This window comes from Narcine bancroftii, chromosome 6, assembly GCF_036971445.1.
Source record: "Narcine bancroftii isolate sNarBan1 chromosome 6, sNarBan1.hap1, whole genome shotgun sequence".
NCBI classification, from domain to species: Eukaryota; Metazoa; Chordata; class Chondrichthyes; order Torpediniformes; family Narcinidae; genus Narcine; species Narcine bancroftii.
Window position 1 is genome coordinate 227,886,312 of NC_091474.1, and position 111,969 is coordinate 227,998,280.

Consider the following 111,969-nt stretch of genomic DNA (forward strand, 5'->3'; position numbering starts at 1 on the left):
ACTCCTCAACAACAGACTCAATCAGGGACTCTTATATATTATTGAATATTTTTCTGTATTTGCAATCCCTTTGTTTTACATTTCTCTTAGCTTAAATTTCTCTATTTTGTATACATATCTTTTTCTTGAGTCCAGTTTGCACTATTGATAGTAGAAATTCTGCCAGGCCTGCAACATAAAGAAACTCAACATGATACAGGTGATGTATTCCTTTTAGTTTTGTTTTAAGTCTTTTTAAAAATTTCTCTTTTTAATTTATTTAATTTAATTGTATCATTGTGATTTAATTGACTCTATTTTTTGTAGTACAAAGGTGGGTGGGGAGGTGGGGGGAATAAATACAGACTCTGTTACATGAATGTTAAAAAAATGATATGGTTTGTTTGAAATTTATGAGTTTATGAAAATAGTCCAAAACAAAGATAAAGGCCCTCAGGATTGCACATGATGTCATGTATGGACTCTCCAATAAATCTGAACTTTAAACTCCAATCAACTTCACTGAGAAACAAACTGGTCGCTATTACAGTGCACTTTGAGGAAGTGGCCAAATGGGTTCTCGACGTGGCAAACTGGCCTGATATCAATGTTCAATTTAAAGCATTTTTTAGAATACTAGCTAAAAGGCAGAAGAGGACAATACGGTATCTGGTATGGAGTCACTGTACTATCGAGTGAAGGTATAATGATAGCAAAAATAATCTGCATAGGAGGTAAAGATAATATTACCGATATTTTGGGCCTGAGCCTTCCCCAAGGAATAAGCAAAAAGCCGGAAGGAATAAGAATAAAGACTGGACACTGGCTGGAGAAAGAGCCCAGACCAACAATTGAATAGGATAAGAGGTGAGAATTGATTTTGGCTCTGTGAAAGGAGACAGAAGGAAAAGAGGAGAGAGATGGAGTTGAGGGAAAGACAACAGTGGGAAGAAGAAGAAGAGGGAGGTGGTTTTCAATGGGTGCAACAGAATAGTCAACGTTTCAGGCCAAATCCTTTCATTCATCTTGATGAATGGTTTTGGGCCGAAACACTGACCCTTCCTTGTTCTCCAATTGATGCAGATTTTATTTGGCTTTAGATTGCAGCATCTCCACTATCCCCTGCCACCGCTCCCCGCTCCCCACCCCCCTCCACGCCCCTCCCCACCCCCCACCCCCCTCCACGCCCTCCCCACCCCCCTCCACGCCCCTCCCCCACGCCCCTCCCCACCCCTCCCCCACGCCCCTCCCCACCCCTCCCCCACGCCCCTCCCCACCCCTCCCCCACGCCCCTCCCCACCCCTCCCCCACGCCCCTTCCCCCACCCCCACCCCCCCCCCCCCTTCCCCCCCCAGTGCTCAACCCTTCCTTCTCTCCCCAGAACGGGACGGGGCGGGGCCACCGCGCAAGACAGACAGTGGCCGCAGCCAATGGAAGTGAGCGACTCCAGCTGCCAATGGGAAGTGCCGGCGCGAGGGCCGGGAGGTGCCGCCCACTTGCTGTGAACATTTAAAGCGGGGGGGGGGAAGGCGGGCGGGAGCCGATCAGTGGGACGGTGAAGGGCGGGGGCGAAAGGAGCGGGCAGGGCAAGGGAGCCCTGCATGGGAAGAAGAGCGGCGCCGTGAGCGGGCAAGGCCGGCATCCGGTGGGACAGCGACCCGGGCTCAGCCGCGGAGACATCATGAGTGAGAGCCCGGAGCAGCCAGGAGCGGGGGGTCAGGGGCGAGGGGGAGCGGCGGCCCGTCAGCCCCTGGTGGGGAACAAGGACGGCGTGGTGGCCGTGGACCCTGAGCCCCAGCCCCACGTGGGAGGGGGAGAGCCCGACCGCCACCACGACCCACCCGCGGATGCCCGGGCGAGGAGCGAGGCCGGCGAGTTCGCCCCGCCCGAAGGAGGCTGGGGCTGGGTGGTGATGTTCGCGTCCATGTGGTGCAATGGCTCGGTGTTTGGCATCCAGAACGCGTTCGGGCTCCTCTACGTGTCCCTGCTGGAAAACTTCGGAGATAAAGACGACCAGCACCTGCAGTTTAAGACGGGTAAGGGGGGGGGGCACCCAAGCCAACCCAACCCAACTCAGCCCAACTCAACCCAACTCAGCCCAAGCCAAGCCAACCCGACTCAACCCTATCCAACCCAACTCAGCCCAACTCAACCCAACTCATCCCAAGCCCAAGCCCATTCCCCTGCTCGCCACGTCAACTGGTTCACGCTTCGCCAGCCAGTCCTTCCGATGTGTTGACTCCCGGGGAAGGGTTCTCGAGGAGATTTGGTGAGGGGTATATAAACCACAAGGCTGGAGGAACTCAGCCCTAAACTTGGTTGCTCTTGTACGTGGTGGCTCAGTTGCTCCAGTACAGCTCTTCTGCTTTACTGCAACCACGGTATCTGCAGCCTTGCGTGTTTTCCCTTTGATAGAGGCACACACAACTTTGAGGGGTAGAGATATAACCATATATAATAATTGCAGTATGGAAACGGGCCATTTCGGCCTCTCTAGTCCATACCGATCTAAGTGATCTCCTCTAGATCCACCTACCTGCACTTTGGCCATAACCCTCCAATCCCCTCTCATCCATATACCTATCCAACTTTTCCTTAAATGACAAAATTGAGACCACCTCTTTTGGAAGGTCATTCTATTCAGCCACCACTCTCTTGAGAAAATTCATTTCTCATGTTACTGCTAAACTTTTCCCCCCTAACTCTTAACTCGTGATCTCTTGTTTGAATCTCACCCTCAAGGGAAAGAGCCTATTCACATGGAATACAGAATAGAGATGGATAAGAGTACATGCAAATAGGCTTTTAACACTGTAGTATGATCCAAACCAAGATGAAAGTGTAGAATAAGGTGCCAGCTGAAGTGGGGAAATGTGTTTATTTTTTTTTGCATTTTCAGGAAAAATTTGTGGACAGCATGGGTACAGGTCAGCGGGTCTAGGCTTAGAAAAGTGGGTCTAGGCAGAGTGCTAGACTTAGAAAGGTCTCTTCTGTACTGTGCTCCTCCCCTTCCCCATCCCAGCTGGCTTTTGTTTGCCGGTGGACCAAGATTGCAGCCGGTGAATGGGGCAGCCGATGGTCGTGCATGTGTTTGCTTGGTTCTATGTGGCCCCCTCACTTCCCCAAGGTTGGGATCAGTTAAGGATGTGAGCAGTTTGACCTATCCTGTATTTCGAAGACCTTATCAGCCAAGTTTAGTTGATGATTAATGTGCATGGCCCATATTGCTGTTCCACGGGTGGTTTAAAATATTTTCACGATGATGGTGTTTCATGGACCCATCCAGAACAAGTGGGATTGGTATTTGTATCTGTGTTTTAATTGACTGGGAATCTGATTTGAGGTTTGTGCAGTTTTCCATCTGGGATCAGGAATCCCAATCTGGACACTTCTCTCCTGAATGGTCTTGCTGTTAATTGAATACATTTGAAAAGGAAGACTGTTTTAAGAATAACGCAGGAAAACCGATCCTGGCCACTGTCCAGTTGGATGTGCAATGATTGCCGTGTTAAATTCAACCTTGTGGACTTGCATTAGTAGCCTTGCAATTATATCCGAAATAAAATTAATGAACATACATCTCTTGGCTATTTACAGGTGTTATCAGAACCTGTGAAGGTCCTAAATGGCTTCTGTAGGCACAATAGACTGGATCCTGGAACTTAGCAGGACAAGTAGTATCTGTGGAGGCAAACGGGTGATTGATGTTTCAAGTTGTGACCCTGCATCGGGAATTGATGCCTCTGAAGTGTCGATTAGCTCAACAGGCTGCGATTGGAATGACCAGTTAAATTAAATGACCGCAGAAAGGTCAAAGACTTCTTTGGAATTACTTTGACGGAGTTTTGAATTTGAAACTCCCCCACTGATGCTGTCTGCCCTACAGAGCATTGCCACCACTTTCTGTTTTTCACATTTCCAGCATTTGAAGCTTGTTCAATGCCAGGAGTGGTCAAAGTCACTGCTGTCTAACTTTCACCCTGACCTCACATTCACTTAGTCCATCTCTGAAACCACTTTCCTCTTTCTTGATCTCTCTTTCTCCATCTTGGGAGATGAGAGTTTGATTGACTTTTTTTTTAAACAGACCTAATAACTCCCACAGCTACCTCGACTCCACTTCTTCACACCCAGTCCCCTGTGAGTATTCCTTTCTCTCAACTCACTCCTTCACTTTTGTATCTGTTCCCAAGATGAGGTCTTCCAGTCTGATCACTTGAAATGTCCTTCCAAAATATGACCTCCCCTCCACCACCATCAATGCAGCCCTTGCTTGCATCTACTCCATTTCCTGCTTATCTGCTCTTCCCCCAGATGCAACAAAGCAGGATTCTTCTTGAATCAAGGATTCATCTGATAGGCTCTCAATAACCACAGTTATAGGCTGCAGGATCAATAGGCTTTAATGCACACAAGACTTTGGCTGGCCTGGATCCAGGTACAGGACTGCCAGAAAGGGGGAGGTAATGTGACCTTTATGGCTGGGAAAAAGGGGAGGAGACTTAAGGGACGAGTCATTAGTGGGCGAGTCAGCCTCGTGTGTACAGTAACTGGTAAGAAACATACAAAACAGCATCCAACACATTATCCTCAATTTCTGTCACTTGCAATGTGATCCCACCATCAGACATATCATCCATCCCCTCTCCACTTTCCCTTCCCATTAATCCACCCTTTGGCACCTTCCCATACGCTGGAGGAAGTGCCACATTTGCACCTACACCTCCTCCCTCACCACCATTTGGGGCCCCAAACAGTCCTCGGGAATTTTTCATGTATCCTGGATTGAGTTTATGATCCCTTCTGTTTCTCAGCACCTTAGCCTGGGGGAAGATAATTCCAGCTTCTACAGTGTCAGGACTCTGGACTAGAGGAAAAGGTATTATGGGAAATTGTCAGGGCTATGCTGAGTTGAACTATTTTCTCAGACTGTGCCTCCTGAAGCCTTGCAGTCTATCATGGCAAGGAGACATTTGTATGCCACAATAGACAGCCATAACAACAGTGTGTTGACATTGTATGAACATGTTATGAGCTTCCAGTGGAGCACCTGGGTATTTGGGTGGTTGTTCCTCAGATTGCAGTCGAACGGCCATATTGGCTGCAGTCGAACGGCCATATTGGCTGCAGTCGAACGGCCATATTGGCTGCAGTCGAACGGCCATATTGGCTGCAGTCGAACGGCCATATTGGCTGCAGTCGAGTTCACAGGTGCGATATATTCCCAAATTAAATCCCCCTATAAATGAAGCCCAGCATTCCAAAGGACGCCTTAACTATCCTATCGACCTGTGCAGCGACTTTGAGGGATGTATGGATTTGAACCCCAAGGTCCCTCTGTTCATCCTCACTCTTAAGTAACCACCTGTTAATCCTGTACTCAACCTTTGGTTTGTCCTTCCAAAATGCATCACCTTGCACTTTTCCAGATTGAAATCCATCTGCCACTTTTCTGCCCAACTCTGTATTCTGTCTATAATCTTCTTGTGACCTTTAACAATCTTTCAACTCTATCTACAACTCCACCAACCTTGATCATCTGCAAACTTAGTGACCCATCCTTTTGCTTCCTCATCCAGGTCATTTATAAAAATCTCAAAGCACAAGAACTGTGGCACTCCACTAGTCAACCTCGCAGCCTGACACTTGTGTTGTATCTTGGACATTATGACCTGTGTTTGCTCATACCAGCAGCAAGTTTTTCAATCAAACTTTGCCCCAGTCAGTCTCACCACCCTGTTGGCCTGTAATTCTGTGTTTTTCCTACTTCAAATGACCTTGCAGAGAAACACTTTTATAAAAAAAAAAATTAAATTATCACCCCGTCTTCAAGTCCAAACATGGTCTGTATGCCTGGCCTCTAAGTCGACTTTGAAGAAACAGAAAGTTTCTTCCCAAGATGAGTGCAAAGGATGCTGGAATCCAGAGCATCATTTTAACATTGGGTGTTTTTCATCTGTCAGGGCTTGAACTGGAATTCCTGTTATAAACTCTAAAGTTTCTCCTTGAAAGCTGCTCTTTAAAACTATCTTTGTCCAAGCTTTTGGCCAGTGTCCATATATTTTTTATAGGTAGACCAATTTCTTTTTATATATAAAAAAAAATTGATGACTTGAGTAGAATAGAACTCTGCCTGGCTACAGCGGAACAGTTGTTGGTGATACTGGTGTATACTAACAAACTCTGTTAATGAATTGCAATACACAAATAATGTACAAGTACACATGGAGGTCAACTCCAAGTATAGATTTTCTCCCTTGAGTGTATGAGAGAACATGACAAAGGAGGAAATTGTCCAAGAAAGACCACCACTCATCTGACTTTCGATTGTAGATGTTCGTTTGGATGATCCTTCTGACCTTCATGAATCTTGTGGTTCTGAGTTAATTGGCCATGACGAGTTGCCTCCAGCATGGATGGATGGCAGGAACTTAGCACCACTGTAGTCAGAAGGCCAAAGGAAAGGGCTGTTGAAAATGTGGGACATTAAGCATGGCCTTCAGAAGTGATTTTGGGTTGTGTGTCTGGTCCCCTGGTGGATTGTGTATTTTTTTTGTGCAGGAGCTTTTCTGCATTGGTCATCACACCTTCAAATGCTGCGTAATTTGGAATTATGACCAGCAAAATTGTGGTAAAATTGGTGATAGAATCTGAAAGGGACTCTGCTTTTTATAAGGACCATAGGAAGTATTTTATAGTTGGGAGAACTGATCCAATCAATATGAAAAGTTTAAACCATCGTTTTTTTTCCCCCTCAGAAAAATTCATTTCTAAAGCCTTAAAAGCAAATGAACTTCCATAATTTTGGAATCTTCTTGTAAATTAAAGGAGTTATCGTTGTAAACTCTTTAAAAATCCAAAACTTGTGGATCTTAAGTGTGAGAGTCTGGAAAAGCATCGGCCATCAAGTTTTAGGGAGAACAGTGTGTCTTGTGCCAAAATATTGGTATTCATGAAAGGTTGGATAGTGGATTTACTCTTGTCTTTTGTTTTAATCTCTATGCCAGCAGGATGAAGATCAAAGCATCTGCCTCACATCCCTGTCAGTTCCTGGATACTATGCCCACCAAGCTCCTGTTGTGCTAAGTTTTGTATCTCGAGTATTTGGCAGTAGAGATAATATTACAGATAGCTTAACTGACTCAATATACCAACATGGAGAATTGCACATTCAATCTCTGAACCACTAGAGAAAATCACACAGTGGTATGCAATAAATATTTAATGTTAGTTATTTAGTCAGTATCAATCGAGCTGATTCTCCTGTCGCTTGACTTTCACTTCCTCTGAGTGCAAAGGGTGGACTAATTTGTAATTGTTTTGGATTGAAAGGCTAGATTAAAGAAAATAGAAATTAACAGCATAATCTTTTAATGTTCATGTGTAAATATTTTGGTTATTTCACCATCATGTTGTTAACTATTAGGCATCAAAAGTCCTCAGGAATTCTGCTTACCATCTGTTTTTGAAAACAAATCTGGATATCAGTTCTCAAAGGCCACTGACATTTGAATCTCTGGCACGTGTGTGTGGTTAGTATAAGTTTGAGATAGATGACCTTTGTTTGTTTTTGTGGTGTTTGTTCTTTCACGACATGGGCTGCAAGAGTGTGTAAAGTGGCCTGAATGTTTTGGTTCTTCAGAGACTTGCTGTATTATCTATCAATCTCGAACAGCACCAAAAGTAAAGATGTGACTTTTGATGTGGATTGGGGAAATGGTTATGTGTCCTGCAATCAAAAGGAGTATTTAAATTGCATCCATGATAGAAGATCCTCTGCCCAATTCCCAACCACTCACACTTTTCATTCCTGTCCTGTACTCAAGTGACATAGGGATTGGATTCTGTGGATGCTTGCCACCTTGGGGAAATTGGTAATTTTTCAATGTGAAACTGAGGTCCTGCTCACCCAACCAGACAAAAGAACCCAAAGTGACCTATGTTATTCATCACCATTTATTATTCTTTTGTGAGGAAAATAATCAGTTCATTGGTTTAAGGATTTTGAATAATTGTAACTACATTTGTTAAGGTTCCCATTAATGGTCAGGTGGCCAACATTAAGTTGCTGCTTCCATTTAAACCAAGCTTGAGATCTATTTGAGCCTGTCTGAGTTGCCCCATGTTATTCTGGGGATAATATCTAAACCTGGGATCCCAGCATCTCCCTGCATTCTGTTATGCCCTAAAGTCAATGATGTCAGTTTAAGCCACGTTGCTGGTTCTGAGCTTACAAGCATCAAGCAGTTTCACCCATTTGTTCCCTTCTTTCTCTTGCTTTCTCCATCCTATATCCCTGTTGATATTGTATCTTCCTCTTCTGTGCTCCCAGTCCTTGGAAAAACCTTGGGGTGTGTAAATCAATTCTCTTTGCTTGTTCTTGTGGCCAGTTGACTAACCGTGGCTCCTTATCAACACTTTAGCCTTAGTGGGGGAGGGGGGGGGGGGAGGGGAAAAGAGGAAACGGGCAGTGGTGGTCCAGTCACATCGCAATTACCTTCCCCAGCTAAGAGTGGGTGACTAGATGATGCTCCAGCACTATTCCTTGTGTCTTAATTAATTTCCAGGCTCCATGCACCAGTGCTGGCTATAACAAATGCAGGAGAACAAAACCCTAATGCTTTAGTGTCACAGGGTACTCTTTTGCATTTGCTAGCATTATATATGGCGAGATTTAATGGAAAGATATTGGAACTGGTTCTGGTGTTTAATTCATTCAAATGACCAGAGACATTTTTATGTCATTGGTTGCTTGAGAATGTTTGTATACGATTGGACCCCATAACCAAATTTTCTAAGTTTGTGTACTGTGGAAAATGTCAAAAAATAAAAAATTTGAATTTAGTCATACAACACGGTAACAGGCCCTTTCAGCCCACAAGCCCTTGCTGCCCAATTAACCTGCAACCCCTGTACATTTTGAAGGGTGGGATGAAACTGGAGCATCCAGAGGAGACCCACACAGAATCGGGGAGAATGTATGTGGGTTGTTACATTGTACTAAATGCTGCGCTAACTGCGTTGCCCAAAAACTAATCAACAAGGAGGCTTAGCTTAAATTTGTAAATATTGCTGTGTGATTTCTAACAGCTGCCGACAATTCGTCAGCCAGTTGCTTTGACTAAAAAGGGTTGTGTTTTTAAGTGGCTTAAAACTGGCAAGTGGTTTAAAAGATGGTGTAATACACAACAAAATTGCCGGAGAAACTCAGTAGGTCACGCTGTGTCCGTAGGAAACAAAGGTAACACTACTGGCCTAAGCCCTATGTCGAGTTATAAGCTTGATAAATGGTTGGGTTGGGTGAGGAGGAAAGAAGGCCTGGCGAGGAGTACAGGTGGATATGGTGGGGGGGGGGGGGGGTGCAGAAAAGAAGAAAACAGCTGAGAAGTGGAGGGAGTGGGAAGTGGATCAGGAGGTCAACAATCGAAAACATGTCAGGGATATGGAGAGAGAGAGAGAGCCAGATAGAGGCCTAACTGAAACTGGAGAAGTAGATTGTTAATGCCATCCGGATGGAGAGCTCAAACGGGATATGAGGTGTTGGTATTAATGCCTTCTGGCTGGAGAAAGCCGAGACAGGATAGGATACAAGGATACAAAGTGGTGGTGTTAGTGCCATCTGGTTGGAGCTGCTTGGAGAGGTGCACAAAACATGACACCGTTACTCTTTTGTTCATACAAAGCATGATCTGCGTGATTAATCTGGATGGAAAGAATGACCAGAAAGAACTGGTGCAGTTCAGGAAGTATTCTTTTTTGCTGAGGAAAATTTGGGATTTATCTTAAAACTAAGCTGTGGATTATTGCATTGAAATGTATTTGATAAAGTGCTAGTTTTTCTTCCCAAAGATGCAGCCGCAGATCTTGGAGGTTCAAAGCTTGCTGTGCTGAGTGTGTACGTCATAAGAAAAGTTTTTAAAAGATTATCACGGGGCTTTTCTAGCTTTGAATATTATCTTGGAGAAGAGCGTGGCCTTTAGAATTATCGCAACCTAAAAATGTCCATTTCTGCCCAAGAGCAGACTGAGCCACTCCAGCATTTCATTGTTTACATTGAACATTGTATGTTTGCCTTGGCTGAGGAATATGGAAAAGAAATTGATTGACAGGTCTGAGCTTGTTCAAGGTTATTTCCCAAGATCCCCTGTGGGAATGATTAATCTCAAAATTTCAAGTGCAGATTTCTTAGCTTCTATTAGCAAGTGATCTAAATAGATAGACAAAAACAAACTCTGTGGGTAAAGGAATTGTTGATGTTTCAAATCAGGCCCCTACATCGTGACTGAGTGGAGAAGAGGATGGTGGATTGATGGGTGATGGACTTGTGGAGGGGATAGTGAAGGGTGGATTTGAGGGACATCTGGGTGGGTCATGGTTGGAAATTAACCAATAAAAGGAAAATGGTAGACTGAGTTGGGTGGAGGGAAGAGCTGAGAGGGTGATGGTGAATACTGAGGCTCAAGGGATAGGAGCAAAGACTCAAAATGCTACATCCTGGGATATGACAAGTGTCAGTGAGGATGTGGCGATCCAAAAGGTCTATTTGACTGATATCTAGGTACTTTTTTTTGCTCTTCATTTGGACATTATTACTTTACCCAGCAAGTTTGTTTTCACTTCTTTCTTTTGTTTTACTTTTCTCTCTTTTGTGCATGTGTATATCTTTTGTTTATTGCACCATGAACCATATCAATAACAATATATACGAGTGTTAATCATTAATATATACACAGTGACATTGCCTTTTTTTCCTCCCCTTCATCCCTCCTCCCTCCCCACCCCCTTCAAAACATCTGGGTACTTAAAAAGGCTTTCCTGATGTCTTCCCCTGAAATGCTTGGCTATAATCAGATAGGCAAGTGGAAAGGGGTTCTCTCCACATTTAAATTATCCTTGTTAATCTTTTAAATTCCAGGCAATACGTGTCGTTTTGTAATCTTCATTATTTAAAACCCAAGATTTAAGATGTTCTCCTTCCCAGCTGTGTATTCTTCCCAAGGTGTAGTAACTAAAACAATGGTCCCAGTGTTGTTTAACCAAGGCTTTGTTTAGCTGTAATATCAACCAGCTTTCCCTTGAATTCCAGCTCACATGATTGAAAGATCAGATTCCCATTAATGGGTTTTCGATGTCTTCCTGCAATGAATTCTGCATGCATTCAGCATAAGCTAGGTTTTAGTTCATTTAAACCATGGTAGAGTTGGGATTTGTCATGGTGTTGCAATATTGTGAATGCATTCAAACCGGTTTGTTCTTGATTTGAATATGAACTGCTTGCCATGGCTCCAGGTGTCAATAATCCTAATGCTGAATAAAGGTGAGGTCCTCTGTTGTCATGAATAGCACTGGATGATAGTCATTTAGCCACTGGTACAATTGAAGCAGGCCTCCCTCCTGGGAGGGATGATGAATTTCTTTCTGAAAATCTCTCCTATAATTACTCCAGTAGCTGACTCATTGAAAACCAGCATGTAGCAACGTGCTTTTCTTTTGATGAGATCAGCATTTGCTAAACTAAGATTTGCCTTCACCTTCACCCTCTCAGCTTTTTCCACACAGATCTTTGTTTTGATTTGCCCCACAAGCAAGCTATAAAATTAGTATTTTCAATGAAGCAGAAGGTAGTTTTGTAGATTAGCATGTGGTCAAATGATTGACGCTGTTGGTGACAGAGTGTGATTATTAGAGTTTAGCATCTGTTTAATGTCTGGCTGTATAAGAACATCGGTGGTGGCTTTCAAAATCTGGAGTCAGAAGCAAATTTTCACTTGAAGCTTGCCAGTTATTGTGCCCTGAGTGGGTGTCTTCTTACAGCCTGGTGCCAGTGAGCCAAATAGATCCGTTCTGAGGTCAGGACTTGGAAAGCAGACGACTGATTAAAACAGTGCGCCCAGTTATGGAAGGAAAGGTGAGAGTTCTGGGCGGTGAAAATGAGGTAGCGGTGGGGTAAAGAGTTGGAGCTTTAATATGCTTTTGTTGGCTGCGTCCTGAAGTACTTTTAGGACAGTTAATAAGCATTTATGATGCTGCGTACTCTTTTGCAGTGCTTTTTCTTGAGGAGTAAAGGCCAGTTCTTCTGCCGAGCTGAAACAAAGATGAATGATTCATTTGATTCAATGTTCAACATTGGACATGCATTATAGGAGTGTGATGGTATGGCTCAGAATTCCAGACAAGATCTTCATTTACCCTTTTAAAGTGGATTCCATTTTGCCGCACTCAGAAATGCACAGGCAATTTCATAGCCCAAGTGGAAATTTGTTTACAGCATGGTAGAAGCAGATTCTGGCCAATCACACCCAAATTAACCTGCAACCCCATACATTTTGGAAGGTGGGAGGAAACCAGACCACCTGGGGAAAACACACAGGTCATGAGGAGAACGTACAACCTCCTCACAGTGTTGGTGTTGTAATAGCATTGAACTAACTGCTAGGCTAACCATGCCACTCCAAATTCTCCTTAAAAATTGTCAGCTGAAGTTTTAGTAAATGTATATGGTCATGATAGACTATGTAGAGCCTGGTTCTGTGCTGACTGACACCATAACTTTGAACCCAAACTGCTTGGAGCTCAGTAGGACAGGCAGCATAGCATCTGTGCTGGCAGGGAGAGGGGTGGTCTACATTTTGGGTTGAGATCCGGCATTGGAACTTGTTGCTGTTTTCAGTTCACCTACAAGATTGGACTGGAGATGAAGGTGAAAGTTTGAACAGCTGATATTTAACCAGTGCAACATTTTTACTTAGACTTTGATTCTGATGTGAAATTGCACACCATAGCAGTTTGATCGAGTCTGTTAAATGATAAAATTCATATACCTACCAGTGAAGATTCAAATTCAAGTTTGGATTAAAGATGCAAAGGACAGTCAATCTACCCATTATAGTAGCTAATTCCCCGTAGATTTGGTCTTTTGTGAGTTTTTGGTTGTTAGCAAAAAGTGAATTCTTAAAATTCAAAGTGACTTGTTGATCCAACTTTATTAGCTGTATTTTATTAGTATATTGCTTGTGTGATAGTACTTAATTGGCCAGGTAGCTGCCAGGTAGCATTCCTTGACTTTTCAGGTCAACAATTTTTCATCGGGGAGGAGGGTTTTAACCTGCAAGTGATCAAGATATTTAACAGATCCATAAATGGTTAAGAATGTATAGACATAATGCAACAGGAAGACTGTTCTGCATTTCAAGTGAGTTGGTTGGGAGTATGGAGCTATCAGCTGCAGAGTCTGAGAGTTGGTGTGGTTTTGACCACAACTCGAAAGAGATCAGGGAGTTAAAGATGCTATACTTGTATTGTGCACTGGGAGGGGGGGGGGGGAGAGAGGAGGAGGTTTCTACCTTTTTCTTGTACACCTAAATTATTTAAGAGCATTATGAAATAGGTTGTTAATGTTATGAGAGTGAGAGGGATGGGAGTGGAAGGGTGGATGGCTGACAAATTTAATAAAAGGTGATTGATGGTGGGAAAAATTGAACTTTTGGTATTAATATTAATGGGATACAGAATCAAAATTGGAAAAAAAAATATGAGAAAAGCAAAAGTAGATATTGCTTTTTTTTTAAAAAGAAGAAACATTTGACGGAAAGAGAGCATGAAAAATTGAAAAGAGACAGGGTTGGAATGGTATTGTCATCTTTTTTCTTCTTTATATTTTTATTTTTTTAAACATTTTTTTAAACATTTAAAAAGAGAATAAAATTACAGTACCACATCGGTAAGCTAAATAAACTAACCCCTCCCAATAATTATTACACAACATTAATAACCTAACTTAAAATTAGTCTAACCCCCCACCAAAATAAAGAGTGAAGAGTTAATAAAGTGAACAATATATATGAGAAAAAAAAGCCCACTTACAAAAAAAGATAAAACATAACAAGTAAAGATACTAACAAAAAAAAGTTATCAACACTAAAATATCATACTTAAAAACATATTTAAAGCAAATTTTAATGCATATATTTAACAAACGGAGTCCACTTTAACCTATAAAAAGACATCCTATCCTGAATTGAAAAAGATATCCTTTCCATGGTCAAACAGGATATCATCTCCAAATGCCATATATCTAAAGTCTTTCCAAGTAAGTGCTATACATTTCTTGGCCACAGCTAAAGCTAAATAGATAAAGGAAATCTGATAATCCTTTAAATCTAAATCAATTAGTGATTGCATATTCCCTAATAAAAATATATCAGGATCTAATACAAGACAGATATTATATAAACTATTAAGTATAGATTGAATACCTTTCCAAAATTGTTGCAATTGATCACAAAGCCAGACAGTGTGCAAAAAAGTATTAGCCACCTGGTCACAATGAAAACAACAATCCGACTTATAAGGCCAAACTTTTTTAGTTTCTCCGGTGTTAAATATAACTGATGTATAAAATTATAATTAATCATCGCTAATCTAGCATTAATCAATTTCCGAATACTATTCTGGCAAATTTCCATCCAGGCTTCTTCAGCTATTGTAAAACCTAAATCTTTTTCCTATTTCAACTTATCTTTATCCCAATCTTTTTTACTTTCAGTTTCTTGTAAAATACAATACAAATCAGATATATATCCCTTGTTTGGTAATGAAAGTACATATTCCTCAAAATTAGAATCAGGCAGTAAGATTATATGTCGTCCACAAATTACCAAATACCCAAAATGATGTTGAGACAAAATCAGCTTATTTTACTTTGAATAGTTATTTATTTGATAGTTGGTGCAGTAAAGGTATCTCTTTGGCTTGGCTTCACGGATGAAGATTTATGGAGGGGGTAAATGTCCACGTCAGCTGCAGGCTCGTTTGTGGCTGACAAGTCCGATGCGGGACAGGCAGACGTGGTTGCAGGGGAAAATTGGTTGGTTGGGGTTGGGTGTTGGGTTTTTCCTCCTTTGCCTTTTGTCAGTGAGGCTGATAACGCCTCAAACCGTGCATCTTGGCGCCTCACAGTTTGGTGGGCAGCAACCTCCTTTGAAGAAGACAGCAGAGCCCACCTCACTTCATATAAATTAAATGGACTTGATTCCAATTATCTGATTTTTAAAAATTTTAAAAAAAATTTTCACACTATGAACCATATTGACCAAAATACACATAAACATTTCCCTCTTGAATATACACAGTGTCATTTTCTCCCCTTTTACCCCCTCCCTTCTCTCCCTCCTTCCCACCCACTCAACGTTCAACATATATGATATATTAAGCCCATTAAACAGTGTCATCACACAATGAAAATAAACAAAAAAATTGTGTCATCTACTTTTACATACTGGATCAGTTCATTTCATCTGCTTCTCATTCTATCATTTTAGGGGCTGGAGGTCCGTGTTAAGTTCCATATACGGTTCCCAAATTTGATTGAATACTGTGATGTTATTTTTTAAATTATATGTTATTTTTTCCAATAGAATACATTTATTCATTTCCATGTACCATTGCTGTATTCTCAGGCTATCTTCTGATTTCCAGGTTGACATAATACATTTTTTTGCTACAGCTAAGGCTATCAGAATAAATCTTTTTTGTTCTCCATCCAAATCGAGTCTTTACTTCTTTAAAGAATTTCTTTACTTCCTGTATCACTTAGAAGAAAGATCTCTGGATTTTTTGGTATGTTGCTTGTTGTTATTTTATTTAATACCTGATTTAGATCTTCCAAAACTTTTCCACTTTCTCACATGCCCAAATTGCAAGTACTGTTGTTCCCATTTCCTTCTTACAGCGAAAACATCTATCTGATAATGTTGGGTCCCATTTATTTAACTTTTGGGGCGTGATATATAGCCTGTGTATTCAACTATATTGTATCATGTGTAACTTAATGTTTATTGTATTTCTCATAGTTCCGGAGCATAGCTTTTCCCATGTTTTATTTTTTATCTTTATGTTTAGATCTTATTCCCACTTTTGTTTGGGTTTACAACTTATTTCCTCATTCTCTTTCTCTTGCAGTTTGATGTACATGTTTTTTATAAATCTTTTAATTATCATTTATCTGATAAGTGTTTTTGATGTAATAAGGAAATATGGACTTTTTTTAACATTTGGTTTGGTCCTGTGTAAAAGTGAAGGACTTGAGTACATTAGGACAAATTATGAAGATAAAAGATACAAAAAGATCTGAGAATATTTCTATTTGGAAATTATATGAAGCAGATATCAATAAATATCGAGAAAAATTTCTGAGTGTAGCAATAGCGACCACACAAATGAATTCTGAAATGCAAAATTATATACCATTAGAAAAAAATTAGTTTACGGAACCAGATTTGGGAGTTTTTACAAGATTTGGAAATTGTATGTGGATGGACTTTTATTCACTAAATCCATATAATCTTTACCTGCCCCACTCAGCTAATAATAAAAAAATAAATATGATAATAATGATTAATGTATAGATTTTGGTGTTTTTCTTTCTTGGGTAGGGGGTTGGGGAGAAAATAGAAAAAAATATATCATTTTGTATTATGTTGTTACAAGTTATTATTTTTATTGAGTTGATGTCTGTATTGATGCAAATGATAAATAAAATTTTTCAGCAGAACTCTCGGAAAGTGAGGAAAATGGTGAGTGGTGATTATTGCTGCCAATTCTTGGGCCGCTGATTGTGTTTGTCAGATGCTAGTATTTCTTGCTTTTTTTTGTATTTCACTTTTTCAGCATGTATTTTCAATTATAGAAAATTGTGCTTTGTCAGTTTAGTTGAGTATGTTGAAATAGTTATTTTTCAACGGGTCAAAATGCCAAAGATAATTTAGTTGGCTTCAAATTTGAATAAACTGCTTCACAAGGCAGACATTCTCTTAATCCTTTCAATGGAGATTTGCTGAGGTTTTAACTAATTATATTACAGTCACTGCTTGATCTCTTCCCCCCCCCCCCCCCCCACCGAGAAGGATAATGGATTATTTACATGTGCAAAGCTTTTTAAAGTGGTTAAAAAGTTGTCAGGCTTCACAGGACTATTATCCAACAGAATTTGATAATTTTACTGGGTGATTAGCATTGTGTGTAGATACAAGGCTCTCTAGCTATTATAGAAAACATTGAGATGATGATCAAATGCTGACTTCATTGGCTTGAAAATAGTATAGCCTCAAGGAAGAAGCCTTTCTATTTGTGAACTTCCTACATACATGTATGTGAATCTCTTCATTCTAGATGTAATCCATTGCTTGTATGCCAACCTTCTTGCCTGTTTGTTGAGTGGAAGTGCAATGTCTATGGGAGATACCATCTCAATGATCTGGGTGTGTGGCATTGTCAGAAAATTGTGACTTAAATTGCTGCCTTTCCGCTCAACAATATGTTAAAAGATCCCACAGAGCTACTGGGAAGAAGTGGCCAGTATTTGAGATGGCATTGTAGTACTTGCATTGCTACAGTGATAATAGTGGGAATGAACTTTATTGGCTGTAAATGACTACATTATGGGAAAGCAAAAGCAAACCTTTGTGGTTTGGCTTGGAAAAAGATCTCATGCTAGTACCATAAAGATTGCTTTTTCAGTGCCACCTTCCAATTTTAACCATCTCTTGTAGTGGTCAGGAAAAAGAAAATATTTTGTTCAATTTGATTCCAACGATTTAAGAAGCTCAATTACTGGCCTTTGTGCTTTGATAAACATATTCACTGTAAGGACATCAGAGTGGGGTCTTGTCTTTGTTCTCCATTCCCTACTTGCTCTCCTTTGTCTTGGAAGATCTGAGGAAAACTCGATGTTTCCAATTTCTGTCTGAGCTGGAATTGACAACTGCAGACCAAGATCGAAGTAATCGGGTACTGCAGATTATTCACCCAACGTGAATTATTTTGTATAATGTGTGCATCAAATTTCGTACATAGTTTGACTTTGGACAGTCTTGAAGTTGCAAAAGGCACCTCAGGCAAAATCTGACACCTTCATGCTGTGCATGTCCCCAGTGGTTTCAGCAACTGCTGGAATTTATGGATTGCATTTTATGCCTGATCATGCTCACATTGTTACTAAATTATCTGTGAAATCATCCTGAACCAAATTGAATTAATTGCACACTTGATTTGATCAGTCAGTAATCTGTACTGTTGGTCTATTTGTCTGGCCTCTAAGGAAGAGGCCAGCCTCACTTTCTGGAACAGAATCCTGCAAGTCGGCTCTGTGAGACTGAAATATTTAATTTCTTGTGCACGAAGAAACTCAGGATATTTTGCAGGAAGTCTTAAATGGCCAGTTTTAACCTGCTTTGCCCTGCAGATAGATATAGGGCTAGTAGTCAGCTTGATTAGGCTCCAATCTTGTTCCCTGTCTTGTGGGTTGTGAGCATGTCCCATTCCTCTGGAGGAGAGAAGGACACCTTTTGGAAGGCAGTCCTTCAATAAATAGATTCTTCAGTATGTCCGCGTTTGCTTTAATTGTGTATAATTGTACACCCTTCTAGAACTTCCTCTAGCAGCTCATTCCAAATATTGACCATGCTCTGTGGCGGGGGGTGGTGGTGGTGGGGGAATGTCTTTTGGCTCTCCTAACTCATCATAAACATTTGTCCTCCAGTTCTGGAGTAGTCTATGCTGGGGTTGGCGGGAAAGAGAGAGATTCACTAAGGTGGACATTTGCTGGGGCAGCTTTCAACACGTGGTGAAGTGCTGGAAGAGATGGCTGAACCCAAAGGTTATAGAGTTTCTAACCACTTCAGGATGGGCCGAGTAGGTCAAATTGTAAAGTTGAGCAGCCGTCAGCATGAAGTGGAGGAGGGAGAATGCAGATCCCACGGGGAACCAGCTGTGTTGCCAAGTTTCTTTTGGTAGCATCTGCCAAAAGACGTTAAAACTGAGCTTTCCAAACAGTATTCTGAAAGCAAATGCTTAGCAAGGCATTCTTGTAGTTTAGTTAGGAAGCTGTAGATAAGGCCAAGGGAAAAATTTATTCTGACTCTGGAGAAAGCCACAATCTAATGGAAGGCAAATTGATGCTCCTAGGAGATTTAATGTCAGGATCAGAAAGGATGCAAAACCCTGGGTGGGAGTATGGAAAGTTAATCTGATTGGAGACTAAGTGCTTGGAGTGCAGTTTTGTTAAAGCAAACATTCTGTGTCATCAGAGAAACATGGAGAAGACCTCAAGGCTCACGGCAGAATCAACGAGGTCTTCTGCTATTTACAAAGTAGGGAATTAAGGGATATGGGGGGAAAGGTAGGTCGGCGGAGATGAACCTATCAGAACTTGATTGTTTTATTGTCATCAATAGAGGATGAGCAAATGTAGGTTCTTGGGAGTCACTATCTCGGAAGATCTTTCCTGGAACCAACACACCAATGGCATCATGGAGAAAGCCTCTACTTCCTCAGGAGTTTGTGGAGGAGCTAGTGGAGTTGTTCAAGTGAACCGGTACGGACTGGAAGGGCCGACATGGCCTGTTTCCGTGCTGTAAACGGTGATATGGTTATATAGTTATAACCCATCTTTGGCGTTATATTTTATCAATGCCACAACTATTGCTGAAACCAGGTGGGGCGACTTTGGGCAACTGAGCCAGGCAACACCGGGAGCCGATGGGGTGAGGTGGCAGAGCAACACATGTCCAAGAAGCATTTTTCCTCTTATCTGTGGGTGTTTTACCCCTGAACTGGTGGTGTATGTCGGAAGAGGACTTGAACATCAGCCTTGCATCAGTTCCAGGTGCATGCCCTGGATAGCCATGGGGCACGGTGACCAACATGGCACCTGATGGTAATTCAGCGGGTCATGTTGCACTCCCCTCTCCATCCCTCCCCAAGCTAAACCCACCTCCAATTAATTAATAACCATTTGCTGTGTGATCCACAGAGATGTGCTGAAATGATCACAGCATCGACGTAGTAATTGAGCCTGCCAAGATTATTTGAATATATTTTGTAATGTTGTCCCTTATTTGTTTAAACTGGCTTAAGTGACTAAAGAGCCACTCTTGGAAAAAGGTTGCATTGCATGAAAGAGATGTGCTGTGGTGCAATATAATTGCATGTGATATTTCAGACTCTGTTCTGTAATGATTTTTGTTTGTTTTTGGTGCTCCAAGCATCAGCAGGATCGACTGAGCAGAAAGAGTGAGCCTGGGAGGGTTTGACAGTGCAGAGAAATAGTATTGCTTCCCCCTCCATTGGCATGTCTCCTTCCTGCTGGAGACAGCTGGAGCCCATTTTGTCTCCCTCATCTATGCAAAATGAAGATTCACAACTACCTGGGGAAAATTCAACCTTTTGAGGTTAGTTGTGATGGAGTTTGGAGTGGTGTACTTTTGTGCGTGTCCAGTGCTTTGCTTGCTTACCATATCAAGTTCAAGTTTGTCTTCTGATTGTATCAGTACAACCCGTTGAAAGTGTTCTGTTGTCCACATCTCTGAAGCTTGTATGTAGTAAGCCAGGAATTGCTGTGGCTTTGTGCAATTAGAGTGGGGTTAAATATTTTGGTGGCGTGTTGTTCAGGAGTGTGGTTTGTCTGCAATTGTAGAGTTGCAAAGAACAATTCTGGGCGAGCCAAGATTGGGAAAAGATTCCCCATTCCACAGATTTAACACTTAATAGATGCCATTTATAATTGAAACCACTCCCTGCCAATCTTTACTATCTGCTGTGCCACCTTGATGGTGAAATTCAATGTACGAGGAGCTCTTTGACCATTGGAGGAGTTGTCACCTGTTACAAGATGTCGTGAAAAGCTTTTTTGGTGTACTCTCCAGATAAGTCAACCCATACTTAATTCTGGCCAAACAAGTGGTTGAAGATAACCTTTGCAAAATGTTTCCCTGTAGTCTCAACAGAGATTGTTGTCAAATAATTACAATTGGAGGCCTCCCATTTTTGAATATGGTCAGGATTGCAGTATTCACGTGATTTCCCAGATGAAGGAAATGAGGTAATGAATTTGCACAATGAATTCTTGATTGGATTTTAGTAGTTCAAAGATTCCACTTGCTCAATAGGAGTGGTTTTCAAACTGCCCCTAACTCACATTTCACTTTAAGCAATCCCTAAGCCATAAATGCTCTGTGATTAGTAAGGGATTGCTTAAGGTGGTATGTGGTGGAAAGAAAAAGTTTGAAAAATCACCCGTTTTAATCGTACCTAATTGACTTGTCATGTGCACAGTTTCATAACTCCAAAGGAAATGGGCTGATGACAATTTTTCTCAAGCAAAATATTTCAGTAACAATTGGGTTGAGAGCAGTGGTTCTCAACTTTTCTTTCCCACTCCCATACCACCTTAAGCAATCCCTTACCAATCACAAGCACTTATGGCATAGGGATTGCTTAAGGTGAAATGTGAGTTGGGGGGGGGGGGCAGTTTGAAAACCACTGGTCAAGAAGCTTTGTTTTCTGTTTGTTTGATGTCCTATCCAGGCAGGGTGGTGGTTGGATTGGTGGGGGCAGAGCTTTTGAGGAGTGGAGGTAAAGTCATCCATGTCATGTATGGCCTCAAATGATGAGATCCTTTGAAGTGATTCTTCTAGTGGGCGCTTTATAGGGCACTGGAAACATTTGTCATTTTTCCCCCTCCTGGTGGATTTTTGCTGCCATCATTATTTCAGAGCTGAGTTGAGGGTGATGACTGATTGGATAATGAGGTGGAGAGTCCAGTTGCCATTAAGCACCTCTTGTGGCAGAAATAATGCAAATATTTGAAGAATGATCAATCCAAATGAACAAAAAATAGAGGAATATGAGGAAGGGAGAACTTATATATATCAAGGGCTGAAGGGCCTGTACTGTGCTGTCGTGTTCTATGTTCTAATGCTTGAATCAAGACCATTGCGAAATGCCTGGTAAAGAGGATCAGCTCAAGTTCATTTGGGACGAAACAGGGGGGTTGCTCAATAAAAAAAAAGTTGGGCCTTGTTTACATTCAGCGGTGTTCTCAGTTTTGGTCGTTCCAATGACATTGGATGAACAATTGACAATACCTGCGTCTCTTCAGATTCTGCCTTGAGATTTACCTGTGACAGTTTGTCAAGACAGATTGGGCATCTATAATAAACCTCATTCAAATGACCCATGCCCTTGACAGGGTAGCTCTTCATCAGAACTTCAGGTAACATTGTATCCAGGGTTTTGAGAAGACTGCTTTAGCAGCTATCTGCACATATAGTCTTGGGGTGATCAGATGACAGTTTGATGAGGCTTTGTTGTGCCTACAAGGAGGAAGGATCAGTCTCTGCTCATGAATCACAATGTATGATCCTTGGTACAGGAGGCTGAGCTTGGCAGAATTTAACGAATGATGTGACCCAATCACTGTGTGACCCCTTAAATTTGACATATGCAGCAGAAAAAAAGGGTATCTCGATAGACTAGAGAACTAAAATATTTATCATGAATATATTTTAAAATTTCACATTTTAGAATCAGAATTTGTCATGAAATTTGTTTTATGGCAGCATTAAAGGTGCAAATATTGCTATAAATTACATTAAAAACATTGGTGCAAAGAAGAGAAAGGGAGGTAGTGTCTATGGTTCATTGTCCAATCAAAAATCAGATAGTGCACATCTCTGAGTGAACTGGCACCGCTTGGCGGGACAGCTGCAGAAAGATGGCGCCGTCGGCACTTGCTTATTGTCCCTTGGCTTGGGCCACAACTCATGCCCCAGGCCATGTAGTGACATCACTGCTGGGCAGGGCAGAACTCCCGTTTGCCTTAAAGGGGCGCGTGTGAAATTCAAATAAACAGTTCTACTGGAAACCCCATCGAGTTCAGTGGTGTGCTTTCTGTGTTGTAGCAGCCGTTACATTGGTGACCCCACAGAGCCCAGATGTTTGGTCTCCAAACATGGATTTGTCAGCGATCAGCGCTGTCTCTGTGAAACACCACCCCGGACCCATTGACCTTGCATGTGGTTCAGGCAGGCGGAAGCGTAGTTTCATCTCAGACAGATCACCTCTGACTCCATGATGTTCTGCCATGTGGTGAGCGCCCTTGAATAAGAAACTGCGGCAATAGTGGATGACCTGATCCACGATCCTCCAGAGGAGGGCAAATCTGTTGCCCTCAAAGCCCTCCTCCTCGGCAACTTCAGTCACTCCCATCGGCAACGCATGGCCAGGCTGATGCACCTTGATGGCCTGGGGGGACTGAGCCCTGTCCGTGCTGATGGACGAAAAGCTCGCACTGGCAGAAGGCCACAAACCCTGCCTGATGTTTGAGCAAGCCTTCTTTTAACAAATGCTGGAAGACATCCAGCTCCTACTAGTGGACGAAGATTTCTTGGACCCCCGGAATATTGCAGCCCACGCTGACATGCTGTGGCGAACTAAACAGGAAAACAAGGCCGCCATGAATCAGGTCACCCACCCTGGATCCAACTGACCACTCCCCGCCTCTCAGGCAAAAACTGGAGGAACACCAAACCACCTGGTGTTAATACCACCAACGCTGCGGTGCCCAAGCCCACAAGTGCCACCAGCCCTGGTCATACCAAGGAAATAACCAGGTTAGCCGCTGCTAATAGCTGTGACGGTTGGCCACACGAGAACAGCCTCTTACATGTGGTCAACAAGACCAACGGGCAGCGTTTCTTGGTGGACACCGGAGCAGAGATGAGCATGCTCACCCCGACTGCCCTCGAATCCTGCACGAGGCCCCACCCTGCGGGCAGTGAACGGCACTGGCATAGAGACCTTCGGCACACGGACCATTTAGGTACATCTTGGGCCAGACAAATTACTGCTGGAATTTCCTGCTGGCCACCGTGAGAACTGCGCTGTTAGGAACCGATTTCTTCTGAGCGTACAGCCTGCTGGTTGACCTGAAGGGTAAGAGACTCGTGCATGCCCGTACCTTCCCGTCCCTTCGACTCAAGCCGTCCAGCGCACACAGCCCAGGGATAGCCACCATTTGCACACCCAGGAATGAGTACTCCCACATCCTAGACTAGTTCCCTGCCATTCCACGGCCACAATTCATTGCCGCCACATCACCACACAGGGCTCCCCACTCCACACCAAGGCCAGACGACTGCTGCCTGAGAAGCTGCAGCTCGCGAAAAGGAGTTCTACCTCCATGAACTCTGCATAGTCCGCTGGACCTCTCCCCTGCCCATGATCCCAAAGGCCTCTGGAGGTTGGCGTCCATGTGACGACAACCGCCAGCTCAGCGACACAACCACACCTGACTGGTATCCCACCACCCAAATTCAGGACTTTATGGCCAACTCACCGCCGGCTCAGCGACACAACCACACCCGACTGGTATCCCACCACCCACATTCAGGACTTTATGGCCAACTTACATGGTGCCAAAGTTTTCTCTAAGGTCGACTTGGTGAGGGGCTACTATCCAATCCCCGTACACCCAGATGATATTGGCAAAACCGCCATCATCACCCCATTCGGCCTTTTCAAATTCCTGTGGATGCTTTTTGGCCTGAAAAACGTAGCCTAGACCTTCCAGCGGCTTATGGACGCAGTGGTTAGAGACCTGGACTTCGCATTCATCTATCTCGATGACATCCTCATTGCCGGTTGATCACAATGAGCACAAGACCCATCTCTGCACACTGTTCTCCTGCCGAGCTGAATTCTGCCTCACCGACAACATGGCCAAATGTCAGTTCGGGAAAGAGTCGCTTCAGTTTCTGGGCCATACCATCACCGCAGATGGGGCAGCACCTTCACAGGACAAGGTCAAGACCATACAGCAGTTCCCCAAGCCAGACACCCTCAAAGACTTACAGGAGTTCACCAGGATGGTGAACTTGTACCACTGCTTCATCCCGGGGGCCACCCGCATAATGCGCCCTGTGTTTGCCCTAATCTCAGCCAAGCAAAAGACACTAGAGTGGTCGAAAGAGGCCTTTGCACAGACCAAGGCCTCCCTCGCCGGTGCCATGCTACTGGCCCATGCATGGCCCGATGCCCACACAGCACGCTCAGTGGACACGTCCACCATGGCCATCGGGGGCATCCTCGAGCAAGAAGTCAATGGGCAGTGGCATCCGCTGTCGTTTTTCAGCTAGCATTGGACAGGGAGCTCCTGGCCTTGTATCACTCTTATCAGGCACTCCCACTACTTCCTGGAGGGCGGACCATTTACTGCCTTCATGGACCACAAGCTACACGCTCAGTCCCTCGCATGGCTAAGGATCCATGGAAGGCGTGTCAGCAGTGAAATCTGAGTAAGGACAATGTCGTTTCCAGACCCACCATCCACAACTTGTCCCCCCGTGGAGGTCTGAACTATGCCTAATTAGCTCAGGCCCAAAGGGAGGACGAAGAGATGCAGGCTTTCTGAACCGCCATCGTCGGCCTGTGCCTCGAGGACCTGAAGCTGCCAGGCAGCCATGACACAGTCCTATATGATGTCTCGACTGGCTCACCATGACTGGTAGTCCCCCCGCAGTGAACGCAGGAGGCGGTCCGGACAATTCACGACCTGGCCCACCCCTCAGACAAGACATCGGTATGATGGTGGTGGAATGTTTTGTCTGGCACTGATGAAAAAAAAATAAGTGGCCCAGATGGTGAGGAATTGCACGCATTGTCAAAGTCCAGTGCCATGTTAGAGCCCCAATACGACATTTTGACCCACCAGCCAGGAGGTTTGACCATTTCAATATAGTGGCCCCCTACTATTGCCTGCTACTTCCTGACTGATCGACCGAACAACGAGATGGCCAGAAGCCATCCCCATCAGAGAGACTTCTGCCAGGTCCTGCGCCAGACAGACCCCTGCTCACTAACTAGGTTGCCCGGTTCGACATTTCAGCCCACATGACCAACGACAAGGGCACCCAGTTCACCTCCGCCCTCTGGGTGCAACTGGTGAACCACTTAGAGATCAAGTTCCACCACAACACAGCTTATCCCCAACTGAATGGACTCGTAAAGTGCTTACATCGCGGCACCTCAAGGCGGCTCTCATGGCGTGGCTAAAGGGACCCAACTGGACAGACGAGCTGCCATGGGTCCTGCTTGGCATTTGAAAGGCTCCAAAAGAGGACTTCCAGGCTTCATCTGTGGAACTAGTCGCTACCAGGGGAGTTTTTCGAAGTGGGCACAGAATCCGGAGGTGAGATCGCAACCCTTCTCATAGACCTCCGCAACAGACTGTCCTCAACACTGACCCACCACGGCAAGCACTCTGCGAACATTCCCAAAGAGCTGGCCCCAGTGGAGTTTGTTTTCGTCTGGCGTGGCCCACTCCTGGCCCCCCTGCAGCTCCCGTATGAGGACCCATACAAGGTCCTCCACCGATCGATCTCCCGTATGTTGATTAGGTCAAACCTGTAGACTCTCCTCACTGGCACCCCTAACACTGACCCACCATGGCAAGCACTCTGCGAACATCCCCAAAGAGCTGGCCTCAGCGGAGCTTGTGTTCGTCTGGCGTGGCCCGCACCCGGCCCCCCTGCAGCTCCAGTAATACTCTTTTTTTATTTTCAATTGAGAACATATTTGAGAGATAAATTAGGACCAGAAATGGTATTAATGAATTGTACTGATTTAGAACAGTTGGTTACTGATGGAATTGCTAAGTAATTTATTTCATTGAGATATATGAAATTACAGGAAAAAAAAATGCCTAAATTAGGTATATTTAGATCATAGATCAGCAAATTTGGCAAGGATGGCTCTAATTACTGGAAGATATAGATTCAGTATAATTTTTTTTACATCAGTTGTACTTTACACTTCAAAAATTGAATAGATGGAAATCTGATCTATCAGATCAATATTTTGGATGTGGTGAGGAAATTGGAACTTCATTCTACTTTGTCTTGTTTAATTGTTGAACCTTTTTGGATTTCTGTAAGTAAATTTTTGTAACAAGTAACAGATGTTGTTTTTCCTGTTGAATCCTGAGCTATTTTTGATGGGGAATTTATCGAATATAATTCCTAAATTAAATTTATCAGATTCCCAATTGAAATTTAAGTTGGCCCTGGTGATTGCGAGAAACTGTATTGCTGTTACTTGGAAATCAGATGTTTCTTTAACATTAGGAAGATAGCAAACAAAAATTCAAAGTTGTATTCCATTAGAGAAAAAAAAATCACATAATTTGAGAGGCAAATTTTTTTTTGTTTGCAGATTTGGAGCCTGTAATGCTCAAATATTAGGATTATTGAAGTTGTGAATAATTCCTTTGATTCCTCTGGTTCTGTGGTCTTCCTCAATAAACTTTTTTTGTGAAAATGTTTTTGTGATCCACGAGTGTTTCCAAGAGCAATACAACTTGATGTATATTCATTACATTTCATTCAATATATTATCTATTGTAGCGAGGTTGCTACGGCTACAGCTAGGTGTAATAAACATTCAGTGGCAGCTTTGCCTTTTGTAGTCAGCTTGGCTGCGTCATCACCAGCGTGTGGCTTGAGCTGACCAGTTGCTGATTGGGTACCTCAGATCCCTGGACCCTGATTGGGGCCCCCTGCGATCCATTGGCGGTGATTGGCAGTTTCACTGCTCTGCCGGTAGCCTATGGAAGCGGGTGTTTCAGCCCATTGAAGCTTTGTCAGTTGCCACGTTTGATGGTGATTTCCTGTGTCAGCCTGAGGCGTGGCTGCTACTCTATTATATTTTTAGGTTTTTTACATTTTTGTAGTTTTAGTTTGTATTGGGTTGATGATGGGTGGTTTGAGGTGGGGGGGGGGGTTGGGAGAGTGTTAAGATTTTTTTTTCTCTTATTTAAAATCAACACCCAATTTTATTTTTTTTGTAACATTGTGATTAAAAAGAACTATTTTTCATGTGATTATAAAATATTCCAAAAAAATCCAGTTGCAGAGGGAAGCCCAGGATTTGGAGTTTGTTGACCAGTACTGAGGGTGTTGAAAGTGAGATGTAGTCGATTGAGTCGCCTGACGTGTAAATCCTGAATATTTTTTTATTTTCTTGATTTCATCGGGGATGTGGATTGCAGTGAATTAGTTTGTGGATGCATTGAAGTGTCATATCTCCATGTCACAGTTTACGCAATGTTTGCATTTTGCCTGGTTGACAGTCGCTTCATTTTGCTTGGCTCTGAAGAACTGACATCTGGCCTTGTTTGTACACAGCTGGTATGGTGGCCAGTTGCTGAGTTCAGTGAACAGTCATGTGAAGCAGCTCAGTGCATCTGTCTATTTGAAAAGTGTGCTAATTTATTTAGTAAAAGTCATGTTTGAGCAGATGCTTTGTGAGATGTGCCTTCTGCTGGACTGCCCTTTGCTTATCAGTGGCCACGTGCAAAGTCTTCATTCGGATACTAATAAGTGTCCACTTTGGCCTCAGCAGCACTCTGCAGTTACAAAGTATGTTTGCATAATAGCTGCCAAGCTTGCACAATTCCTCTTGCTGGCCACTTGTCACTGGGAAAGCCAGTGTGTTTGCTCTTGAACTGAGTGCTTCGGTAGTAAAGCGACAGGCCCATCGGTGCAGCTTTGGAAGTTGCAAGCTGAGCAAAGACCATAAATTAGATGTTTCCTGTTGTCCCAAGGTCACAATTGCTGATGGAGTCTTTTATTTGAACTTTTTTGATGAACTAGTTTCTTTCCCCAGACGTGCACAGTCACGGGCTTGATTGTGGTTCTGTGGTTAAACACCAGTTCCTGTAAGGAACTACACTGACGTAAGCAGTTCATTATATAGCATTGTGGCTGGTTGTCTGAGCATGATGTCATTTTTGTTAAGACGTTCAACAATCCACTGAAGCCTGCAGCGAGTGGCTGTCACAACCAAGTCACAGGCTTTGCATCCTTTGAAGACATCCACTTGGGGCATTGCCTTAAGAAGTGAGGTCTGCCATTCAACCACTGACTCGCCATCAGTCCCACGCATGTTAAAGGTTGCCCAACGCCCCCACCCCACCCCATTTTAACACCTATCAGGCTGTTGAACCTCTCTATCCTACTCTACATCAAATCAATCATAGAAGTATCTTCACTACAGATGCATTTGTTTTGAAACTATTGGCCAACTATGAATATTTGTTTCTATATTTTATTTTTATTTACTTATTTGTTATACTTTGTGTCTTGAGTACCTGGCAATCTTTAGCAAGCATTGTATTAGTATCTATTACAATAAGCTTCATTCATTCATTCATTCATTCATGGTGGTTCAAGTTATTTCAGCCTTTTGGTTCATTTACATTTCCAGTGATTTTTTTGATGTTCAATTTTGAAATGAGTGCAAGTGTGACTTGTGACAAAAATGAATCAGCCAGAGTAAAGTAACTTTGAATCTAAAACCAGGGATTTGGGGTTTACGCGTGGTTCAGTTTAAAATTTTTTCCAGAATTTGTTTCTCTTTTTGTTAATTTGGTGATTGATGTCAAATAACATGAAGCATTATTTATTTAGATATTCTTTTTCTAAATTGTGAAGATTTCCTAATTCAGGAAACCTGACAAAATTAATTTCATCAAATGGGGAAAAAATTGAAACTAAGTTCAATGTCATCTAAGATGTAACAAGAAATATTTGTGATTTTTTTTTTAGCTAACAATTTATACATTCAGTTTCAAAACTTGCTAGTTTAGAATTTGGCTCAACTTGGTAGTTCAAATGACTGTTATTCTTATAAACTTCTATGAAGTACTTTACTTTATATGGTCTGTTTCCTCTTTTTCCTGTCTTCTATATGAGATACTGTCAATATCTGATTAACAATGTGGCCATTCAGCCCTTCGCAACACTCTTCAGTCCATGATGCATTTTCTCCATTATCAGGGTCTTTTGCTCTTCAATCACCATATTTTGTGTTGTAAAGAGAGAATTTTTTTCTCTCTTGTTTATTCCTCTTCTGTTATGTTTGTAATGGCCTTCGAGCACTACAGGGGAGTTCTGTGCTCTTATCTTCTGGGCCTCCAGTTTATAACTGCTTGGACTCCAATCATTAATTTTTTTATTCAGTTGGCTAGCTGGCCTCCTTATCCCATGTGGTCTAACCTTCCATTCATCCTAACTACCATACAAATAACATAAACTGCTGCTCTCTTGTCACCGTTTCAAAATAAACCTGTGATCCAAGTTCATAAGACATGATTTCTTGCACACACATCCAAGTTGATTCTCCTTAATTTTCCCCTAGCAATCCAAATGTTGATAGAATCTAATTCATTCTAATCCTCTCCACCAGATTCACTACCACTGATGTCAGACTAAACAGATTTGTAGTTATCAGGGTTCTTACAGGCCTTTTAAAATAATGGCACCACATTTTTCATCATGAGTGTTTGGTGCCCAAATGATGAATTAAAAATCTTTGCAAAACTCCAACAATATCCTTCTTGCCTTCCCACAATGTTCTGGGATTACATTTGGTCTGGATCCTGAGATTTATCAACCTTGATACTTCCTTTCTTCAATCTTTTTATTGGTTTTGAGAAAATAATACCAAATGCATAGAAACATATGATAAAAAGTTCAGGGAAAAGTAAATAAAATTACAGATAGTGAACAACGGTAAACAAGATTCATATGATCCATCTTTTCTATTTTAAAAAAGAAAAAAAACCTATAACTAATGTCATTTCTAACCCCAACCTATTATCTGAGTGATTAATAATAATAGTTTAAAAAATGAAAAAGAAAAGTAAATACAAAAATAATTCATCTATAAATTTTGAAAATAATTGTAAAAAGAACCCAAAGAGAATTTTTAAAAACTTATTTTAGTAGTTGAACATTTAATTTTCTTGAGAGGGATGCCATCAAATCCAATAGCCATTGTGTCTGTGTGGGAGTGACAACATCTTTCCACCACAGCAAAAAGAGCTTCCTAGCAATTAGGGAACCAAAAGCAGCGTCATGGGATTGAGATGGGGTCAATGTGGATTGAGATGGTCCACTCATTCCAAAAATAAAAGGGCTTGGAGAGAGATTTATATAAAGAATTAAAGATAGTGTAATAAATACTGCTTCCCAGTAGTTACAAAGGGAGGGACATAACCAGAACATACCTTCCTGAGTTATACATTTATCACATTTAGAGGATATATTGGGATAAAATTTAGCTAATTAAACTTTGGAATAGTGGGTCTTATGGACTACTTTAAACTGTAACAAGGAATGTCTAGAACAGAGAGAGGATGAATGTACATTTTTCAAAATTGAATCCCATGTATCTTCAGCAAACAGTTGTTAAAAGAAAAGTCATGTTCCCAAACTTTTTGTTAAAGAACTAGTGCTAAATCTTAAAAGTAGTTCATAAAGGGCTGAAAGCAGTCCTTTCTGATTAGGTCTAAAATTATATACTTCCCAAATAAGATTAAAATCAAAAACTTCTAATTTGTAAATAACAAAATAAATGTTGATTAGATCATTAAAATGTGGTAGATAATTGCTCAAAAGAAGCAAAGTTTTGGTCTGTATTCAAGTCCAAGAAAGATTGAATACGCAACTTAGACCATTAAGTATATCCAATGTCTTGGACTGAAGGTTTTTTGGAAAAAAAGGAATTGTGTAAAATTGGACTAATTAATAAAAATCTGTGATAACCAAAATGTTTTCTGAATGAAACCAAATAAGTGAAGTATGTCTAACACAAAATTATCAGTTAGTTTGGAGAGTAAAAAAGACAAATGTGCTCCAAATATTGAAATGAGTGTCTAATGGATTTAATCTCTAAATCAATCCACCTGTATATTCATTATGATGTATCCAGATAATGATCTATCTGATGTTTGCTGCCTAGTAATAACATCAGATTGGGTAATGCCAAGTCCCCATTTCTCAAAATTTTGATATTTTCAAGCAGGAATGCTTAATTTTCCATCAAAAAGAGGAAATAAGTGAATCCATTGAATTAAAAAAAATAAGAGCAAATTTGAAAAGCATCCTTGAAAGAGACTATTGAGATGAGGATTTTTTTTAAACCTGATTCAGTAAGGCGAGACATTTTTCTTAAACAAGTTAGTGATCTTTTTAATAATAACTAAATAATTAATTTTTAACAATTTTAAAAGGAATTTTTAGCATTTTACTGTGAACTTTGTGTGTTATCTGATGAATTTTCATAAACTGCTACAGTTTGAATTGTGTGCTAGTGAGCTGATTTGATTCTTTCCATGAAACCTAAGAATTATGAATCGGCAAAGTATTTTTCTTGGTATCAGGCTTGTTTAGACAATGACCTCTTCTTTGAACAATTGATTTAAAAAAAAAGTATACAATGTTTAGATTTATTTTCGGAGTACATACAGGACATCGCAAACGACCCTGAGATTAATTTTCCTGTGGGTGAGGCAGAAGCTATCATCTTTAGTCATCTTCCTTAATATTCCCCTCATTTATTTTGAATATATGGCAAAATATGCTCAACTGATTCCGCACATTGCAGATAATTTGAAATGTTGGGTTTCTCCCTCCCAAATAGGTGCAACTCTTGGGTTCTATTTTAATTGAAAGAAACTATTTTGTACTTTAGCGGCATGAATATAATTAAACATAGCCAAGATGACCAGAGCGATGGAGACAAGTTAACTTTAAACTGATGATTTAAACAAGGCCAATTACAGCAATGAAACAGATGACTGAATGAACAAAGGACCACTGTTGAATAGTTGCACAGTTGGTATCTTAATTGCAGCATTAATTGGTTTGGCTAGAATCTAAATTAATGACATGGGATAGGAATGCTACCAAACTGCTAGAATTTGGCAGGAACATGCTGAAGCTATCCAAAGGAGATGCCAATTCTGTCAAGAGAAATTAAAAAAAAATCTTTTGTCTTTGAATCAAAAGCAATGGGGTATATCCAACAAGTGACTGGCTGCCAATAAAATCACGTCAAGTTTTGCACAAGGCCCTGGAACACCTGGAGAGCAAAGACACATCAGGATGTTCTTTGTAGATGACACTTCAGCATTCAACACAATCAGTAAGAACATCTCCACAATTTGGGAGATAGAAACCCAATATTTCAATGTGCTGAATCAGTTGAGAACACATTTTGCATTGAACAACAGCAGCTGGCAGAGACTCTAGCTAGGCATTCCACGTTTTATCATATGTGGTGATTATTACTGCTAGAGAGAAATGCAAAACTGCCTGGTTTGCGGGTTCAGTGACTTAATGAAGATAGTAGGGAGGAGCACAACCCCATAAAAACAAGGCCATGCTTAACATGAAACCACTGGAACGCAAGATGTTTCTGATGTTTTGAAAGTTGCTCCAGCTTGTGTGAGGATGTGCTGTTTGACCCTAAACTTAATTTTTCTGTATATAATGATCCTAATCAACTTCCAATGGTTTTGGGAAGTTGTATTTTAATGGCTTTCTAAAATGGCAAAGGCAACTTTTACTTTTTTCTCCATTAAACTCTGGGAAGGAGATTACCCATGTTCCAAGTATTCATCCCTGGGCTTTCACTGAAAATTAGGGTTTTCATGACGAAAGCCATGAAGTAAATCCTCAACTTGTGCACGGGTCCAGAGAAACTTTCTTCTTTGAAAATAAGGAGTCAAAATGAATTCTGAAATTAACATTGAAGTATAGCTGATGCAAATATCGCCTTGTATCTCCTCACTGCAATGACTGTCAGTAACACGAAAGTCCAGCTTGCCAGGGTGGGCTGGGTTGTCTTGCTCTGCTGCCCTTTAGCTTGTGCCGCTATTTTTAAAAGTCATTTTAAAATTGTCTGGGGCTGGTGTTCCTTTTGTTTGCTCTGCATGAGTGTTTTATTTGGTTGCCTGCGCCATGTTGTGCCCATGTATATGGTTTCAGCTGCCAATACTTTAGGAATTTGTGCTAAATTGTGCCAATGTCCCTTGTAACTTTAATTTGGACTAAATTTGGACTAAAGATATTGTCTGCTTGGCTGATGAATTTTTTTTACAAATGGTGTGACTTTAGGCATGGAGGGACTTCATTAAGTACATAAATATACACTTGCTTCCTACAATGTGACACTAAATGGCCTTTAGCCACTGGCTTTACTAAGGTTATTAATTGAACTACATTAATGCCTTTCTTCTGTCTTGACACTGGCTTTAATTAATTAACACTGAAGAGGGAAAAAATTTAAATGTTTAAAAAAATGTTAAAATGTTTGACACACTTTTCTCCCTCTATTTACCCCTGTGCTCCAGTTTCAAATTTTGTAATCAAACAATTTACATGTGATCAAAGTGCACATTCCAGCTTTTATTCAAGGTTATTTGTCTACATTTTGGTTTCACCATGTAGAAATTACAGCACTTTTTATACATAGTCCCCTCATTTCAGGGCATCGCAATGTTTGAGTAATTTGGGTTCGTAAGTATTTTTGAGTACTTGGGTATGTTTAATTGCTTCATTGGTCCAGGTGTGAGAGCTAGGCTTCTGAGCTTTTGATCACTTTTGGAGTCTGTAATTGCCTTTTTGTTTAGCAGAGTTGAGCCAATGAAGCCACAGAAAGGATAGCACATCATTTTGCTAAGATGTATTTAAAAGACCCTGCAGAATTCTGGAAGAAGGTCTTGTGGACATGTGAGACCATGATTAGCTTGTATCAGATGATGACGAGAGCAAAGTGTGGATGCGTTAGATCTTCTAAAGCAGTGGTTTTCAAACTGCCTCTAATCTCACATTCCACCTTAAGCAATTACCATGCCATAGGTGCTCTGTGATTAGCAAGGGATTGCTTAAGATGGGATGTGAGTGGGAAGGGAAGGTTGAGAAAAATTGCCATTGGCCCATTTCCTTTGGAGTTGTGATACCGTGCACATGTCAATTGGGTATGAGTAAAAATGGTTTTCAAACCTTTTCTTTCCACTCACATACCATTTTTAGCAATCCCTTACTAATCACAGCACTTGTGGCATTGGGATTGCTTAAGGTAGAACGTGAGTTTAATGGGACAGTTTGAAAACCGCTGATCTAATGCATATGACCGTTGTCATTGTTTGCATCTTGCAGTGTAGCCTCTTTATTTCTGTTCATGAAGTTTTCTGTTGGCAGTAGTTATTGACATATCCACGTCTGCCTCCTGAAGAGTGTTTCTGATCTGTCAGCCAGATATTTATGAATGATGAGAGTTCTTTGTTTCATCAGCGGTGGGGGTCTTGGAATACCATTCTCTTTGTGAGTACTGATCCTAACCCTAACGATGTTCCATACTGTTGATTTTGTTTTGTATTCCTAAGGTTTTGACATGTCTCTTCCTGGTTTAGTATTGTTTTTCTCTCTCGATGCTTTCTTTGATTTCTCATTGGCAACAGCTCTAGTCGTTGTGTTGAAAAATTGCAACTACAGAATCCAAATATGATCAATGGCTTAGAAGCCTCTCTTATACCTGCACCATTGAAGCAATCAAACATGCCCGAGTACTTAAACGCCTGTGAAGCCATATGTTCCAAACATTACGGTGCCCTGAAATGGGGGAGCTATGTACAAAAAGTGCTGTAATTTCTACGTGTAGAAATGTAGATAAAATAACCTTGAATAAAAGCTGGAATGTACACTTTAATTACGCGTGAATTGTTTGATTACAAACACCCGGCAAATAAAGGAAACTAGTCTTTATCCCAAACGGTGCGGACTTGAAAGGCCAACATGGCCTGTTTCCGCTCCGTAAATTCGGTGTTTTGCGACAACATCATAGTGCAAACATTCATATTATAATTCTGATTATCCAAAACCGGAATCTCGGAAATTCTCAATTATCTGAATTTTTTTTGGAGCCGAAATGACTGGTGTGACGTTGGCCCCGGCACACAGCAGTAGCGGATGTCTGGGCCCCCAGCGCAGGCAGAGCCTTGGTGGGGAAATGTCGGTGATCGGCAGTTGCCAGCATTTTTTTGGTGAGGATTAAACTTTAAACTTAGAAAGCCTTGTCGTTTGTTGTTGTATAAACACCATTACTGTTTTTTTTAAAAAAAAACAAAAACTGGTCCTCTGGAAGAAAAAGTTTATCTGAAATGGGCCAGATCCCGACCATCTTGGATAATCGGAATTGTACCGAGTGCTTGTCTTTAGACTCCTGTACATTTTCTCACCTATGGTGGCAGAGTGAAGAAGGCAAGGGTGGTGAGCCTCTTTGAGGATAGAGGCTGTTTTTTTTTTAAAGACACTGCCTCATGTAGATGTCCTCGATGGACTGAGTTCTGGTGTCTGTGATGTTGCAAGCTGAGTTAACAGCCCCTGGAGTTTGCGCCTCCATACCAGGCAGTGAGGTAACCAGCCAGAATGCTCTCCAAGGTTCACCTGTAGAAGTCTACAAGAATCTTTGGTGACATACTGAACTGCCTCACACTCAGTGAGCCTGCTTCTGATTGCATCAACATGGAGGCTCCAGGACAGATCCTTGGAGATGCTGAAACCCAGGAATTTGAAGTTCTTAATCCTCTCCACTACTGAGCCCTTGATGAGGTCTGGGTTGTGTCTTCCTGACTTCCGTTGGTTTTGGTGACAGTTGTAAAAGGTTGTCATTACACCATTGAATGAGCTGATCTGTCTCCTTGCCTGGACGCTTTTTCATTGCTGGTTGTAATTCTGCCAACAAATCTGGTATCATCGGCAAACTTGGAGATGCCATTGGAATTGTGCCTGGCCCCACAGTCCTGGGTGTATAATGAGTAGAGCAATGGGCTAAGCACGCATCCTTGGGGAGCATCTGTGTTGATGATCATTGAGGAGGAGACATTGTTTCCAATTCATACTGACTGCTCTTCCATTGTGAAAGTCAAGGATCCAGTTGCACAGTGGGGTACAGAGGCCAAGAGTTTGTAATTTTTTGACCAGCACTCTGCCATCTTGGGCACAAAAAAGGGTACCTTTAATAGGTCGTTTAAAGCCTTTACAGAGTCGTCGGCTTCACGACCGGGCAGTAGGATCCTGCCGAGCAGCTCTTTCTCCCCATTCCTTGCTCTCCACGGTCTGCACCAACGGTAGCACTGCTGTTACAGCAGCTCTGTGAGCTCAGCTAATTTTAAGAAAAATTTGAGTGCTTAGATTTGAGGTGATTTTTACATCTAAACTGAACCTAATTTTGAGTTAAAATTTCCCCCAAATATTTTAAAGGTGCTTCAACATACCCCTAGACATCCCATCGTGCCTAGTGAGCGAATATAAACCACCACCGCATGCAAGCCAACCCCTATTGCAATGCACTGATATTCCAGTTGATACTGCTGGTCTGGAGATTGAATTAAATTTTGACTAGCCATATTTTAATAATAGATAGCTGGGCTGACCAGAATCCTTTTCCTTTGGGGCTTTGATCACCAGATTCGCCCATGTAGAGGGGCCATCTGCAAGGATTCGTATTGTTTTGACTGTGGCATAAATTGTGTAGTCACTCAGTGCTGTGGGACTCCAGATGCAGGTTTGTGAGGACCTGAGCTGGATTCAGTGGCTGATCCATGTTGTTTAGAATAATGTTTCTTGTCATACACTCAAATATGTGTACTGAAATTCTTCTTGTAGCCAAACAGTATTTGTGTGCAACCAAAAATATTCATCAAATCACCCACTATATAAAGATGATAAATATTCACAATTAGTGCAAGAAAAAAATGTAGACAGGTCTTTAATGTGCCAGAATATATGATTAGGATAGTAAGGGGGAAAAACAGTTCTTGAACCAGTAGGTGCTGGATTTCAGGCTTCTGTACCTTCTTCCCAAAGGTAGCAAGCAGCAAGAGGTTTGTGACCTCTTTGGGATGGTGTCTTAAGTGTGTTTGGATCCTTCGGTCTCTCGTGTCTCCCAATAAATTTGCTAAAACTCCCTTTTTGGCTGCGTTACTCTCAACAGCCTGGGAATTTCTCTATGGTAATGGTGCTGAGGGACCATAACACTTTTAATATTTGCATTAATTCACTTTGTGGTAATTGGGGTGCACTGAAGAACAACAGGAAGTATTGGCGTGGAAGATGCATATTGTAATCAGTGTTGTAAATGTGTGGGAGAGTGGGATCAAAATTGGCACAGATTTCAGATTTATTGTCGGTATATACATGACATCACATACAACCCTGAGATTCTTTTTCCTTCTGGCGCAGCAGAATTGCGACTAATTGGTAGTACAAAAAACAAACTACACAGCATAAAACATTTAAACAAATAAAGAACTATAAACAGATAACAAATGTAAACAACCGTGCAATACAGAACAAAAATAAAATAAAAGTGCACAACTCCTTAAATGAGTCTGAGTTTGTTGTTGAGGATACTAATGGTGGAGGGGTAGCAGCTGTTCCTGCACTTGGTGGTGCAAATCTTGTGGCACCTATACCTCTTGGCAGCAACCAGAACAGAGCATGTGCTGGGTGGTGAGGATCTTTGATGATTGCTGCTGCTCTCTGAGGGCAGCAGTCCTGGTAGATGTACTCAATAGTTGGGAGGGTTTTGCCTGTGATGTCCTTTGCTGTGTCCACTCCACTACCTTTTTGGAGGGCTTTGAGCTCGGGAGTATTGGTATTTCCATACCAGACCACGATACAGCCAGTCAGCACACTTTCTACCACACCTGTGTAGAAATTTGTCAGGGTTTCTGGTGTCATACCTAATCTCTGCAAACTCCTGAGGCAGTAGAAGCACTGACGTGCTTTCTTCAAGGTGCCATTGGTGTGTTGGGTCTAGGAATGATCCTCCGAGATAGTAACTCCCAGGAACTTAAATTTGCTCTTCCTCTCTACCTCTGATCTCTTAATGATCACTGGATTGTATATTCCTTGGTTTCCTGAAGTCAACAATCAGCTCCTTAGTTTTGGTGACAGTAAGTGTATGATTGTTGTTGCACCATTCAACCAAGTTTTCAATCTCCCTCCCTATATGATGACTCATCCCCTTCCTTTGTACAGCCCACTACCGTGGTATCGTTGGCAAATTTGTAGATGGGGTTATTGTCATGCCGAGCCACACCATCAAAGGTGTAAAGCGAGTAGAGCAGGGGACTAAGAACTGCCCTGTGGTGCTCTAGTACTGATGAGATTGTGGAGAAGTTCTTACCAATCTTCACTGATTGTAGTGTGGAGGTGAGGAAATCCATGATCCAAGACCTGGGGTGTTAACTCCCAGGTCTTGGAGTTTGCTGATCAGTTTTGAGGGGATGATGGTGTTGATTATTGAACTCAGTCATATCTTGATGTACGTATCTTTGCTCTCTAGGCGTTCCAGGTCTTCCTGTAGAGCCAGTGAGATGGTATCTCCCATAGACCTGCTATGGTGATGGGCAAACTGAAATAAGTCAAGCTTAGAGGTCTTATCTTAACCAACAAATGAGTTCTCTAATCTTTAGATTAGATAGCAGAAGGAAGCCTAGTTTCAGGCCAAGTCATTTATGTTAAATTCTTTTTTGAATATTTTGAGAATTTTCAATCAGTCAAAATGAAGAATAAATCAGAAAGAAATATCAACAATAATAAAATAATAGTGATCTATATGTTGATAATAAAGGAAGTGAGAAAAGAGTCAACATGTAATTCAATTATTATAAAAGAAAAATTCTACAAAAATGCAAATTCAAAGGGAGAAAGCATATTAAAAAGATGATAGAGAGAAAGAAGAAGAAAATAAGAATCCCCTCACCCCTCAAGAAACAAAGAAAAGAAAAAGGAATAAGAAAAAGAAAAGATTGGCTTTACCTAAGAAACCCCACCCCTATCAAGGAATAAATAATGCTCTTTGGTGTTTTGAGCACGGGGTGGGGGGGTGGGGGGAGGGAAGGGAAGAGGGAGAGAATTGTCAAAAATTTACCATGATGTACCTTAGGTATGAATTCCATCTTCTAAAAATACCACATACCCGTGTGAGGTTATAGGTGATATTGTATCTAGTGTATTGGATGCGTCAGTAGAGATATTGCACTGGTAACTGGTGGAAAGAGAAACGGGGAAACTTCAGGTTTGTAATGCTTCGGATCGGTTGCCGTGGGAGTTCCAGGATTTGGACCCAGTGTTTTTTATTTAAATTTTTTTTATTTTTCACACTATAATCCATATTGACCAAGATACATACAGACATTTTTTCTCTTGAATATATAGTGTCATTTTCTCCCCCTTTTCCCCCTCCCTCCCTCACTCCCTTTCCCATTTATTTAAAGTTCAATCTATAAGATACATTAAACCCGTTAAACAATGTCGTCACTTAATAAAAAAAAAAAGAAATTTTACTGAGTCAGTTCTTTTCGTTATCTTCTCCTTCTGTCATTTTAGGTGGTGGAAGTCCATGGCAGGATTTCTCTATTGTATTTCATGTATGGCTTCCATATTTGTTCGAATATTGTGATGTTATTTCTTAAATTATGTTATTTTTTCTAATGGAATACATTTATTCATTTCTATGTACCATTGTTGTATTCTCAAGTTGTCTTCTAATTTCCAGGTTGACATAATACATTTTTTTGCTACAGCTAGGGCTATCATAACAAATCTTTTTTGTGCTCCATCCAAATCGAGTCCAAATTCTTTATTTCTTATATTACTTAGGAGGAAGATCTCTGGGTTTTTTGGTATATTGCTTTTTGTGATTTTATTTAATATCTGGCTTAGATCTTCCCAAAATTTTTCCACTTTCTCTCATGTCCAAATTGCATGAATTGTTGTTCCCGTTTCCTTTTTACAGCGAAAACATCTGTCTGATACTGTTGGGTCTCATTTATTTAACTTTTGGTGTGATGTATAGCCTGTGTATCGCATCATGCGTAACCTCGTATTTATTGTATTTCTCCTAGTTCCAGAGCATAACTTCTCCCATGTTTCCTTCTTTATCTTTATGTTTAAATCTTGTTCCCATTTTTCTTTAGGTTTACCGTTTGTTTCTTCGTTCTCCTTTTCTTGCAGTTTAATGTACATGTTTGTTACAAATTTTTAAATTATTGTGTCTGTAATCACATATTCAAAATAGTTTCCTTTTGGTAACCTCAGACTGTTTCCCAATTTGTCCTTCAAGTAGGTTTTCAGTTGGTGGTATACAAACATTGTATCGTGAGTTATATTATATTTATCCTTCATTTGTTGATTTGAACCCAGTGTTGATGTAGGATGAGGGATGCATTTCCAAGTGAGGGTGGTTTATGACTGGAAGGGAGATGCTAGTGTTCCAATGCTCTTGCTATCCTTGTCCTTTGAGAGATTTGTTAGGGAGCTGTGAAAGCCCTATGAAGAACTCCAGCAGAACCGGTACAGACCGTCTGAACTCTGGCAAAATAACCAGGATAAAATTTCAGTAACCATTACCTTAATTTCAAGTGTTTTGTTATTGTAGGTTCGTTTTTTAAATAGCTGCAGCACTTTAAAAGCTATATCATTTTAAGTCAGGTCAGTAACTTTCTAAAAGTGTTTACAGCCTGGTGAAGTAATGTTTCAAAATCCAGCCAAGAGTTTTATAAATGATGTGATTAAAAGTGATTCTAAAGTAATCTGGCTACCTTGAAAGCTATAGGGTGGCCATTTCCAACTTTGCAGGGTTAGTATCAGATAAGCTCTGGGGGGAGGAGAGAGGCTTACCTCTGTCACACTTCCCCATCAATGTGCATGCGCGAGCTGGTACTTGCGAGTGTGTGCAAGAAATGTGGGCGCGCACACAGCATTTAACAGGTAAGTGCCCTTTCTGCTACTTAATTTGTTCTCCATATGGGGGTGTAGGGCCCTCCCCTCCAAATAGAGGACAAATTAATGTCTGGCTTGAGGTGGCACTGGACGAAGGACACAAGGCTCAAAAGCTGGACTTTCCAGCCTAAAACTGGATGTCTGGCCACCCTAATGTTCATGTTGTGGTGGTGGTCAGTTCATTGCAACAAGTGAGCTTGCTGAAGGAACTCAGCAGGTCAGGCAGTACCGATGATCAGGCAATGTTTGAGGTCAGGGGCTTTTATCGAAACTGGGGCCTAATTTTAAATTTAATCTGAATTGTCAATGTATTTTTGTTTGAGTTTCCCTTCTGCAGGTGGGAGGGTTATTATTTGTTCTTGTTGATGTTTACTCTGCTTGTACATTTTGTTTTTGAGTGCATTTTGTTCAGAAGACCTGTTGTCAGAAACCAAAGGAATCTTGCTCTGGAGCCAAAAGCAGCAGCTTGATCCTTGCCTCAACTGTGCTCAGCCCAGTCTGCTGTCTGTACTGTGGGACTATTTTTGACCAAACCAAAGTGAATGGGGATGGCCTGTGAGCCAGTGGATGGGAATGGAATTGTTGGTAGTGGAAGTCATCTGTTAATGACCTTGGAATAGTCCCTGTTGGTCAGATCCAACTAAGTAGGAAAGGCTTTCCTTTCATTGCCTGGGATTTATTGTGGAGCTTGGGTTGTTTCTTAAAAAGACAGTGGAGTCAGAAATAAAATCTGCATTCTACTTGATCCGGCCTCTGTCAATAAGCTTTGTTAATGTTTTCCTCACCACGATAACTTGACACTATTACAATCCCAGTTGCCTGGGTTCAAATTGGCTCTGTCTGTAAGTAATTTATACATTCTCAACTCTTCAGTAGATCTTCTAGAAACTTCTTCACTTGGTCTTTTCCTGCCAATCAGATTTCCATATGATATGCCTAGGCTATGCTTGAAACTTGTGCTTTGTTTGTTTATTAGTCTATAACTCAATGCTGGCAGTCTCCATTTGAAGAGTATTACTCCAACAGTGCCAGATAATCAGGCACCCAAAGCTCAGCAGCCTATGCAATTTCTGTTATCCATTGAGTAGCACAGGGTATTATGCGTGTCCCTGCTCAATGCCAGATTGGGGAGTTGGGAACAGTGTAAGCCGTTGACGGGAGAACACTTCCCTATATTAAAACCACTCTGAAATGTTGGAGGAACTTAGCTGATCTTTCAGCGTTGATAGGCAACAAAGGTATATTGCCAAATTTTCAGGCCTGAGCCCTTCATGGAACGTGCAAAGAATGTTAAACTCTCTTTGCTACCTTGAAGGGCTCAGGCTTGAAATAATGGCAATATATCTTTGTCTCCCGATGGATGCTGATGGACCGGCTGAGTTCCTCCTGCATTTTGCTGTGTTTTGTACTACAATCACAGCATCTGCAGACTTTCATGTTTCACTCAGTTCTGTTTATTAATTGTTTTGGTTTTCTTTTTCACAGCATGGGTGGGCTCGATGTCCATGGGGATGATCTTCTTCTGCTCTCCCATCGTGAGTGTTTTTACAGACTTGTATGGATGCAGGAAAACTGCCATTGCCGGAGCTGCTGTGGCTTTCACTGGACTAATTGGAAGTTCATTTGTTACGTGAGTTTTCTACTTCATTCTTCAATCCTCTAATGCATTGTTTTCTCTATTTGTTTAGCCTTGGATATAACCAAGGATTGCACTCCCTCATTTCTCCATGGCAAGGTGTTTCAAAATTGCCAAGAAGAAATTCTTCCCATCTCTGTACTCTCCAATTTGAGGAAGCCTTCTCTCTTGGCATTTACCCTGTTTAACCCAATAATGTTCCCTCTCCTGCTTCTAAACTACCTTGGAGTAAAGCCCCTCAGGATCACACTTCTGAAATATCGCCAGTGAAGTAATATCTCCCAACATTTTCTAGCACCTGCCACACTTTAAAAAAAAATAAATGGATAAATAAATAGATGGATAAATAAATAGATGGATGGATGGATGTTTAAAGTATTAACTATTGAACAGTACAATTGTACAATGTGCAGCAAAATTGGAAAAAAGTTACAAATTTGATCATAATTAAAAAATCCAGAGCTCATTTTTGATAATGAAATAAAGCACAACTACAAAAAACAAAATTAAAAAAAACCGTTTTAACATTTTCAAAACCCCTTCCTCTAAGGAAGGTTGAAAATTGACAAATGAATCCAATAACTAATACCTTCTTGGAGAGGGATAACAGCACTTCTTTTTGGGTTTTCTCTGCAAGAATCTCTGAATCCCATTTTGATCCAAAATGTTGACCGTTCTTTCCACTCCTCTACCCCATAGAGGTTGCTTGACTTACTACTGAGTTTCTCCAGTGGATTCTTTTTGGCTGCAGATTCCAACAGCTGTATATCTCCCGAGCCATTATCACAGATAGACAACCGGGCAGACTGAAGTTGGGTTATATTAAATTATAGAATTCAATATTGAGGCTGAAAGGTGGCCAGACACTTGGTCCTGTTCCTCAACCTTGCATTGCACGTCATTGTAACGCAGTGGAGCGTAGAAGGATGAGAGGAGACTTGGAGGTCTGCATGACTGACTGAGAAGCATAGACAATGTGGACAGCCAGCACTTTTTACCCAGGACAGGAATAGCAAGCACCTGAGGATGAATGTTCAAAGTGAAGGGAGGCAAGTTTTTTTCCCAATCTTTCCCCACGTGGCAGGGCAGCCATGGGGAAATGGTGTCACCAGAGGTCCCTCTCTGACTCCAGCATCCCTTCCAGCACGAACCAGTGAGAGAGAGACACAACCACCACGTTGAGGGTGGTTAAGGACTGTTTTTATTCTAATTCAGCGCGCCCCCTTTAAGGGCAGCATGAGCTCAGTCACCTGGTGCATTGTGACATCATAATCGCTGCCCCAGGGTGGGCGCTGGAAGGGATGCTGGAGTCAGAGAGAAACCTCTGCCGACGCCATTTCCCCATGGCTGCCCTGCCACGTGGCGATACAAGCGGGGCAGATTTGCCATGAGGATGTGCGCCGCCACAGTATCACATATGTATATATTAACAAAAAACTTCAAACAGTAAATTCAATTTTTTCCCCCTCCACTGCAATGGGTGAAAATGAAAAAAAAAATCCATAAGTATTATATATATATTTAAAAAATCCAGCTTATATACTCTAAAAAAAACTAACATTAAAAAAAAACAGCTGAGCAGCTCATCTTGAGGGTTACATATATTTTGTAGTTTTTGTTTCCTACCGTAAATTAAAAAAAAACAAGTAAAACTATATCTCATCTGGAAGAGTAAATACATCTAATCACATTAGGAACATTTACATTATATGAACATAAGACATAAAAGTCACCATGTATCATCAAATTTCACTGAATCAAAAGCCCCTTCCACACTTGCAAGTGATCCCAAGAATTAACGACTAATCGGCCTTTAAAGTGTCTTTCAAAATCAACTCAACGCCAGCATCAAATGACATCATCTCACGACCAGGATAGACTGCCTCGACCCCGATATAATCCCTGGCGTCTGCAGACGCTGGCATTTTGCAATCAGGCAAGTGTGAAATGGGCAATTGCATTGTGGGATTGAAATGACCCAAGCTTTTGCTCGAGTGCAGGAACCTGAAAGAAAAGATTAAAATGAAGGTATAAGCTTTGCAAGTCGTAGTGGAGGAGCGAGAGAGGTAATAAATAGCAACAGTGGACAATTTTTAAACCGCAAAAGCACACAATTTATAAAGACTGGGGGAAAGCAATGGTGGACCTGACTTCTCAGAATGCTGTGTGCCAGAGAAACCCCTCCACAAATGCTCCATGCATAAAGACAGCCCTTTCTTTCTCTGCCGTACAACGTTCTGGGACGTCGGGTCCGCCATCGCTTTATCCCATGGTATTTATAAGTTGTGTGCGATAGTGCTACCAACTTTCCTACCCTGTTTAGAAATTGTCTGCTCATGGCTATTTATTGCTAGCACTTTCTCATGGTCCCTTCTAAATGTGTGTATATATATAGGTCAGTAAAACAGGGGCTGAAGGGCTCATACTTTGCTGTACATAAAGCTTAATTATGTTATAATTAGGCATGATTAATTTTGTTAAAATATAAAATCATTATACATTGATCAGGATTTAAGGCAGGTCCACCATTGCTCAATGCGTCATGACATCACTGGTTGAAAGTAGAACAGTTTAAACTCGGAATGGTTCCTTGCAAGTGTGAAAGTGTTCAGTGTCCCAGATGGGAGTGGTCAAGTACATGATTATCCAATTTTTTTTCTAAAATTAAACAAGCCATAATATGAGAGAACCATTGAAACACTTTTGGAGGTCTAGAAACTTTGCTTTTGAATAGGATAGCTCTTATAGCCAACAATGTAGAGAAGGGCAGAATCTGCTGAACAGGTACAGAAAAACTCCCTATTTCTGAGTCAATAACTCCGAAAAGAGCAGTTATTGGATTGGGTTGTAGCTCTTGTATAGTTGAAAAGATATTAAAAAAATTCCTTTCCAATAAATTTCTAAGAATGGACAAGACCAAAACATATGTGTCAATGTAGTAATTTCAGATTTGCATCTGTCATAGAAAAAAATACATCCATCTTATTGGATATGTGAACATGATGCACAACTTTGAATTGGATTAATGAATGTCGGGCACATATAGAAGGTATATTCAGCAGTTTAAAAATCTTGTCCCCATGCTCCTCAGATAAGGGTCTTGCAAGTTGTAGTTCCCAAGTCTTTTTAATCTTGTGAAGTACTGGATGTAATTTTAATAATTATCATATGGAATTCCAATTAACCCTTTCTTGGTGGGATTCAATTGAAAAATATTATCAACTAGAGAAAAAATTTGGTAAGTTTTATTTACTTGCAAGCTGTTCTTAAACATCCTTCCTTAAATAAATTTGTGGAAAAAAAACCATTGATTTTTCCATAGAGAAAAATTGATCAATTATTGAAGTCAAAAAAGAGATACCACTGGATAGAGTGTTTTTTAAATTGCAAATCTAGTTCCAATTTAATTTTTTTAAATGAATGTGAGTATTGGATTAGATATATCCTTATTGATGTTGGAAAAGCTAAATGGAAGAGATGCACCCAATAAAGAGGCCACTGAACACTGCTGTATAGATTTCAATTCTAAATCTGTCCATAATGGATGATCCAATTTGTCAGAATAAAAAATCCAAAAAGTTAAATAGCAAATATTAGCAGCCTAGTAATAAAATCTGAAATTAGGTAAGGTCATACCTCCATCTTTTTTCAATTTTTGTAAATTAAATATACTACTAGGGTTTTTGAGGGGTAAGTTTTTGAGTTGTGGGTGCCTGGAATGCCTTGCCTTGCCTGTGATGGTGATGGAGGCTGAAATATTAGGGGCATTTAAGAGATTCTTAGGCACATGGATGAAAGAAAAAAAGATTTAGTATATGGGTTGGCACAACATGAAAGGCTGAATGTACTGTGCTTCATGTTCTAGGTTCTATGTAAGGTAGAGGGGGCAACACTCTAGGTCAGAGTGGAGTAGAAACACAGAAATGCATCCATAGCAGTTAGAGGTACATAAACAATGCTTGATTGAAGGTTGATGGAGACATCTGGGTCAAAGGATTTCTGCCCCTGCTTTACCTCTCCATTATCACTCTGTTACTGGTGCAAACTCCTCAAAGTTCCCTGAACATTTTTTTCCCCCCTGATGAAGGAAATTTAAAAATTGGATGTACCTGCCCTTGATAGAGAGTGAAGGTTCACCAGATTCCTGGGATGACTGAGCTGAGGAGAGATTGGGATAAGACTGTATTTATGCTGATGTTCATTGGCACTTGAAGAATTAAGAGGAGATCCCATTGGAAAAACACACTTCTAAGGATTAGACTGGTTGCTGGGAGGGTTTACTCTGGCTTGGGGTGTCCAGAAGCAAGGGTCACAGTCTTGGAGCTTTTTAATTAAGAATAATTTTTAAAATGGGGAATTGAAGCTTGTGGGGAATGGGTGGGTAAGTGGAGCCAAGTCCATAGCCAAACCAACCGCAATCTTATTTAATGGTGGAGCAGGCATGACGATCAAAATGTCGTCCTTCTCCTGCTCCTATTATATGTTCTTATTTCTTCAGTATTTGAGTTGCAAAGCACAGAACGGGCCTTGCACCCATATTCATACCAACCTTTTTGTGCATCTCCACCAATTCCATTTGCCCCCATTAAATCCTGATCCTTCTGTATCTTTTCTACTCAACATTTGAAGAGTTCTGACCCAAAATGATAATTCTTTCTCTACTGATTTTATTTGAACCGCTGAGTATCTATCTCCAGCAGGTTTATTTTTGCTCTACTGTTTTCTTCTTTATCTGCTCCTGTTCTTGCCTTTCTCAAACTCTTGCCCCACCCATTTCTCCACCGTGACCAGTATCCTATCGACAACCCCTCACTTTTATTTCCCCTTCCCACATTTGCCTAGATAAGAGGTCCTAATCTGAAATGTTGCCATGCCATTTCTCTCTATGCTCCTTCCCCTGCTGAGTTCCTGCAGCTCCTCAAAGTTTGTTTTGTAAAGTTGCAAACTTTGTCTTTTGTATTCTCTGCCTGATTCATGGACGCATGCGCCATCTGCCTCCACCACCAATTTAACCATTGCTGTATCACTTCCAGGGAGTTATGGACCTGACCTTCTCTTCCCCTTCCCCCAAAGGGATCCCTGTTCACTAACATTGCTTAGTGCCCTACCATTGACAGTGTACCTACTCTTTAACCTATTTGACCCAAAATGGGTATTATTTGTATGAAGTTTCAATGCTCAAAAGTTTGTCTGCCAATGCTCCACAACTACATAAGGTGCAGGAGACTTCACTGTTTATCTAGATTTTGAAGCTCCAGTATGGGGAAAGTACTGGAATATGATAGTGAGCTTCAGATCATCCAAGTAATATTGGGAGTAGGTTCGAAAGGGCAAATGGCCCATTCCTGCTTCTAATTACTGCTTCAGTATTTTGGTAATCTTGCTGAATTTTTTTTCTGGTTTAACCATGTTGTGATATGCAATTTACATTTCTCAGCAAGTCGGTTGTTCACTGCTCGTTCTCCTTTGTCTACAGCTCCTTGGGGCCCATGTATTTTACATATGGAATCGTGTTTGGGTGTGGTTCTTCATTTGCCTACCAACCATCACTTGTCATTCTGGGACATTACTTCAAGCAGCGCCTGGGACTAGTGAATGGGATTGTCACTGCGGGCAGCAGTGTCTTCACCATTGTCTTGCCCTTGCTCTTAAAGCAGTTGCTGCCAAAGATTGGGCTCAGCAACACGCTGCGAGTCCTCAGTGCCTTTATGTTTGTTCTGCTCCTGGCTGGTTTTACTTACAAACCTCTCGTACCAGTGGAGGCCAACAGTAAAACTTCAAAACAAAAACTGGACATCAGAAAGATTTTCAATGTGAAGATATGGAAATTCCTTGGGTATCGCATCTGGGCTCTTGGAATCCCAACTGCACTTTTTGGATATTTTGTGCCTTATGTTCACCTTGTAAGTATTTCCAATTTATTTACCAAGGGCGCAGCATCAACTTCCATTTTATTTTGACATGCAAATGTTGGACATATTGCATGGGGCTATTTTTATTTCAGTACCACATAAAAATGAGGGAGTGAGATTTGGTAAAGACTATTTCTCTGGTCCATGTCATTCAAGTTTTACCTGGTGCCTCTAAGGCTTGAGCTTTGCTGGTGTCTGGTTTTTGGTACAGGCTGCAGATGAAATTGTTAACCCTTATCCCGAAGACTGCTTTTAGCTAATCCCTGGCCATTTACCTCTTCACTAATCTCACCTCACCAGATTCTGAACTGGCACGTTGCTATCTGGTCCTTTTTCCAACCTCTCATCTTGGTGAATACGGACCCTTGGAGAGTGTTGTAGAGACTGGCACAGTTCCCTCAAAGTTGCAATCTAGATGAAGAACGGACATTGCTTGCTTGCCTTCGTCAGCTGTGACATTGAGTACAAGAGTTGGAACAGCGTGTTATAGTTACACAAATCATTGAGTGACTGCACTTGGAGAGTATTGCATGCATTTCTGGTTGCCACATTCTAGGAAGGGCATCATTAGGCTGGAGAGGGAAAAGATTCACAAGGATGTTGTCTGGACTTGGAGTTTACGATGGGATATTTGGTGGGTTGGGGCAGTTTTCCTCGGAGTGAAGGAACCTGAAGGTGACCTGACAAGTTTATAAAAGGATGAGGGGCATACATATGGTTGATGGTCATATTATTTCTCCCAGCATAGGGCAGTCTAAAGCAGCCATTTTCAACCTTTTTGTGGCTTGGGTTTATGGGCCCTCTTCCCTGTGCAGTGGTCAAGTTTAGTTGGTTTCTTCTATACCTCTCTCCTACTAAATAAATAAAAAGTTGATCAAAACTTTACAATTTCAGTATGTGAACCACCCTCCTCCCCCGCTGCCCCACCCCCCCCCCCCCGCCCCACCAAATGTGTTGTGGCCTCCGAGAGAGCTGGATTTCCCCTGTTGGGAATGGTTGGTCTAAAACTAGGATGCAGTGTCAGAAGGAATAGGCTCAAAGAGGATATGAGGGGAAGTTTTTCCAGTATTCGGCATATAGCGAGCGGCCAGGGGATAGCAGAGGTGATATGATCCCAATGTTTAAAAGACATTTGTGGAAATGCATGGCTGGGAAAGGTTTAGAGGAATATGGCCAAATGCCAGTAAATGGGAAAAGCATATTGACCTTCAGCTTGGAACAGTTGATAAACCTGTGATATACAACTATGAATCTACAAAATAATCTATAAGCCTCTGCACTCTTGTCTTTGACACATCTGTGGAAGAAAGATTTTTACTTTCTACCCCATCTATTCCTCCATAATTTTATATAGTTGTATCAAGTTATCCCTTGGTGTCATGCTCTAGGGAAACAACCCAGCCTATCCTACCACTAATTACAGCCATAGTGTTCCTATCCATGCAACAACTTGGTGGGTCCCCTCCAAACCCTCTCCAGCACAATCACATTTCCTGTAGCCTGGTAACCAAAATTGTTCACGCTACTCCAGGGGTGGCCTAACCCATGTTTTATGAAATTGCGACATGACGTCCCTGCTCTCATACCTCTGCTGACATCCCATAAGCCATCTTCACCACATTGCCCATCTGTGCTGCCACTTTCTGCACCAACCTTTATTGTGGTTAAGGTGCCAAACTAGTAATTCAGCTGATCATGCCTCATCCATGGAGGGAGATGGGCAGTCAAATGTTTTGGGTAGGTTTCTATTGAGATTTAAGGTGGAAGGGAAGGTTGCATGCATAAAATGGATCGGGAGTGGGGGAGGAGAGTGAGGGAGGGCCCGAGAGATAGAATGCTGTTCAGATAAGGTGGGCGAGGGGGAATGTGGTGGTGACCTCTGGGGACGTGAGTACAGGAATGGACAAGGGGGATGTGAATAGGTGAAGGACAGATGGAAACAGTGGAACTAGATTGATGTGTGGGTGGGTATTACTGAAAATTTGATGTTTATATGATTGTGTTGGAAGCTATCTAGGCAGATTTCATTTACTGACAGATATATTCAGGACACCGTGGAAACTGGGGCATCTAAATTCAAGTAAATAAATAACAGGAACAAGCTGATCTTGATATTGAATACTGCACAGTCACCAGACTGTTGTAAATATCCATCTGGCTCCTCGAGGGAAGGAAGGAAATTAGCAGTCTGCCAAATCTTGCTTTTGTGACCCACCAACATGGTTATACATGCCCCCCCTCCCAAACCCTCGGAATTGCTTTGCTCAAGTTGATTAACAATGGTCATCAAATGCTGATCTTGCCAATAACAGACACGTCTCTTAAACAAGTAATGTAAAAAGTATTCACATTCCTGAATAAGATTTGTCAAAACAAAATTAAAAGGTGTACTGTGGCAGTGATGAATGATTGGGGAGAGGGGAGGGAGCAGGGGGTTGCTGGAAATATTCTCCAGGTTTGGCAGAATTTGTGAGCAGAGAAACCAAGCTCACTTTCATCTGAGTATAATTGACCCAAAATATTGGCTCTGCATCTCTCCATGGCTGCTGCCTGACCTGTTGGGTTTTTTTCTCCTCCCAATGGCATTTTTTAATGCTTTTGGTTGAGTTTATGCAACCATAGGATTTTGCTTTAATTGCAATGGTGATGCTGTGGACAATTCTATCAAAGCCAGGGTGACCTTTGAGGCAATGAGCATGTGAGGTGTGTGGAAAGCCCAGGTTGGAGGCACATTGCAGGCAGACTTTACCTGGTGAGACACCGGGATTGCAATCACCTGATAAGGCTGAACCACCGTGATGTCTTGTTAAGGCGACCATGAAATGGCTTCATGAAAATGCCCTTTGAATTATTACTGTCACTTTCTTATCGCCATGTTTGGTGGTGCTACTGTGTCCAGGAATTCGGGGCTGTCAGTTGGTTCGTGATCTATGGTGCCTGATGAGCACAGGCATCACAGACTCTGCAGCTAGTTCTGTACCATTAGACCAGGTCTGTCAGTAGCCAAATCGAGAGGGTAATGAGTTGCTGTCTCTTTAAGGTGGTGCTTTTAAATTCAAATTGTGCTAATGTTTATATCTAATGTACTTGTAGAACAGATGACACTGGGTTTTGGGTTCATCCTTGTGTTCTTGGCTGCTTTACAAATTAACATCTCAGTTTCTATTTTTGTTTACACAGTTGAACATCTGTTTCAGCAGTTGATTCTCTTTTCTCCCCCCACCCATCACTTTCAGTTCACACTCACCCCTCCTCTCAATGACAGTAATGTCATTGCTTTTTCACTTGGGTTCGAGGGGCTCTGCAGCTTTTAGTATTTTTTTTTTCCCCGACCCCACTGTCGGTGCTTTGCCAAATTTTTCCAGGGGATCTCTCTTGCTATTCTTTCAGCAAGTATGATTACATGATGTTTTTGGACACTTGCTTCCATGCATGGGTTTGAAAGGCCAGGCTTAGCAGCCCAGCTTTCCAGCTACGACACTGAACCTGGAAGCAATCGGAGACAACTTTAGGGAGCTTAGATTTCATTTTTTTAAAAATTTGTGCATGATGTGAAGTCTTCCAGGCTTGCAAAACTTGCCAAACCAAAAATCATGCACGTTATTAAACCAAAGTCTGCCTCTCTAAGGATCTCAAACCGATTTTTGCTCTCAGCAGTGTATTTTTCACATGAGACACCGCACCACTGCCTTGCCTGCCTTTGAATATAAAATGCCAGTGACATTCATTTGAAGAAGGATTGTGGGAGAGGCAGCAATGTTCATGTTATGTTAGCAAGGGTTGCATAGGGATGGGGAGGGAGGGAAATGGTGGACTGCACCATTATATTAGTGGGAAGGTGAAATGTACCTGAATATCAGGAAGGAAATTCTAAAGCTCCACTACCCTTTCGTCAAAGAAACATCTCAGTTCAGTTTTAAATGGCCAACTACATCTGAGCCTGTGATATACTCAAGTTTTAGACTCTTCAGCTACATGCTCCATCTCTAAAATATTAACCCCCCTAAGCCTAGGATGGGCAATCTTTTTAAAACTCACACTCCACCTTAAATTTTCCCTATACCATAAGTGGCTGTGATTGGTAAGGGTTGGTTAAGGTGGGATGTGAGTGGGAAGGTTGAGAATTACTGCTCTAGACCCAATTGTTACCAACATATTTTGCTTAAGACAAATTGTCATTGGCCCATTTCCTTTGGAGTTACGAAACCGTGCACATAAGGGGTCAATTGGGTACGATTAAAACAGTGGTTCTCAACCTTCCCTTCCCACTCACATACACCTTAAACAATCCTTTACTAATCGCAAAGCACTTATGGCATAGGGAATGTGTTTACATTTTTTTCACCCCTGCCCTAAGCTTTCAATAACCCCTCTCACACTTGTGTCCCACTAAATTGGCTATTCACTGTCCCAGGTTAGGAATGGGGGAGGGGGGTGGTTTGTCTTTTCACACTTGACCACTCCTAACTGGGACAGTGAACACTTTCACACTTGCCAGGAGCCATCCCTGGGGCTAGGACTGTTCTACCTTCTACTGGTGACGTCATGACACATCAAGCAATGGTGGACCTGCCCTAAATCCTGGTCAATGTGTTATGATCTTGTATTTGAACAAAATTAATCATGCATAATTATAACATAATTAAGATTTACGTACAGCACGAGTCCTTCAGCCCCTGTTGTGTTGTTGTTGTGCCAATCTATATAAAGGACCTTGGGAAAGTATTAGGAATAAATAGCAATAGTGGACAATTTTTAAACAGGGTGGGAAAGTTGGTAGCACTACGCATACAATTTAAATAGCGTGGAGAAAGTTGGTAGCACTATAGCACACAATTTATAAAAACCGTTGGGTGGGAGAAGCAATGGTGGACCTACCCTCCCAGAAATGCCATGTGTCAGAGAAAGGGCTGTATGCATGGCTGCATAAATTCATGGACTATCAATCTTCCCATGCTGTTTTAAAAATTGTCCGCTATTGCGCACAAGCTCTCGCGCCCCTCCCCCCCCCCCCCAACACAGCAAAGTTTATTTTCATTTTAATCTTTTCCTTTAGGTTCCTGCACCCATGCAAAAACTTGGGTCATTTCAATCCCACAATGCAATTGCCAGTTTCACACTTGTCGGATTGCAATGCTGGCATTTGCAGATGCCAGGGATTGTACTAGGGGTCGAGGCCGTCAATCCCCAGTTTTGAGATGATGTCATCTGACACCAACGTTGAGAGCTGATTTTGCTTTCACACTAGCCACTTTAAAGGCTGATTGGCCATTAAATTCCTGGTATCACTTGCAAGTGTGAAAGGGGCTAATAAGTGGCGTAGACTGTGCACTCTTGTACAATATTCCAATCATCCCAGCAACCAGTGTGGTGAATCTTTACATCAGTAGGTGTAAAAAGACTTAAGATTATTCTTTATACTCAAGGACTTGACTCCTATGCTTGAATTCTCTGATTTTCAACCTTTTACTTACCACTCATCTATCACCTTAAGTAATCACTTAACCAGAGATTACTTAAGGTGGTATGTGAGTGGAAAAAGGTTGAGAACCACTTGTAGCAATAAAGGCAACATACAATTTTGCCCACCTTAATGTCTGTTGCACTAATACCCCAATTCCCCATTTTTGTAACATAATCGTATGTTCTGACCATTAAAACACATGGTTTTTTTTTAATTTACCAAGGTGACTTCCTGTAATCCTGCTCAGTATTTACAGCTCCAACCACAGGCCCCCAAAAAAATGATCTGGCAGAATGTGCTGTGCAAAAATTCACTCCTTGATGTCTACAAATGCCCTATTTCATTGATTATTCAGCGTTTTTGGGATATTTAGAGGTTGTGAAACTGTTTTTTTGTCTAAACACGTGCACTTTCCTAATGGTTAGCAGTAAACAACTGGTCCAGAGGTTGAGAGTTCAAATCCTGCAGTCACAAATTGTGAAAGAGAATTCAGTAAAGCTGATAATGAACATATGAGCTGATGGATTGCAAAACATAGGCCACTTAGTCTCTTAAGCTTCTTCTGGTATTTAATGAGATTACAGATGATCTGTTAATTCATAAAACCTTTTCTGGTTTTAGCAAATGTCCTTGAAGGAAGGGATACCCATCTATAAACTGATGGCTGAATGGAATAGTATAAATACAAAACAACTTGGGGTGGGGGTAGATTAATTGGGTGCAGTTGGGCAGTATGGGTTCATGGGCTGAAAGGGCATAGATCTTTAAATAAAAAGTCATACATACACCAAGTTCCTGTTTTCTGAAGTATTTAAGCCTCTTATCTGGTATAATTCATTTCAATGTGTTTCACTGTCAGGAAAGTGCAATAAATACAGGCTTAACCAAGTCTCCCTCAATCTTATAACCTCCAGAGGATACAAGCAGGACAACATTACCATTTTAGCCAATGGCTTACTGAAATTTTTCTGAATGGTTTTGAACACAAAAAAAATCCTGAAAAATGCCTCGACTGAAACATGAGCGATCTTCTTTTGTATTTGATTCCTCCAGCAATTATTGATGACATTTGTTAGCTTTCCTAACCCAGTTTGCCTGGGTCCTTCTGTATACACTAAAGTAGCAGATTTCTGCAGTATTGGAATGCCAGTACTGTTGCAGGCCCTGTGTTTGGGTTAGCTTCCATGACTAATGGGCAACCCCAGCAAGCCATGTGGCATCCAGTCATACAGAGGGAATGATTTTTTTTTCTCCCTTTCAGCAATTATAGCTCCTCCCTTCTGGATTGGCCGTTCACACTGGGACGACCTGTGGCTGGATGTGGGTCGACGTCAACCACTTATGTGTGATGGACATAGTCAATGTCGTCCCATTCACTAGTCCTTTGCTTTGGACTCCAGAGAGTCCACAACAATGTCTGGGGGGTGCTGTAGGTAAAATTTCAGAATGAGTCCCTTATTTCTGTCCTGATCTTTTTACACAGACTGTGTTCTGGGAAGCAGCACAGTTTTATATAAAAAAAAACCACCCATAGTCTTGGAAATCTTCATCTCAGAAATAGGTCCTTTGACCCAAATTGTTCACCTAAACTATCCCCATTTTCCTGAGTTCAACCTTTCCAAACATGTACCTGTCCATGAAGATAAATTGACCACTACCTCTTTTTGCAGTCCCTCCATATACCCACTACCTCTGTGTGGACTCATTTAAGGATTCTTATGTTTGCACTTTGATTTTTCTTCTCTGTATTGCACAGTTTGTTTAGATTTCTTTATTTGTTTACATGTGTACATTGTGTAGTTTTACATTGTGGAGCCAGGTTCATTACATATATTTAAGAGGGAATTAAATATATTTCTTCAGTATAAGGGTATTAAAGGTTACGGAGAGAAGGCGGGGACGGGGTACTGAACTTTAAGATCAGCCATGATCTCGTTGAATGGCGGAGCAGGCTCGAAGGGTCGAATGACCTACTCCTGCTCCTATCTTCTATGTTTCCTCCACCAATAAGTGGTAATCCTGCCTTGTTGCTGTAAAAAGAATCTCTGGGTGACTTGTGATGTCATGTACTCTTGACAATAAATCTGAAAAAGGTATCCTCGGGTCCCTTCTTAAATTAATGTCCTTAGTTCTAGATTCCCCCACCCTGGAGAAAGGACAACGATTGTTTACCTTGTCTATATGCCCCACATGAGTTTATAAATCTCTTATCAGGTTCCACCTCAGAATCCCATGTTCCAGGGAGAATAGTCTTGGCTTAATCCAAACCAGCCAGTACAGGAAACAATTAGGCAGGATTTTTTTTTAACCGCACGTGTTTCCAGCTTTAATGATGGCTTTTTTGCAGTCAAAGTACAGTTCAACCTGTTCGCCGTGCACAAAGCTGTCCCAGGACCTGGTGCATCTCATGGATGCAAGTCAGAATTCCAAACTTGCATTGAGCAATTCACAAAAAGATTCTTTGAGAGCATAAGCATCTTGTACTCTGCAAGTGTAAAGATCTACTTTGGGAATACTTGCAACTCAAGGCAATCGGTGCATGCAACTAAGTGGTTCTGAGGACATCTGTAAATAGTCTGTTATTTCAATTAGGCAGGATTGTTGTAAATGTGGCATACCTGTGTTGAGGAGAGTATCATGTTCAGTGGGTTCACAGAGATGAGGGTTACAATTACATAAAATTTTATTAACACATGCAAAATTTATAGAAGAGTGGGGAAAATTAATGGAATGAAACACACAATTTGTAAGAGTGTGGGGGTAACAAATGGGGAGAATGTTAAATGGTACACAATTACTAGTTCACATAAATGATTATACAGACATTCTCACACTATAAGCAGGGGCTCTACAAATGCTCCCAGTCCCCATCTCTGCAGCTCATCTTCAATGCAGTGCACACCTTGCCTGCGATCCTCCAAGCAAAGTCCACAGTAAAGACCCGGCATGGAGTGGTGTCCGGGGCTCAGACCACAATGAATAGATAGAGAATGTGCTGTGCTTTCTTAAATGCAGGGCTAATCTGTGTGTCCAGCTAATAAGGATGCTAGATGATTTGAATTAGCCATGGCAGTGTGACTGGAGTCCAATCTTGACTGACAGGTGATGGGACTTCCGAATAAGTTTCGGGCAGGGAGGCCATGCCTCCTCCACAACACAACATTCTGCCTGCCGGAAGCCATATCACTGTGAAATTACAATGATGTACACGTTATAACTAGGAAACATAAGATGCAACACCCAACCCCAACCAACCAATTTTCCCCTGCAACCGTGTCTGCCTGTCCCGCATCGGACTTGTCAGCCACAAACGAGCCTGCAGCTGACGTGGACTTTTTACCCCCTCCATAAATCTTCGTCCGCGAAGCCAAGCCAAAGAAAGAATCAAGTGGATCAATATATATACACAAGAGCCCTCTGTCTGCTGGACAAGGCACATAGTTAAATTCACTGACAGTGTCTCATCAGCCCCCTAGACCAAACCGGGCTGCTGTGTTACTGATGGACCAAGCTGCTCCCCAACATCAAAAGAGGAATTTGTTTGGTCACTGACTTGCTAGCTTGGTTTCTCTGACTTGGCTGGCATATGTGAGCACCCTTATCACCAATGTCTACGAGCAGGCAGTGCAGTGTCATCTATCAGGTGCCAGAGCCCTCCCTTGGCCTGCACATCCTGTGCCCTTGCCCCAAGCTTGGGTGCTCCTTAAGCACAGAGCCCAGATGCCTGTTAATGCTCTACTCTGTGGTGGGGAGGCTGGCAGGCAAACATTCAGGGTGTACTCAGCACCCTGTTCCTCTGGGCTTGTCTGATACCAAGATGCCATTCCTGCTCACTTCAAAGGAGTGCCACAAGTGCCTGAGTTGGATCCCTGTAATAGCTTGGAGAAGTCAGGACTGAAATGTAGCAAATTTAGTGTTTTTAAATAAAAGCTCCTGATCCTATGGTGCTGCACCCGTGTGGTTACCAGCCAGGCTTGCAAGGTCTCTGGGATACAGGGGTGGGGGGTGGGGTGGGTGGGCTCTGCCTCTGTGAAGTCATTATTATCCAACCTCACATCCCCATCCATGCATCACTCCTGTCCCTGCTTTATAATGATTGGCTTGACTTTAATTTTATGGGGTCGACCTGCCAGCCAGATCGATGGGCTCCAAGCTTTGACCAGCTGGCAGGCAGCTTCGGTGTATTTTGCTTCTATGCAGTAGAGATACTAGTAGAGCTTGCTCACTACTCTCCCTGGTCCCAAGAAACCGCAATTGCTCCAGAAAGGAGACCACGTGGTGCCTGTGGGGGTCCAACCTGGTGACCCAATTGACTGGCGTGGCATGGCTTGAGAGAGCTAGGCCTCCAAGTGGCTGAATCCCTGACTTGTCAATTGGTTCACCGTGGGATTTTGTACTCTGATCCTGGGGTCCCTTCGCTATTTGCAGGTTGCCTCCTGTTACCCCACCCCCTTGGTGAATAGGTACGTTATAAATCACGCATCTGACAGAGCACCCACACACTTATTAACACAATCTCGCACATGGTTAAGACTCCATGTGTCCAGTCGTAACTTTTTGAATGCTTTTGAGAAGAGTATCAGGTTCAGTGGGTGTACAGAGAGACAAGTCTGAACACCAAGGGTTACAATCACATGTAATTTTATACACACAAACACACTTTATAGAAAAGTATGAGAAAATAGTAATGGGACTTAAAAGACACGTGGGAAACAAACAGGAGAATGTTAAATGGTACACAATTTCTAATTCATGTAAACTACAATATAGACATTCATACACTATAAGCAGGGGCTCTACAAACACTCGTGGACCCCTTATCAGTGGGACGCATTGCTCTACTACAAGCATTGCTGTTACCACAAAACAACAGTTCAGCTTCAGTGCAGTGCACACATTACCTGCAATCCTTCCAAGCAATGCCCACAGTAGCGACCTGGCTTGGACCACAATGAAGAGAGAGAATGTACTGTGCTCTCTTGTTAAATACAGGGCTAATCTGTGTGATCAGCCAATAAGGACTCTAGGTGATTTGAATTAGCCAACAGTGAGGTGTGCACTAATTAGATTCTGGTGCCCAACCTTGACTGACAGGTGATGCGACTTCCAAATAAGTTTCAGATGGGGAGAACGGGTGACCACCTGCAATACAGGCAGGGAGACTACTCCTCCTCACACACAACATTCTGATTATTAACTTTGCTAGTTCTATTTTAGATTTGTTGAAACTAAAGATTGCTCATTCAAAATGCAAGAAATCTCTTCTCCATGCAGAAAAGCAGTTGATTTAAAAATAACTGGATATTCCCCTCATTGATGGTAAAATAAGCAATCCAAATACAAGATATTTGGTCCCAATTGGGCCTAGCTCATTGAGACAAACTGGGTCAGCATGGACGAGTTGTATAAAAGGGACTGTTTAACTTTAGTTCCTTCCGTGTTCTGTTACTGAACAAGTTCCTTTGTTTTATCTGCTCTGTTGCTTTCCTTTGACTGGCCGTTACAGTGCAGTGCCACCACATTAAGTGAATCCATAAGTTTCCATACACTGATTTGTCCTCCAATTGATTCCTGTGTTGACACTGACCATTGAACATTGTAAACACACAGCTGGGAAATGAATCCTTTATGGTCTCATTATTTCTACACAATTGACCTTAAAAAGTAGTGTAGTATTTTGTACAGACAGCATGGTTTAAAGGATTATGTTTATTTTAATAGTCAGATCATTCTCATTTAATTGAAATGGTGCCTCGTTGGCACTTGCCCAAATCTGCAATGTTAAATTTAGAAAATAATGGTCCCATTTTTTTGAATTTCTGGACATTTCTGTGCAGTATGTGCCAACTGTTTGGAGATGAATGTTGTCAAAGAATCCTGGAAAGATACTGCATGGAAGCAGGCCCTTTGGCCCACCAAGTCTATTAAGCACATTTACATACTGCATTTACAGGCATCTTTCCTCATTCTATGACATAGGAGTAGAAATAGGCTATTCAGCCCGAGCAGACGCCACTGCCCGACTTTCTCCGCCATAGCCTTTGCCCTAATCAAAAACCTGCCAATCTGTGGCTTAGATACATCCAATGACATGGCCTCCACAACTGCCTGTGGCAACAAATTCCAGATTCTCCACCCTATGGCTTAAGAAATTGTAATAATCTTCCCCCAGATTCTACCATTTGCCTACACACAAGGGCCAATTTCTGCTGATGGCCAGTTAATTCATCAATCTTTAGCCCTTTTTATTGAGCGACGCCACATTGCAGCCGGCCGAACGAGGTTTTTTTAAAAAAAAAGCTGATTTTTATGCAGAACCCTATTAGGCTGCTCCAGCATTGCTTTTATGGATACTGGTGCCGGGAGCTGTCCTCTGGAGCTGAGGGAGGTGGAGAAAGTGGTGCAGTAGCGCTGCCTGGAGTCGTGAGGTCAAACAAATGTGCTGAGCAATGGCTGCCTTCATTACCCATAATTCCCCCATGCAGCTGGAACTGCTCTGGGAATTATGGTCTGCGGTGGGTAAGTTGATGGAAAGTGTTCTGAGGGATGGCATTTACAAATATTTGGAAGAACAGGGATTGATAGGTAGTAGTCAGTGGTTTTTGTCAGGGATAGATCATGCTCATTACAAAAAAGATTGATGAAGGGAAGGCTGTGGATGTTGTCTATTTAGACTTTAGTAAAGCTTTTGACAAAGTTCCCCACAGGAGATTAAGAAAAAAGGTGGAGGTATTAGGTATAAATAAAGAGGTAGTGAAATTGATTCAGCAATGGTTGGATGGGAGGTACCACAGGAGGTAAGGAAAAAAGGTGGAGGTATTAGGTATAAATAAGGAGATAGTGAAATTGATTCAGCAATGGTTGGATGGGAGGTATCAGAGAGTACTGGCAGAAAATTGTTTTTTCAAATTGGAGGCCGGTGACTAGTGGAGTTCCTCAGGGATCCCGGTCCTGGGTCCACTATTGTTTGTTATATATATTAACGATCTGGAAGAAGGGGTGGTGAATTGGATAAGTAAGTTTGCAGATGATACAAGGATTGGTGGTATTGTGGACAGTGAGGAAGATTACCGTAGCTTAAAAAGAGATAAAGGAAAGCTAGAGGAGTGGGCTGAGAAATGGCTGATGGAATTTAATACAGATAAGTGTGAAGTGTTGCATTTTGGAAGGGCAAATCGAAATAGGTCATATACATTGAATGGTAGACAATTGAGGAATGCAGAGCGACAAAGGGATTTAGGAGTTATGGTAAATAGTACCCTCAAAGTTGATACTCCGGTAGATAGAGTGGTGAAGAAGGTATTTGGAATGTTGGCCTTCATAAATCGAAGTATTGAATTCAAGAGTTGGGATGTTATGATGAAATTGTACAAAGCTTTGGTGAGGCCAAATTTGGAATACTGTGTGCAGTTTTGGTCACCAAATTATAGGAAGGATATAAACAAAACAGAGAGAGTGCAGAGAAGTTTCACGAGAATGTTGACAGGATTTCAAGGTTTGAGTTACAGAGAAAGGTTGAGCAGCCTGGGGCCTTTATCTCTGGAGCGTAGAAGATTGAGGGGGGATTTGATGGAGGTGTTCAAGATTTTAAAGGGGACAGAGAGAGTCAACATGGATAGGCTTCAATTAAGAGTGGGGGATATTCAAACCAGAGGCCATGGTTTGAGATTGAAGGGGGAAAATTATAAAGGGAACATGAGGGGAAATTTCTTCAAGCAAAGGGTGGTCGGGATGTGGAATAAGCTTCCAGCAGAGGTGGTTGAAGCAGGGATGTTATTTACATTTAAGGAAAGACTGGATAATTACATGGACGGGAGAGGATTGGAGGGGTATGGACCAGGTGCTGGTCAGTGGGACTAGGAGGGTGGGGATTTGTTCCGGCATAGATAAGTAGGGCCAAACTGGCCTGTTATGTGCTGTATATGGTTAATTGCAGAGTGGTTCCAGGTGTGTGTGTGTGGGTGGGGGGGAGGATTATGGATAACGAAGATGACCATTGGTCCTGCATTAAAACAAAAAGAGGCTCAAGCTTATCAGGCTCTTTCGCGCCCTTGTCTGCCTCCTTCCAACTTGGCTTGATGAAGGAGCGAGAGGTGGAGGAAGAATGGGAAGAGAATATGCTCGGGTGGCAGAAAGGAGCCCAAATCCCAGCACCAATCATCGGGGGAGCCATGGTCATTGCGAAGTCATTAGCTTGGCCCGCTGTCTCGATAAAGGAGCGAGAGGTGGAGGACGAATGGGAAGAGGATATTCCCGGGTGGCAGGAAGGAGCCCCAGCACCAATCATCGGGGAGCCCTGGTCATTGCAACGTTATTAGCCTGGCCCTAAGCAGCTGCGTTTAGCGCCATTGCCTTTATGGAGCGAGGCGAAGCGGCTTGCTGCACCTCTGGGACCACCCCCCGGAAGAATTGGAGTCTGTATTTTTTGGCATTTTTATAAAGGTAGGTGCAGTAATGTGAAGTCGTAGAAGTTTCCCCTTTACATTTGCTTTTTTTAAACCACTAAAAAAGGCCGTTTGAGATGTGGTGGGGGGAAACTAGAGCACCTGGTGGAAAGCCAGGAGATCAGTGGGAGAATGTGCAAATCCCACACAGACAGCCCTCGATTGAACCTGGGTTACAGGTGTTGAATTTGATTGGTCCCAGGTAACTGGTGCTGAATTAGCAACTCCATAACGCACCATTAAGTCATTCTGTTGGGTAGTTCATCATTGTTGTGCACCAGCTAACACTGGTTTGGCTCCCCAGTTGAAAGTTTATGCTGGTCAAGTTGATCAGCAGGAAATGCTTTTGGTAATTTAAATAATGTTCTTTACTCGCCTGTTTATTCATGTTCTATTTTCTCCATTTGTTAATACCACTAATATGAAACCTAAGCCTGCCTTGTATCAGTTTGAAAATTTAAAATGAAGCAGTCTGACTTCAGGAGGTTCGAGAATGCAAAGCAGCATCAGTAAGGAATAGTGAATGGTTCAGGTCAGAACTGTGACGTTCTGATACCCTGGCAATTTTTCCCCCACCTGCTGCTGTTGAACCCGCTGGATTCCTCCAGTACATTGTTTTTTTTCTCTCAAGTTTGACATTAACCTTGACAGTGTTTTTCATTGGTGAGTAAAGTGGCTTTGGGTTCTGCAGTTCCTGGGATTGAATGTTATGAGCCCCTTTTCCACTGGAATCCCAATTAATTCTCTGCAGTGTCCCAGGATAGGAAGCCCTTCGTGCCGTTTCCACTGGACCACCCTTAATTGGGACGTAACTCGTCCCTGATAATTGGAGGGTTCTTCTACCTTCAAATGGAAACGGGTAACTTTCTGCTGTCCTTCAGACACTGGTTATCTATCAGCGCACCAGCATCAACTGATGCGGGGATATGAGTAGGGGTTGAGATGGTTATTCCCCGGAGTGAAATAAGGTCATTTGATGCTGGTGTGCAGACAGTTTTCTTTTTCCACTGGCCCTGTCCCAGTAGAAAAAGGTCTATCGGTTGCTAATTCCAAAATTAGTTTTTTTTTAAACCAGGAGGGATTTTGCCCCAGAAACTAACTGCTCGTTACTATCATAATGGGTAGGAGGTCTGATGCATGTTGCTATAAAGTTGGAAGTGTTATTGTAGAAAGTTCTTGGCCACTGATAATGCGAAGCTTTTTACAAGGGGAGAATTCACAGGATATAACAATGTTTCTTGAATTCTTGCAAATACTTTCAAAGTAGAAGAAGCATGATTCTGCAAACATAGCATAGAACAGTATTACAAACTTAACTTACACGTTGATCAAGCTGGTCTTATTTGTCTGTGTTCTGCCTAAATGGCTCTAAATAGTCTTGCAGAACAATGTGACCTCCTGCATTGGGCCAATGCCCCTCCTATCCCCTCCCATCCATGTAGTATTCCAAGTGTATAGATAATTAATGTTCTTGCCTCTACTACCTTGGCATCTTGTTCTCCATCCCCATTACCCTTTGGGCAATGAACTAAACATCCCTTTGGAAATCCCATGACACTTCACCTTCCAAAAAAAAGGCAGCACTACCGGGAGCAGATATAATGGCAGCGTTGGTGCAGACCCAGGAGGCCAGAGACACAGTTCTGCTCTGAAAGTTTTAAAGCAACTGCCAGTGGCTCCATACAGGTTTTAAAGGGCCTTTTAAAGGAGCCAATGGTGTTTGGAAATAAAATCCAGCAACCGCGGAGCCTGTGCCCAAGATGGAGTTGCCCATGTTTGGCTCAGCGGTTGTGGGACTCACACAGGCTGCAGGCTGCTGGACACTAGCTCATGGGAACCAGGTATTGGAGCCAGGATTCAAAGGCGCTGAGAGCAAAAAGGGCTCCCAAAGGTGCTTGGGCGCTGAAGGCTTCCTGATCATGTCAATTATTTTGATCCGAAGTTGGTTAGTGCAGGCCACCGGGAGAGAGTAGGACCAGGGCGGGGCCTGACGGGGCATTGTTTTTATAAAATGTTTCTGCTATAGCTAAACTGCTTTTGTTAAGTTACAGCAGTAGTCTATTTTAAAAAGATTTTTCCTGTTGTCCTAGTTGTATGTTTGTCCAAGTTTAAATGCTTACACATTAAATACACAAAACAAAACTTAATATGCCCGTGGGTCTTGTATGCCATCAAATATGGTACACATACACATCTTTATCTGGGCTGCTGGATCGCCCTTTTTACCCAGACTACCTCTGCTGTTGGCTTAAAAGTGGGACTTTCCTCCCCCTCCCCAATTTTGTGTTAATACCTTTTACACAGCAATACAATATTCCTGCTTTGAAGTGGCATGTAAAAGGGGATAATGACTCAAAGATTCTGCACATTATTACTGAATATTTTTTCTGCATTAGAGCCCAGTAGATCTCAAAACCCAGCAGCAATAGAAATTCACCAAGACAAATGGTTACTTAAACAAAAGTTACTTTTAATTATCTTTATACATGAAAACAAGATCAAACTTTAACTTCACCGAACTTACCCCCACATGCATGTAATGTGTGTGTAAACTCAGAAAAGTTCTTTGATTCATAGTCCAATCTCACTTCTCACTCCTCCAAGTTCACTGGTATCAGGCAATTCTTACACTGTGCACAGAGTTTAACATTTATGAGGTTCACCAAGCTTTGGTGCTTGAAAACTGAATGATTACCGCTCAAGAAGGTTCTTGTCAGTTTTCAGAGAGATTTGTTGCTCGTTGGACACCCTCAACTGATTGATTCCTTTAGATCAGCCACATCAGAAACTTGCCCTGTCAGGGTTTTCCAGATGATAACCTCTTTCTTTCAGGTCACCACAGAGTTCCTTTTTGTTTCAGTTATTTCAAGCGAAACATTATGCAAGCTGTCTTCTAGTATGGACCACAAGGGCTTTGACCAGGCTGAGCTAAGAATTCACAACCCTTCTTCAAAATGGGGTTTTTCCACAAGCTTACCAGCTTGTCCTGTTCCAGTCCCAGCTGCTGCTGAACTGTAGAACTGAATTCTCTCTCTCTCTCTCTCTCTCTCACCACGTGATCCTCTTAGCACAGCCAACTGCACTCAGACTGTGGCTCCGGACCTAATCTTCTGAGTTCATTCATCTGTTGCTTTCCATGTCCAATTAACACCTACTTGTGAAGATCTAAGACCTTATAGGCATTCTTCTTAGTTGCAAAGGCACCCGGAGCCTGCACTGTCTGGCTTGAGCAGAACTCTGGCATTTTAAATGAGATCTGTTTTGAAGTGTGACCTACACTTTAAAAAAAAACTTGCCACAATTGATTTCCTTTAAAACATAAAATATGACAAAATCCTTCACAATTTGTTTGTTTAAATTTCTTTCTTTGTTTGCATTTCTATCTTTAGCATACGTATCTTTTTCTTGAGTACAGTTTACACTTCCGATAAGTAGATATTCTGCCTGGTTTACAGGAAAAGAATCTCAGGGTTGTGTGTGATGTATGTTCAAGGATACCTTGTATAACTCCATTTTGAACAGCGCAGGTTTTTGGTATAACACCGTTTATATTTTTAATGTTGTAATAACCAAAAATTGTTATATTTTATTAATGCATTACCAAAAGGGTTGCAACAATGCTCGTTCAACTTCATTACGTGAGTGGAAAAGGAAAAGCGGTGAGGGTGATTGGCATAATAAACGTAAATGGCTAAAATTGGAAAATAAACTGGAAATTATTAAGCACATGTAGATGGCGCATCATTTGTTAAAATAGCACGAGACAAAGAAGTGTCTGTTCGAACTCTATAATCAAGAATAAAGATAATATCGAAGAACATGTAATGGCAACTGTTTCTCATCCCAGAGAAATTATACCAATATAACCTGAATTATCAGAGATGTGTTTGTGGAGTTTTTAGAGGTTGCTTCCCTCTTACATTATACCTGGCTTTGCAAGAAGGTGAGGCCCTTCTGGTACGACCTTTATGACACCCTAACCAAGATCACAGGAGTCACGGAGATGAATAGCTGCATCCTACTTGAAACAGTCACATACAATCTCAGGAAGGGATATAACACCTTCCTAAAAATCTGGCAGCTTTATTTAGAACATAGGTACCTCACTGACTCCAATATAGGGTTACAATCGCTTCTGGCTAGCCAGTAGACCTCTGTAAAGATTTTAACATTGTGGAATTATCGTGCTTCCATGTTTCACTGTTCACACTGACAATGGGATGATTTTTTTTTTGTGTTCCTTTTCGTTCTTTCTCTGTTTAGTAAGATGTATAGAGGGCTAGAGTTAAGAGGAGTTTTCTCGATGTTTTGTATTTGGTATGATTGTTGATTGTTAAATATATTTAAAATGATAAATAAAATATTACAAAAATAAAAGAACATGTAATGGCAACAGCATCTTGTATGCCTAAAGTGATTGTTAGATATAGAAAAGTTCTGCATTGAAAATATGGAATGCTTTTAACGATCTGGATTGAAGATTGCAACCAGAAAAGAATTCCATGAAGTCAAATGCCAATTCAAGCTAAAGCAATATGCCTCTATTGGACATTAAAAGAAAATTAAGAAAATGGAAATGAAGGAGAAACTTTTTCAGCAAATCGTGGTTAGTTTTACAACGTCAAATTGCACGGGGCCCCATAATGTTCGAACTACTGGCGAACCTGCGAATGATGATAGTAATGGGAGCTACGAGCTTTCCGACTGAACTAAAAGAAGAGATTGACCAAGGAGGCTACACAGATGAGCAAGTTTTCAATGTTTCTATATCCCTTTTAAATATTTTATGCACATGTTTGCCTAAAAATTCTAGGTAAAAGAATAAATAATTATAGGATTAAAAGTATTACATTAAAGTACATTGTAATAATGCTTTGAACAGTGCAGTTTTTCATAACATTGAACTTGTTTGGAACATATTAACCAAGATATGCCTGTACTGACAATAAATCTAAACTTTGAAGAGATTTGCAGTGAGGGTGAAGGAATGAGTGTGAGAGGTTATACACATGCAGTGCCTTCCAATATGTTTGGGACAGACTTCTTTTTTCCCTTTATTTGCCCCATGCTCCAGAATTTTAAATTTGTAATCAAACAATTCACGTGATTAAAGTGCACACTTCAGATTTTATTTAAGCTTATTGGTATACATTTTGGTTTGACCCTGTCAAAATTACAGCACGATCAATACATAGTTCCCCCATTTCAGAACTCCATGATGTTTGAGACACTTGGCTTCACAGGTATTTGTAAGTAGTCAGGTATGTTTAATTGCTTCATTGGTGCAGGTATAAGAGAGTACGGCTTGTTTCTAAGCTTTTGATCACCTTTGGAGTCCGTAGTTGCCATTTTTCAACATGAGGACTCGTCCAAAAGAAGGCAGTTATGAAGCTAAAAACAAGATTAAAACAGTAAGAGACATCGCCCAAACCTAGGATTTTCTAAAATCAACTGTTTAGACCATTAAGAAGAAAGACTGACCTGGTGATGGTGAGCTCAGTAATCACAAAGGAACTGGCAAGCCAAGGAAAACCTCCACTACTGATGACTTTTAGTCATAATGAAGAAAAAATCCCCAGCCACCTGTCCGACATATTGCAAACACTCTTCAGGAGGCAGGGAGGCAATGACCACTGTCCGTAGAAGACTTCACGAACGGAGATTCAGAGGCTATACTGCAAGATGCAAACCACTAGTTAACCACAGAAACAGGATGGCCAGATTACACTTTGCCGGCCTGCATAATTCTGGAAAAAGGACTTGTGGACAGATAACCAAGATTAACCTGTATCATACTGATAAAGTGTGGAGGCAAAAAGGAACTGCTCGAGATCCAAAATATATACCACCTTAACTGAAACGTGATGGGGATGTATGGCTGTCACAGATACTGGCTCACTTACCTTCCTTGATGATGTAACTGCCGATGGCAGGAGCAAAATGAATTCTGAGGTGTATAGAAATGTCTTATCTGCTCAAGTTTGAGCAAATGCCTCCAAACTCATTGGACGGTGCTTCATCCTACAGCAAGACAATGGTCCCAAACATACTGCTAAAGCATCAAAGGAGTTTTTCAAAGCTAAAAACTTAAATTCTTGAATGGCCAAGTCAGTCACCCGATCTAAATCCAATTAATTGAGCATGCCTTCTGTATGCTGAAGAGAAAACATAAGGGGACAAGCCCTCAAAACAAGCAGGAGCTGAAGATGGTTGCAGTAGTGACTGGTAGAGCATCACCAGAGAAGATACTCAGCACCTGGTGATGTCTGAATCACAGACTTCAAGCAGTCATTGCATGCAAGGGGTATGCAACAAAGTACTGAACATGTCTACATTCCATTGTTATGTCCCAAATATTAAGGTGCCCTGAAATGAGAGGACTATGTATAAATATAAAATATGCTGTAATTGTCAAGCCAAGATATACAGAAATAACATTAGTATGAAGTAAAATTACCACAGTATGGCATGAGACAGAAAAAGAAATAATAAATTGAAAAGGATCAATAAATAAACACAGTTGCAATTGGTGCAAAAATAAGGTTGGTGTAGTTGAGGGAGATTTAAGAGCCTGATAGGTGATGGGAATAACTCTCTGCTTGCTAAGTTGCATGCCAAGACACAAAATTTGACACTGGCAGGAGAAAGTAGACTGCATGTTTTGCTTCCATCCTCGATCTTTCACATTCACTCCCTCCCTCCATAGCAGCTGCAGTGTGTGCTATCTGCAAATACTCAGCAAGGCTCCTTCCAAGTGTGACCCCAGACCACAAGCCACCTTGGATGGCAGAAACATTGGAACATCACCCTCTCCAAGTGAATTCTTCACTCAGAGGGTGGTGAGAGCATGGAACGATCTGCCAGCAGAAGTGGTGGACGTGAGTTTGATTTCAATATTTTGATAATATATGGAATGGAGGGCTATGATCTGGGTACAGGGCAATGGGCCGAGACAATAATTCAGCACAGACTAAATGGGCCAAACGGCCTGTTTCCTCTGCTGTAACGTTCTGTGGAAGTTATGGTCAAATCACTTCTGTGTAATTTTGTGTTTTTAATGAATTAAAAACAGCCCATGATGTTTTGGCTTACGGAAACCTACTAAATAAACAACAATTAATCCTTCCCTATAGATTCAGTAGTATAGAATATGAATTGACGACCACAGCTATGTGTAGGTGAGACCTTAAACCCAATTCGGATAATTGGGATAGATTCTCCACAAAGAATAAAACTATCAGAGAAAGCATTTGTGAATAATGATCTTAATATTTTGAATGTGACTGGCTAAAAGACACCCATTTCCATTCTCCATCCCATTCCCTTGCTGGCATGTCTGTCCATGGTCTCATGCACTGCCAGACTGAGAGAAGACCATCTGTAAGTTGGAGGAACAACACCTCATCTTCCGATTGGGCCCTTTTCACTCGGATGGCATTAATATCGACTTCTCTGGCTTTCGTTAACTCCCACCCTCTTCCCCTATCACTTTTCCTTATCTCCATCTTTCTATGCTGTTTTCCTTTCACACAAACATGATAAATTCTTATCTCGGCCCTTATAATCCAATTAATACCCTTTGTTGGTCTGGCTTCCTCCCTAAATCAGTGGTGTCTGAATTCTAAGACTTGAGATTTCCTGCTTCTGGCTTATTTAACATAACATAACAATTACAGCACGGAAACAGGCCATTAGGCCCTTCTAGTCCACACCGAACCAAACACCCCTTTCTAGTCCCACCTCCCTGCACAATGCACAGAACCCTCCATCTTCTTCTCATCTTTGAAGATGGGCTCAGGTTCGAAACGTCGGCAATATATCTTTGTCTGCTATGGACACTGAAAAGACTGACTGTATTCTTCCATTATTTTAGTATATTTTTATTACAATCACAGCATTTGCAGATTTTCGTGTTTCACTCAGTCACATAAGCATATTATAACTTTTAGTTGTTTTTTTTTAAACAGATGAAGTATGTGGAAGAAACTTTTAATTTGGAAAACGAAGAAGTTCTGCTAATGTGCATTGGGATCTCGTCTGGAGTTGGGCGATTACTCTTCGGAAGGGTGGCCGATTACTTAAATGGCGCAAATAAAGTTTTCCTTCAGGTAAGATGGATTCATGTTTGAAGAGAATGGGGACTGCAAAGAGGGTGGGATATGGTCTATTCTAATCTATTGCTGGGCACGAAGGGCACCATGATTTGTGCAGTGGGAATACTGAAAAATTGGTATGTGTGTGGAAAGAAAAAGGTTGCAAACCTGGTGTTGAGGTTAGCAACATGCTATTGCAGGGCCAGTGACTGGGTTTGAATCCAACGCAGTCTGTAAGGAGTTTGTATATTCACCCTGTGTCTGTGTGGGTTTTTTCAGGTTGCTCAGGTTTCCTCCCATCTAACAGAAAGTGCAATTGGTATAGAGGTGAGGGTTGGTAGACCGGAAGGGCCTGTTACCATGGCGTATGTCTAATTTTAAAAAAGATCAGTCAACTTCATGTTACTGATGAATTACATTGGAACTGGCTTGCCTCTGAACATGAGACAATTTTGCAGACTGTGTTAACTAGCTGAGTCCCATGTTGAGGAGGCAAGCCACAAGAGAGTATTGGTTATTGCCGATAGGAGCTGCTGGGAGCCAATGCCCATCAGCCCAACAAGCTCAATTATGGTAACCTTGCGGGGGGTGGGGGGGTGCGGCAAGGTAACCTGCCAACTGGTGGAATTCAGTTAGAGAGTTCCAAGGCTTATGATGCTTATCTACGCTGAATCCAGCAGGAACACAATGATGAAGTCAGTTAGTGATCGTAGGTGAACCGCACAACACAGGCACAAGCCCTTTGGCCCATCATTCTGGGCATTTATCAGTCATTTGCTCTTTGATGGCTGGCAATTGACATTTCTTGCTGTGGATTGGTGAGCACGAAATAGTTTGCATTCTCAGCTGACAGACCACCCAAAACCAGTTCTATTTCTAGGAGGCTGGTCAGCATGGACAAGTTGAGCCGAAAGGCATATGTCTCTGCTATAGAACTCTTGAATTGACTCTGAACTAGGCATTGTGGCGCTCCTAAAGTTACCCAAGCAGCAGAGGCAGATGGTTGCCTATGGCGAGGATGCTTCTCATCTCATTTTTGGTGGCTTTGGCCTCCAGCTGACGTTTCCAGTGAGTTCATTTTTTTTTTGGTTCTTAAAAGTGTTCTAGAGAACGAGCAAGGCATATTCCACACACGCATGTCGGAGTGGAACTGCTGTGCACTTGCCTTGAATTGCTTGCACTTTGAAACGATTAATTCAGAAGTGACGCAGGAGGCCATTTGAGTCCCTGTGTATGTTTTTAAAGCACAGCATCTTAAGAAAATGACAAAACTTACAATTAAGTTCATTCAAAATTATAGTCAATTCAAAATAATACAATTAAACTAAGACCCAACTGCTTGGAAACTGGGAAAGTTCTCGCTGCTCTGCAGGGTGTCCAGAATTAAATAAGATTGAAGCTGCCAGTGATAAACAGAGACACATGGGCCCAGGCCTTTTGTTCTTGCACAGGAGTCCCAGACTCTCACAGTGGAAAGTATCTGATGGTATTATACAGTACTACTGCCACGTCGTTTTCGTTGAAAATCCAGGTGAATATGCTTGGCTTCCTAATTCCTTGTATTAATATTTGCTCCTAAAGGTACTGCAAGAGTTGATTGTGAATAAGACTGAAGATTGTGCTGTTGTCTTCAGGTTATACAGCAGCTGAGCAGGATGACGTTCTTCTTTCTCTTTCTTCAGGTGGTCTCGTTCATTGTGATTGGCCTGATGTCCATGATGATTCCTGTTTGCAGAGGGTTTGCAGGTCTCATTGTTGTTTGCCTTTTCATGGGTTTATTTGACGGCTGCTTCATCTCTATCATGGCCCCCATCGCCTTTGAGCTTGTGGGTCCAGAGAACGTGTCCCAAGGAATAGGATTCCTTCTTGGGCTGATGTCCATTCCAATGACATCCGGACCACCAATTGCAGGTAACATTCAACTGGATGGCTAAAGACCTAAATTGTCCTTGGATGTTCTCAACAATCACATCAGTGGAAGTTTGAAAGACAACTCATCACACTGTTAACAATGAGGCATATAAAATATACAGACTCGTACTGTCAACCATTTGGATGGTGAGGAAAGTGTTTCATCAACCATTAAGAAATGTTCATTCATAATTACAGTGTACTAGAGAGGGACATCCTGTTTCGTAGACATCACCAGCTGCTTCCAGGGAACACTAGGAGTTTTGCCAACTAGGTTGTTTTTAAGGAGCACCTTCAAGGAAGAAAAATGAGATGGAACTCTTTAGGAAGTGAATTTGAGAACTTTAAAGACTTGGAAACACAGTGTTATTGAAATGTGCACAGTGGAAATCTCTGGATATTTTAACTTTCCACATATTGACTGGGATATCCATACTGTAAAAGGGCTGGATGGCTTGGAGTTTGTCAAATGCGTTCAGGAAAGTTTTCTAAAGCAATCTATAGAGCTACCATCTACAGAGAGTGCAATATTGGATCTCAGATGAGGGAATGAGTAGGGGAACATTTTGGGTCCAGTGATCATAATGCCATTAGTTTCAAGTTAATTATGGAGAAGACTAGGTCTGGGCTTTGGGTTGAGAAAGGCCAATTTTGAAGAAGTTAGCAAGCCTAAGCCTTGGTTTTCAGGGGATATTGGGGATCTGGTTCAGAAGAAGCGAGCGCGATGTATAGCAGGTATAGGCAACACAGCAAATTAGGTACTTGAGTATATAAAGAAATGCAAGAAAAACTCCAAGAAATAAATCAGAAAGGCTAAAAGAAGACAAGAGGTTGCTTTGGCAGACAATGTTGAAGGAAAATCTTAAGGGTTTCTACAGGTATATAAAGAGTAAAAGGCAAAATTGGTCCCTTTGAAGATCAAGAGTGGTTGGCAATGTTTGGAGCCAGAAAAGATGGGGGAGATCTTGAATGGGTTTTTTGTATTAGCCTTTACTCAGGAAACTGGGCACAGAGTCGAGATAAGTTAGGGAAGCAGGCAGTGAGGTCATGGAACTGATACAGATCAAAGAGGAAAAGGTGCTTTCTGTCTTAAAGCAAATAAGAACCTTGAAGGAGTCTGGTGTAGAAATTGCAGGGGTTCTGGCAGAAATATATTGAAAATGTCTGTAGCCACGGGTGAGGTGCTGGAGGATGGGAGGGTAGTTCATGTTGTTCCGGTTTTTTAAAAAAAAAACTCCAAAAGTAACCCTGGAAGTTGTAGGCTGGTGAGTCTGACGTCAGTAGTAGGTAAATTATTGGAAGGTAATCTAAGAGATCAGATATGCAAGTATTTGGATAGCCAGGAACTGATTAGGATTGTCAACAGGGCTTTGTGTGGTAGGTCGTGTTTTTCCAAGAGGTTACCAAGAAAGTTGATAGAAAAAAAAGCTATGGCTGATTACTTTTTTAAGGCATTGGACAAGGTCCCTCATGAGAGTTTGAGAAGCTCAGTATTCATGGTGAGGTAGTGAACTGGATTTGACATTGGCTGGGTGGGTGGATGATTGCTTCCCTGTGAATTGAGTATAGGAGTTGGGATGTTATGGTAAAGTTGTACAAGACTGGTGAGGCCAAATTTGGAGCATGTGTGCAGTTTTGGTCTCCTAACGACAGGAAAGATATCAATAAGATTGAAAGAGCATAGAGAAGATTTACTTGGACTACAGGACCTGAGTTATAGGAAGAGATTATGCAGGTTAGAATTTCATTCCCGAAGTGCAGAAGAATGAGGGGAGGTATGATAGAGGTATTTAAAATTATGAGACGTCAAGACAAGAGTAAATGTGGATAGGCTTTTTCACTGAGGGTAGGTGAGACACAAACCAGAGGACATGGGTTAAGGCTGAAACAGGAAATGTTTAGAGGGAAAGTTCTTCACATAGAGAGTGGTGGGAGTGTGGAATGAGCTGCCAGCTAAAATGGTGAATGTGGTCTCAATTTTAACATTTAAGCAGAATTTGGTCAGAAACGTACATGGGAAAGATATGCAGGTCAGTGGGGCTTGGCAGAAAATTAGTTCAGCGCATACTAGAAGGGCTGAATAGCCTGTTTCTGTTCTGTAATATTCTAGGTTCTACAGTAAACCAAAAGTTAAGATGTGTGATAATCCCAAGGCAGTAAAGAATAACCAATGTTTTAGGCCTAAGACCTAGACAAATGTTAGTTACCTTTTAATTCCTAAGATGTTGCATGATCTGCTGAGTTTCTCCAGCCCCAGCATCTACAGACTCTCCTGTATAACCCTAGGCTGTTGGAAGGCTGTACAATGGTACATCAGATAGTGTTGCTGTCTCGCAACTCCAGCAGAAGGGTTCATTGCTGAGCTCTGGCAGTGTGTCTCTCTCTCTTTGAGTCCGTGTGGGGTCTGGTTTCCTCCCACATCCAAAAGACATGTTGTTTGTAGGTTACTAGATGTATTACATTTAGTGTTGATGGTGTGAAATCTTGGAGGAGTTGATAGGTATAGGAGAAGGAACAAGTTATCGGGAAATAAGGGGGAGAGCGGGATTAAAGGAACCAGTCTGAGGGTTGTCAGACTATTATAAAGATGGGAGTCGGGGCACCATGCAAAATTGTGCAAATAATTTACAAATTTAAAAATGATTTGCATGTCCTTTCAAGTTCGAGTTTATTATCATCCAGTGTAACAAGTACCACCCAATAAAACAGCGTTAACTGGTGTTTGGTGCAGGATACTGAAAAAACATCTACAGACAAGCAATACATACATACGGGATTTAGATGCAAATGTTAAAAATAAATAAAAAATTATTGTTTGTCTGAGCAGTTCATCAATCATTCAGCTGACAGTTTAAAGACATACAGTTCTTCAGTTTTTCGTGCCATTTCCTTGTACAATTTAGTTTCCCCAACATTTAATTTGTAATAACCAATGGAAAATGTGTAGCAGGCCGAGCGACTCAGTGGGCTGAACCATCGCCCATGCAGCTCGCCTAATAGTCGTGCAGCACGCGAACCTGGTCACTATTCAATCACCTGACTGGGTGGGCGGGCGCATGCACTGCACTGCGGGCTGGATCACAGCACACTGGAGACTGGGGCACCCACCTTCAAGAAGGTGCAGGGTTCCTGTCGTCTTTATTTAAAGACACGAGCCCTGCAGGTGAGTGGCAGTCACGGGGGATCTTCTGGTTCCGAGCTGGGAGGGGTTTATAATGTGGAGGAAAATTCAAATAAAGTGGCTTTGCTGACATTTAGTAGTGACCCCAACTGCAAAAATCAGCTGAAGCTTGAATCCACGGTGAACAAGGATGCATCAACGGCAGCAGTAGTTAACGCCTACGTTCACTTACCCCTTTTCTGGACCCACCAGCCTTGAGTGTGGCTGAGACCCAGTTCCACCTTTGTGGAATGACAGCTGAAGACACGAAGTTTTGGCACATTGTTGGGGCACCGGATGCCGCTACAGCAGCTAAAGTAACTAAATTTATTGGAACCCCCCCAGCAGATAGCCAATACACCAGGTTCCGGCAGTTCTTTCTGGACACCCTGGAATTAACCAGGCACGAATGGGGGAAGCGACTTTTGAATATGGAGGCTAGGTGACAGGAATTTAATGACTGAAATGCTTGCGCTATCTTACTTTTTGAGACCTTATTCCTGGTGAAGCTCCTGGGTCATGTCTCCATACCAATAGCAAACATGGATTTCAGCTGTCCCCATGACGTGGCCCGCGAGACTACCAGACTACTGCACACTGTCCTCGGCAGAAACATCTCCCGTGCCCTGCGTATCTGCGGTTCAAACTAAAATGGATGAACATACCGACAGCTGCCAAGAATGGTGTTTTTACCACTGCCAGTGGGGAAAAATTGCCCCCATTTGGTACCAAGGTGCAGTGGTAAGCCGGAAAAGTTGTCAGAAAACAGAAAAAACTAGTTGCCAGTAGAGGCCACGGCAGCTGGCATGCGTACTGGCCTCTATCTTCGTGATGATGCTTATAAGCACAAATTTCTTGTACACACTGGTGCTGAACTCCGTTTGCTCCCAACAACATACTTCGAAAAGATGCATAAGCTACAGGGACTTCCATCCCCAGCCTTGGCGTGTGACATCACAATTAAGATAGGAGATGCAGCGTTTCATTGGAATCTCATCTTGGATGCAGGTTTCCTCCAGGCCCACGACCTGTTAGTTGATGTTAAGCACATACATACCCTTTGATAAGAAGCAAATGACGATTTTCCCTACTCAGGGTGCACGCTCTACACGTTGACACCTATGCTGCCTTGCTCAACGAATTTCCTGGTGTCCTCCTTAAATGGCCCATGGCGTCTCCCATTACATTGACATCTCGGGCCCTAAGATTTACGCCAGGGCTCGTAATCTCCCGCCAGATAAACTACAGCAGGCTAAGGCAGAATTTACTGCCGTGGAGGAACTGGATATGATTCAGCATTTCAAAAGCCCTTGGGCATCGCCATTGCACATGGTGCCTGAGAGCACTGATGGGTGGAGACCCTGTGGTGACTACTGCAGGCTCAAATATATGGCTATGCTTGACAGAATTCCCCATTTCACACATACAGGATTTCGCTGCCCGCCTGCACAATTGCTGTGTCTTTTCCAAGGTTGACCTCGTCAAGGGATATTATCATATTCAGTCCATCCACATGACATTCCTAAAACAGCAATTATTACTCCTTTTGGGCTTTTTAATTTTTCAGGATGCCATTTGGTTTGAAGAATGCTGGTCAAACATTCCAGCGGCTTATGGACGCTTTCGGCAGGGATTTAGAATTTGCATGCATATACTAAGATGACATCCTCATCGCCAGTCAAAATGAGCAAGGTTACTACTTATGCCACCTGTTTCAATGGCTAGATGAATTCGGACTTACAGTCAACCCTACCAAATGCCAGTTTGGTAGAACAGTCATTGATTTCCTAGGGTACAAGATCATGGCAGATGATGTGTTTCCCTTATCCACCAAAGTGGATGCTGTACGTGCTTTCCGGAAACCTGCTACGGTTAAAGGAGTGCAGAAATTTTTGGGCCCAATGAATTTCAATCATTGTTTCATTCTGGCAGCAGCTGACATTCTTGGATCACTATTTCAACTCCTCATCACCAAGTCCAAAGAAGTTACTTGGACCACAGAGCTGGAGTTTGCGTTCGGAGCTGCCAAAGATGCTCTGGCCAACAGAGCGATGCTTGCGCATTCTAATCCCACCGCAGTGGGCTGATCCGTCACCTGTGCAGCTCGCCAAGTATCTGCACAGCACAGTGGGTTGAACCGTCACCCGTGCGGCTTGCTGAGTGGCCTGGTCACTGCTCACTCACCTGGCCGGGGAAGCCATGTATGGCGCTGTGGGCTGGGTCGTGGCACACTCGTAGACTGGCACCCGCCTTCAAGGTGGTGCGGGGCTCCCATCGTCTTTATTTAAAGACACGAGCCCTGCAGGTGAGTGGCATGCACATAACATAACAATTACAGCACGGAAACAGGCCATTAGGCCCTTCTAGTCCGCACCGAACCACTTCCAGTTCCCAGCTTGGACAGGTTTAAAAGTGGAGGCAAATTCAAATAAAGTGACTTTACTGATATAGCACTGTGTCTGGTGTATTCATTTAGTGGCTCTATTGGAGTAGTCGCTACAAATGCATTGTTTATTCACCATCCAAGATTCAGAAACTAACTCAGACTTGCAACATTGAAATTCAACTATGTAGGTTTCATGGAATAGGCAAGAATCACAGTGAATCATTTAAAGAGAAGAAGATTGATGCAGTTTGTGGTTTCATAGAAGAGGAATGGATTTCAGAGAATTATTTAAAAATGATGCAAAGTAGCAATCAAAATATAAAGTGAGAGGTCATGAAGAGGAAGGGCTACTTCATGTCAAGACTAGTTATAACACTCTGCCTGTGGGAGTAATGGAAACCGTACTATTGAACGGCTTATGGGGCAGGAGGAATCTAATAAACATGACAGGATTTCTCTACAAAGAGACAGTGCAGATGAGCTGGACCAAATGGCCTCCTGCACCGCATGATTTCTGTGTGCCTGCACCAGAGACGTCGGGATAATTCAATCATTCCTACATGTCCCACAGACACCCTGCTGTTGATCAAAGCAGTGAGTGGGTTGATGTTTGAATTGTGTTCTGATTGTTTGAAGTTTGTCAGCCTGGAGATTAACAGATGAATCCTGGATTAGAGCACCAAATCCATCTGGTTTCCGCAGTTTACAGTCAAATTATCCATTATCTGAGCACGTGCAGCCTAGGTAGTGAAAAGAACAAATGCTCAGTATATATCTGTGTTTATAATGCATGGTTATTTTAAAAGGATATTTCTAAACTATGAATTTCCATTCCCATTAATCCCATTTGAGCACCAAGGTAAGAATGAGTTTCCTCCACAAATCCAGTGTAACAAGAAAAAAATGTTTTTTTAAAATTTTACAAGAGATTTATTCTTGGCAAGTTGGCTGAGCTTTCAACCACCACCTCCGATGGAGGGCATCCTACATGGCTTGAGGGGAGGGGTTTTTGGGAATTTAAATGTGTAACAGCAGATCAAAGGAGTTTAGCCAATATGAGCTGCCACCTCTTTACCTCCCATCTAAAAACAACGTACCAGCAAGTTCCTCTTGCAGCCAAGCCTTTCACGGCCACAATGTCATGTCTAAGTACTGATCTAGGCTCTGTTCGTATGCCTTGCCCATAATGCCCCTTGCATTAAAATAATGCAAATATAATAATGGCATGGTGAATTGATAGTTTGAATATGGATTTATAGAAGATAGGGTGGTGGTGAAAAGATGTTATTGACAAATGTGGAACATTGGAGACTGAGGGGAAACAGAGATGTAAAAAATTATGAGAGGCATAAATAGGGTTGATTTCTTTTTCCCAGGTAATAAATGATAGAGGTCTACATTTAAAGCTTAGGACAGATTTAGCTAGATGTCTCTAACGTGTCAGGGGAAATGCTAGAAGCATATATAATAGCACGAAGAAGCAGGGAACAGAGCCATATGAACCATATGCAAGCATATAGGATTGGTTTGGATTGATAGCATGGTTGGTGCAGACATCATGGGTAGAAAGCCAGTTCCTAAGAACATAATGAGGAGCAGAAATAAGCTGTTCAGCCCATCGAGTCTGCCCTGCCATTTCATCATGAGCTGATCCATTTTCCCACTCAGCCCCACTGCCCAGTCTTCTCCCCATACATAACCTTTGATGCCGTGAGTAATCAAGAACTTATCAATAAATACACCCACTGGTGACCTCCACAACTGCCTGTGGCATCAAATTCCACAGATTCATCACTCTGGCTAAAGAAATTTCTTCTGCCTCTCTGTTCTAAGTGGGTATTCTGCAATCCTAAAGTTGTGCCCTCCCCCATCAAGGGAAACAACCTTTCTACATCTACTCTGACCATTTTAAATGTGACATTGAGATCGCCCCTCAGTCTCCTAAATTCCAATGAGTAGAGGCCAAGACCTGTCAAACATCTCACATGATGACCCTTTCATTCCCAGAAGCACCCTTATGAATCTCCTCTGAACCATTGACTTTTCCGGTTTCTGCTAACCTGCTCTCCTCTCCCCCTCCTTCCCTTCCCTTCCCTATCTCCTCTCCTTGATCGCTGCTGTCCCCTCCCACTCTTCCCCACCTATTTCCTCCTGCCTTTTCTCTCTCTCTCTCTCTCCTCCCCCCCCCCCCCCCCACCACCACCACCACCATTACTCTTTAGCTCAGTTGCCCGCTGACATTTTTCCATACCTTAATGTATGGAAATGCTTGAAATATCAGTTATGGAAGGGCACTGAGTGTTTTTATTTCTCAGAACCTTCTCTACCAACAGCACATCTTTTTTTGAGGAGCCAAAAAGGTCTCACAATAAGTGAGGTCTCAGCATCCCAGCTCTTGTATTTCTTTTTCTTTGGCTTGGCTTCGCGGACGAAGATATATGGAGGGGGTAAAAAGTCCACGTCAGCTGCAGGCTCGTTTGTGGCTGACAAGTCCGATGCGGGACAGGCAGACACGATTGCAGCGGTTGCAAGGGAAAATTGGTTGGTTGGGTGTTGGGTTTTTCCTCCTTTGCCTTTTGTCAGTGAGATGGGCTCTGCGGTCTTCTTCAAAGGAGGTTGCTGCCCGCCAAACTGTGAGGCGCCAAGATGCACGGTGGTCAATGTGGCAGGCACCAAGAGATTGTATTTATTCCTATTGAAATGAATGCTTTCTTCACCAATGTGCAAGTTTATCTTCATGATATCCTGCATGAGAACTCCCCAGCTCCCTTTGCATCTGGGGATTTTCAATTTTCTTGAAAATAGTCTGCCCATTTATATGCATGACCAATCATTTTTTGACAATATTTCATTTGTTTTTTTCTCCCTGCCCCATTCTCCTAATCTGTTTGTCATTCCCCATATCTGTTAAAACGGTTCATGCTTTGCTGGAAGCATCTGGGCGCTGTGAATGAATTTTAAACATACAGAGCTCAATCATTGCTGCAAGGCATGAAAGAAGTGGGAAAGGGATTTTTCCTTGGAGTTCACTTAACTAGTGACCTATCGTGGACACTCGACATCTCACTTGTCAGGAAGGTTCAACAGCAACTGGACTTCCTGAGAAGACTGAAGTGCGCGTGCCTACTGGCCACCATTATGTCAATCTTCTAAAGGAGCTCCATCTAGAGTGTCCTGGCTGGCTGCAATCATAGTCCACATTTGATTGAAAGCTGTTGACATTGTACCTGGCCACAAGACACTTCTGATACGTTTCGGAGGGCCACCACTTCACTGCTTTCACGGACCATAAGCCACTCACTTTTGCCTTTAGCATAATATCAGACCCGTGGTCGGCCAGGCAGCAATGCCACTTGTCATGCATTTCCAAGTTTGCTACAGATTTGCGTCATGTTTCAGGAAAGAACAATCTGGTTGCTGATGGTCTGTCCAGACTAGCAGTGCTCCATCGATATCTTTGACTTGGCGAGGGCACGGCTCATGGACCTAGATGTTCAGGCGTACAGAACTACCATCACAAACTAAGACCTACAACATGTGGCACCACAGCTGGGCGGGCCGAGTCTGCTTTGTGACATGTCAATGGGTTACCCCAGGCCTCGAGTCCCTGCGTCTTGAGACAGCGGCATTTTGACATATGGTGTCCACTTTGGTGGATAAGGGAAACACATCTTCTGCCGTGATCTTGTGCCCTATGAAATCAGTGGTCGCTCTAAGAACTGGCATTTGGTAGGGGTTTGACAGTAAGTCCAAACTCATCTAGCCATTGGAAGAGATGGCGTAAGTGCAGTTGGTGATCTTGCTCATTTTGACTGGCGATGAGAATGTCGTCTAAGTATAGTGAAACCTTGTTAGAACATGATTCGTTAATCTGCAGAATCGCTTATAGTGTGGCTGTCTGTGGGCCCCAAACGTTGATTTTAGGATGCCAAGCTAACAGTGGTTAATAGCCACAAAACCAAAAATGGACTCTTTTGGCTCATTTACAAGATGAGTATGTTAATATGTGGAGTTTAAAGGTCTTATAGGGTTTGAGTCACAGTATTCTGTTTTCCTGCCTCCTGAATCATGACATGTATATGCATCTGTTCTGTAACGCAGTGTGAAATCTTGGACCCCAACTAGTCCAACTACCGCGTTCTAATGAGGTTTTACTGTGTATGTATGCAAATTCTAAATCCCTGCCAAAAGCGTCCATAAGCCGCTGGAACGTTCGAGCAGCATTCTTCAAACCAAATGGCATCCTTAGGAATTCAAAAAGCCCAAAAAGAGTAATAAATGCTGTTTTGGGAATGTCATCTGGATGGACTGGGATTTGATGATATCCCTTGCAAACGATGGAAAAGACACTTCAATTCTGGAGGCAGGCAGTAAAATCTTGTATGTGCAGAATAGGGTATCTTGTCAGGCGTAGTTATATCGTTTGAACCTGGTGTTTTTGGGCACCATGTGTAATGGTGATACCCAAGGGCGGTCGGAACGTCGAATGTTACCCAATTCTTCCACGGCAGTAAATTTTGCCTTGGCCTGCTGTAGTTTATCAGCGAGCACACCAGGAATTCATTGAGCAGGGCAGCATAGGTGTCAGTGCATTGAGCGTGCACCCCAAGTAGGGAGACTTGTCATTTGCTGCTATCAAAGGGTATGTTTGGAAAGTAATGGCATTGACTAGCTTCTTTCGCTTAACGTCAACTACAAGGTCATGGGCCTGGAGGAAATCTGCACCCAAGATTGGGCTGTGCGACGGAAGTCAAAATGAAATTCCAATGGAACGCTGCCACTCCTATCTTAATTGTGACATGTTGTGTGGCAAAGCTGGGGATGGAAGTTCCATTCCCCAAAGCTGGGGATGGAAGGTCGAGTTCCTGTCGCTTATGCATTTTCTTGAAGTATGTGGATGGGAGCAAACTGAGCTCAGGGCCTGTATCCACGAGAAATTTGCGCTCATGAACGTCATCATGAAGATGGAGGAGCCCAGTACTCATGACAGCTGCTGAGGCCACAACTGTCAACTGGCTTTGCCGTTTCCTTTCCACTGTGCCTTGGTACCAAATGGGGCCATGCAACTTTGGGCATTTTTCCTCAATTGGTGGTAGGAACACCATTCTCGGCACTTGTCGGTATGTTCGTCCCTTTTTGTTTGAACCACAGCTACAGGCGGTGCGCAGGGCACGGGAGATGTTTCTGCCGAGAACACAGGCTGTATATGGGCAGACTCTTGCCTTGGCATGGGGACAGCTGAAATCCATGTTTGCTATTGGTATGGAGACATGACCCGGGAGCTTCACCAGGAATAAAGTCTCAAAAAGAAAGCAATTGGAATGGCCATCTGTTAGTGCGAGCATTTCATTCATTAAATCGGACGGATTCTTGTCACCTAGTCCTTCCATATTCATAAGCCACATGCTCCGTTTGTGCCTGGTTAATTCCAGGGTGTCGAGGAGGAACTGTCGGAACCTGGTGTATTGGTTTTCTGCCAGGGGTTGGCCAATAAATACACTTACTTTAGCTGCCCTGACAACATGCCATAACTTTGTGTCTTCAGCTGTTACTCCACAAAGGTGGAACTTGGTCTCAGCCTGGTTCAGCCCAGAAAGGTGGCAGGTGACTATCTACTGCATTAACTGCAACTATGGTAGCAACTGCCACTTCTCCTGTTGTTGTGTCCACATTGACTGTAGATTCAAGGTTCAGCTGAATGTTGCAGTCGCGTTCGACTACTCCAGTAGAGCTACTAAATCAATTCTCCAGACACAGTGGTTAGTCAGCGAAGATTGTTTATTCAAACTTGCCTCCTCTTTTAAATCCCTTCCGGCCCGGACGCCCAGGACCGGAAGTGACGTCACCCTGTGCCTGCGACTCACCCGAAGGGCGTGTGGCTTAAAGTGAAGAAGATGGGACCCCCCGTGCCACACGCCCTAGTGTGCTGCAATTTGGCCTGCAGCGCTGCACGGCCTTTCAGCCAGGTGAGTGAGCAGCGATTAGGCCCACGGCCCTGCATGGTCGGTTTGCCAGCTGCACGGGCGGCAGTTTAGTTCACTGTGTTACGTGGCCGCTTGGTCTGCTCCATCAGTAACAATTGGGTCTACAGCTGTGATTCTCAACCTTTTTTCTCCACTCACGTATTAAGTAGTCCCTTGCTAATCGCAGAGCATCTCTGGCATAGGAATTACTTAAGGTGGTATGTGAGTGGAAAGAAAAAGGTTGAAAACCACTGCTCTTGATGAATGGTTGACAAGCAAAATGTCCTCTCTATCTATAATTACCTTGTGGTCTTGTGAACATGCTGACTCATTGCTCTGCGTTCCTCTCTCAGGTTTTCTGCGTGACTCTCTGGGCGACTACAAACTCGCCTTCTACCTGGCCGGTGTACCACCAATGATTGGAGGACTGATCCTTTGTACCATCCCATGGATCCAGTACAGGAAACGCAAGCGACAGGAAAAACAGCCCTGGGTGGCAGGAGAAACCACAGCAAAGATGCTTGATAAGAATTCCGTTAAGATGCCTGTGGCCGGCAGTGGTGAGCCATAGAAAGAATGTTCAACCACTACTTGACAACATATTCTCAGACTGAAAGTTTTTAAGGTTTACAGATTATTTTATGTGAAGATTTCTTTTTGTCACAATCAACCTGAACTGTTAGGAATTCCAAAGGAGGAAAGCAAAGGCAAATCAACGCCAATGACAAAATAAACTGCAAAATCTGTCCAAAGAAGGACTTTAAATCATTGCTGGATTTCTTGCACATTCAACTAGCTATTTTTAAATTTAACTTCTGAAGTTTCATTTTATTATTCTACAATCCAAACTACTGACCTGGTTAAACATCATGGTTTCCCTCAAGCATACTGAGAAGCCAACTGAAAGGAGCCACAACATCCTCGGGGACATCAGGGATGATCTCCTGGCCAAGAGCTATTATCTGGAAGCTGCATTTTTAAGTTTTCAAAGAAAGTATGTAATCTATAATTCTTGCAAACATTTACACTCTATACATTTAGAATGCTAAATACCATAGACTATCTCAATATAGTCTATGTTCATGGTAATTTTGGGAAAACCTGAATTTGATTTTATTACGCAATATAAATCCTTGGGAGTGCAGCTAGTAATGGATATCGTTGGATTATGGAAAGGCAAGTAGGACTCCATACGATGGCCACCAGAGACTGTTGCGATATTACTTGATGTTTACTAGATAGAGACTTTTGCTTAATGTTTCAGATGGTGGAAGCACTTCCCATCCCAGCTCTTTGTCTCACAATGGTCTTTCTTGAACAGTGTTTGTTTTCGGGTTGAATGAAAGAAACTTGCTTCAAGTCTATCCTGGCATGCCTGGATTCACCTGGCTCACCATTGAATGGAGAACAGGCAGGACTGATGGAGCTGACCCATATCTGTTCCCAGTTTCTGCAGTTTTCCCAGTGTTGTTGACTCAGTCTTTGTGGAGTAGCTTCTGAGTGGATAGAATCAATTCTGGAATCACGGACTGCATAAAAATGCAACTGAAGAAATGTAGTGAGGCAGAGCAATGGGAAACCATTACTTCCACACAATTTAAATGGGAAGAATACAAATTTCAGCCTAATGTGACCAAAAATACTTTTTAATCATGGTAACACAACTGATTTGCTGATGTATTTACAAAGAACTATCAGTTGGATGTTCATTGTAATGGCTGTAGTTATTTTTGTGGTTATAGAAATCTCGTAAATTTTTTTTTTTTGAAGACCTTATTTTTGTGTTGTAGCTTTGTAAGAATTCTTTTATTCAATGTAAGCAAAATTTTAAGATTGGGTATAGACTTGGAGGGAAAATGGTTCTTCTTCATCTGTTCCCATCTAAGCCCCAGCCCACCACTCCATCCCTCTCCACCTTTATCTCGCAAATGCCGCTGATATGGTTAAGTATTACACATACTTTTGGTATTGATTATTTTTCTCTCCAAAAATATACTTTTTTTCCCCCCGCAATAAGTTATATGCAATACAGTTATCCTGTTCAACACTTTACACTCATAGTTTCAATCATATCATGTTATTTACAATACAGGAAAAAATTGTTCAAAACTCTTATCAATATACATTTCACGTTTTACATTGTTTTCTTAACCCCGTTACCACCACTGTAGCACCTTGTTGTTTCTAACTTCGGTCGGCCCCTCAGTGCCCAGTAACTCTAAACTGCACTGCTTCCCCACAGTGCCCTCGCATTGGCTGCATCAAGCCTCAGCGCATCCCTCAGCATGTACTCCAGCAGCCTGGAATGTGCCAGTCGACAGCATTCGCGGACTTCCATCTCGGTGTGCTGAAAGATCATCGATATGAACTTATTGTCTGGCATAAACTGGCCCCTACACTTTCAACAGACTGAACAGTCCTATTACAGCATTTATAGACTACCTCATCTAATTTGTGCAAAGCATTTGCATAGATCACCAGCCAGAAGGTGAAAGGGACAATCAGAAGTCACAGGTCTTCAAAGGTTTACAAGGTAGAAAGTAATTCTACACTGTTGTTAATCAAGTAAGTCTGCATATGAATGATATGATTGTAGTTCAATATATAAAACTCCTGGAGAAACTCAGCAGATCACAGTGTTCTTTATGTAGCCTTTCAACAAGATATGAGCATTGCGCGATCTCCTAGGTTGCACTAGTATTACACAAGTGGGCCAGCTCATGCGAGTTTCTTTAATATGCTAGGTTTTTCCTTCAATAAGGAACAATGAATTCCTCAAACAATTCTGAGGTCAGTATAGTTCTTAAGATTTTTTAAAAAAGTTAAGAACTGAACTGAAGTTCTGCATTTTCAGTTTGTATCCAACATATTCCAAAATCAATTGACTGTAGGCAATAAAATTCACAATTGTTCTATGGGAACACGTGGGCCTCTTGCAGGGTGGCCAGACATCTGGTTTTAGGCCAGACAGCCCATATTTTGAGTCCTCTTTCCTCCTTCCAGCATCACCTCGAGCCGGAGGATAATTTGTTCTCCATTTAGAGGTGTAGGCCGTACAACCCCATCCCCAGTGTGTAGGTGGGGCCAGTGTCCGCAGCACCCAGTGTGCAGCCGGGGTCAGTGTCCGCAGCACCCGGTGTGCGCCCAGAGTTGTAACATGGGTTTCCATGTGTGCGCAGGATAGTTGCTTGCTGCTGCCAATGGGTGCTTGGAATGGGCGCCTGGTACTGCCAATGGGTGCCTGCCGTTGCGAATGAGTACTTAAGGAGGGTGCCTCCTGCTGGTACTGATGGGTGCCTGGAGCAGGTGCCCGCTGGTCTCTTTCTCCCCCCCCCGGATGCCGACTCTGCATGTCCTCAGTTTTGGAAAGTTGGTGATGGCCTCTTCTGCTGAATTTTTCCAGGGACTGAATCATAATATTTCAGCCCAATTCCTATCAAGCTTGAAGGCATTGTGGATCTGTGGGCTCACTGATTTGTTAGTAATTTTGGGTTTTTGTCTGTTTTTGCCAATGGAGCCTCTTCTATTGTACTGTCTGTATTTTACTGAACATTCATTCGATGAGCTTAGTTGTTAGAATTATTTTTTGATGGTATTCTGATTTTAATGGAGATTCTTCACTGCGGGCTCCTTGCAGTCAGATTAGTTTGAGATCACCTTCTGCGCCAAATGCTTTCAATCTTAGTTCCCAGACTGCACATTTCTCTGGGCGATTCTGAGGCCATGAGAGCTGCTATGAAATGCGAGTTTTTCCTTCTTTACTCGGATCCCTGTGTTCTTTCGATGCTCAGGGGCATCAGGTTTGAATGTGCACCAGAGAATTCTTTCTCGCTGGCCCCCTTCCAACTTAGTCTCTCATCGACTCCAAATCTAAAAACCTTACCAAAACCATCAATGCTCCCTTCCAACACCAGTCCTCCCAGATCTTTCATTCAGGTGTTCGTGATCACCTGTTGTAATGTACATCCCAGCACTCTCTTCCAATAAAGGGTGGCACGGTTGGCATAGCAGTTAAGCACAACACCTTTACAGTGCTAGCAATCGGAACTGGACCTGGGTTCGAATCCCACGCTGCCGGTAAAGAGTTAGTATGTTCTCACCGTGTCTGTGAGGGTTTTCTTCGGTTTCCTCCCACTCTTCAAAAACATAACAGGGTGTAGATAAATGGAGTTTAATTTGGACAGCATGGACTCCTAAGGGCCTAATTGGCCTGTTACAGTGATGTATGTCTAAGAATAGTAATAAAATGCTTGGGACTAAATCTTTGGAATTCCTTCATTTAATTTGGCCTCTTTGTTCCATTGCTTTATGCAATCATCATCTTAGGGCCGTCTGTGCAAATGACACTTGAATGTTCATTGTTTGTTACTTTGCAGGTATAACATGTTAATGCACATGTGACACCAACAGTTGGTGCAAACAGTGAAAGCCACAGCAGCCCTATTCCTTTTTGTGCCTTGTGGGTTTATGTGATACCTTCATCCCTTCTGCACTTACACTACACAGTGCAGCTTGACCGCAGCACAGGCTCTCAGCACAAACAACTGCGAGAGATCAAATATTTTCCAGGGTTGTCAATTCTTTAGGGGAAGAATAACCATTCTTTTGAAACTTAGCTTTGAGGCGAGTTTTACTTCGGTGAGAAGTTGCCACCAATTATAAAATTTCATGCAAGAAAAGTTTGAATACTTGGTGTCCAATGTGAAGAGTATACCAAAAATCCTAAAGCAGTATTTCTCTACCTATAGTCGACAGTGAAGTTCATCCCCAATCTTTTGGTTAATGTTATTGAGATAAACTTAACTCTTTGTAACATTATTATCAAAAGTGTTGCAGTATAATATAGACTTCATGCCATTTGGAGTGGGACTGGTTTCCACACTGTTTGATATATTTTACTTTGCATCCATTTAGGTATCTTATTTTACATGGAAAATTCCTGAATTATGTGCAGGCGCAAGTGATCCTGCTTGTTAACCTTATCCTAAAAGCTATGCACCTGTCATCGGTTATTTCAAAATAACTTTTGATCAAGAAAATCCATACTTTGAATAAGCAAATTCTTGCTGTGTTGTGTTTAATTGCTTTTTCTTGACACTTTAAATGTCAAAGACTGCAAGGTTATTAACACCGTAGTCATCATGTTGATAAGGTTCACAGCAGGTCCCTGACCTATCCTCACATGATGAATACAGTATGTCCCAAAATTACCAGCATTGTGTTCACCAAGCCTTGAGAGATTTGGTGAATTCCATATTCAGGCAACAGTTTTGGGCACGTTGCAGGGAAATGCCAGCAAGTGAAATACTGAACTTACACTCAATCGCATTTGCATTAATTAATTATTTGCTTCTTTGCTGTTATGTGAAGTTTATATCTGCTCATGCAAGCTTTAGGAAAAATTATTCTATACAATGTATAATTGCAATAACTTTTAAGTTTACAGTATATGAGAAGCACGTTATTGATCAGAGCGTGTGTGTACGGGTAAAATTACTTACCTACTGTTTTCATCATGTATTGTAATGTGCATTGCTCAAATGATCTTTGAAAGTCATACCATATGTCATCTACAATTCTTTATCTGTGAATTCTTTTTCCAATTACTCTTCAAAAATCCAATCTGTGAAGAACAATCTCAGAGCAAATGGAAATATTTCCAGTTTTTAAAAAGAATATGCAATAAAAATAATATGAAGTTCAAATCAAGTGTTTGTGCGTGGTTTTTACGACCAAACTAATTGCCATCAGCACAATGAGATGCTGTGAGAAGTGTGATGCAATGAATGGGTTACCTTGAATTTCATTTCATAGCCTCTCTGGATGAAGTGCCTTTAATAAATCAGAACACTTGTGGTACCACTGTCTAATATTTTTAAAAATTATCTTGCTTTATGAATCTGCTGCCAAAATATTGTTGATACACCGAGCCTGTCGACATTAGCCTCGCTGGCAGCACACAGGCCTATCAGTGTTGCTGTGATACTGGGCAGCAATGTGTGCTTGCATCTGGGATGCGGTTTTGAACCCAACATGATCTGACACAGAAGCATATAAAGTTTGGTTATGTGCCCCTCAGGGGAGGGTATATTGCTTGGTAGGGTGATAATGCAGTGGTTAAATTGCCAATTTAGACTGCATCTATGGAGTTTCAATTCAGATAATATAATAATGGAATTTGTAAAATACAAGTAATTTTTAATTTGGACATACAGCATGGTAACAGGCCCCGCAAAACACCAATGAACCTGCAATCCCTGTACATTTTTCAAGGGTGGGAGGAAACCAGAACGCCCGGAGGAAACTCACGCAGACATGTACAAACTCCTTACAGATAGTGCCGGATTTGAATCCAGGCAGTGCAGTTCTGGTTGGAATAACCGTGTCTGCCTGTCCCACATCGGACTTGTCAGCCACCAACGAGCCTGCAGTTGACGTGGACATTTTACCCCCTCCATAAATCTTCGTCTGCCAAGCCAAAGAATTCTTTAATTAAAACTCATCTTTGAACTAATGTCTTTTGGGAAGAAAAATCTGGTTTGGCTGTTTAATATCCTCAGGAGATGACCAGAAGCCAAGTCAATTTAAGGGCAATTAGGAACGTACAATAAATGCTGGCATTATCAGCGATGCCAGATGCTGAGAATCAAGGAGAAAAAAGCTGTGATCTAATACAAAAATTGCTGAAAATACTCATTTGCGGTAAGAGAAACAGGTAATTTTTTGCTGTTTTCTGAACTTTTTAAGCCATATCCCCAATTATTGAAAAGGTCATTCCACTGCCTCACCTTCCAGCACTGTACCAGCCCACTTTTAGACAGTTCCTGCCTCAGTCACTGATAGGGTGTCTCTGATAGGGTGTCCCAACCGCCAACAAGGTCTCAAGCTCCTACATTTATTTGTTTTAATACCTTTGGTAACTCGGAAAGACACTGAAGCCCATTGGCTCCATGCATATGTCCAACAGAGCAACAACTCCTTATTTCCTCTCCCATACCCATCAAATCTCCTCGGACTATTTTGCACTGAGGAATAATCTCTGGAAATCTCTGCCCTGAGGGTTGTGGGGCTCAGATCATTGTGGCCTTTGAAGAGAAAGTAGGTACATTTTTTTAAAGATTGAGGAATTGAAGGTTCTGATGACCTAGCACAGTAGAATACGATGGGGGCAGATCAGACATGTTAATATTGAATAGCAGTGGAGGTGAAAGGGCCCAAATGCACGACTCCAGCTCCTACTTTCTTGGGTATATGCGCACCTACCTCATTATTTCTTCACATCTCTTTAAATGAGCCTTAGCTTTCCTTCTGACTTTAGGTGCTAAATTTTACTGAATTCCACGCCTGTGAATGAAAGTAATAAGAAATTGTACCTTGTTAACTGTGAGTGCTGTGGACTGAGATCATTAATGGAAGTGAAGCTCTTGGTGAGTAACATCATGTCATTATATTGTTAGGAATCCAGAAAGTTAATATTTACAATAACCCTGGCTGCGTGGGTTAGCTGCTGTAGATTTTGTGACAGTAGGAAAATATTACTGTGTGAAAACTGGTGTAGGGAAGTCCACAAGATTTAGTCATCCAGCATGGAAACGGCCTTTGGTTCAACATGCCCAAGCCAACCAGAAAGATTCCACACACGCTAATCCTGGTTTGCCCTGTTTTCCCCCTAAACCTATGTTATCCATGTATCCTTGCAATAATATCAGCCTCAGCTACCTCCTCTGGCAACTTGCTCCATAAGTCTTTTGCTGAAATGAAAAACTGCAATGACTAATGACATCTTAGAACAGTAACAGACTTAGTGCTTGAAGGTCAATTATTTCAGTTAAGGGTACTCCATAAGGTAGTCGATTCAGCAAGCAAATCTCATTACCCAGGCTGGTAATTTAGAGCACTACTGCAGTGTTGGATATCCTACCTTCCTAAATTTAAATTTCGACAGGCCATTTTGGCCCACGGGTCCGTGCCACCTAATTAACCTGCATCCCAATATGTTTTTGAATGGTGGGAGGAGACTAGAGCCCCTAGGGAAAATCCATGCAGACAGACACGAGGAGAACATACAAACTCCTTACAGACAGTGTGGGATTCAAATCCTGATCCCATATGCTGGCACTAAAGGTGTCGAGCTAACCACTACGCCAACCATGCTGCCAAAATCAAATCCAATCTTGCCTCTCCTCAAAGTTAGCTGTGAAAGATCCTATTATACTAATGGGGCTTCTCATGGTGTCTTAGTCAACATTTATAAAACAACTACTAAAATGTGATTGTCCAGACATATGAATGTCTTGATAGGAGTGCAAGGACCTTTTTATTAACTTTTGCTGTCTTACCCATTAATTTGTTCTGCTTCTTCACACTCCTGAGAATGATGCATCACCCTGAGGTTTGGGTTCAGAGACAGTAATCCTCCATGATGGGGTTAGAGGTGAATCTATAATTTACAGTATATTGGCAATCAGTGGCGCAGGGATCGGTGGTGTTTACAACATAGAACCTTAGAACACAACAGCACAGAAACAGGCCCTTCTGGTCTGTGCCAAGCTATTTTTCCACAGGTACCACTCTGCTGCACCTGGACCATAATCGCTCCATGCCCTCCCATCCATGTAACTGTCCAAATATTTCTTAAATGTCAAAACTGAGTGTGTATTAACCAATTCATCTTGCCACTCATTCCACCTTCCCCCACTGCACTCTGCGTGCTGTTCCCCCTTTAAGCATTTCCCCTCTCACCCTTAGCCTGGCCTCTACTTTTTGTCTCACCTAACCTCAGTGGAAAGAGCCTTCTTGCATTTACTCTGCCTTGTACCCATGATAATTTTCATATGCATGCAAAATTTTGAGGAGGTGATCAAATGTACATAAAGTTTGTTGAGTGGAGAGCAAATTTTGTAGAGGACAGGGAGGCTGCAGAGAGGGAGGTTGAGTGAATAGGCTGGACTCTGGGAGATGGTGTAAAAACACCATAGTAAAGGTTCCATTACTGTCACGTAATACTACATTTAGATTGCAACGTACATGAAATTCTTTAACCTTGTCTACCGTAAGTAAGACAAGAGAGTCACCACTCACAGAAATGAGGTCCCAGTGAGGAACAAACTTGCAACACCTGGTTAACAAGACCAGTGCTCTAACCACTGAGCTATCAAAACCTGCTAGAGAAACTCAGTGAGTAAAACAGTGTACAACATATAACCATATAGCAATTACTGTACGGAAAAAGGCCATATTGACTCCTCTAGTCCGCATCGATTTAAGTGATTTCCTCTAGTCCCATCCATCTGCTACCTGTCCATAACCCACCAATCCCCTCACATCCATGCACTTCTCCAACCTTCTCTTAAATGACAAAATTGACCCTGGTGCAACCACCTCTTCCGGAAGGTCATTCCACTCAACCACCACTCTCTGAATGAAGAAGCTTCCTCCCATGTTACTTCTAAACTTTTTCCCCCAACCCTCAACTTATGGCCCCTTGTTCCAATCTCACCTACCCTCAAGGGGAAGAGCCTATTCATATTTACTCTGTCTATCCCCCTCATAATTTTATATACCCCCTAAACCTTATATGCTCCAATGAATAAAGATTCTGTCTATCTTTCCGGGCAACATTTTAGTAAGTCTTCTCTGCACCCTTATTGATATCCTTCCTATAATTTGGGGCCCAGAATTACACACAGTATTCCAAATTTGGCCTCATCAATGCCTTGAATAGTCTCAACGTCACCTCCCAGCTCCTATATTCTATGCTTTGATTTATAAAGGCCAGCATACCAAAGAAGACTTATTTGAGAATCCACTTTCAAAGAACGATGAACCGTTATTCCAGGATCTCTCTGTTCCTCTACATTCGTCAACGCCCTCCCCTTCACTGGATATGTCCTGTTTTGATTCTTCTTCCCAAAATGAAGCACTTTACCTTTATCCACATGAAACTCCATCTGCTACCTTTTTTTAAAAAAAAATATTTATTTTTCACACTATGAACCATATTAATCAAAATACACAAACATTTCCCTTTTGAATATACACAGTGGCATTTTCTCCCCTCCGCCCTTCCCAACCCCCCTCCAAACCCACTAAACATTCAACATATACAATACATTAAACCCATTAAACAATGTCATCACACAATGAAAATAAACAAGAAAATTGTATCATCTACTTTTACATACTGGGTCAGTTCCTTTCGTCTTCTCATTCTATCATTTTAGGGGGTGGAGGTCCGCGGTAGGCCCTCTCTGTTGTGTTCCATGGACTGTTCCCAAATTTGTTCAAATAATGTGACTTTATTTTTTTAATTATGTTATTTTTTTTCCAATGGAATACATTTATTCATTTCCATGTACCATTGCTGTACTCTCAGGCTCTCTTCTGATTTCCAGGTTGACATTATACATTTTTTTGCTACAGCTAAGGCTATCATAATAAATCTTTTTTGCGCTTCATCCAAATTGAGGCCTAATTCTTTACTTCTTATATTACTTAGAAGAAAGATCTCTGGATTTTTTGGTATGTTGCTTTTTGTGATTTTATTTAATACCTGATTTAGATCTTCCCAAAACTTTTCAACTTTCTCACATGCCCAAATTGCAAGTACTGTTGTTCCCATTTCCTTCTTACAGCGAAAACATCTATCTGATAATGTTGGATCCCATTTATTTAACTTTTGGGGTGTGATGTATAGCCTGTGTAACCAATTATATTGTATCATGCGTAACCTCGTGTTTATTGTATTTCTCATAGTTCCGGAGCATAGCTTTTCCCATATTTCATTTTTTATCTTTATGTTTAGATCTTTTTCCCACTTTTGTTTGGGTTTATACCTTATTTCATCATTTTCTTTCTCCTGCGGCTTGTTCGTTATAAATCTTTTAATTATCATCATGTCTGTAATCACATATTCAAAGCTGCTTCCTTCTGGTAATCTCAGTCTGTTTCCCAATTTGTCCTTTAAGTAGGTTTTCAGTTGATGATATGCAAACATTGTACCATGAGTTATTCCATATTTGTACTTCATTTGCTCAAATGTTAATAAATTATTTCCCAAAAAACAATTTTCTATTCTTTTAATTCCTTTTCTCTCCCATTCTTTAAAGGAAAGGTTATCTATTGTGAAAAGGATTAGTTGATTTTGCGTCAATAATAATTTTGGTAGTTGGTAATTTGTTTTTTTTCCTTTCTACGTGAATCTTCTTCCAAATGTTGAGTAGATGGTGCAGTACTGGTGAACTATATTGCACCAATTTTTCATCCCACTTATAATGTATATGTTCTGGTACCTTCTCCCCTTTTATATCGAGCTCTATCTTGGTCCAATCTGGTTTTTCCCTTGTTTGATAAAAATCTTATAGATATCTTAATTGTGCTGCTCTATAATAATTCTTAAAGTTTGGTAGCTGCAAACCACCTTGTTTGTATCATTCTGTTAATTTATCTAACGCTATCCTCAGTTTCCCCCCCTTTCCATAAGAATTTCCTTATTATTCTCTTTAGTTCATTGAAGAATTTCTCTGTTAAGGGAATTGGTAACGATTGAAATAGGTATTGTATCCTTGGGAAGACATTCATTTTAATGCAATTTACCCTCCCTATCAGTTAGGCCTCAAACTGGATGAAGCGCAAAAAAGATTTATTATGATAGCCTGAGCTGTAGCAAAAAAATGTATAATGTCAACTTGGAAATCAGAAGAGAGCCTGAGAGTACAGCAATGGTACATGGAAATGAATAAATGTATTCAATTGGAAGAAATAACATATAATTAAAAAAATAAAGACATTTTTTGAACAAATTTGGGAACCGTATATGGAACACAACAGACAAGGTCTACCACAGACCTCCACCCCCTAAAATGATAGAATGAGAAGAAGATGAAATGAACTGACTCAGTGTGTAAAAGTAGATGACACAATTTTCTTGTTTATTTTCATTGTGTGATGACATTGTTTAATGGGTTTATTGTACATGTTGAACATTTAATGGGTTTGGAGGGGGGTGGGAAGGGAGGGGGAGAAAGGGGAGAAAATTACACTGTATATTCAAGAGGGAAATTCATGTGTGTATTTTGATTAATAAGGTTCATAGTGTGAAAAATAAAACATTAAAAAAAAAACTAACGCCTGAACCTTCTTTACCAATCTTCCAATGTGGAACCTTATCAAAAGCCTTACTGAAATCCATATAGACTACATCTACTGCTCTATCCTCCTCGACCCTCCAAGTCACCTCCCTCAAAAAATTCAACAAGATTTGTCAAACATGATCTTCCCCTCACAACCCCATGTTGGGTGTCCCTGATCAGTCCCTGCCCCTCTAGATACTTATATATATTATCTCTAAGAATACATTCCATTAGTTTACCAACCACCACGTCAAACCTACTGGCCGATAATTGCTGGGCCTACACCTGGAGCCATTTTTAAACAGAGGAACCAGTCCTGCAGCACCACTCCTCCCTCCAGTGACTGTCAGAACCTCTGCTATTTCCTCCCTGATTTCCCTCAAGGTCCTGGGGAAAATCCTGTTGGGACCTGGAGACATATCCACCTTTATATGCCTCAAAAGTTCCAACATCCCCCTCTTTCCTAATCCCTACATTTTCCATAATTACCCCTTTTACTTTTCTTATCCTACCCGATTCCATATCCTCTCTAGTGAATGCCGACAAGAAGAACTCATTCAATATCTTCCGCATCTCATTTGGCTCCGCACACAGTTGTCTGTTCTGCTTCTCTAAGGGATCAATTTTATCCTCTGTCCTTTTGCTATTTACATATTCATAAAAATCCTTTGGATTTATTTTCACCCTGTTCTTTATACCCATCTCGTACCTTTTCACTTTCCTAATTTCTTTCTTAAGCTTTTTACAATCCATGTATTTTTCCAAGCATCTCGTCCATACCTTGCTTTCTGAATTTAATGTGGTCTCCATTTTATTTTGAACCAACTTTCTAATCTCCCTTGAAAACCACGGCTCTCTTGAACTTTTGGCTCTGCCTTTTATCCTAACAGGAACAAAGATTCTGCACCTTCAAAATCTCACCTTTAAATGAACTCCAATTCTCCTCTACCTCTTTCCCATAAAACAAATCAATCCAAACCCTTCTCATTTCTTCAAATCTGGCTTTCCCCCACTCAAAATCCTTAATCGTCAGACCATACCTATCCCTTTCCATAATTATATTGAAACTAATTGTACCATGATCACACGATTTCTTTTCCTTTCCTTTTGTGTTCTTTTATAGCTTATTCATTTTTCTTCTTTCTTTCTAGTCTTGCTTTATCTTATAGGGTGGGAGGAAAGGGGGAAAAATTAAAATGTCACTGTGTATACTTTAATGACGAATGTTTGTATATATTGTTATTGACATGGTTCACGGTGAAGTATTAAATAAAAGATTATTAAAAAAAAACTAACTTAACCCCCTTCTAATTCTAAGTGCATATGTATGTAATGTGTGCCTTGCCGAAGAAACTTGCCCCATCAAGGTTTTCCAGATGATAACCTCTTTCTTTCAGGTCACCACAGAGTTCCTTTTCTGTTTTCTTTATTTCAAGCGAAACATTAGGTAGGCTGTCCTGTCCTCTTGTATGGACCACAAAGGTTTGACCAGACTGAACCACACTCACAACCAGTCTTCAAAATGGGGCTTTCCACAAGTTTTCCAGCTTGTCATGTTCCAGTCCCAGCTACTGCTGAAATGTACAACTGAAATCTCTCTCTATCGCTCACTCAGAGAAAACTACATGATCCTCTTAGAACAGCCAACTGCACTCAGACAGACTGCAGCTCCGGACCTAATCTTCCGAGTTTGTTTATCTGTTGCTTTCCAAAACAATAATCCATTACTCCACAGCACATCCAATTAACACCTAGTTGTGAAGTCCTTATTAGGCATCCTTCTTGGTTGTTGCAAAGGCACCTGGAGCCTGGACTGTCTGGCTTGGGCAGAGCTCTGGCATTTTAAATGAGATCTGTTTTGAAGTGTTTGTATCTGTGCATGACCTAAACTAAAAAAAACTTGTCACAATTGATCTCCTTTAAAACATATCTATATACAATATAAAATGTACCATAATAGGTCACGCCGTGCTGTATGACTAAATTTAACAACCTCTGAGAACCTGGATCTGAGGTAGGATGGATATCCTGCAAATTTAGCATTTGTTGTCATAGAAATCTTTATCTTTTCTTACATGATATTAAAGGGGACCATTTTAATGGCAGATGCTGTATCTGCCACCTCCTTTTTTAAGTATTTTATCTAGAGAAATCTGTTCTTTCTTTTTCTTGCACCATAGTATTTTGTCTCTCCTTTGTCCCATAACAAACATTTCATTTGTGTCTTGCCTGATAGAGTCTGGACCAAGTGAGAATTACACTGATCTGTTCAACCACACATCCAAGTTTCTGTTCTTTCCATAGCAATCATGAATCCTGGTGGATAATTAAACAGCAAATGGCAAGAGGAGGCTCCAAGATAATTCCCATCCTTAACAATGGCAGCGTGTAATCATGGCACAAACATCCCCAAATATATTCATCTATTAATGCCAATTTGTAATCCAATTCACCTACTCCCTTATGTCTTTATCATCACAGATGCACATCTCCAGTGAATTTGGATTCAGAATTGGCTTCTCTGTGGAAAGTAGAGTAATAGTGGGTAGAAAGTGTTCTGCTTGGAGGTCAGAGACTAGTGGAGGGGCCACAAGGGTCTGTTCTGGGACCCCTGCTCTTTATGATCTTTATAAATGATCTAGATGAAGAAGTGGAAGGATGGGTCAGTAAGTTTGCAGATGATACGAAGGTTGGAGGAGTTGTGCATGGTGTGAAAGTTTTCCATAGGTTACAAAAGGATATAGACAGGATGCAGAGTTGGGCAGAAAAGTGACAGATGGAGTTCAATCTGGAAAAGTTTGAGGTGAGCAATTTCAGAAGGTCAAACCTGAAGGCAGAGTACAGGGTTAATGCTGGATACTTAACAGTGTGGAAGAACAAATGGTCTTAGACTAGCAGGGGAGTAGCTACGTCATATACCCTCGACTGGCAGAGCGGTCCTCTTCCAGGGGGCCATCCTCTATGACCGAGCGCTGAGCTTCAAGGAGGGAGCTGTGAGGAAAGGGTGATACCTGCCTAGCCAGCCAGATCAACTGAATCATCATTCAGTTTCATTTTGAGTTTTTTTATTGTTTTTTTAATTGAATTTAATCACATCACTGTAATTTAATTGACTCAGTTGTATAAAGGTGGGGGATGGGGAGGTGGGAGGAGGGAGAAATGCAGACTGAATGTTACATGAATGCAAAAATGTTTAAAAAAATTATATGGTTTGTTTGAATTTTACGAGTCTATGTAAATGAAAATAAAATATTTAAAAAAATAAGTTGATAGGATAGTTAGGAAGGCCTAGGGGATGCTGGGTTTCATTAATAGAGGGATTGAGTTCAAGAGTAGAGAGGTCGTGTTGCAACTCTATAAATCTCTGGTAAGACCACACAGAATATTGTCTTCCGTTCTGGCCACTTCATTATGGGAAGGATGTGGAAGCAATGGAGAGGGTGCAGAGGAGATTTACCAGGATGTTGTCTGGATTGGAAAATAGGTCTTATGAGGCAAGGTTGGCAGGTTGGAGTGAAGAGGATGAGAGGTGACTTAATAAAGATCTACAAGATTGTGAAAGGCATAGAGAAGGTAGGCAGCCAGCAGTTTTTTTTCCCCAGGGTGGGAGTGACAAATACCAGAGGACATCTGTACAAAGTGAAAGGAGGAAAGTTATTTCCACAGAGAGTTGTGGGGGCCTGGAATGCCTTGCCAGGGGTGGTGGTGGAGGCTGGGACATTACAGGCTTTTAAGAGACTCTTAGGCAGGCACATGGATGACAGCAAATAGAGGGTTACAAGGTAGGAAGGATTTTGTATTTTTTTGTTAGAGGTATATAGTTTGGCACAACATCGAGGGTTGAAGGGCCTATGTTCTAACTCAATTTCACATAAAATGATATCAAACAATGTCATCCAGCTGTGGTACTGAAGACTTCACTTCTAGGTGGGCCTTGGGGCAAGTGGTTTCCATACAGTTACAACACTAGTGTCTACCCAATGCTATGAAAATTGACTAGATACAATTCGGCCTTAAAAACGAGGGGACATCACCGATCAACAACTCTGTTATCAAAGTGGTGGGTGTCGTTTATTGACAGTTCTATCAAGAGGCACTTACTCACTATTAACCTTGGATCTGAGAAAACTCGTGCAGTGATGGGGATGAACATGTAGAAGCTCCACAGACTATGGGCCCTATTTGATTACATCACTTGTAATATTTTGAAAACAGGAAATGCTGGAAGCACTCAGCAGGCCAGGCAGTATTTGTGTTAAAGAAATAATGTTTCAGATCTGAAACCCTTCATCAGACTGAAAAAGAGTGAAAATAAGTTATTTTTCAGTCACAGAGAAAATGGGGAAGGATGGGTAAAAGAAAGAAAATATTATGAACAGAATGAGACCAACTGATTTAATGTGGCAGTTAGATTAATAGTTCTTTTTCTGTCTTGAACTTTGCTGATTGCAGGATTGTGGGACATGTCTAGCAAGTCCACCAATTCTGCTGGAAATGAAAAACTGAGACCACATTACAGTGGATGATTGGTCGAAATGGCCATTTCCAATACTGACAGAAAGGAGATGTCACCGAAAGTGGAAAATTCAACACTGAGTGCAGAAAGCAGCAACATGTCTGGTCTGGAAACAAACATTGGGAGTAGGTTGGTGAAGTGGTGAGTAACAGGAAATTCAGGTCCTGCTGAGTTAACACATTTTTTTGCACAATTTCAACTGTGATTATTTATCTTTCCTTTTTATATTTATTGGTGATTCAAGATGGGGAAAGAGAGCGAGAGAGAGAGACTGAAAAGATTCAAGGATTGTGAGGAAGAGTGTGGAAATAGAATAGAGAGGTAAGACAGGTGAGCTTCATTATGTCAGCACAGGACATTGCACCAATGTACAATTTGTTGATGGATCAAAAGAATGGGAGAAGGGACCAGGTTGAACTTGAACAAAGACCGTTCCACGTTCCACAAACAAACTTCCTGCAGCCTCATCTAGGGAAAATCAATGCAGCTGAAGGTGTTCAATATGACATAAAACAGAAAATCCAGCTAATAGAGAGGAGGACTTGATGGAGGACTCAAGCCTGAAACATTGATCATGTATCTTTATCTTTGTTACATACAGTTCTTCCTCAGAGGTTTAGAGATTTGGTATGACATCAGAAACCCTGGTAAATTTCTACAGATGTGTGGTGGAAAGTGTGCTGACCAGCTGCATCACGGTCTGGTATGGGGACAACAATACCTGAGTGTAAGCCCTGCAAAAGGTTGTGGACACTGCCCAGAACATCACAGGCAAAACCCTCCCCACCAACGAGAACATCTACGGAAAATGCTGCCGCCAGAGAGCAGCAGCAATCATCAAAGACCTACACCTCCTAGCACACAAATGTTCTCACTGCTGGCAAAATTAGGAAAGAGGTATAGGTGCCACAAGACCGGCACCACTAGATTCAGGAACGGCTGCTCCCCCTCCACCATCAGACACCTTAACAACAAACTCAATCAGGGACTCATTTAAGGACTTATTTCTGCACTTTATTGATTTTTCAATATTCTATCTGTACCGCACAGTCAGTTTGATTACAATTTCTATATTTGTTTACATGTGTACAGATTTTTTCGCATTACCAATAAGTGGCGATTCTGCTCGCCTGCAGGAAAAAGAATTGTCCTCTGACAATAAATCGGAAAAGTGGAAGGGAGGACCCTGTTGCCCACGAACGTACAACTTTGTGCAGCCTGATCCAGGGAAATCAGTGCACCTGAAATTGTTTCAATACGACATAAAACAGAAATTCCTGCTAATAGACAGGAGGGCTTTTTATTACCTTGATGAGGGGCTGAAGCCTGAAATGCATCTTTCTCTCTAGGCCCTTTCAGGGTGGACCCTCCACCTTGAGGGCGGCGGCACGAGCGGATCTTAACTTGTGGACACTTTTCAGGTGGCAGCCTAAAAGGCTGTTTGCAGTGTTGCCTGCTCCACCTGAAAGGGCATCTTGGTGCCTCTGGATCTGATGGAGGCGGATGACTGGTGCCACAGCGCCACCCGTCATAAATATGTGGCATAGCAAAGGCTGTCTTGCCTAGCCATAATCCCCCATGCAGCTGGAACAAGTTGTGGGAAACACAGAGTGGATCCACCTGCATGGGGGATTATGGGTAGGGAAGACCGCCATTGCTCTGCCGCATTTGAGCCTCAGAGAGCGACGACGGTGCAGGATTGGCCAGCTGGGCTGCGACAGCCCGCAATGGCTGCCCCAGCCCTGACGTTCCCCACCTGAATGGGGCGGGGGGCTGTCAGGCAGCGGGACGGTGGGTGGGTGAGGGGGGCTGTCAGGCAGCGGGACGGTGGGTGGGGGGGGGGCTGTCAGGCAGCGGGACGGTGGGTGGGGGGGGCTGTCAGGCAGCGGGGACGGTGGGGGGGGGCTGTCAGGCAGCGGGACGGTGGGTGGGGGGGGCTGTCAGCAGCGGGACGGTGGGTGGGGGGGGGCTGTCAGGCAAGCGGGACGGTGGGTGGGGGGGGGCTGTCAGGCAGCGGGACGGTGGGTGGGGGGGGCTGTCAAGCAGCGGGACGGTGGGTGGGGGGGCTGTCAGGCAGCGGGACGGTGTGGGGGGGGGCTGTCAGGCAGCGGGACGGTGGGGGGCTGTCAGGCAGAGGGACGGTGGGGGGGCTGACAGGCAGCGGGACGGTGGGTGGGGGGGGCTGTCAGGCAGCGGGGCGGTGGGTAGGGGGGCTGTCAGGCAGCGGGACGGTGGGTGGGGGGGGCTGTCAGGCAGCGGGACGGTGGGTGGGGGGGCTGTCAGGCAGCGGACGGTGGGTGGGGGGGCTGTCAGGCAGCGGGACGGTGGGTGGGGGGGGCTGTCAGGCAGCGGGACGGTGGGGGGGGGCTGTCAGGCAGCGGGACGGTGGGTGGGGGGGAGCTGTCAGGCAGCGGGACGGTGGGGGGCTGTCAGGCAGAGGGACGGTGGGTGGGGGGGGCTGTCAGGCAGCGGGGCGGTGGGTAGGGGGGCTGTCAGGCAGCGGGACGGTGGGTGGGGGGGCTGTCAGGCAGCGGGTCAGCGGGGGGGGGGCCGTCAGGTAGTGGGGAGTTGGGTCCTCGGCTGATGGAGTCATCAGCCCGCCCCCAGGCAACTGCTTACAGCGGCGACACATTCAGGTGCCTCGGCGGGGCCCACCTGCTCGGCTGATTATCCCTCCCCGAGGAGGGTTGGCGTCGGCGCCTCGGAAGCGCTTCTGCAGCGATCAGGTGAGTATGTCCTTAGCCGCAAGGGTGTGGTGGTGGTGCGGGGGTAGGGTGGGGGGGTGGTGGTGGGGGGTAGGGTGGGGGGTGGTGGTGGGGGGGTAGGGTGGGGGGTGGTGGGGGGGTAGGGTGGGGGGTGGTGGGGGGTAGGGTGGGGGGTGGTGGTGGTGGTGGGGGGGTAGGGTGGGGGTGGTGGGGGGGTAGGGTGGGGGTGGTGGTGGTGGTGGGGGGGGTAGGGTGGGGGGTGGTGGTGGTGGTGGGGGGGTAGGGTGGGGGGTGGTGGTGGTGGGGGGGTAGGGTGGGGGGGTAGGGTGGGGGGTGGTGGTGGGGGGGTGTGGTGGTGGGGGGTAGGGTGGGGGGTAGGGTGGGGGGTGGTGGTGGGGGGGTGTGGTGGGGGGGGTAGTGGTGGGGGGGTAGGGTGGGGGGTGGTGGTGGGGGGGTAGGGTGGGGGGTGGTGGTGGGGGGGTAGGGTGGGGGGTGGTGGTGGGGGGTAGGGTGGGGGGTGGTGGTGGGGGGTAGGGTGGGGGGTGGTGGTGGGGGGGTAGGGTGGGGGGGTAGGGTGGGGGGGTAGGGTGGGGGGGGTAGGGTGGGGTGGTGGGGGGGGGTAGGGTGGGGGGTGGTGGTGGGGGGGTAGGGTGGGGGGTGGTGGGGGGTAGGGTGGGGGGTGGTGGTGGTGGGGGGGTAGGGTGGGGGGTGGTGGGGGGTAGGGTGGGGGGGTGGTGGGGGGTAGGGTGGGGGGTGGTGGTGTGGTGGGGGGGGTAGGGTGGGGGGTGGTGGTGGTGGTGGGGGGGTAGGGTGGGGGGTGGTGGTGGTGGGGGGGGTAGGGTGGGGGGTGGTGGTGGTGGGGGGGTAGGGTGGGGGGTAGTGGTGGTGGGGGGGTAGGGTGGGGGGTAGGGTGGGGGGTGGTGGTGGGGGGGTGTGGTGGGGGGGTAGTGGTGGGGGGGTAGGGTGGGGGGTGGTGGTGGGGGGGTAGGGTGGGGGGTGGTGGTGGGGGGGTAGGGTGGGGGGTGGTGGTGGGGGGGTAGGGTGGGGGGTGGTGGTGGGGGGGTAGGGTGGGGGGTGGTGGTGGGGGGGTAGGGGGTGGTGGTGGGGGGGTAGGGTGGGGGGTGGTGGGGGGGATGGGTGTGGTGGTGGTGGGGGGGTAGGGTGGGGGGTGGTGGGGGGGTAGGGTGGGGGGTGGTGGGGGGGTAGGGTGGGGGGTGGTGGGGGGGTAGGGTGGGGGGTGGGTGGGGGGGTAGGGTAGGGGGGGTATTATGAGGCATTACTTTGGGGTGTTCAGGCCGCCTGAAAGGGCCACATCGATGGCTTGACCTGCTGAGTTGCTCCAGCTTTGGGCAGCAGGGAAGGCGAGACGCCGCCCTGACCCTGCATCTTTCTTGCCAGCATGAGGGTTGTCTTCCCAACGTTGAGTGCGAGGGCCAGGTGGAAGGGACCCGGGGAACACGGGCCGCCGCTCCCCCGCGCATGCGCGCTCGGCCCGCTGGGCACCTGTCCCCTCGGCCCGCCGATGCGCGTCGCCGTGGCCGCTGCCGGAGGCCCTGTCAGCCCCGGTGAGGTGGAGCGCGGCGGGGTCCCGAAATGCTGGCCGGGCCAGGGGTTGCGAGGGGGCGGCGAGCAAGAAGCAAGTGCGGTTCGCGCATCCGCTGCAGCGGCTGCGGGAGGAGGAGGAGGAGGAAACGCCGGGCGCCGGCGGCCCAGGCGGGGGGACTGGCCCTGACGGGAAGGGGCATCGCGGCGGCCCTGCTGCACCACGCTGCTGCTGTGCGCTGCCTTCCTTGGGCTGGTGAGTGCGGGGGGCCATTCTTATCGAGGTGTGGGGGGGGGGGGGGGGTGGGGACGAGTGGCGGGAGGGAAGACCATGACGATCTTCTCCGTCCCAGAGCAGGGAGGAGGGGGTCTGCCGGCCCGCCCCCCCACCCCAGAGCAGGGAGGAGGGGGTCTGCCGGCCCGCCCCCCCACCCCAGAGCAGGGAGGAGGGGGTCTGCCGGCCCGCCCCCCCACCCCAGAGCAGGGAGGAGGGGGTCTGCCGGCCCGCCCCCCCACCCCAGAGCAGGGAGGAGGGGGGTCTGCCGGCCCGCCCCCCACCCCAGAGCAGGGAGGAGGGGGTCTGCCGGCCCGCCCCCCCACCCCAGAGCAGGGAGGAGGGGGTCTGCCGGCCCGCCCCCCCACCCCAGAGCAGGGAGGAGGGGGTCTGCCGGCCCGCCCCACAGAGCAGGGAGGAGGGGGTCTGCCGGCCCGCCCCCCCACCCCAGAGCAGGGAGGAGGGGGTCTGCCGGCCCGCCCCCCCACCCCAGAGCAGGGAGGAGGGGGTCTGCCGGCCCGCCCCCCCACCCCAGAGCAGGGAGGAGGGGGTCTGCCGGCCCGCCCCCCACCCCAGAGCAGGGGAGGAGGGGGTCTGCCGGCCCGCCCCCCCCCACCCCAGAGCAGGGAGGAGGGGGTCTGCCGGCCCGCCCCCCCACCCCAGAGCAGGGAGGAGGGGTCTGCCGGCCCGCCCCCCCCACCCCAGAGCAGGGAGGAGGGGGTCTGCCGGCCCGCCCCCCCACCCCAGAGCAGGGAGGAGGGGGTCTGCCGGCCCGCCCCCCCACCCCAGAGCAGGGAGGAGGGGGTCTGCCGGCCCGCCCCCCCACCCCAGAGCAGGGAGGAGGGGGTCTGCCGGCCCGCCCCCCCACCCCAGAGCAGGGAGGAGGGGGTCTGCCGGCCCGCCCCCCCCCACCCCAGAGCAGGGAGGAGGGGGTCTGCCGGCCCGCCCCCCCCCACCCCAGAGCAGGGGAGGAGGGGGTCTGCCGGCCCGCCCCCCCACCCCAGAGCAGGGAGGAGGGGTCTGCCGGCCCGCCCCCCCACCCCAGAGCAGGGAGGAGGGGGTCTGCCGGCCCGCCCCAGAGCAGGGAGGAGGGGGTCTGCCGGCCCGCCCCCCCCACCCCAGAGCAGGGAGGAGAGGGTCTGCCGGCCCGCCCCCCCACCCCAGAGCAGGGAGGAGGGGGTCTGCCAGCCCGCCCCCCCACCCCAGAGCAGGGAGGAGGGGACTGCCGGCCCGCCCCCCCACCCCAGAGCAGGGAGGAGGGGGTCTGCCGGCCCGCCCCCCCACCCCAGAGCAGGAGGAGGGGGTCTGCCGGCCCGCCCCCCCACCCCAGAGCAGGGAGGAGGGGGTCTGCCGGCCCGCCCCCCCCACCCCAGAGCAGGGAGGAGGGGGTCTGCCGGCCCGCCCCCCCACCCCAGAGCAGGGAGGAGGGGGTCTGCCGGCCCGCCCCCCCCACCCCAGAGCAGGGAGGAGGGGTCTGCCGGCCCCGCCCCCCCACCCCAGAGCAGGGAGGAGGGGGTCTGCCGGCCCGCCCCCCACCCCCCCCCACCCCAGAGCAGGGAGGAGGGGGTCTGCCGGCCCGCCCCCCCACCCCAGAGCAGGGAGGAGGGGGTCTGCCGGCCCGCCCCCCCACCCCAGAGCAGGGAGGAGGGGGTCTGCCGGCCCGCCCCCCCCACCCCAGAGCAGGGAGGAGGGGGTCTGCCGCCCGCCCCCCCACCCCAGAGCAGGGAGGAGGGGGTCTGCCGGCCCGCCCCCAGAGCAGGGAGGAGGGGGTCTGCCGGCCCGCCCCCCCACCCCAGAGCAGGAAGGAGGGGGTCTGCCGGCCCGCCCCCCCACCCCAGAGCAGGGAGGAGGGGGTCTGCCGGCCCGCCCCCCCACCCCAGAGCAGGGAGGAGGGGGTCTGCCGGCCCGCCCCCCCACCCCAGAGCAGGGAGGAGGGGTCTGCCGGCCCGCCCCCCCCACCCCAGAGCAGGGAGGAGGGGGTCTGCCGGCCCGCCCCCCCCACCCCCCCACCCCAGAGCAGGGAGGAGGGGGTCTGCCGGCCCGCCCCCCCACCCCAGAGCAGGGAGGAGGGGGTCTGCCGGCCCGCCCCCCCACCCCAGAGCAGGGAGGAGGGGGTCTGCCGGCCCGCCCCCCCACCCCAGAGCAGGGAGGAGGGGTCTGCCGGCCCGCCCCCCCACCCCAGAGCAGGGAGGAGGGGGTCTGCCGGCCCGCCCCCAGAGCAGGGAGGAGGGGGTCTGCCGGCCCGCCCCCCCACCCCAGAGCAGGGAGGAGGGGGTCTGCGGCCCGCCCCCCCACCCCAGAGCAGGGAGGAGGGGGTCTGCCGGCCCGCCCCCCCACCCCAGAGCAGGGAGGAGGGGGTCTGCCGGCCGCCCCCCCACCCCAGTGCAGGGAGGAGGGGTCTGCGGCCCGCCCCCCCACCCCAGAGCAGGAGGAGGGGGTCTGCCGGCCCGCCCCCCCACCCCCCCACCCCAGAGCAGGGAGGAGGGGGTCTGCCGGCCCGCCCCCCCACCCCAGAGCAGGGAGGAGGGGGTCTGCCGGCCCGCCCCCCCACCCAGAGCAGGGTGGAGGGGGTCTGCCGGCCCGCCCCCCCACCCCAGAGCAGGGAGGAGGGGTCTGCCGGCCCGCCCCCCCACCCCAGAGCAGGGAGGAGGGGGTCTGCCGGCCCGCCCCCAGAGCAGGGAGGAGGGGGTCTGCCGGCCCGCCCCCCCACCCCAGAGCAGGGAGGAGGGGGTCTGCCGGCCCGCCCCCCCACCCCAGAGCAGGAGGAGGGGGTCTGCCGGCCCGCCCCCCCACCCCAGAGCAGGGAGGAGGGGTCTGCCGGCCCGCCCCCCCACCCCAGAGCAGGGAGGAGGGGTCTGCCGGCCCGCCCCCCCACCCCAGAGCAGGGAGGAGGGGGTCTGCCGGCCCGCCCCCCCACCCCCCCACTCCAGAGCAGGGAGGAGGGGGTCTGCCGGCCCGCCCCCCCACCCCAGAGCAGGGAGGAGGGGGTCTGCCGGCCCGCCCCCCCACCCCAGAGCAGGGAGGAGGGGGGTCTGCCGGCCCGCCCCCCCACCCCAGAGCAGGGAGGAGGGGTCTGCCGGCCCGCCCCCCCACCCCAGAGCAGGGAGGAGGGGGTCTGCCGGCCCGCCCCCAGAGCAGGGAGGAGGGGGTCTGCGGCCCGCCCCCTCCACCCCAGAGCAGGGAGGAGGGGGTCTGCCGGCCCGCCCCCCCACCCCAGAGCAGGGAGGAGGGGGTCTGCCGGCCCGCCCCCCCACCCCAGAGCAGGGAGGAGGGGGTCTGCCGGCCCGCCCCCCCACCCCAGAGCAGGGAGGAGGGGGTCTGCCGGCCCGCCCCCCCCACCCCAGAGCAGGGAGGAGGGGTCTGCCGGCCCGCCCCCCCACCCCAGAGCAGGGAGGAGGGGGTCTGCCGGCCCGCCCCCCCACCCCCCCACCCCAGAGCAGGGAGGAGGAGGGGGTCTGCCGGCCCGCCCCCCCACCCCAGAGCAGGGAGGAGGGGGTCTGCCGGCCCGCCCCCCCACCCCAGAGCAGGGAGGAGGGGGTCTGCCGGCCCGCCCCCCCCACCCCAGAGCAGGAGGAGGGGGTCTGCCGGCCCGCCCCCCCCCCACCCCAGAGCAGGGAGGAGGGGGTCTGCCGGCCCGCCCCCCAGAGCAGGGAGGAGGGGTCTGCCGGCCCCGCCCCCCCACCCCAGAGCAGGGAGGAGGGGGTCTGCCGGCCCGCCCCCCCACCCCAGAGCAGGGAGGAGGGGGTCTGCCGGCCCGCCCCCCACCCCAGAGCAGGGAGGAGGGGTCTGCCGGCCCGCCCCCCCCACCCCAGAGCAGGGAGGAGGGGGTCTGCCGGCCCCGCCCCCCCCCCCCCACCCCAGAGCGGGAGGAGGGGGTCTGCCGGCCCCGCCCCCACCACCCAGAGGGGAGGAGGGGGTCTGCCGGCCCGCCCCCCCCACCCCAGAGCAGGGAGGAGGGGGTCTTGCCGGCCCGCCCCCCCACCCCAGAGCAGGGAGGAGGGGGTCTGCCGGCCCGCCCCCCCCACCCAGAGCAGGGGAGGAGGGGGTCTGCCGGGCCGCCCCCCACCACCCCAGAGCAGGAGGAGGGGGTCTGCCGGCCCGCCCCCCCACCCCAGAGCAGGGAGGAGGGGGGTCTGCCGCCCGCCCCCCACCCCAGAGCAGGGAGGAGGGGGTCTGCCGGCCCGCCCCCCCACCCCAGAGCAGGGAGGAGGGGGTCTGCCGGCCCGCCCCCCCCACCCCAGAGCAGGGAGGAGGGGGTCTGCCGGCCCGCCCCCCCCACCCCAGAGCAGGGAGGAGGGGGTCTGCCGGCCCGCCCCCCCACCCAGAGCAGGGAGGAGGGGGTCTGCCGGCCCGCCCCCCCCACCCCAGAGCAGGGAGGAGGGGGTCTGCCGGCCCGCCCCCCTACCCCAGAGCATGGGAGGAGGGGGTCTGCCGGCCCGCCCCCCCTACCCCAGAGCAGGGAGGAGGGGGTCTGCCGGCCCCGCCCCCCCCACCCCAGAGCAGGGAGGAGGGGTCTGCCGCCCGCCCCCCCACCCCAGAGCAGGGAGGAGGGGGTCTGCCGGCCCGCCCCCCCACCCCAGAGCAGGGAGGAGGGGGTCTGCCGGCCCGCCCCCCCACCCCAGAGCAGGGAGAGGGGTCTGCCGGCCCGCCCCCCCACCCCAGAGCAGGGAGGAGGGGGTCTGCCGGCCCGCCCCCCCCCCCCACCACCCCACCCCAGAGCAGGGAGGAGGGGGTCTGCCGGCCCGCCCCCCCACCCCAGAGCAGGGAGGAGGGGGTCTGCCGGCCCGCCCCCCCACCCCAGAGCAGGGAGGAGGGGGTCTGCCGGCCCGCCCCCCACCCCAGAGCAGGGAGGAGGGGTCCTGCCGGCCCGCCCCCCCACCCCAAGCAGGGAGGAGGGGGTCTGCCGGCCCGCCCCCCCCCCGACCACCCAGAGCAGGGAGGAGGGGGTCTGCCGGCCCGCCCCCCCACCCCAGAGCAGGGAGGAGGGGGTCTGCCGGCCCGCCCCCCCACCCCAGAGCAGGGAGGAGGGGTCTGCCGGCCCGCCCCCCCACCCCAGAGCAGGGAGGAGGGGGTCTGCCGGCCCGCCCCCCCACCCCAGAGCAGGGAGGAGGGGGTCTGCCGTCCCGCCCCCCCACCCCAGAGCAGGGAGGAGGGGGTCTGCCGGCCCGCCCCCCCCACCCCAGAGCAGGGAGGAGGGGGTCTGCCGGCCCCGCCCCCCCACCCCAGAGCAGGGAGGAGGGGGGTCTGCCGGCCCGCCCCCCCACCCCAGAGCAGGGAGGAGGGGGTCTGCCGGCCCGCCCCCCACCCCAGAGCAGGGAGGAGGGGGTCTGCCGGCCCGCCCCCCCACCCCAGAGCAGGGAGGAGGGGGTCTGCCGGCCCGCCCCCCACCCCAGAGCAGGGAGGAGGGGGTCTGCCGGCCCGCCCCCCACCCCAGAGCAGGGAGGAGGGGGTCTGCCGGCCCGCCCCCCCCACCCCAGAGCAGGGAGGAGGGGGTCTGCCGGCCCGCCCCCCCCACCCCAGAGCAGGGAGGAGGGGTCTGCCGGCCCGCCCCCCCACCCCAGAGCAGGGAGGAGGGGTCCTGCCGGCCCGCCCCCCCACCCCAGAGCAGGGAGGAGGGGGTCTGCCGGCCCGCCCCCCCCCACCCCAGAGCAGGGAGGAGGGGGTCTGCCGGCCCGCCCCCCCACCCCAGAGCAGGGAGGAGGGGGTCTGCCGGCCCGCCCCCCCACCCCAGAGCAGGGAGGAGGGGGGTCTGCCGGCCCGCCCCCCCCACCCCAGAGCAGGGAGGAGGGGGTCTGCCGGCCCGCCCCCCCCACCCCAGAGCAGGGAGGAGGGGGTCTGCCGGCCCGCCCCCCCCCCACCCCAGAGCAGGGAGGAGGGGGTCTGCCGGCCCGCCCCCCCACGCCCAGAGCAGGGAGGAGGGGGTCTGCCGGCCCGCCCCCCCACCCCAGAGCAGGGAGGAGGGGGTCTGCCGGCCCGCCCCCCCACCCCAGAGCAGGGAGGAGGGGGTCTGCCGGCCCGCCCCCCCCACCCCAGAGCAGGGAGGAGGGGGTCTGCCGGCCCGCCCCCCCACCCCAGAGCAGGGAGGAGGGGGTCTGCCGGCCCGCCCCCCCACCCCAGAGCAGGGAGGAGGGGGGTCTGCCGGCCCGCCCCCCCACCCCAGAGCAGGGAGGAGGGGGTCTGCCGGCCCGCCCCCCCCGACCCCAGAGCAGGGAGGAGGGGGTCTGCCGGCCCGCCCCCCCCACCCCAGAGCAGGGAGGAGGGGGTCTGCCGGCCCGCCCCCCAACCCCAGAGCAGGGAGGAGGGGGTCTGCCGGCCCGCCCCCCAACCCCAGAGCAGGGAGGAGGGGGTCTGCCGGCCCGCCCCCCCACCCCAGAGCAGA

General features: G+C 44.9%; 2 protein-coding genes across 3 annotated transcripts in view; both read left to right on the forward strand.

The window, feature by feature from the left end:
• Positions 1–1,527: 1,527 nt before the first annotated feature.
• slc16a10 (solute carrier family 16 member 10) lies at positions 1,528–90,127 on the forward strand. The gene is made up of 6 exons (XM_069887626.1): positions 1,528–2,015; positions 42,939–43,083; positions 48,566–48,992; positions 70,877–71,017; positions 72,685–72,913; positions 84,776–90,127. Exons 1-6 carry the CDS (start codon positions 1,661–1,663, stop codon positions 84,991–84,993), a joined length of 1,515 nt encoding a protein of 504 aa, XP_069743727.1. The 5' UTR covers positions 1,528–1,660; the 3' UTR covers positions 84,994–90,127.
• Positions 90,128–105,265: 15,138 nt separating this feature from the next.
• The window catches only part of mfsd4b (major facilitator superfamily domain containing 4B), a 36,523-nt gene continuing 29,819 nt past the window's right edge, over positions 105,266–111,969 (forward strand). Inside the window, exon 1 of one of the 2 annotated variants that reach the window (XM_069887627.1) lies at positions 105,266–105,572. In XM_069887627.1, coding sequence (XP_069743728.1) covers positions 105,368–105,572 — 205 coding nt within the window. In that variant the 5' untranslated portion in view covers positions 105,266–105,367. The remainder of the gene's footprint in view (positions 105,573–111,969) is intronic. The other variant, XM_069887628.1, reaches the window with a different exon arrangement.

Excerpts from the sequence above, each read along its gene's own strand:
- slc16a10 (XM_069887626.1), top strand. The coding sequence starts at position 1,661 with ATGAGTGAGAGCCCGGAGCAGCCAGGAGCGGGGGGTCAGGGGCGAGGG. Across the intron at positions 71,018-72,684 it reads CAAATAAAGTTTTCCTTCAG|GTGGTCTCGTTCATTGTGAT; the intron begins GTAAGATGGATT and ends CTCTTTCTTCAG. Across the intron at positions 72,914-84,775 it reads ATCCGGACCACCAATTGCAG|GTTTTCTGCGTGACTCTCTG; the intron begins GTAACATTCAAC and ends TTCCTCTCTCAG.